Source organism: Cottoperca gobio, chromosome 5 (genome assembly GCF_900634415.1).
Source record: "Cottoperca gobio chromosome 5, fCotGob3.1, whole genome shotgun sequence".
NCBI lineage: Eukaryota > Metazoa > Chordata > Actinopteri > Perciformes > Bovichtidae > Cottoperca > Cottoperca gobio.
In genome coordinates this window covers 19,853,199-19,993,589 of record NC_041359.1, presented here as the reverse complement: position 1 = coordinate 19,993,589, position 140,391 = coordinate 19,853,199, and the positions used below count along the sequence as shown (strand labels likewise).

Below are 140,391 nucleotides of genomic sequence, written 5' to 3'. Positions count from 1 at the left end.
AGGAAAGGCTCGTCCAGGTCAGGGTTAAGTGTCCTCTTTGTGCAGTGTCCTGGCTAACTTCAGTGGTTGTAGCATCCTCGCCGGGTCTTATATACACCACTTGGTTACTGGCTTAAAACTCCCAGGAGAGCTGGAGGAAGATGCTACGGTACAAAGGGGAGCAAGGGACAGGAAGGGGGAAGAAGCAGCCCCCTTATATGAGACTTAACCAGGTCCATTTAGCAGGATCAGGGCATTAGCGATGACAGTGCGCCAGAGTGCGTTATTATGTGGCCCTTAGGGTAGTGCAACACTACTCTCCCAGTTATTGAACAGATAAATCCCTGCAAATGGACTCTGATCCACCGGTCCCAGTAGTTCGTGTTTCATGTACAGACAAACAATATGTGAGAACACTCATCACCCACGTAATCATCTGCCAATATTCAACAGATGGGTCCAATTAACTTTAGTGATCTTAGGCTACAAAGTAATGAACCTAAAAACAAATCAGACAGATAAGAATCTCAAAAGAAAGAAATCGACACACTTACTGCTTATTAGTTTTTTTAATATTTTGCTCCAGCGCAAATGTTTTTATCTAGAGGAAAAAGGCTATCGAACAATATCATTTCACACTTCACGGTTTACAGTAATGTTACTGATTCATTCAAGGATCAGCCTCAGAGTTGTTAACTTAATGGAATCCCAAATTAATCTTGCCGATCTTTATCTTCATTTTAGGGATCATTTTGCAAGTGTCGAATCATGTTCACTATAGCTATGCAAACCTCATTTTCAGCTGAATGGTTTCCTTTTTTTTTTTAATTATCCAGATTTATTCCACGTACAAATTTCCCAGCAGATGCTTCACACATGCTCTCTCCAATTGGCACGAATGTAAAGCACCCTATGGTTTGATAGTAATGTTATGATTCCCCAAAGCCTTCGCTTACGCAGTAGAAGAGACGATTTTATGAGTTTTTTCTGTTAATATACTGATGATGGAAAGATACATCTCCCAAGTGAAAGAGTGTCTTAGAATAAAAAAACATTATTTGTTAAATGTCAGCTTACTTTATTTTGTTAATTTCAAATGAAGACTTGATTTGGGAGTGTGACATCATCTTAATGTCAATGTGTGTGTGTGCGTGTGTGTGTGCGTGCGTGTGTGTGTGTGTGTGTGTGTGTACAGTGTGCAGTGTGTGTGGGTGGGTGTACAGTGTGTGTGTGATTGTGTAATAATGAGTCACTTCCCCAATACTAGAAGAGACATCAACAGATTTGGCTCATTAATGTGCCTAATGGGTGACAATCCGCTTAGACTGCAACACACACACACACACACACACACACACACACACACACACACACACACACACACACACACACACACACACACACACACACACACACACACAGTCTAACTGGGACTGTTTAACTGCCATGGTAACCAGAATGACATCTGAATCTGAAGATTTCTGAGGGGAATACGTTTTCATCACTATAATAAGATCATAGGATTTAGAATTAGAGAAAAATCTAATTCCCTCACTCTGACGTGATAATAAAAAGTAACATATACATTTAGTCTGTGCTATTTTGTTTAAGATTAAGTTTATTTCAAACAGGAATACACACTCAGCAGCCACTTTATTAGTTACACCTGCACAGTCTAATGCAATCCAATACAACAGGCCTGCCATTCAGTCTCCTCGTATGATGCCTGTCATGTGTTGTTGTTGTTGTTCATGTATGTAAATAGGGAGGACAACAAATAGAAACACCTCTCAATATAATGTAGTCCAGTTCAGAAGCATCTTTAATTATGACCTCAATAATAAATGTATTAATTATGAAAAATGAACATTATATTATATAAAGATAGAATTTATGGCAGATCTATTGTATTGCATTTTTAGGAAATGAAAGAGGACGATGTAGAAATGAAGGATAAGACATGCACCAAAGGTACCGAGGACTTTGGTTATTGTTACTAGTGCAAAATGAGTTGTGATATCAATAATTCAATTAAAGATATCAGTAAAGTAGTTCTAGTGGAAATGTAATTACTACGTATTGAAATATATTTGTAACATGTTGAAATTATTTTACTGCTATCTTAATTTAACATCTAATATCAACATGTTGAAATGACATGAGAACTGACTCGCTACTAGTCAGCCGCACTGATTACATGTTAAAACGGCTTTGTGGTTATATGGCCTGCGCTGTAACCACTCGGCTCCCAAGGCGGTGATCCGTAGTGTAATATATTGTACAGGTGTAACCGAGCGTGTGGTACACATGCTATTAAAGGCGACATAATTACTCATCATTCAGTTGTATGTGTTCGCTTTCAGTTTCACGCAATTACTGTGCTGATTGATGTGACCCAGCTTCGATCTAATCAAACATCACCAAAACTAAACCCCCATCTTATTTTGCAGAAGTTCCCCCGTGGGTAGAATTAAGAAACATTAATGTGTTATAGTTTGTACAATGTACTAAGTCAAAAATACTTTTGATATGTGATGTTTTAGAACCAGAATATACATCTGAGTGATCGAAAATTGAGTCTTTCAAACGGCTCCAAATATAAAATGGAGGCTAGAAAACGTGTAGTGTTTCATATTTTTCTATAACAGTTGAGAAATATATGAATTTCTATTCCACCCAGATCTGGAGAAGGCCATCTGTCATCTATATGCTTATGCTTTTTTTTGTACCACTAAAATGAGTCCTTCTGTTAAAATACGTCTCTGCTCATGTTGACACATTCATGTCACACTACAAGGTTATGAGCAACATTACCATGAAAATAAGGAACAAAATAATGCAAATTTATTCAGTACAAGTGCTATTATTATTATTATTATTATTATTATTATTATTATTATTATTATTATTATTATTATTATTATTATTATTATTATCTTGAAATTGTTTTTGTTCCACACTTAAAATGTCAACATTTAAATACTATATTAGTTTTCATTTATTTTGTGTTTCACATAAAGTAGATGCTAAATCTGTTTGTTTTATTGAATCCAAAATAGTCCAGAGAGCTGAGAGGTGTGTTGTTCTTCAGACCTTTGTCTCCACCTGGTGTTCTCTGAGGGAACTGCAGGTCGCTGCTCACTGTTGCTCACTGGCTGACATTTAACTGAGAATGACACGACTTGTGTGATAGGTTTATTTAGTTTCCCTTTATTTTATTTACAATGTTAAAACAGTGCAGCCAAACATTAAATAAATAAAACACTTAGACAAAAAAAAGAAGAAAAAAAAAAAAAAGGGGGGGGGGGAGAGGGGTCATAACAGCAACAGGAGCTTCATGCAGCTAATACAAGATTGTCCAGCAATACCTAAAAAAAAAACAAGCTGACTCTTCATGCTTTACAGCCACTTCATCGACCCACGTTAGATCCAAAGAAAGTTTTTGTCTGGTTCCTCGTCGACATGTTCTGCTCTTCTAGAAATCGTCTCTCCTCTCTTCATGTCGTTTACGTGTCGGATGTTTATTTATCTGCAGGTGTCCAACAGATGCTGATATCATATGCCTTATGTTCTTTACCAGTAACTCTCAATCTGCCACTTTTACCATAAGGCACTTTAATGCAGCTGCAAATGTCAGTACTGAAATGAATGTATTATCTTACCCTGGCTGGTGTGACTGCAGTATAGTACCAGGAGCAGTGCGACAAGCAGGTTAATATAATCAAATTAAAACATTTCAAAACTATTTATACAAAATGTCATGATGTCTCCTGGTGAAATATTTTTTTACATCTTAGTAAAAATGTAAAATAAAGATGTTGCTTTTCCTCATTTATGACTTATCTAGTTAAGTCATACATTATAGGTTCTAATATAAGACGATCCTTTCATACACTGGTTCATGAATTTAAATGCTTACACTGAAAATGTGCAGACCATATTTTAAATATTGCTTCGCTTTTCTTATATATTTAATGTTCATGCGACTGCACTGCTATGGCCGTGGCTGTTATAGGTTGTATTGTGTTTTTTCTTTTGTTCTTATTCAAGTTCACTCAGGCAGTATACTATTGATGTACAGTACATTTGACTGACACGTTAACGAAAAGTGAAAAAGATGTTGACACAAAAAGGCATTTCTTTTCCTTGAATGAGGATATACAAAAACTATCAGGTATTTCCAGAGCAATCAGCAGCCCAGACAACAACACATTCAGTGTTCTGCAACATGTTACTTAACTGATATCTTACATATTGACATTTCCCCAACGTTAACCAGTGCTAAAGGAAAATCCCAAACATAAGTTATATAAAAAGAAGCATTGTTTTCATTGCCCATATTAGTTGTCAGTCTTACAGTAGTTAAGGCAAAAAAGTAGTCTTTGTCACGGGCAGTGTCTTCTTCATCAACAATGTCCAGGGTGTCTGTATGCATCTAAGATTATACTGTATGTTTGTGCGTTCATGCATGTCTTTGAGTTGTGATTTCTGTCCTTCTTGTCCTGATGACAGACAGTGAAGTCCATGTGAGCGCTCCTTCTGCAAGCCGTAAAGTATTTTGAGCTGCTAGACTGGTTCTAATATTGTTGTTGGCCTTCAGTATTAACTATAACAAACGTGTATATATGCACAGTATAAATAGACTATGCAAGGCCAGTCATCAGCGGGACACAGCATGGGAGAGTATAGATCCAGTCACAGTGTAACAGGCCACCAGTATGCATGTACTGACACAGTACAGAGTGCACAAGATGTCATGATCTCAGTCTATGTGCACTTGTTTTAGTCCGTTAGTTCCATTGCAAAGACAGAATGAGTGCCACACATGGTGATTTGAATTAATTCAGTCAGTCAACGCTTCAAAGGGAGTTACGAGGTCCCGTCGCTCCAGTGCGTGGCCCATTCCTTTTTATGGACAACTCCTGACTTCTCAGTCTGGAACTGTGGCCGGTCCTCGCGAGGAATCTTCACCGCGTGGTACTGAGGCAACTTGTCTTTGTAATGGGCCCGTTGGAAGAAGCCACACTGTTGGCACAGGAAAGAGGGAAACAGGTAGGAGTGGATGAAGAAAGGGAGAGAGGGATGGCGAGGCAGGAAGGAAAAAATAATTAACTGATGTCATATATATTGATTGCAAATTGCAAATCACATGCATTAGTTAAGCCTTATTTCAGGGCTCTAATTTCCAATATCATGCCTAGTAAGAGACGGATAAAAGCTCCTTTATTTCCTTTATCTGATGACCTTGTGCAGTTAAAGTGACATTTCAATACAAAAGGCACATCCACCCAGAAAGCACATACACATGCTTCACATTTCAAATTTTTCATCAGCCTTAAGTGTCCTTGAATAACACACCAACACGCTGCCATTGAGAAAACGTCATTGCACACATTAATGTGAGCTAAACACCAAAATATATTAATGACAAGTCGATTCTGGCACCTGAAGAAAAAAAACAGGTGATCATGAGAAACAAGTCAATTAGGAGTGTTAAAAGATTGAAAGGCGCATTACAAGCACATAATGAAAATTACTGGTCTCCATAGACCGGTGCCAGAATGAACAAGTGTAGATAATTAAACTGTGACGTCAACAGCAGCACACAGGAGCAGAGCAAGCATATGAAAAGCCCCGACGGAGAGATAGCTGGAAGGTGTTCAATAGGTACAGATTAAAAGACAAAACAGTGCTAAATAATAAGGAATCAGTTTTGAATTAATTTATACAACAATACAGCACGTTTTTGCTATCCATGATCTAATAACCTTTGATTCAGCCAAGTACCTGATGGGTTAAAATTGCATTAAAATCCATAAGATCAGCTGGCCTCATTGATACCTTAACTATACTCAACCACTAAACCCCTCCCATAGATACAATGTCTCATCTGTGTGTTTTTGTTATTAATTATGCCAAAATGTGCTAATATTTCACACTGTAATGAACACCACCAGCCACGCCAAAATGCATCGAAGAACAAAGTCATTGTGGGTGAGTATTTTTACCGCTTGGAGGGAGAGGAGGAGGGGAGAGCAGGCCAGAGTGAAATATGTTTTATATTATAGTTCTGACGCCTGCTTCTCCGCCTCCGAGGGTTGGACGCCCAAATGGGCGCGGTAGTACTCCGTGTCATAGTGTCGGCGCCGCTCACTGCGTTTGAAGAACCCACACTAGGCAACAGATCACCAGAGGGAAAGTAAAACAGGGGGGGAACAATGGGAAATGAAAGAGAAAGGGGATATAAGGATAGAGAGTCCCAAGATGGAAGTAAGATGAGAAGAAAACAAAAGGGATGACACACAGAGGACAAACACAAGAGGAAAGGAACAGAGGAGAGTGAGCTGGAAGTAATAAAATGATTAAAGGACAGAACAAAGCGGATAGAAATAATTGGACTACCATGGAAAGTGATGAGAACAAGCCAGAGTAATAGCTAGTGAGGTGACAGGGATAAAGTCAATTAAACTACAAGGGCCTCTTATGTATAGTCTGAAAATACATTGGTCTAGGACTTTGAAGCATAGAACACGAAGGCGTATGAGTGACAGGTGTGTGTGTGTGTGTGTGTGTGTGTGTGTGTGTGTGTGTGTGTGTGTGTGTGTGTGTGTGTGTGTGTGTGTGTGTATGTGTGTGTGTGTGAGAGAGTTACCTTCCACAGTATGCAGACCAACAGAGTCAGCAGCAGGATGCCCGCCAGGACGGCTATGAGGATGATCCACCAGGGGATCCTGTACTGGTCAGTGAGACCAGGCTCAGGATAGATCATCACTGGCACCTGGAGAAGAAGGGAAGATGCCACCGAAATGCAAAATTAAAAGATAAATAGGAGATAAATATACCACTGCACCTTGTAGTGAATTAATCAGTGCAAGTCAGGCCTCAGTCACGCATGCTTGTAATGTATTTAGAGTTTAGAAATGTGCAGGTAACCAATTACATTTTAGATACTGCTGGTAAGGATGTGTAAAAGGTGACACTAACAGACATTTAGTGGGAAAACCTTGAATATAGTTTTGTTTTTTTTAGGAAAAGTAATCTATGACCTGTAGTGTGCAGAGTACCTGTGCAGCAGCGTCCTTGAGGACCAGGTGTTTGATGCTGGACTTCACAGTGATGTTGGCTCTGACCAGCAGCTCCAGAGCACTGACTGCCTTGAAACTCCTGACAGACAGAGAGAGGAACAATAATGACAACTTGGTATTTAATACTAATACAGTTATATACATATACAAAGTGACACTGTGTCCATTCAGATACAGCTTTCTTAATGCAGTTCATTTCATCATTTAAGCTGATGCACACCGCTCTCCGCTCTAGTCTAGACAATAAAATGTCATCATAGATTTTGGGTGAACCCATCACGTCACTGTTGTTCTATAACCTAGTCTTATTTATGTAGTTTGGGCCATCATTCAAATCATAACTATGAAAATAAGACGCATAAGTAATGTATTATTCGCCGACATCTTGATTCATGTGGAAATAATTTCAAACCACAGAAGAAAACTGCCATCTAAAATAAATTCTATTGGATGTTCGAAGAAAAAGCAAACACCATGTCGGCTGTATATTTCTTGTCACTCTTGGATCTCCACCGAGTCTTTAACAGCAGCTGCATGTGGTCAAATCTGACAGCTGTTCACAGTTTGCTGACTGCTTTAACATCAAAGCTCTTGTTAATCATTCTGTAAATGCACTTGCTGCAGGGATCATTCATTCACTTGCAATGTGAGTGCCAGCAGCAGCTGCAACAGCTGGATTGAAGCTGAGATGGAGAGTAATGGGCAGTGAAGTGCTGATGTAATGATGACAGGTTGTTTTTTTTTTTTACCTCTATGAAGCTGCTGTTCCACAGCCTGGCATGGATCTTGAGGACAGCCTGACCAGAGAAGCTGTGGAGGGGACACTGGAACAGGACGCAGCGTGCCGACCCCAAGAGACAATCCTGGAGGAAGTAATGACAGTTGAGAACTCTGGAATTATTAATAAGTGGAGACAGATGTAATCAGCTTTATTTTCCTTTCCCTCTTACCAGTTTCAGCGACTTGCGTCTCTCCGAAGCTGCCACAGCTGGAGTGGTTCGTCCCACGCTGCCTTTTGTCAACATTTGACCTTCCTCCTCTGGGTGGGAGCGGCGCGTTCGCCCAGCCTGGTGGAAGTGACACATTCATACATACAGAGAGTCATGCTTAACAAAAAACATTAAACATGTCATGGACATATTGTAACAGTGTAGACATGTAGAACAGGACGATGATGTTGCTGTCGGAGTCTTTACAACCACATGCATCCAAAAATGCTCTTCTTTCTAACTTTCCTTGAACTGGATGGAAAATATATATTTAAGGAGGAAAGGGAATGTTTAAGATAAGAGAATGTAAACCTAATGAAGAGGTTTTCAATTGCATTGTATTTTGTTTCTTAATATCAAACCCAAATAGTATTAAAATTGAGATTTAACTAAAAGTTACCCATATTGTGAATTGTTAATTGCTGAAGTGAAAAATCTCAAATTGACAAATGATGAGCCTGTGAATCCTGCGCTAAATGAGATAAGCAAAGGAAGCACTGAAGCTGTGTTTGTTAGCATTCAAAGAATTTAACCAGCTCTTATCATGGCTGCCACTGAGATTCCTTTAGGTTCACTCAGTTTAGGAATTTTCTAGGCTTCTGGATCTAACACACCTCCTGTGGCCGTAAAAGTCGATGCAGACTGAATGTGCCGTCTTTATTGGTGGTGTTATAATAAGATTTTCTAGCAGAGCCAAGAAACAAGCTCTGCTCTGCTTACCCTTTGATTGACAGGGCTGTGGGAGTTCTGCAGGTGAGGAGCTCTGTAGCTTCAGAAGATTCAAGGCCACTGTTGGGGTGCACTGTGTGTCTGGGTGACCCTCAAACTTCAAGCTGGCGGGATACAGGAGCCATTTCCCATTGGCCAGCTCGTAAGGCCACATGATGTTGAGGAAGGCCGAACCGAGTGTTTGCAGAGGTTGTCCGGGATTAGCAACCTGATGGGAAAAAAATATAACACAGATTCTATTAAGATGTGTGTCTTCCTTTAGCCATGATGAGCCAGATGCTGCTCACCTGTGTCCACTATTGCAATCAAAACCCCGCCACACACACACACACACACACACACACACACACGCACACAGTCGTTCCTTACCACAAACTCAAAGTCCACAGGGCTGCCGATGTCCTGCAGACTAGTCATGGCACTCTCTCCCTTCACTGTCCCGCTGAAGAACAGCTGGTGAGGACGAGCAAGCCTACAGAAAAACACGATCACATCAGTGGGTCAAACAACAGCTGCATACACTCACACAGCTTCATGGAGCATATATCTGTTTACAGGGCACAATAGTTCTACTGGTTAAACCCACAAGCAAACCTGGAATTATAATATATAATAATATCACTTCTAGAGAGCAAGTGTAGAAGTAGGTTTTCACTAATAAATGTTTAGTATCTAACATATATGATGGACATGTGTAATGTTCAATATATTCAACTTGATTGTGAAAGCACAGCATCTGTTGACACAGCTGGCAGACGGCCAGGGTAACAGTGATGAGCTTGAAAGAGTGAGAAGAAGGTGTCCCAATTTTAACCCATAAAATTAGCAGATTTATGAGACCTTCAGCAGATCAAGGAGGAGATAAGGAGTGAGCGTGAAATGGCATGACGGGCCTAAACCATGGTGAAGGCCCAGTGACACCCTCGGAAAGGTCTGATGTCAGGGAATGTTTTAGCACTCAAGGTGCTAAATCCAGACGATGAAGAGAGAAAAACACCGTTTGATTTACGAGAAATTGACAACCAGGCATCCTCATCTGGGGTGTAGCATGTGAACTAAGGTATAAAGAGGGGGGGCCGGATCATTACTCTGGCAGAACTTAGCCGGCTGTGTCCTCAGAGTTTTGATCTGTACTTGTACAAGAATAAACTCTTTTGTATTTGACTTTGCTTCTCTCCAGTGATTTTCTTTAACTGTGTTATAACTTGTAAAACAACCAGGACGTCTATAGCTTATTAGTTTTAAAGTGTTAATTAAAGGAAGAGGTCTGAACTTCACCCCTGGCCCGGAGGGAAGACTCTTTTTCTACAACACAAGATTACTTTTATTTAGTACACCTTGAAGGTCCAGTGTGTAGAATGTACTATGTTTTGTATAATCACCTGAAACAAAGGAAAGTTGTGTTTTCGTTAGAATGAGCCCTTCATATATAAATAGGGTGGGGTCCTTTTACACAGCCATATTTTGGAAAGGGAGGGGTGAGCAGAGTGATATTCAGTTATTTTTGCAATCTGCAACCTCACCACTAGATGTCACTAAATCACACACTGGACCTTCAACACACGGCAGCTCTTTGGTGGGCCAGTCAACACAAACTCACTGTTTAATCCAACACAACTTTATTCTCAATTCTTGTTTCTAAAGATACCAAATATGTCAACCTAAATTGTTGGAATGTGTTTAAAATGATGCACACCATATCTAGAATATCTCAGTGTAATCATGCCGTAGCGTCAATCGAGAGTTGGATCAGGCTGATACAGAATAACATGATTTTAACAAGATTAAAGCTAAAGGGAAAAGAAGGGGGTGTTGTGTATGTTAAGGGTTAAGTAAGATAACCTAAGATAAAGCAGCTACAGTTTTAAATATCTATGGGGAAACTGATGTAAAAGGTTTTACTCACCCACTGACAGACAGAGGGAGCTCTATCACAACTTTAGCAAAAGCTGTGACTGGTACCAGTTCAGGCTGCTCACTGATCCTGAGGACAAAACCACAAAACACTGGGATCAGAGAATTATTTGGCCTGAACAAGTCAAATATCTGCAATTAAATAATCAAAGCTTGATGAGAAATACAATGCTAATGCTAATGTTGTCAAAAGAAAAGATGTAGAGGACTTACGTAGTCAATATGAGATCTGCTGTCAACTCAGTGGTCTCAATTGTGATACTTGATGTGCTCAAGTTGATGGAGAATTTGAGCTGAAAAAGCAACACAGAGTTATATTTCTGACAAAACAAAAGTGGAAATGCAAAAATAATTACATATAATTACTCTTAATGCTGAAATTATGCTGATTTTGTTTCACACTTTATATCAAAAGGGGGGAAATAATATGAAATGATTGAACAAAATATGTAGTTTTCAGAACTACAAGTTGCATCTTTTAATCCTGACATAAATGTTTTAATATTAGGCCTTTATTACACACAGAGAGAAAAAGTAGTTTTGTTTCTGTACCTTAGTATCTCGTTTCACCGGGTTTCCCAGGTCACATTCAACTTGGGAGCCATTCTGGTTCGCCTGGCATCTTATCTAGTCAGTCAAGATATCAAACAAATACTATCAGCAAAAATCAGATATGCCAACATACTTGTTGTGTGTTTTCTTATTAGAGCCCCATACTTGTGGTGGGATCCTGGAGCCGGAGTACGACAGAGTGTTTGGAAGGGAGATCAGCAGCTGAGCAGCGTGGGCGTCGTCTCCGTCCTCGTCGGGGTGCAGGGGGTCAGAGGGCATGTTGGTGACGGTGATCTCGAGCACCACCAACCGCTGGTCTGATAGGGAGAACACCTGCACATCATCCTCATCTCTACATGAAGAGAGCAGGAAAACAAACAGCATATGATTGCACTCTGAAGGAAGGTATAAATAGTCAGATTGTATTCTATAAGACATGAGCATATGTAAAAAGATAAATGCCACTTTCTAATAAGTTAACCTTCATAAAGAGTTTATAAGTTGTGAAATCCTTCTGAGATTTTTAGCTGCTTGTTTTATCAGGGAGACCCTTTCACTGGAGTTTATCTACACATCATATATCTAGATATAAAGTGAACTATATTTGTTGGAGAGTGAGAAACTTTTTTACCTTTTTATCAACTTACTAACATTTGTAATTACAACACGATAACCAGCCAAAGTCACTTTTCACAACCTGGCAACCTAAAGGTTGTTCTGAAGGCTTATAACTGATGTAAACCTCTTATACCTTATTATCGTCTGAATCAAGTGAACACCATACAGACAGTAAAACAAGCGTTGTATTTCCATGGTGACTTAAGATCTGATGAAACTTTATCTCCATCATCACACAGAGCGAGCTGTGCAGACACTAACTTTGGCAGAGGTGTGAAGAGGTCGGAGGTCAGGGGTCGTGTTCCAAACTGGTAGCTCAGCTTTAGGTTGCTCTGGCAGATTTTGTCGCTGCCGCATCCTTCTCGCAGGAAGTTCACCTTCAAAGGGTAAACGAGTCAGTCGTGACATTTATCGTCATCTCAAAGTACATTACACGTCTACTGTCAGCTTCTTTAATACAGTATTACATTCTGTAGCATGGTAAATGCTGAAATTAGTTATTTTTACATCATATTTTGACTGCATTTAGAGTTGTTAGTTTTGTCAATTATTCAATTAGTCAATCAAGTTTAAATAATTAACAACTAAATTACTTATTAAAGTACAAAAAATCACTGATTCCAGCTTTTCTGGGATTTTTTGTCCTCTATGATTAAAATCATAATAAATCTTAAAATGTCTACTAAGCAGCAGATATTTGGGGTTCAAGGGAGAAAAACAGAATCAAATGAAGCAATCCAGGTTTATACCAATATGAATGTTTCTACAATAAATCTCATTCTGCTTGTTTATCCATGTTTATGCTGTTAACAGACTATTAATTAATTTGCTACATATTTAATATATGTAATATGTTTGTCTTTAACAAGGCAAGACGAGCCTGAATTGTTGCAGAAAAAACCTGTTGGTGGAGCAGTGTTTCATAAATCTTCACTTCTTTATAAAGTAATGGGGAAGTGTGGCCCATTAAAATTAATCCGGACCATAAAATATTTCAGCTTCCTTTTTGTTACAGACCTCCGAGTGCAGCGTATTCGAGGGGGAAACACTCAGCACAGGCGCCAGCTTCTCCAGCTTCTTGGCACCTGAGTGTCTGCGTGGTGGCACAGGCTTGATAGTGTGGGTTATCGCCAATGAGATGGGGCGCAGTTTGTCAAGGATGTTCTCCTGCATGGACAGAGATTATAAAAAAAGAATAACAAAAGATTAGGTCAAAGAGTTTGTTTTTCTGCGAAAGAGTGGGTATTTGGGATTTTTGCATGTCAAAATATTGGATAAAAAGTAAATTGTTCAATGCCCTGAATCTCGGTACAAATGGTAGATTGTCAAAAAACACATGATGTACCTTTAATATTATTATTATTTTTACATCCAACACAAAAACCAAGACCGAGAATTACCAATTATTGTTTGAATTAAGTTACTGACATGGAGCTGGAAGGTAGCAGTGGTGCACACAGGGTGACGCTGCCGATGCAGCTCCACTTCCTCTGTCTGAGTATACTCCGGCTCCAGGGAACTGCGTCCCAGGAAGTTAACACGGTGCGGGAGGCTCAGCTTCCTGCGCTCTGTGTCAGCTTCAAAGTGTACCACCAGGGCTTGAAGGGAGTAAAAACGAGGGGCATGAATAGAGATAGAGGGATTGAAAAATGTCAGGACACACACGGAGTTTAAGAGCCCACAGGGGGCAGAACATAAATGAAGCCCCTATCTGAGGGAATACAGTATTACACAGCTGTGATTTAATCAAAATAAAGTTTTATGTTACTCCACAGATAAGGTTACTGTCCACTGTAAATAGAAAATGACTTCTCTCTCACATGAGAGAAGAACAAAAAGGTTATTTTAAAGCGAGGTGTAACTTACTAATGTGTGGTGAGTAGTGTTCTGGGTGGGCTGTGAAGGTGAAGCAGGCCTTGACCTCCACGCTAAAAAAAGGAGGACGTGGAGGGCGAAAATATTATTATATTGTGTATTATTATTTATTATATTAGACAGTTTTTACAACTTAAACAGATTGTGATGAGCCATTATTTTTGAAGAAAATAAATCACATAGAAAATAATATTTAATAATTATTATCAGCTCTTACCAGACTCCTTCTCTGCCCTTGCAGTTGTGCTGCTCCAGATCAATGTACTGAGGGTCGATAGATATTTCTCTGATCACATGGATGACTGGACGAGACCTTGGGGACACAAAAACACAGGTGTCAGGTAGAAGAACATATGATGGTCTCATGGTATACAATACATCGTGAACATGCAGCATTTATGATAAAACTTTACATTTGATCCTGATTTTAAGCAGTAAAAGATTAACCTTTATGTTTCCTTTCAAACGCATGTGTAATTAAATTGATGGCTTCATTTGTTTTTTTAAGTAAATCTTTCTCACCTGAAGAGAACCACTGAATCATTAAGAGATCCCACTGCAATATCTGGGTAATGGTTATTATCAATATCCAAACCGCCTGAGAGAGAGTATCCAAATCGTCTCACATCAAAGTCACGACCATCCAGCACCTGATGGGATGAGAAACACTGATCAGTCATCGTGATTAAAGATTCATTTTTAAAGAACAACGTTATGTCTATCAATAATTAATAGGGGCTTACAAACAACATAAACACATACACCTATGAAAGACTCATGAATCAGTCACTCTTGTCTTCTTATTCTTAATTTCCGTTGGTCAATTCATTCATTACTTTTCTTACCTTACTTAATTAGTTCAGTCCTAAACTTACCTGAGCAGGTTTTGTTTCAATTCCAGCATCTGAGCCTCTGTAGATGAAAACTTTGCCATCTCCATCAAACGGTGCCCCCACAGCGATATCTGACGGATACGAAAAACATTCAATGAAATGATCTACAGTTTACACTTCAATAGTTTAAAACTAAAGTATGATTCGGACGAATGGGAAACACGTCACTGCTCAAATAGTGTTTTTTGAGAGTGAAAGTAAAACTGTTTTTCCATTATTATAAGTGAAACTGAGTTAGAGTCACACTCAACAACGGCAGCAGTAACTTTTGTGTGTTTTTACAGTCATATCTGAAAGTTCTGACTTCAAATACTGTGTTTGTATCAGTGTATGAGATAAGCCTGGTTGTTCTCACCTCCGTATCCGTCCTGGTCAAGATCTCCTATGTTGCTGACTACCATTCCAAACATGGAGTCGTAGGTCCCATTGAGGCGGATGGGCCGAGCCTGATCGTCCCAGTGACCGAAAGGGTTCAGGTACACATACACGGCTCCACCGATCTCTGCCTTACGGTCAAAGAAATTAGGAGCTCCAACAATCAGGTCTGTCCATCTAGGAACAGAAACAGAGAATTGAAAATGAATAATAACATTTACTAAAGCTTTTAATTAAGTTTCTGGTGGTCTAACCTCTTATCCACCACCTCTCATCTGCATCTTTACTTAAGTACAATTTGACGGTGCTTTACTTACACTGACAGGGCAGGACGTTCTGTTCTTCGTACTTTGGACACTTTCAGTGAGTAAAATACTTTTACTTAAATATGAAAATGATCTGAATATTCCTTCCACCACTGGCCAGCCTTATGCATTTAATGACGATCATGCAGACTGACTCCTCATCAAGCATTTCCTCACCCGTCCCTGTTCAGATCCGTCGTAGCTACCGAATACCCAAATGAAGACGCCAGCTCCTCCCCCCAGATGATGTGCTGTGGCACCAGCCGGTACACGTTGTCCTTCTTTAGCAGCACCACTGCCCCTGTGTGATTGGCTCGAGGTGCACCCGCCACGAAGGTCAGCTCCCTGAGGCTCATTATCCCCATGGCAGAGTCCACAGAAAACCCTGGAAGACGGAAGGCAGCACGGAGGAAAAGGTCAGGGGTTAGTATTGACCGTGGGGCCCAGAGGCTCATCTCTCGGTGCAGCATGTTCTGCTCATCTTCTTACTAATGAAATGTGTGCCTTAAGTGACTATTGATTTAATGCCAAACTCATGATGGGTGTAAATGTCCTGTGTGCATGTGTTTGAAAGTGAGGGCTGCTGGAGGCTGCTGTGTCCACTGGTAAGAGCAGAAAACGCTGGTCGTGACATTAACAGCGGGAGACGTATGGGGCTTTGCCTAATGTCTCATGAGATTCATGATGCTGCTCTGTATCAGTTGCCTGAAGTGAAGGCAGGATGTAAACATAGTGGGTGGACGTTAATCAGATTTATAACCTAAAGCAATCACTCTTTCGTGTGGAAGTGCATGTCTTCATATGCGTGTGTGCGTGGGCGTGGGTGTGTGTGTGTAGAGGAATGTGTGCTTGCTTATAAATCAGACGGAGCAAAGCATACTCCGTCAAAGCAGTGAACAAGTGGAAGGGGGAGGGTGTGTGTGTGTGTGTGTGTGTGTGTGTGTGTGTGTGTGTGTGTGTGTGTGTGTGTGTGTGTGTGTGTGTTGGCTTCATTACAAAATTGTGAAATCTTCTTATAAAGCTGTGAGAAATAACACATCATATCAAACATTTCAACTGAACAGAAGCAACCACATGCATTTGCCTCACTGGTTTTAAAACATGCAGAGGGGAGGGTGTGAAATAATCTATCAGGACATGAGGGGGAGGGGGGGGGGAGGCTATCTGTTAGTGCCGAGTAAACATGCAGGGGGAGACGCAACAGAGACAAACAGAGCAGCTCCAGGGTGGCAGGTGAGGAATGCAACAGTCTGCATCACCAGTCCTGTAAAAGGTGCTACTTTTAACACACAGGTTCACTACAAGGTCGTCTGTAAAACTAAATGGGGAGTGAAAGCTTAAGGCAACATTACTTTGATAATGCACATAATTTTTGTGTGTGTACTGTATTCCGTCCTTCAGTGCTACTTTTTATATTCTACTGTCTTCTATTTTATTGTCTATTTTTAATATTTGACCTGTTGTTTCCTGTGTGTGTTGCTAGAGGAGGCTGCAGCTGCATTTCATGTGCAATCCTGCGCTGTTTAATGAGAATAGAGCTGAACCTTGAGCCTAACTGTTAGGTTTCACTTCATTTCATATGGTTTAAGAAATTATTTGTTGTTTTTTCCAAATGTATAACATATAAGGGGACACTTACTTTAACCCCGACATGTAGGAAGTGCATCCTCACTAAACCAATGTGCAGTTATACATTACCTTGTCTTTCCAACTATTCATAACAAGTGATGGTATTAACCTTATTATATATTTCATTCCACATTTTATTCTCAGTATGTCCTCAGAGCAAAGATTTCTAAATATATTTAGTTTTTAAAAGGTATTGTCTCATGCCACAGCGGCAATATCTACGCATACTTGAAATTAATGTTTTTGGTAAGTCATATTGCTCTTCCATTTTCTGTTTTGACTTGAGCAGTATATTAAACAAATTGCACAGGAACAGACATTTGCAAAGGTTGTTCCACATGGGTGCAGTGTCAAGCCTCTGAAAACCTGGCTCTGACTGAACACCCTGCAATGAAGAGAATGTTTTTCTTTCTGACAGGATTTGATTTGGCCTTGATGGAGGTAGGATGAATGCTTTTATTCAGCAACTGCTCTTTGTAATGTCATTAATGTATGAAACTAGAATCCTGTTATATTGTGGATTGTATGATAGTGGAGAAATAATATAATCAGAAATAGCTACAACACGCCCTCTATCGTTCTAGTAAGCATGCGAAGGTGTGGCATATCATCTGGTTAGGATCAATGGAAGCATGTGAGTTTTAAATGAAGGCTAAAAGGTCATGTGGGAATTAGTGTTGTCAAGGAGACGGCTCAATGTGGAGAGCGGGAGGGTAAGCAGGCTTGGAGGTATGTGAATAAAGAGATTTATGGCAGATCCACACATTTAGAGAAAAGTACTAACTGGAACAATAACAATGAACAGCTTGTGTTAAGCAGACGAAGAGTCGTTACACATGGACACTAAATACCAAGAGATTTATAACATACTGTAACAAAAACTATTTTTGGTCCAGACTGAAATATCTCAACAAGTGTTGGAAGGATAGCCATTTGTACAGACATCCATGGTCCCCAGAGGATAACTCTAATGACTGTGGTGATACTCTGAATCCACGAGCACCACCATGAGGATGACATTTGTGGTTTGAATAAAATGTGTTGAAAACTATTACATGGATTGCCATGAAGTTTGGTTCACACATTCATGATCCCCTCAGGATGAATTGTTTGGTGATCCCTCAACTTTTCATCTAGCGTCATCATCAGGTCAAGATTTTAAGTTACCTGAGAAACTAATAACATTCCCATCAAACTCAGCTCTACTTTGTTGTTAGAGTCAATATTTCCACGTGCCAACATCCTAAACTAAGAACATGGTAAACATCATACCTGCTAAACATCAGCATGTTGGCAATGTGAGCATATTAGCATGCTGATGTTAGCATTTAGCTCAAAGCACTACTGTGCCACAGAGCTGCTAGCATGGCTGTAGAGTCTTTGTCTTGTTTGTTAGTTCAATTTTTTTATCAGTAAAACTATGACAACTGATTAGAAAACCACCACCACCTAGAAAGCTGTGTACCGACACACACATGCAGACTGATTCAACACACTACAGACGACAGATATCTACAGACAGAACAGACAAACACCCCGCTGTTACTCAAAGAGACAACCGTCTCACTGCAGTTGTCAAATCAGAAAGCTAGAAACAGAAAGTGAAAAATAATGATATCAATTTTTTTAATTAAATTCAATTAAATCAAATTAAATTTAAATAAATTAAATTAAATCAAATTGAATTAAATCATAGTTTTACAGAATTTGTTCAGTTTTGGTTGGCTGTCTCTTTATAACAGTACAGGTGATACGGTCCCAGGTAGTACAGATATTACACACTAAAGATCTATCTGGAATTAGCAGAAAAGATTAAGACGAAGACAAAGAAGGAAGGTGGGACTACTTCCACTATAAGCCCAGTCCGGTCCAAACAAAAACACCCTCACGCCTACAAACCTAAGTAGCTATTATGAGCCACATCCTTTTGTGGTACAAGCGGGGAAGTCCGGCTGGGGGGCTCCAGAGTTTTGTACAGCAGTGCATCTTCAATGGGGCTAGCCATGAACAAGAGCCCTATGGCCCAAAACAGGAAAAGAAAGACATAAAGAGGAAGAGCGATAGAGGGACGAGTGTAGGAGGGTAGTGATGGGGTGGTGAAATGGTGAGGGAGGGGGAACAGAGTGAAAAGAGAGGAAAGAGAGGAAAAAAGGGGGAGAGGGAGGTGCAGGTGAGACAGGCTGTGATTGATTGGTGTCTTTGTGGTGCCGCAGCGGTCCTGCAGAACCACTGGGTACCTGGTGGAGAGACGACGTTTCAGGCTCAGACTGCACTCTGACACCCTCTTAAAAGTTTTGACATGTTTTCCTGTACTTGGTTTCCAGAAGAGGGCGGTGGCAGGAATGATGATAACGTCGTCATCGTTGTTGTTGTTGTTGGGTTGATTTTGAATCTGGCATCATAAGAATTCATGTCAGGCTACAATAACCCTAAAAAAAAGGGGGGGAGTCAAATTCAGGGCTCTGTGAGTCACACACAGATAGGCTCATCCAGAAATAATCCACAGGGAATGGCCAGTTAGAGGCAGTTTGGCAGCTGCTACTATTACTAGCTCCTGTGGTTTTGGCAGCCATGTTGGAGTACAGCCTGAGCCCTGATGTCGCCCTCCACCGGCCCTCTCTTTCTCTCCTGTGCACAAGCAGCAGTGAGCAGGGAGGGCGTATTTTACCCAGGTAACTGTGGTAGGGCAAAGGGATGAGCTGGGCATTAAGTTGTTTCTGATCTGCCACCTCATAGGGCCCGTCGTCATAGAAGCCGAGGTCAATCAGAGTCTGGTTTATGAGTTGGACGCGCATCTCACCTGGAATGGAAACAGGTGAGGGCACAGCAAAGCAACGAGCACACACAGCACACATCGGAATACAAAACACTCGTATGATTGGACGCATACATGCACACATGGCATGTCCCAATGCTGTACTTATTCTATACAGTATGTACCACAGCAAGTCATAGTATACTGTTTTAAAAAGTTACTGTAGTAAACAAGAAAATCAACAGGAAATGATACATACACAGGTAATGTTGGTTCTGTTGCTGTCTCACCACCATTAACAATTCATTTACATTTGTTGTCACTGCATTAGGAGTGAGTAGTGTCTCAAAAATCAACACTATCTAGTATGCTTTGAGTATATTTAAATGTATCACTTTTCCACTGTGAGTAGTGTAACACAAACGTAAAATGTGTGTGTAGTAGGAATACTTTCTATCCATCTAAATATAGGTTCTGTATGGTGGACACTGTAAGTCTTACACTTTATAAAACATATCATTGAGAAAAACCACATCTAGCAGACAAAATGTGAACTTATATGTTTTAAAATGTGAATTGTATAAATTAAGATCAACAGGAGCGTTGATAACATGTGGCAGATATAATAAATTAATCCAGTAACCGAATGCTGCGGCAGATAAATCTCACTGCTTTCTTTGATTAAGTGCATGCCGCTGCTCTGCATAATGTCTGTGTCCAATCACTAGATTGGTTTATAAATCAATCACATTTTTGTAATCCCTAACAGTTTGGCTGTTAATAGTATTGATTTAACTATACAGTTTACATGGATTGGCTCTCTTCTCTAGCTCACATTAGTTGCAGTATACTACTATTTCATTAATTTAATTGAAAAACATTCCCATCTCACATTTTTTTTCATACCCGTCTACAGGATGCGTACAGATGCAGTTGTTTGCTAAAAATCTTTAGAAGGCGAAAATATAGCGGACAGATTTTCCTCAGACTGCGTTAAGATTTGTTCCCTCTGGCCAAAGATTCAGATAAAGAAAACAATGCATGTCTGCTCGTCTTCTTCTTGCTGCCACCTAGTGCCCTAAAAATATTAATGCAACTTTAAAACTGTATCATTCAAAAGGTAAAAACCTCTCCTAGTAAAACTTGTTTTCTCAGCTTTCTGCAGGTCATTCGGACACCTTACCTTTCCAGTTGTAAGTTCCCGGAGCCCCAAACAGAATGTAGTTGTTGTCTGGGGTGAAACTGACGGACAATCCCTGCTGACAGAAGCCAAACTGCTCGTGTCCCTGCGGCCGGCCTTCGCAAAACTTCCACTCCCCCCCGTCCAGATCGTCTCTCTCTGTTAGATCCTCACTCAGGACGTAGCAGCGTCCAATGGGGTCTCGGGTCTCTGAAGGTTGACCTACACGTTGTCTGAGCTCATACAGGTGAGCGCAGGTCTGGTGAGGGACAGGAAATGCCATCAGAGTATTAATTATTAAGATTTACTATGTTGTTACTGTTGACTCATTCAGAAAATCTAGTTTTTATCATCACACATATGAAAATATTTTAATATATATTTATATCACACTGAAAATGTGCTATGTTTGTTTACAAGTCATAGGGTCACAAGCAAAAGAACATTTTTATTTTCAGTCACAAGACCGACCTAGCTTCCTGCACTGATGCATTAACAGGATGTGGCCTTTACTTACCACCACCTTCCCTCCAATCCCCTGACTCTTGACGGTGACTCCCAGCCACTGGTTGTCTTTTTTCTCTCTGTCCAGACTCACTGAGGGAAAACCAAAAAGGAAACGGCAATCATAACAGTTTCCATATTGTAAACCAATTAGGATCTGAGCCACAGTAAGCAAACAGCACTTATTCAATTGAGTGGAAAAGAAGGTGCAGGGAGTCTAAGTGACTAAAGAAATCAAAAGAATCTGCAACTAACAAGTTATGTTGATTATTAGTATTAATATTAATTAATAATATTCATTGATTAATCATGCAGAGGTCAGAAATGAGTATAAAATGCCCATTAACATTCTTATAGCATAAGTTGACATGTTTGAACCGTCTGTTTTATCTGACCGACAGTTGAAAACCTAAAAGTATTCAGTTAACTATAAAATACAATTTAACAAGAAAACAATAGTAAAAAACAAAACTATTAAATATTCACATTTTAGAAGCTTAAACTAATCACTTTTAAAGAATGACTTAGTCGATTATCACAATTGTTGCTTATTCAATTAACTAGCTCCACTAGACTCACCTTCTCCATCAATATCCACCCTCTCACAGTCGTACTCCTCGGGTGTGATGGGACACCTGAATAAAGCTCCTGGCCGAGTGCCCCTCATCAGGCCCTGTCCCGCTGCCTGCGGTGCCCCCACAAGAATCCTGAAGGAACATCATAATGAACATTTAATTCTGATACATGTTATATAATTAAAGATTGATTGTAGTATGTGACAGAAACTATACATCTCATGTGAGTCTACTAGGATTCTACAACTTAAAATGTAACCGTTGCAGTGGTTCAATGCTATTATTAACACTTTTGTTTCACATGGGACTGATGGCAAAGTTCACACACCAGCCTCAGCTGACCTATGCCAGCATTACTGTAAAGTCCAAACACATGCAGCTCAAGCTATTCAAATCCCGCTGAGACCTACGTGCAACCTACAGTTGCACGTGTTATCTTCACTTTAAGGTGATTCTGCTGTAGGCATACTGTATACTGTTTGTTCTGGCATACTGTGGCTATCACTAATCACCCTTCACTATCAAGGCAAGGAAAAGTTTTATTCTCAGTGAGGTGGGTGCTGATATTTTGGGGCCAGAGCCACTGCCGTCTGCCTTATTAGGAGTGGCTGATTCAGGCTAGGATGCTATTTAAAAACCGAGCGTTGAGCCACATTCCACCCAACACCGTCAGCCATGGCATATGCATGGAAGCGAGACGTGGAGAGACAGAGGCGGAAGCGAGAGTATAAAGAGCAGATTGTAAAGTGAAAAAAAAAAGAAAACAAAGCCCAACAAAGGGATCAACCTTAAATTGAGTGCCACAACAATAGCAGTTTACAATGTGCCTGCTGCTTACATATAGTTATAGCGATGATGTATAAGTAAAAACTAGCTGTAATGCCTGTGTGAAAGGTTCCCATCACCAGCCAACCAAATATCTACCTTGTTATGTACACACTTAAGTTAGAGATATCTCCGTGGCTGGGAAGAATTTTACTATAAATACAATGTAGCAAGCTGATAGCACTGCATGAACCATGCTCAGACAAACAGGCAGAGAAGGAGACACTCGTTGCACTAATTTACTCTTGCGCTGGATAATAGAGATTGTTGCTTGATGCAGTTTTAGATAGTTTGGCACTGATGGGAACAAAGGGAGTCGAGCATGGTAGACCAGCCTGCGTCACATCCCAACATCTTACTTATATTACACCATGACAACAGCTGCCACCCCCCTGACTCAACATCTTTTCTTCTGCCAGTGTAAGAAAAAACCTTTGTCCTCACTTTCATCCAAACCATCATAACACACTCACAAAAACTACCACCGATACCGCCCAGACTGCCCGACAGCTCTACTTTCTAAGTTCCTGAGTGCTCCCATTGAGGTGCAGCCGGGCGTTACCTCAGGGATCATTCCCCTCACATTAATGAGTAAGAACCCCAAACATCCTCCCAAAGCCAAGACACCTGATATGAAATAACGACCGCTGCACGTCACTGGTGGTCCACAGGAGAAACCCGACGTAACGTAGCTAATACATGTTAAACAAATTTAAAAGGAAGCACATATCACTAAGAAAACTGATAAGATCTAATCCCTTTTATAGCTTTAACATTCCTGGGGAGCTCTGGTTTGTGTTTAGGAGTTGAGGTGCTACCCAGCTTTCCCCCCACATGAGCAGACACACAGGCAGGTGTCAGGGTGTGGGGTGGGAGTCTCAAATACGAGAATATATTAAGATTAAAGCTGATATGATAAATGGATTATACAATAATCAAGGAAATAATTGGCAACTATTTTGATGATTAATTAATCATTATAGTAATTTTCTGTGTAAAAATGCCAAACAATCACCAGCTCCATCTTCTCATTATGGATTAGTTGCTTTACGTTCTCTTGTGTCAAAGGTAATTGTATATCTGTGGGGTTTCCATTGGTTGGACGAGACACTTGAAGATTTAACTTTGGGCTTTCCTATATTTAGAGAGGCATCTTTCTCTTTTTTTCTAACATTTTAGGCCAAACAATTAATCAATTGATAAAGAAAATGAAAAAGTCATTAGTTGCAACGCTTTTTCCTGTAAGAACATTCATTCCCTTATTCCCCTTAATCTGTCCCTAAAATGAAAAGCATCTTTGTGTAGAAAATGTAATTTATTATTTAAAAATAGATTTAAGAATACAAGCACATGTTGTCTGGGTGTCCTCAACAATCGTCACAGCCCTGAGCATTACATTTTTCATTCTGTTTGTAAGAAGTTCAATTATTGAGTCAGAGCTGAATAATTCCCAACATACAGACAGGCACACATGAACCAAATTTGACACAGATAAGATGTCATGTCTGAGTAATGCTTTCATTTGTTTGCCCTTTACCAACTTCTTAGCTCACTTCATTGTTCAGGATTGAGTCAGACGTTATGATGATGATCTCCACTCCCAAGCTCATCTTTCAGTAAACCCACATCTGACATTCAGTGTGTGTGTGTGTGTGTGTGTGTGTGTGTGTGTGTGTCTGTGTGTCTGTGTGTCTGTGTGTCTGTATGTGTGTGTGTAATATGAGTGGTGTTGAGCGTGACGGTGACGATGTCTAGTGAAATACCCACATGAATTCGGACGCCAAAGATCCGGCACCAGCATAACTGAAGTGTGTGTGCGTCTGTGCTGTAATTTACATTGGAAGGTTGAATACACAGATTAGATAATGCACCTGGGCCCCGTCTGCTTCAGCAACCCCCCCTGACAAACACATTAAAACAAGGCCGACAGCCTTGCTAGTGGCTTCATGAGGCTGTACAAAGCGGTGCTTAGAGCTAAATGCTAACATCTGTAAGCTAACATGCTCACAATGACAACGCTAAAATGCTGATGATAAGTTGGTATAATGTTTACCATGTGAACACCTCCATGCTTCCTTTTTCTAAATAGCAAAAAGTACAGCGAAGGTTGATGACATTGCTGTCCACAGAGCCATATTGCACTATTAGGGTTACAAAAAATATTGAAGGTAATCAAACAAAGAATTTCAGCATGAAAAACATGCAGTGATAACAAATACTGACGTCTTGCATTGCCCGTCACACATTAGTTCTGAATTTGTGATAGAGAAGACCAGCCAGCCAATCACAGGATCCATCGAGCGGGCAGTCGTTGTTCAATCAAGAAATCAACACCAATCAAAAGTTATAAGCAAGAGCTCAAATCAAGCTCTCTAAATGTGAGCATGGGTGTACCCCTGGGTTCAGATATGGGGCCGCTCCTTTTTAATATTTATATTAATAGTCTTGCTGTGGATATCCCATATGAACACCTCCATGGTTTATGTTCTATGTGGTGCTGCTATTTTGGTGATGACACTTGGCATGACATTTTTAATCTTAGCAAAGCTCATACTTTATTTAACCAGGAAAGATGTTGATTTTGGACCCAACAAAGCATGTGAAAGCTGTTTTAAGTAAGGTATCATGTATGTTGCATGTGTGTGGTTATGATTGCATTTAGGAATTGTGAATTTGGTATAAAATGATACATTTATCAGCTGCTGTCATTGAAACAATTCAAATAACAACAATAACACATCATTGTCAAAACCCCTGAAATAATGATTTCTAACCCCGCCCTCCACTGTCATAGACATTGGTCTTGTTTTTCCAGGTAGTCATCACAGACACATGACAATCACACACAGTTCCCTCATTACACTACACTCATACCCATGTGTTCAGTGAGGAGAGCATGTGCAGTGACCCTAACACTCACTCTCTCCTGACCACCCCTCCCCCATCTAAACCCCCCCCCCCCACACACACACACACACACACACACACACACACACACACACACACACACACACACACACACGCACACAATCCCATCCTCCTTCACTCCTCCCCCACCCTCAGGAGTCACATCCCTGTGTTCAGCTTCCCATACAGGCAGATTAATGAGAGACAGACTGGACATGAATACATCACACATGCAACCAATATTCACACCAGTATCCTTTCTCTAAATATCAAGACAAAAATGCAAAAATCAAAAACAGCTACGCCCAAGAGTATTGGTCCATTCTCATTCACATGATGACTCACAACCTTAAAACATGATTAAGTCTTGCAATACTGAGCCTTACCACATAACCTTGCATCTTGTAAAATCCCATTTATTCAATGTTCATGTCTTTGTATTGTAGGATCTATGCTCCTCCATTGACAAAGTTCTCCAACTCTTAGTTTGCTAAAAAAAAACCTTTTCAAAATCAATATTATTAACTCAGACGTCCACTGATATTAATCTAAAAACAAGGCTGCCTTTTCTTTGTTACTGAAAACACCTGGCAATAACAGCATGTCTGCATGTAAACACAGCAACACACAAACATCTGCAGAAAGGTGTTTTGTAATGCAAATAGAATTCCTGAAATCCAATGTTGTTTGTTTATGGAAAGAGAGTACTTTGATGGAAAAAGGAGAGTTAGATGATGTAAGAAAGAGATAAAAGTCTGAGAAGCAGTTCAGGTGTTATTGTGATGGCCACACCGTTTGTAAAGGACCTCAATGTTACTGCACAACTTCCAAACAATGTACAAACGCTTGTCTACACTTTAATGAGCAACTGAAACATTTAACAGCCAATACAAACTTTTTATAAACACAACCCTTCGCAGGAATGTTCCAGGCGTGGGCCTTTGAAGGCTTATAAAGTTTGTGAAATGTTGAATCAAATCAAACATTTCCAATATTTAGTTTCAGGACCATTTCAGTTGATCCCTCCCAGTCTGTCTGCTCACACACTTTGACATATGTCCGTCGGAGATCAGCAGTGAGGCTGTTGCTCTATAGACAGTGGCTCTATAGGATCAGCATGGGGGCCAGGGGCTCTTTAGGCCTTCTGTTAGCCTGAGGCAAGACTGTGACCTCTGACCTGGACACACAAACACAGATACACATATATATACATGCAAAGGAAAGCATGTGCAAGAATGCAGACGTTAATGGAGGCATGAGTATACAAATGGACCTGAATATTTGTTCAGAACCTCACACACACACACACACACTACACACACACACATACTCACAGATTCACATCAGACAACAGGAGGATGTGCACCAACTGTGTAAACTATGGATCAGCACACTGACTGCAGCCTGTCCAACAATGTCGGCTGTGACAATCAGTCTCATAAAACAGAGCTGTTTCACAAAATGCCCGCTTTCACACCTGACTCCAGTTTCTCCTTTCAGTTTTGCTGATGGTCAAATGGCAGCTGAGAATGAGGTGACCGAGCTGTGAATCATCACGTTTTTAACATCTCAACTCTCTCCTACTCCGGGAAGAGGAGGAAAAGGGTTGGGTAATGCACAATAAAGGGCAAAAAGAGAGACGGAAGCAGCTGCCAGGCCATGCTATAACCCCTGTGGGGTATTGTGGTTCACTGCCCACGGACGTGACTCAACTTCCTGCTTAAACGATTTGTTCAAGGATATCACAAGGACAGTTTATATCAATTTAAGAAAACAACAAACAAAAGAAGAAGCTAAAAGCCTTAGCATTTCTAGCCACTGAAAGTATGTTTCAGGAAGGGGAAGGGTACAAACACTATGCTTTCAGAGGACCATTGTAACCCCATCCCCACTTCACATGCATCTTTAACAACCCCTAAGCTCACCACCTGCTCCTCTACTGATCAATAGGTGAGCAGTCATTTCCAGGCATAGATGGGGTAATGATTGGTCCAAAGTGTAAAGAGGACATAACCCCTACACCTTCCCTCCCCTGTTCCTTTTTATCTCCTCCTATTTCTTTCCCCCCCCGTTATCCACTCATCCATCTATTGATCTGTCATCTGGTTCTCATACTTTATTATTTTCTGTCCATCATTCCATATTTTTGGGCAGGCTGGGACAAGCAGCATGCATTGGGTGAAAAGCACTGGACATGTCTATCACACAGACATACAAACACATTCAGTAAGTCACCAGAGCCTCCAGGTCACGTGACCTTCATGTGTTATCATGAAAGAAACAAATCATGTTCTGTGTGTGTGTGTGTGTGTGTGTGTGTGTGTGTGTGTGTGTGTGTGTGTGTGTGTGTGTGTGTGTGTGTGTGTGTGTGTGTGTGAGTGGACTCAGATGCAGAGATTCATATCAGTTCCTGTGTCGACTTTCTTTCAACATAAATAAGATAAAACGTGATGTGGTGCCAATCTATGTGATCAACTTAACTGAACATATATATTGTTTTCTTTCATTTATGTGTGCACAGTGGAGAAAAATGTGTTTCGGATTTAGTATTGTGCAAAGAAAAAAAAGGAAAGGTTTTTACACACCGGGGGCGTGACAAATATTGTTTTTAATATGCAATTTTGCAACACTTTTTCAATAAAGGTTTTAAATAGATTCCCGCAGGTGGAGGGCTAACTACTGGGGTCCTATTGACCCAGAGCAGCCGTCTGTCTGAGGTCAATTGTTGTATAGCCTAAGCTACTGTAAGCTTTATTATTGAGTTTCCCTTTAGAAGAATTCTCTGAGTGATTAAGTGTTATTTGTGTTATTTGTGACAAACAGCATATTTGTCTAGGGCTTTTATTGTGAAAGGTAAGAACTGTAAGGAGTAGATCTGGTATGCGCTGCCTTCGTCAAGGTTGAAAGGAGTAATTAAAGTTACCTTTGTCTGAAAGAAAATCACGCTGCTTTTTAGCCGCGTACTATTCACGTTCTGTGTCAAAGTATTCATCAAAAAAATATATATATATTGACATGAAAGAAACACCCTCGGTGTGTAAAGTTCTTTAACCCTCAATTTTAGCATGAGCCAGATTCACTCCCACTGTTGTGATGCACTTTCTTTGTTTTTCAGGGCTTTGTTTAAACACTAGATTTTTTCAGATATCAGAAAAGATATTCATAGAATTTGACAAAAAGTGTATTGGATTAGAATCGCAGACGCCACCTTTAAACCCAACACAAGATACCGACAATAATAAAACATGCTAACATTAGTGGCCCCATTCAACCCATAAATGTTTGAGCAAAATAGAAAAGATGTGAAGTGACTGTGATAACACAAAGGGTATCTATGGCAATATTTTTTTTAACGTTCAAGTAATTAAAGCGTTTATATCCTAAGACTTTCCTGCATAATCAATCAGCAAATCTCTTTTAATAAATTCAAACAAAAATCGCATTCATGTCGCATGTAATTTCCTGTTACTGTCTGCTTTTCACAGCTTCTTTCCGATTTCAGTTCTGTATCAGTTCCCAGTAGAGCCGCCATCAGTTGATTGATTAAACTGCGTCTTTGCCAGAGTCAACTCAAATGGACACACACACAAACACACACACACACACACACACACACACACACACACACACACACATATTTCATCAAAGGGGAGGCCTTCCATGATTTATTCATCCCTCCCTGTGCAGCTCCCGTCCCCATCAGACCCTCTGACCCTCCCCCACATACGTTTTTTTTTATTAGTTTTTTTTAATCAAGTAACATATAAAGCAAATTTAATAATAAAGTAAAACATCATTAACTCCAAAAACTAAAATGATGAGTAATAATGCAACAAAATGCCAGAATACCTGCTCAGGACTTTATCTGCCAGCTATCTCTAAAGTGCAGATGCAGAATCAGCTCCAACACTGCCAACATTTTATCGGCATCTCCATCAGATATAAGTTGTATGTTTCCTTCCTGACTCTGCAGATTGTCCCTCTCCCTCCAGTGAGCACGTGGTCAACAGAGTAATATTCCTGAAAGCTCTGGGCCAGGCAGCGCTGCTTCCCACCGAGCTTTTGTCCAGGCAGCCCAGCGTGGAGGAATGAGAGAATGTTAAATAGACAGAGAGTAAGTGGGAGCTAGTAAAGAGCATTAACCGTGTGTGTGTGTGTGTGTGTGTGTGTGTGTGTGTGTGTGTGTGTGTGTGTGTGTATGTATGCCGGACTGTAAAGCATGCTATACACCCTTTGCTTCTCCTGATCTCTCATATAAATAAGCACTGCAACAGCGTGATCTCCTACATTTACGAGGCTTTCACATGAATGGCCTCCAGAAGATTTAGCAACAAGAGAAAGGGAGCAGGAGAAACATCATGAATTGAATTAGGGAGGGAGAAGGGGGAAGGTTCATTCTCAACTCCTAAGCTGGGGCTGAAAAAGCTGCTTTTATTGGGCTATTTTAATGCAAATTAACCCGCAGAAATTTTTCATTGTGATATGAATGTGTGAGGCAGCTACGCTGGGCCCCATTTACACATATTTAGACGTGTGTTATATCAAAGAAATGGTACTGGAAGGCACAGAGGTTATTGTGTTTGACTTAAAATGACTTAAAGTTTAGTTTAAACTTAAAGTTTGGTTTAATATTTTGGGAAATATGCTTATTTGCTTTATTTCGAGAGTTAGATGTTCTTCTCTAACTTAAAAAACAAATAAGCAGTGTCAAACTATCACTTTAATGAAACTAAATGTTACCTCCTATGATTTAAACCTGCTCACTGCTGAGCTTCTTATCTATTTGACTTCTCTTGCAATCTCTATAACCTTTTAGAGGTCATCCAAAAATCACTTCCACGCTCCTCTTGTTTTTTAAGCTGTTAATCAAGCCTCCAGTTCAATAAGAGGATTTGTTCAGCTTCAGAAAGCTGTGTTTTAAATTCTTTGTTTGAAACCAAACTCCAGACTATATGACTCGGATTATATCGGCTACCTGTGGCCCCACTGGCACTGAGACTGTCCTCAGAAAGGCACCAAAGCAGGTCCATGGTAAATATGAACCTTGCTGCAACCGGAGACCTTCTCCTTTCCCTCTGACGGCAATGCAACACAGTCAACTCTGCATCTGCTGACAGCCTGACAGTCTGATAAATCAAACTCAAATAATGTTGTCAATGGTTGGCGAAATGTTGCTAGCAAAAACAAACTGACCTGGTTTGGGGAAAAAGATATTAAATGTGTTAATTTGCCAATAGAAGTTCAGAAAGAGGAAATTACTGCTTTGGTTGAAAACAAAGGCAATGCTAACAATTGGGTCAGAAAAGAGAATAAGCACAATAGATGTCTGTCAAGGCCAGAGAGAGATCCATCACAGATGATTTGTGACCTATATCAGAGCATCCAAAGCAGAAGTGCCTTCCCCCAGCGTTGTCAAAGCACTCTGAACATGAAAGACCTTTGCATTAAATCAAGAGGCCGAGCGCCATATAAAGAAACGGTATGAAGCTGTAAGTCTCGAGCCCTTTCCATCTTAAATGATGGGTACAGTATGATTTATAAGGCAGTGAGCTAAACCTTTATATATGCCGACTGCTTCATGCTATAACATACTGTCGTGGGTTTGTTCTAAGTATATTGATGCTGACCCCGAATAGAGACGTCTCTAGGAATGTCCCTGAGGGTCAGTTTGTCGGTCCACCACTCTCAACCACTATTGGACGGACTGCCAGGAAACATTCAATGTCCCCAGAGGATGCATCTTAATATCCCCGACTATTAATCTAGCACCACCATGAAGTTGACATTTATGATTTTAAGTGAAATGCCATGAAATTTGGTAGGCTAAATTCATGTTCCCCTCAGGACTAATTGTAATAAGTAGTGATCCATTAACCGTTCATAGAGACATATCTCTGCAAAACCACTGACACCCCCATCAGCCTCAACTGTACTTTGTTTTTAATAAGTAAGTGTTATCAGGTACAATGTAAGTCACTATCATGCACCTACACAGCATTTAATTACATTATTACCACATTTGCTTTTACAACCTATTTTCTTTTAACTTGACCTCGATTGCCGCTGACCTTTCAAAACGCAGCTAATTAGATAATGCCCAGGCAAGCAGGGGAGGTAACCATATTACCAAAACTAACTAGCTGTTCTCACCCGACCTCACGGTGAGCGCAGAGAACGTTTCCTATCATGTGACGGCAGCATTAGGCGATATGCTGTTTGGCAGACTAACTATTAAAACATGCAGTAACTGATTTCAGGGAGATTGGGAGGGGCGGGATAAAGCTCAGGGGGCTTCCTTTCTTCACCGGGCACTAAACTATTAGCGGAAGCACTTCTCATAGCAGTATAAATAGCAGACGCACACATAACTGACTGAACATAACTCAGACTGAAATACCCTCTCCTCTCATCCTCTGTCTGGCATCAGCAGCAGCAGCAGAAGCCCCTTAAATACAGTGTGGTGCCTTCAGGACAACAAAAACCCAGTAGAGATAATATAGAAAAGTTAACATAAGTCTGGAAAGCAAGATCAATGCTCTTATGGCATTTTTTGACTTCCTCCCGACATGCCACTGAACAGGATCTCCTTACAGCACAGTCAGTATGAGACCATTGTGTCACATGGGGTGACCTTTGAGGCCATATTGAAAAGGAGCTGTAGGGTTTGGGGGCAGCCAGTAGCCTGTACTGAAGAGAAACTGTAAAACTGAACAAAAAGACAGTCATTCCATAAACCTGCCAGCTGTATCTGAAGCCAAATGTCTGTGCACTCATAGTGTATGATCCTGCCTTTGAAAGATATACACACAACTACTCTAATGCTTGAGAGAAAAAAACTCCAATAAACTGACCAACTCCAAAACCAGAGCAGGTGAAACTGCACAAGTGTGACAGTATGACTAAGCTGATTTCTATTCGCACTTTAACGTGATGGATTGTGTCATACAGCCATGAGTAAGCACAGAACAGAGCATCAAAGCAGTAATATCACTATCACCATTGAATTCAGTGGCACAACCCACAATGAGGACAACCCAGTATGGCCACAGGCGACAGTAACCCAAACCATCGTAATATAAAGAGAGAAATGAGTCAGAAGCATCTAATTACGGTAAGTTTGAGGCAAATTGTTTCAAGACAGTATACCAGAAGAGCAGAGATGATATAGGGTGCACGTTGGAAACTAAACTCTGCAATAACACAGAGAGGGCACTATCATAAAGTACTATTCAGGCAGGAAAGATAATTGCTCTGTTGCTATCTGAATAATACATTTCTCTAACTGAGAGTGGAATAACATCAAATGTTTTGAGCTCCTACAGTCCACAGTGCTGATGAAACCATCATCAAGTCATCAGGGACGTACCAGTGAGGACTCTGAGGTCATGATGTCTGATTGGTTCTTGAGGAACAGGCAAAATGAACGTACTACATTTGTGGATATTTACTTTTATGCAAATAAATACAAGGATTTGAATTGTATCCCCAACATATGTCTATTCCTGGCTGTGTGCAGAGTTATTGGTCAGGTCACATTTTATTACTTTGAATTTTTAAGGTAAACTTAAAGCGGCTGAAGTCAATTTAACTCCATAACTCCAATTTATAAGGTGATGATTTGACGATATTGTTCACAACTTGCTTCTGCTGTTACTAAGTGGCCAAAATAGGCTGGGGAAAAAATCTCCTACTTCTCACTCTAAACCACTTTGGATTATCAGACACAAAGCTGAAAACAGGACTACTTTTATTATCTTATTATTTTTTGGGAAATCGAAAAATAATAACCTCAGAATTTCTAAAACTCCTGGATAAACTGCAAGTCATGTCAAGATACAGTAAACGGGTGTGAAATCATTCTAAGGTAATCTATGCAGACATTGGGTGTGATGTCACAGCTTACTGGAAACAGCATTATTCATCTCACGCTCTTCCAGTAGATGCATCACATCAGCACATCGTGTCAGTTTATTGACTGTCTCCTCCTGGCACTAACTCCACTGCTGCAGCATGGGCATTTTCTCAGGAGTCTTCTCTCTGTTGCACTTTGAAACGAGCCTCGGTAGTAAGGGATAAAATACTTCCAGCACATAGTCACTTTTTAAAATAAGTTCCCGGAATGCTGCTGGACAGTGAGCACGACTCTCGGTCTGACTGTCTATGTGTGAATGCTGATGTCATTCCCCAGGTCCTGGGGTCTGCAACCTGCGGCTCAGACATTTTGTGGGACATTTGTGAGGCTGTTGTGTGTTTAAAAGCCAAAGAAATGATCACCACCTCCATGTGGATGAAAACACACTGAAACGCACATAATTAAATACAAACTGGCTCTTTTTAAGATATTAGGCTGCAGCTATACGTTTTTTTTTATTTCAAAGTGGGCTACCTTTTTATTAATATCATTTTTATATTGTATGTTATATTGTTTTGTGTATTTTTATATTATATTCCTTCTATTTTATTCAACATTTATTCAAGTAGGCCTGAACATACCACTGTATTTCTTCCTTCTCTTCAAAAGAGTTTGGTGTTTTCCTTTTGTTGAAACAGCTGAACATAGCAACAGTTTCTTTTATTGTCATTCTGTAATTTCATAAATGCAACAAATATAGTATAACTATATATTAAATCTATAAGCTGTGTTATCAAATATGTTTTGCGGCTCCAGACAAATCTTATTTGGGCCAAATGGCTCTTTAGATAGTAAAGGTTGCGCTGGTCTTACCAGGCGACAGGGAGACTCCAGCTCCAGTAAACTAAGGAGCCAACGGTTAAAAATGGAGCTTCGAAACATGGACCTGTAGTAAATAAACTCCCTCGTATGTGTTATATCCAGGGGTGGAAAGTAATTAAGTGTAATACTTAGGTTTGAAGTATCTCAAGTATTTCCATTTTAAGGGGAAATATGTACTTTTTACTTAACACATTTACTTATAATGCAGAGAAATAATTGTACATTGTTTTTATAAAATATCATCAACCAAAGGTATATGAGAAGTAGTTCTACCATAACCAACTACAGCAGGGGAAGCATTATCAATCCAATACTACAATATAAAACTAGAAGGGCTCTCAGAGACCTCTGCTAAGGACATGTGCCCTATCTTGCAATGTTAACAAATAATTTGTTTATCCGCCCTGTGATTTAGATCCGCTCCTAAATGTATTATTGTTATAATGTGTTTTTCCATCGCCCATGCTACGCTCTTCCACCAACTTACATGAACATTGTCAAGTTGTTTTTCTGCAACAAACAGACAAACAAATAATCAGAACCGAAAACATAAACTCCTTTGCAAAGTTAGTAATGTACAGTATAAAACTCACAGGGGTCATTTATCTGCACAACAAATGAAACAACTTCATCCAAAATGTTTCAGTACTAGGATTCAAATGTAATTGTAATAGAGTATATTTACATTGTAGCACTATTTACTTCTCCCACTACTTGTTATATTTATGGATCATATTTCTGTGCATTGTTTTTAAGTCTTACTCCTGTAGCTCTTTTGATGCACCGTTAAATGGAAAAGTTTAACAAAAACCTCTGAAGTTGTAAACTTACAGGAATGTTTAGGATGGTTATATCTGTGCCAACTGATTTTGTCAACAGACCTCTATTATTACATTATCACAGGTCATTTAGCAGACGCTCTTATCCAGAGTGAACTAACTACAGGGACGACCCTGGAGCAACTCGGGGTTAAGTACCTTGCTCAGGGGTATAGACTAGACTAGACCACTCGGTCACCACCACCTCTATCTTATAGATATTTTTAAAAACTATTCTCTCTGGCACCTCATCAGATGAAACAATAATCGCAACCTCACAAGGTAAATGAATGCCGTCTCCTATTAATCGTCAGAGTAAACCATTTGAAAGATTTACAAGCAGATCTGCTGATATAATTCATGATTACTGGAGGACGACACAGGCTTATGACTGTTCCAGTCACACTGAAAGACACAGCAAAACAGCTGTTGGCAAACACATCAGAGAACAAACATCCTCACACAGATCTCATCCATGCACACACATATACACACACAACCCTACACACTAAAGGACACATTAGTATTTCCATCTGTGAAGTCAGAATCAGACCTGCTCTGCTCTTGAGAAACGACTGCCAGCTGATTCAGCACAAGCTACTCTCATCCACTCACCACTTACTATAAATCATCGTCTATTAAGTCAGAGCTCAGGCTGCACTTGCTTAAGACGATGCACATAAACATGCTAAAACTCCTCCACCCAGTTCAGAGTTATGAGTGTAACAATGATTTAGCAAATCTGAGAAATGGTGCAGCATAGAAACACTGACTGCAGCAGCTTTTAACTTCACACATTTCTTTTAAATTCATGGTATAGTGAACATTTATGCATGAGGAGCAGGTGCAGATATGGGATAGCCTGATACACATTTAAACTGAGTATGTGAGGTGAAACAGAAAAGTCAAAAAGGACACACAGCGCACACGCTCAGTGCCGCATTCACCCACTCACCAGCTCTGAGGCTCTGGCGTAAGCTGCTGGTGAAGTGCAAGAGAGAAGCCAAAAAAGGTGCCATGGTCTCCCAACTTATGCAGTGTGTGAGTAGTATCCAGGTTAAATCCCCACACTTGGCTCGAAAGGGTCAACAGAGCCCAGAGGAGAGTAGTCCGCCGATGAGAGGAGCAAGATGAGAGGGAGACAGTGTTCCCATGTCCCACCAGGGCTTCCATCGCAGGGTGCAGGTCCTCTCAGCAGCAGAGCAAGTTCAGTTTAAGAAGAGTGCAGAGGAGAATCCTTTTATGGCTCCCAGAGTGATAAAAGTGAAGAATCCTGTAGTCTCCTCTCCTCTGTGGATGCCTCCCTTGTTTCCAATCCTCTTTCTCTTCCTCCCTCGATCTAACGTGCTGCCTCTCAACTCCGTTTGCTGCTGTCAGTCTGAAGAGCAGGCTGAGGAAATGTGTGTGAGTGTGTTTCTCTCAATGCATGTGCGCCTCCCCCTCCTCTATGCTCAGAGGGAGACAGAGGACAAGTGCCTTGAATAGCCCGCTCACTCCTCCCCCTCCCCTCACTCTTTCTGTTCCTCCCTCCCCTCTCTCAGCTGACATCAACACTCAAGGGACTGCTGCCAAAATACCAGGCAAGGTTGTCAAGATACTTGGAGGCTATTGAATAGAGAGAGGGGGGGGGTGAAAAGACAGCAGACTGTTTTATCTGTTAAGTTCACACGGCACAAAGTGCCTCTTACGATGGCCACTCGTTGCTGCAGGTGCTTGTAGATCTGAGGAGCATATCAAGGGGAAAAGCCTGAGATACTAGCTTGAAAGTTTCAAAGCCAGACAGATGAAAAATCTGAAGGTTTTTTCCTTATACTCCGACCTTAAAAGCCTTGACGTCTGACTCGATCTGCTATGAATGGGAGACAAAAGGGGCCTAAATGTGCACAGTGACCCAGGAAAGTTTATTACAGACCTTTAGCTCTTCTAGAAAGGAAGAGTAGGAGAGATGTGCTGTGACGGAGCAATGAGACATAATCAGGAAAATTGCAAGAATCAAAAAAGCACATCAAGTGTGATTTTATTTATTCACTGATTGAAGTGCTTTACCCCAATGAAAGAAAAAAGAGTAGCTCAAACAAACAACATAATGAACAACAGCTGATTTCTGTTTCTCTGTGTGCAGCTGTCAGTGTGTCACCTCAACTGTTCCGCATAATAAACCTCACACACACACAGCAGTTGCACTCAGAAAGTTAAATACGTCTGTGTGTCACCTTCCTAGTTAGGATGTGATTTTGGATGAAAACATTTGTTTGACTTTAGATATTATTCGGCGAGTGAGGTTTTATAGGTAGGAATTCATATTTACAATCTAAAAGCTCAAAGTGCAAGATGAATACATTTAGTTTTGAACTTATCCCACAGGTCTGACTTGATCATACAGGAGAGGTGATAGCAGAATATCAAAATTAAGACACAAATATTTATATTTTTATTGACGAGGTTGGAACACACTGCCAGACGACGACAAGTGAAAATGCACTTTTCCTTTTTACACCGCCAACACACAACTTCTGTGGAGTTTTGTATGGAATATACACACAGTGGACACTTTATTAGGTACACCTGTACAATCTAATACAGTCCTACAACATCCCTGCCAAGTTTTTGCAATTACTTAGTATATTCTAAAATTGAAATGGAGTCGTCAGCTGACTAAAACATGTTGTGGACTTTGTCTGTGTGATTTCATTGCCTTAAAATTCATCTCAGAAGTTGGCTTTGAGCGTTGACAAAGAGGCCACAAAGCTTCTTAACAAAACTTGCACATGAAGGAGGATTAAAACTGACATAAGATTAGTGTCTCTGGGCACTATCATCAATGTCTCCATCACACCAGGTTACTGAAAGGATGAGACTGAATTCCTCTCATGTGATCTGGCTGGCATCGTGAACCAGCTTCTGGTGTCAAACACTCTCTGCCCCCTGCTGCCCATATGTGGTATTTAAAACAGATGAGCTTTCACTATACACTCAAATCAATGGGGATAGGCTAAATCACAGAGACACCTCTCTGTATAATGAAATATAGTTCAACAGTAGCCTACCACAAGCTACATCCTTACTGCAGGACTGTTGTAGACTGCATCAGTGTTAGCTAACAACCAAACTCACAGGCAACTGAGTGTATCTACAAGTTCAGAATAAGATATTTTACATTTTGGCTATATATAACCCTATCTATTGTTGGCTCTGAGGTTGATCTCCAGTAGCATTCCCTCTGATGACACAGACCATATTTTTATTACAAGACTAACAGTTACAGCCATGCTAGCAACTCTGTAAGGCTGTACTTTGAGCTAAATGCTAATGTCTGACTGCTAACATGCGCCCAATGGCAATGCTAACATTTAGCTGGTATAATGTTAACCATGTTCACCATCTTAGTGTCACTTTTTAGCATGCTTACATTTACTAATTAGCACTAAATACAACGTACAGCTAAGGCTAGTGGGAATGTTTTTACTTTGGTATGTGTTTAGCCATAAACCAAAGTATTGGACACAGCTACATTTTGACTTTACAATGGTGGTAAATGACAAGTCAGGGCATCACGAAAAATCATCCTAAGGGAGACAAGAATGTCTGTAGGCCTACTAAATTTCATGGAAATCCATCCAATAGTTGTCGAGACATTTTACTAAAAACTACAAAATGTCAACCTGCTGGTGGCGCTAAAAGTCAACAAAGTCGGTTGGATTCATCCTCTGGGGACAACGAATGTCTGTAGGAAAATTGCATGGCAATAGTTGATGACATTGGATGGATGATTGATTTCAGTCTGGACCAAAGTGACCAAACAAATCAACCGACCTTGCCGTCCCTTGAGCCACCAACTAATAGTTCAGTTTTTTGTACCTTAACTGGAAATTTGTTGACATTTATCTTTTGTGATGGAAAATATGTAAAAATAGCAAATATAAATGTTAAAAACTTGTCGTCACACATCTTTGGTGACAGATAACAGATAACAAAATGTTGAAACATAAATAATGCTGTCAAGTCTGTTTGTGTTTTCCAAGCATGTGGGAAAGTTTGGCATGCTGTATCTCTTTAGAGCATCTTGGCCTGAGCGAGAGCACGCCATGGGGAGTTTGTCAGCAGTTGCTCCCACACACAGCTCAGTGATTCAGTGTGCTGAAAGAATATCTAAAACCTGATTTAAAAAAAAGTTGATTTCTGATATCCAATAACATAGTGTGCCCCCCTGTCTGTTGTCCATGTGCCAGTCAGCTCCGATTTGAGATATAAGTACCAGAAGGATTCCAGAGAGCAGAAGAAAAAGAAAGGAATGGTGTGGGATGTCGAAACAATGCTGAAAACATCTTAATGGCAGCTCGGGCAGGAGGCCAGATAAGAATGCCTTCAGACAGAACAAAGCATCTGCAGAGGGAAGGACGGAAGAAAGGGAAAGAGAGAAGAAAGAGATGGAGAGGAGGAGAACATTGGCTGTAAAGATTATCTGCCACATCGTCCATGACACTGGCGAAGTGCTCATTAGCAGTCTGAACCACACTTCAAGGAGAGATCTTATTTTAGACGGCAAGCAGGGAGCAGTACATACAGTCATTTTTCCTGTTATAGTCACTTCGATGACTGAGACAGCCGCAGTCAGCACTATTACTGTATTGATTAATGGATCGTGTGTGATGCTATAAGAGGGAGTGGTGCTGGTTATTATGGGATTAAATGGAAGCACGCCACTGAACATGGTCTCAAAGGAAGAGGCTAAACTGAGCACAGTGGTTTTGTCAGACTGTAGGTATTAATATTTAGCTACAACATTATGGATTTTTTAATCAAACACTGATTTCATTGTAAGAGGGTTTAAGAAGCAAGCAAGCTACCACAGTTCTCCATTGAAGAGATGCATTACTGCATACAACCATCATCATCACATGCAAACACCCTGCTGCAACAAATCACTCCTCACTGGAGACAGCAAAAAGACAAACAACCATCTTTTTCAACACAGTGCAACAAATCATCAGTTCAAACCTGCCAGTGCTGGAGGAAGTATTCAGATCCTTTACTCAAGTAAGAGTACAAAAAAAAAACACTGTAAAAATGCTGCATAAAAGACCCTGCATTGAAAATGTTACTTAAGTAAAAGTATGTAAGTATAATCAGGAAAATGTACTTAAAAGTATTAAGTAAAAGTATTCCATGCAAAACAATTCCCCCTGACTGTAACTTTTAGGCCTATACATTATATCACTTTTACTTTATTACTATTAATTATTTTTACTGGAAAATCTGGATTTTACTATTTTAGTTAGTTTAGGTGGAGCTAATTATTATTTTTTTGAACAGGACTGCAACTAATGATTCACTTCATTATGGATTAATCTGCTGATTATTTTCTCAATTAATTAATCAATTGGTTTGTAAGAATTCTGAAAATAGTGACCAATCACAACTTCTCACAATGCTTTGAAAAATTCAAAATTATTGGAAAATAAATATTAAATGTATTAAAAGGACACTCAGTGTGTTGCTGAGTATAGAGTCAAAACATCATAAAGTAAATAAAAACTCATATTACAGTAATTAAAAAGGTATCAGATGATGACCCAGTGATAGTTTATGGTCTTCAGTCATCCCTAAAATTGAACAAGAACAACCAAACATGTGTCATTTACATCAAGTGGTTAAATACAATACCTGTGATTTGAATCTTTGATCTCTGCGTGAAGTATGCTTAATCATAATGAGACCAAACAAAGTCATAGGGTTATTGTCTTGCATGTTAAACAACAGTGCTCGATAACAAGACCTGGTAGCTCCAGCACGCAGTATTACATTGTTTCTCTTTTCTTCACAAAATAAAAGCAGGGCAGAGGCGACCTCTTGTGGTAGTTAAAGGCTTAGCATTTTCAATAGAGTTTCAGAATAGTTCTCATGACACCACAGTTTCTTATCAGAAGGAAATCCCAAAACTCCTCAGTATCTCAAGAATAAACTGAAAATGTGAATGAATACAGAATTCTCAGAATAAATATCGACTAAATTGTAACACAATGTCATCCTCACATTTAACATTCCTGTGGAAATGGTGTAGAAACCACGGTTTTCAAACATGTTTAGGGATTTGGACCATAAGAGGGGTTGTAGGGCAGTGGTGCAAATTCATCTGTATGAGGTGGTGGTGGTGCATAAGGCTGACCGGGGAAGGGGAGCATCGGCAGCCCTGGAGGTATTGCAACTGGATTGACTAAAATGGAAGAAAAAAAAACACATTTGTATGTTATTGGAACATATTTGGTTTGTTGTTCCTGAAACATTGTAATGCTTTCCCATTCTTTATTTATGTTATAAGTAATAAGAGTAGTCAAAGCATAATGCTGGTGTTATTCTTTATGTGTGTTGTTGTCAACATATCAGACTACCCTATCCCGTCTGTTGCCCATATTCCTCCTGAAGATGTAAATCTTTAAAAACATGTCAAAAAGCAAAAAAAATGTAATCGTTATTGCTCTCAGAAAAAACACTAATTTGTAAATGGGAATAAGATGATAATAAAACATAAAATCTATAGTAAATCACAATACAAACTGATACTTAACATCCAGCTGGATTAGCATGGACGGCTGGGTGACCAAGCCTGCTACACCTGTTTAATCCTCTCAGATTGATTCAGTCTGAAATGTGCCAGCCACTGCTAAACTTAACTTACTGGCTTCAATGTATGATGGTGGGGCTGTAGGGTTGGGCAGGCCTCCATATCCAGGCTGGGCAGGTACGGGCTGGTAGCCTGGGTAGGACGGCTGGTATCCGGAGGGGGCGAGTGGCTGCTGGGGCACATTGACTACGGTGGTGACGAATCTCGCAGCTGTAGGTAAAGTCATAGATGGAGTTTGGTTTGAAAATAAAGGTAATAATACTCTGTGATTTGTTTACTGATTGAGAAAAATGATGACATACAAATACATACACACAAAATATATAGTGAAACAAAAGATTGTGTTTTTGTTTGAGAGAAAGGTTCAACATTCGCCTTGCTGAGAGTGCCTGGTTATAATAACAAAATTCACTTTCCTTTGATCATTTGCACATACGGTTCATAAAATTAAACAAAAAAACTAAACTGAAACCAAAAATATGTCACCTACTTTGGGGATTTCTGTTGTGTCCTTTTCGGCACTTCTTGTAGCACAAGCAGCAAGGAGCCACACAGCAGGTGATGAGACCCACACAGAAGAGAATGGGCAAACCAGCCCCTATGATGCTTCCCAGAATTATAGCAGTGCGGTTGGTTTTCTTATGGCTAGGATAACTGGGGGGAAGAAAAAGCTAGTCAAATTTCTTTAAATGCTGATCAATCGACCGATTTATTTGTCACATCATACAAGGTAAAGTTCCAGTGAAATGTAAATCCTGCAGTTCCTTCAATGCATGCATTAAAGAGTTTAAATAAATATTGTTTCTTATCCTGTACCTTTTTTTGTTTTTTTAAACACCGGTGCAAAACAAAAGCTCACCTTCCTTGACAGCGTTCTTGTTTTGCTTGACTGAAATAGTATATCCTGTCACTGCAGCAGTATTTTCTTTTGCAGTTTCCACAGCAGTACCTGGAGCCACATTGCTCCGCAAGATGTTGGTAGCCATCTGTGTCCACAAAGCTGCTACAATAACCAGCTGTAACATAAAACACAGGGTTGTGGTGAAGAGGGGGGAGAGATTAAAGAGTTACAGCTACAACATGAGCTGATAAGAATAAACAGCTAAACTAGTTAAACCTGCATGTACATACGAGCTCAAAGCAAGTGTCATTGAGAAGTGAAATCAAAGTAGTAGTCAGGAAACTATGGCATCTATTAACTTATTAACTGATTTAACTTGACTCTGGGTTATACCTGTTTCATTTTGTGGCTGTCTGCATATGAGGAAGTACGTTAAGATAAGTAGAAAAAACTGCTAAATAAAACTCACCCCATACAGCTGGGAGCAGGATCACACACAGAACACACACGGGACTGGACAAGACACTTGAAACCATAACTGCTATGACAAAGTGTAGTGAAGTGAAATGTAATGAGGAAATTATTCTGACTCTGCAGTGAGGCTTTCAACCTGTCTGTCTGTCCGTCCCACCCTATAATAAGTAGCCTAACAGCATTCCTCACTTCTAAGGCTTGCCACTGCATTTATGCTAGATTGAATTTAAATGTATTTTTTTGCAAACTGACTATGCCTTACCTCCGTTTAGCTGCATATACTCAGTTAAAAAAAAATTTTTTGCAAGTTTTACATTCATTTCCTTGTATAGTAAATAAGGAAACCGTTGAGATTCAAACCAACTTGTATAGAAACTCAGGCCACATGTAGATTTACGGAACCAGTATTGTTATCTGCCTCCACCCACTCTCCCTTCAATTGTCCTTTGGCACTATCCATATTTCCCAACTTCCCTCTCCACGCCCTCAATGATATCAACATGTAATGTAAGCGGAAAGGAAACCAATCTAAACCTGTCTGTCATTATTCTATATTCATTACATTGTGCAAAAAACTTGTCTACTGCCACTTTAAGTTATGTCTACAATTACTTGTTATGCTTCATATAGTTTGGCGAGATTAAAAGACAGATGACAGACACTTTGTTGATGAACCGACTTTGTATTTTTCTCTCAGAATCCAAGACAGACCCAAGACACACAGGTGTAGTGTGTGTGTGACGGTGATATATTCCACAGGTCCATGAAGTCAGACAAGCAACCATATCAGAGTGTAGGATGAGGATAGCTGCAGGTTAAAGCTTTCTTACTATGTTTTTTTTACAGTTTGAGTAACCAAGTTACTAGTTATTAGCTCATTTCATACATGTTAGAGGCAACAGTAAAACCTACACCTTATGATAAAGAGCACAAGCTAGTCCCCAGAAACTGTCAGAATGGTTTGTGCATGCACAGTTAACTGTTGTTTAAGTTCCTGTTCAGTCTGAAAATAATGTAACGTGTAATTCAAATACCACAACTATCATCTCATCATTTCAACATCTTGCTTCTTACATCTTGGATGGTGATGGCCTAGTGGTCAAGCGTACTGCCAGATGAAGAGAGTCAACTCATTTCCTTGCGAGTTTGTAATCCACCCTGATGCTTCATAAGGCTTGGCCATGGCAGTGTGATCCAGAACAAACGGATCACGCCCCCTTTGAAAACTCCTCTTTTTTCATTCATTTTCCTCATGCCTGTATGTTAACTTTTCTTCAGCAGGAAGCAGTTAAAACAACAATACACCATTTCCATCATAGGTTTGCAGGGAGTCACATTTTCAATGCACATTGAATATTAATTAAAGTTTGAACTCTTCCAAAAACGTTTCCTCAAGAGGTTTGCTGAATTTTTCAATGTTCAGTTACGCTGGCTATGACCATATAAAGGAATGTTGCTGAATAGTTTAGGATAAAATTAAAGAGAAAGTTTGTCAGGACGAGTTTGTCATCTGCCCTCTTTGTGTACAGAACAGGGCTGTAGGTACGTGTGATGCACACGCAAGTGAGTTCATTCATCTGTTGATAAAGTGATCATATGATATGTTAACTTTTTGTAGGGGTACCTGTACTTTGGGATGTTACTTTTATTGTATGCCTCTTTATATTTATTTTATACTTCATTTCAGAAGGAAATATTTTTCCTTTTTACTCCAATACATTGACTTTAACAGTTCAACTCATCATCAATGAATTTGATGAACAATTTGAGAATACAATATACCGTATTTTCCGCACTATAAAGCGCACTGTCAATGAATGGTCTATTTTCGATCTGTTTTCATATATAAAGCGCACCGGACTATAAGGCGCATTAAGCGAAACAAAACAGTCAGATAAGTCAGTCAGTCAAACTTTATTAAACGTGTTCACAATAACTATCAACATTTTTCAAACGTTAATGAGCGTATACACAATAACTCCCAACCTTGTTCAGTTGTAACACGTAAAAAAAACAGTCTGATACCGCCAAATCAAACGTCATCTTCTTGCTTCCTCCACTTCCGTACCATTGATTCATTAATGTTGAATTCTCTCTATTCCCATGTTCTACTGCGTGACTGATAGCCTTGAGTTTGAAGTCCGCGTCGTAAGCGTGTCTCTTGACAGGTGCCATTTTAGGGTCCTTATACACACACACTGTAATATTATGGTGAAGCACAGTATGTATTACTCCGCGACGCTCCTGACTACGATAGCCGTAATGCTGCAAGCGGTGCGTGTTCTGCCCTTACAGCGCGTATCCCTATGCGTAGCTAGACAGTTAGCTAGCATGCAAAAGTCCTCCAATAAAGATGCAAGGTTTGCTTTCTTGACTTTACTGTTCTTCTTTTACTTTGTAAAAAGACAAATAGTTTCCAAGGCTCAAGCATCACAGTCACAAACACAGTTTTTTGGCGTCTCTGCTCCACGTGTTGATCTCGCAGCTCCGTAAACAAAGATCCTCGCAAAGCAGAAGCGCTCACTCTGACACGCCCCCAGCAAACCAACAAACCAAGGAGCGCTCACTCTGAGCCAAAAAACATGTCCCAACTCTATAAACATAGAAATAGGCAGCACAGTGCGGCTTTGTAGTTTTCCAAAGTCGTACTAAAACATTTTGACAGAGCGCCGTGTACCACACAAAATCGCTTCGAGATCAGTAAACACAACCAGAATGAATCCACTGTTGTTTTTTGAGAAAATTAAAGGCTTTTAAGTGCGCCTTATAGTGTGGAAAATACGGTAATACATTTTACAGATGTATTCTTAACATTCAAACAGTATGAAATAGCTTAACTTAACTCCAGATTAAACAATTATAACATTTAAATGTTGTCAGTAAATTAATAATTTTCTAACACACTAACTGGGAGGTTACACAAGATACAGGTCAAAGGTCGATTACCACCAGAAGCGCAAGCTTTAGCAGCAGAAGTTAGCCAAGAGTTCACTCTTGGATCAGTTGTAAGGTTTAATGTGTAACTCTACACCTCCGTGACAGAAGAACCTTAATAATTTACATGACTCGTAAGTGTTTCATATATTTTACCTCCTTCTGTAGGGTAGACAGAAACACCATTGAGCTCTAGTGAGTGTGACAACAATACGTCAGCTCATAGAAACGAAGATGATACCGTGCTTCAGTGTACACAGGAACCTGGCATGTTTGCAGCGTGCTCTGGGTAAGAATATCGTTCTTTATTGTGTTATTAGGGGTTATTGGAGAGATTGTGTTGAGTAGTGAAATCTACTGTGACTCTGAGTAAATGTGCTTATATAATACTTCAGCTCTACAACTGCTGCTGCTTTCACACAAAGGTCTGATTCGGATGTACTGTATGTGAACACCTGAGTTCAGGTGATTTTCACTACAGCCAGTTGTTACAAGTGTAAAATAAATACAAAATATTTTCTACAAATCATGCAAATGTTAATTTTAGGATTAATATTTACAATGAAGTTCATGTCTTTTAATGAATTCCTGCCAATCTACACCAAGGAGGTTATGTTGGACTGCACTATGATATAGAGAATGTTATGGAAAGTTAACCATGAGTTTAAGTTGCTAAACCAAGTCTAGTTTCTCATGAACTGCTGCACCTGCAAACAAGCTGGCACACTTGTCTACTCATTGGCTATAGTTATGTACATTTTGATGCAGAAACATACAGTAGTAAAGGCTATTAATCGTAGGGTTAATTTAAGGTGATATGATTCCCAGCTTATCCTGTACACTTGTCAAAGTGACTCTATCGGGTCTTTATCAACCCTCTGACACCAAATCTAATACATTGACATTAGAGCATTTGAAATACTGCTGCAAGGCTGCACCAACAATGATTGATTTACTCTAAGATAAGTTATAATCAGAGCTTAGCTAAACTAGTTTTAAAGGGGACATATTAAGCTTATTTTCAGGTTCAAACTATATTTTGGGTTTCTTCTAAAACATTTGATGTTCAAAAAATGCATTATCTTTTCTCATACTGTGTCTGAATATACCTGTATTCACCCTCTGTCTGAAACGTTTTGTTTTATCTAATATATTCACATCATGTTTGTTGGTTCATAGGCTCTCGAGATACCCAGATGTATGTCCAAAAACACAAAGCTTTTCATGATATATCCTTTTTAAAATGAGTAAATCCAGATTTAAAATTAAGCAGAGCTCTGTTGCACAATTAAAAACTAGACTTGTTTAGTACATTTAAGTTGGGTTTAATCAATATGAAGATGGAGAAAATGAATGAATGAATGTGCTAGCTAGCTAAATAATCATTTAGGTAGCCTAACACTGTTCATAATGGCTCAGCAGAGAAACTCTAATTTCTCCTCCTTTGAGAAAAACGTGTTGGCCGAATTAATGGAGCATAACATGGAACAATGAGCCTTAACTTTCTTTGAGGAACTTGATTATTTTTGCTCAATCCATCTCAGCCATTTTAAAAGTTAAACCTTTAAAGTTTTGGTGCAACATAATTAAATGCAATATAGGTTTAGACCAAACTGACGTTTAAAGAGGGGTTTAAATTGAATCTTTCTTCATTTAAAGCTATTTTTTAAGGTTTTGTGCAGCATCATTTAAAGCTAAACCATGATTTAATTCATCCACACAAATATATTTTCCTTCTACCCGTAGGTGGAGTTATGTGGAAGAGCAGCTTTGGACCAGCCCCGCTATTGACAGCCGCTCCTGCTCGTGCCCTCATAGATGACCAGATCAGCATTAAAGGGCACTTCCTGCAACCACAGTGTCCCGTCACAGTGTGTGCACAAATGCACAGTGATGATGGAGACCTGTGGGAGGCATTCGCCCATTACAATACAAATGCAGATGGGAATGTCAACTGTGAGTCACATGTAATGCTTTTGTTATAATGTAATTACCACAAATGTAAGTATTAACTTGTTACAATTTCTAAAAGAAGACACAATAGTAGGATTGTAGACGCAAAAAAGGAGGTTAAAATACATGTTTTCGCAAAAGATTCATGACAATGACCCTGCTGTTTGCAGGTAGTTTAGTGTCCACATCTCGTATAACAAAACTTACAGTTACTCAGAACAAAAACATTATAAGAGCAATTAAGCTGAATAAAGTTTTACATTTTAAATCAGAGCTGTAAAAGTGGTTGATTTAAAGTTACAAGGACAGTCAAAAAGCAAAGCAAAAATATATATGTTCCCTTATACCTGATAGCGCTATTTAGCAATCTAAATTGTCTTAGTGTGAGAGGTAATAGGAAAAATATCTACTACAGGTGGGAACTGTCCTTTTTAATATTGAATCTGTGTATGGTGGTTGCAACTTTTAGAACTCAGATTATTTGAACCATTTAGACTTTAATGCAGGCAGGTTGGTGAGTCTCTATCCTCTCTGTCCTCATTTCTCTTTAATAGTGACCAGGGATCCTTCAGTCGGGGGTTCATATTTGGGCTGTGAGCCGATGGGACTGTTCTGGGGACTGCAGCCGGCTCCTGGTGCAAGAGAAGGTTTGAGGCAGGTGATGCAAACATCTGCAAACACCTTGTCTGTTTAAAGCTTTGCATTAACTCTGTTAATAGTGGAGCCTCGCTGTTGTTCAGGCAGTGCACATTTATCATTTGTAAAGTCATATATTCCTCACACTTGAACAGATGAACAGATGTGACTCTTCAGCAGAGAACTAGCTGCTACAACTACTGACTGCTTCCCACAAACAACTCCCTCCATCCCTCCAGCATCCACCCTTAGAATTGAGGTTACTTTGAATACAATGTGATATCAATGAGATGATGAGAGTTTCCTGACTGAAATGTGCCCGTTCTTACAGGCTGAGGAAAAAGAACGTAGAGACTCCATACGTAATGCTCTTGTCCTTACTGGAGGGCCACGTTTCACACAGTGAGAGACAGAGCAGCGAGCTGGCTGCAGTAACTGCTGAGCGCTGGTACATGGCACCAGGCGTACGGAGAATAGAGATTCGCCAGGATGGAGTTGTGGGGACGTTGTTTTTACCGCCCGGTGAGCACAAGATTGAATGTAATGCCTGGCTACATGCTCCAATGAAATAGCGGGGCAGCATTTCACCTCTAATACTGGGTCCACACAAATCTTTGACATAACATTAAAACTGTTACTTCTTCGCATTCTGTTGATAGTTCATCTTTCGAATGTTTTAAACTAAAGTTCTGCCCATATATCTTACACATTGCACATGGACAGACCTCTAAACAGCAACTACTGTATTGATTTCCTGCAGGCCCAGGCCCATTTCCAGCCATGTTGGACATGTGGGGAATGGGTGGAGGACTGGTAGAGTACCGCTCTGCCCTTTTTGCATCCAAGGGCTATGCTAGCTTGGCCCTGGCCTACTTTGGGCACAGAGATTTGCCTGGCCCACAAAACCGTATCAATGTTGGTGATTCATATTTCACAGTAAGATAAGATGCTTTACCTTATCCTTCATTTCTTTCTTTCTGCATCATGTATACATCTCACTTTTAATAATGTGTTTGTTTGGACAGTCAGCATTCCACCTACTTCAAGATCATCCGCAGGTCTGTGCCAACAGAATCGGGATCATAGGACTCTCCTTTGGAGTCTACCTGACTCTTCGAATTGCCACTCAGTCTGATGTCAAAGTATGTGAGAAAGGTCTTGTTATTCATTTCTTAATTTACAGTTTGATTAATACATAACTCCATGTACATGAAAACTCACACGTTAGAATGAATAATAATAATGATGATACTTTAACTATATGCCAAGCAAAATAAAGTTAATCATGACTTTAAATGAAGTTTATTGAGTTCACATTGACTTTCAACAATTAATGTTCTCCCCTGCAGCCATCCTGTTTGATTTGTATCAATGGCCCAGCAGGAAATACCATCAAGCTCATGGATGAAGAACAAATGGAAAAGTAATGGTCATTAAATATGAAATTTGTAGGATATTATAGTCAAAACATCACTGTGATATTATTCCAGGAATCCGTCTGATAGGTCTAGCATCAGGTGTGATACTTAGCACTTTTATAGATTGTAGATAGGTGTTGTGCATTTTGATTGAGAACTTTATGAATTTGAAAAGCAGTATCACAACAAGACTTAAGGTTTTTCTCTGTTAACTTATCCTTTCAGTGGCCAGAGATATTGGACTTATGATGATCAAGGCTTCGTGAGTTTCAGAGACATCTCATTGCCTGCAAACATTCCCCCTGAGAACATAGTGAAGGTAAGGAATGATCAGCCTCCCTGAACCCACCGCAACACACATGTACACTCATGCTTACAAAATATAAATGTAAATGTTGTATCAATAAGAGAAACTCTGCTCCAGAATGACGTCTTGTGTTTTTTGCAGATGGAGCATCTCGCCTGTCCATTAATGTACATAGTGGGTGAAGATGACATGAGCTCTTCAAGTATGGAGAACGCAAACCTGGTAGACTGATTTATTTGACTGTTTTTCTTTTCCAGTATTACAAATTATTGTTGTTGGAAAGCATAAGCAGTCCTTGATAAATAGTCAGTGCAAACTATAATGGATGGTGTTTTGTTATGTCAAGCATTCTTGATCTCACACTCTTTTAATAACACATTCACTTTAGTTGTAAATGAAACAGATCTTTACATTTGTTAGCTGTGAGATTCACTTTGATGCTCCTGTATGAACTTGTTTACGTGCTCACCGTGAGGTTATTGGTGGTTGTTGTTGTTGTTATAGCGCTGTTTTATTGGTCATCAGATCGAGGAGACCCTGATGGCTGCAGGTAAATCCCAGCTGTTCACTCGTTTGTCGTACCCCGGTGCCGGTCACCTGATTGAACCGCCCTACATGCCAAATTCAAGATCGTCCCTGTGGAGCGTCAAACCCAAAAAACGTGAGCCCTATCTCAGAGCTGCATAATCCTCAAGAGAAATCCTATTGTATACATTTTGAATGTGTGACTGGTCATTGTAATACAGAATAATGTAACTATTATGGAAAGTAATTATAATGCCGCTCGGTTCTGTTTCTCTTGCAGTGGTCACTCTGTGGGGAGGTCACCTTGCACCCCACGCTGCTGCCCAAGAAGATGCTTGGAAGAAGATCCTGGATTTTCTAGAGATTAATCTGAGACGGTGAATTTGTGATGAGATAGAAAATGCCTCGTCATAAATGTGACCGTGAGTTTTACATGCAGAGAACAGAGGGAGAGAAAAATAAATATGTTGTTTTTAGATGTAAAGGAACTCCTAGAACTGATGTGTAACAAACACATTTACAAACTCACTTCTTCATATTTAGCAGGCTGAAGATTCTCCACAAGGAGGCGCTGTTTGCAGGTGTAAAATGTTGCACAGGTCAGACTGGTAGATTCAGAAATGCTCGTCTGAAGCGCTGCAGTTGTACGATATTGGCTCCGACTTGTTTCAGGTGCTCTAAGTCAGTGTCACTGAGCACCCTTGTAGTAAATGTGTTTTATCAATTCATTTTATGAAACAAACCTTTATAATACTAAACATTGGTTATGTCGGTCTTGTTCATGTACACACTAATCACTCCGCCCCATTTAGAGAAAATTCAGACACTGTTTCTGTGATGCTCAAATGTTTAATGACTATACGTACATGCTAATGTATCATTGTGTTATTTTGGGATAAAGAGTTCATGGCATGATGAGGTAACCATGGCGATGAGGGCGATGAACTCTTTGAAGTCAATCTCCAGGTCTCCGTTTTGGTCGAGGTCCGCAAAGAGCTCATCCAGAATTTCATTATCCTGGATTTTCTGCAAAAGTGAGAAATTTTTTAAGGCAATTAAATTAAAAGATTGAAAGTCCATAATAAGTATAGTGACACCATGAGGTCTAAATGCTCATTTTACACCAGAAGAAGAAAAAAAGCTGGAGAGGATGTAACTTGTTTGGCCTGAAAGTGGTGATAAAGTAATGTTGTTTGATAATGTTCTGTACATTTACCATATTTTAGAGGAAGCTAGTAGGAATAGCTGCATTGAAAAGTGTGACGTGTGTACGTGCAATGTTAGCTTAAGGCTTAACCTATAACAACACACCATCATTTATTATATTTATACTTTGTATTAATAATCTGAATCTGCAAAGCATCTAAACTATCAAACCAATGTTTCGGAGTAAAATGTACAGTATTTGTAAAGTAAATCATTTAAAGTAGCAGAAAATGGAAATACTCAACTACAGTACAAATATCTCAAAATGATATTAAGCACAGTACTTAAGTAGTAAATGAACCAGTTAAATTCCACCACTGGTCAACATATCCAATTATCTCATTTTCAACAGCACACAATTAAACTGTTTCACACACATAAAGCAGTTTTGCTTCCTGAACTTACCAATATGAAATGACTCATCTCATTGTTGATGAGCTCTTTAAGCTCTGCTTTCTTCAGCTTGCACTTGTGACCCGAGTATTTGTGGAAAACTTTGATAATGTTGACCATGCCACTCTCCAGGTTTGACATATGTTTGTTTGAGGCCTGCAACAAACAATTTAAATCAATTCCTAATACACAAGAATGTTTTACAACAAGGATGATGTGATAGAGGGCATTCTTTTTCTGTATGTTTGTATACAGAACATACATTGTAATGTGATGCATCCACTTCACTAAAAGTATTATGTTATCATCATCTAGGAATATTTCAAATGAATAATAACAATATTAACATTTGACTTTCTTACCTCCATCTGAAGAAACTCCTTGTAGGGATCCTAAGTGGGACTGATGGCTTGTTCGGCAGTGTGTCGACTGCCTCGCCCCGTTTCCTCTGGACACTCAACTGTATTGATCAACCACACAAAGGCTTCTTATCTGCCATGCACTACGTAATGCACCACTAACGGATATTAGTGGTCAGAGCCTTGAACAAAAAGCATTTGCTCTTAAAATGTATAATTTCACTGTGATCAAGTTTCAACTCAAGTTTATTTGTGTGTGTGTGTGTGTGTGTGTGTGTGTGTGTGTGCGTGTGCGTGTGTGTGTGTGTTTGGGACAGCTGAGCGCTTCTGGTTCCTCACTCAGATAGTAACGCGTCATGTTAAATATTATCATTGTCAGTCGTCTTGGTAGTGAAATCGCAGAAGTAGATGAAAAAGGATTTTCAACCAAACAATATAAAAAATAACTATATAAAGTATTGGTATGTTATCATTACTGTTGCTGTCACCATGTTTGTACTGTACAGCACTTTGGTTGTTTTTAAATGTGCTTTATGAATAAACTTGATTTGATTCGATAGTTGTCAACAACTTAAACTCTTCTTGTGAAGCATCCATAACTTTAAACACATAGTAAATGACAATATAATATAACACAGTTGTAAAAATATCAAATATGTATTTGTAGGAGTCATGGTTATAGTTAGAAACTTTGTCTGCTGATGAAGATCATGTGATATGATCAAAAGCACCAGATTACCCACTAAATGGATGATCAACATCGGTATGGCACACACACACACACACAACATACCACCAGAACCAGGACATACCATACAACAACACTCTAACAACATGACGTGTGTTGATGTCCTCACTGGAGGCAACAGGGGCAGAGGGAGACACATCTTCGGGACATGCAGAGACAGATTTCAAATCTCTGCCTTCTGACTCGACAGCTTCATCAAAATCTTGTTCTGTTGCCAGCTGGAGCTTTGTTTGTGGACTTGATTTGAAGCATACTTCATCTTCTTGTAGATGCTGCTTTCACGTCTGCCTGCAGATTTCTTATCTCTCCTGTAAGAATCACAAGACAGCTGTGTACTGACAGTCAGAGCAGCTTCGTCTTCTTGCTGGCAGGATGCACTCATCGTCATGAAGGACTCCACTCTGGTCGATGTCTCAAATTTTATATAATTACAACTAGGTTATATGATATTTTCATTTAATATCTGTTTGCAAACACCCTTTGCTGCATGTCTTCCTCCTTTCTTGTCTATCTGGACTATCCAATAAATGCAAAACAATCCAAAAGAAAAGAATATGTTAAAACACACGAGCTATATATAAAAATAATTAAAAGTATCTCCACATTTACACATGAATGCATCAGTAATTATAATCTTATTATATAATATTCATTATTCTAAAATGGATAGTATTTTTTTACTGTAATGAAGTAAGATTATGAAAGCAGATGTATAGTAATAAAGTAATTAAGTATTTCCACCCTGCAGTATTGATACTTTTACTTACACTAAGTGAAATATCTGAGTACTTATATAGTACTTATATCTGGACTGTAGCTGACCTGGCAGTTGCTGCAGAGGAGCAGCTGTTTTAATGACAATTCACAACTACCTGTTGATGATGCCCATGTTTGCTTATTGTTCGCCCTCTTAACAATATCATGTTGTTACAATGGATTGTAAATCTGTGGTCTTACTGTATTAGTGCTGGCAAGTATTAATTATGTAAATATGTAACACATTTGATTATTTCCAACTTTATGCATCAGTTATCTACATTAGGCTACTTGTTCAAATATATTTATTCCTTTCGTGGTCCCATCTGCAGACTGCACATGGTTGTGAGTTCAATAACAGGCTGCCAGCATTGTGCCCCTGAGCAAGGTACTTAACCCCAGGTTGCTCCAGGGAGACTGACCCTGTAGTTAGTTCACTGTAAGTCGCTCTGGATAAGAGCGTCTGCTAAATGACCTGTAATGTAATGTATATTACAAGTCGTAATGAGACATGGTGTCGTTCAGTCAGTCGAAGTTTAGTTCCTGCAGATATTCAGAGTCTGGACCAGCAGATGGCGCTGTCGACAGAAAACACATCAGCATCATTTCTGTTAAGTGTGTTTAGGGATTCCCCAAAAAAGTGTCCTCTGAAATCTGAACACTGAAGTCTGTTCTGGAGAGGCAACTTGATTTCAACAAAGTTAAAACAGGAGTTACTCTCAACCTGGTACAAGATCCGCGCCGGGTTTCGAGGGTCTCCTCCTTCTCAGGCTGCTCAACATCAGTGGATCTCAACCTTTTTCCCTTTTCTACCAACTGACGAGCCCTGACTAATATAAATTGACATATTTTATGGATCTTTTGTAATATGTTCAATGCATAACAACAACAGTACAGAACAACTGATGAACTGTTCAATCAATCCAAACAGTGAACATTAAAAAATGTAAACAATCATATATACTTAATAAGCTTCTTAATAAGTTTTATTTGACCATCGTTTTATTAGCTCTTTGGTTTTAACTGCATTCTTATCAATGCAGGACAAGGCTGTTATGCATGAAGGCTCTGTGAATATAACTTGTGTTCAGATCTTCCTCATGCCCTTATCCTGTGAGAAGTTTTTATATAAAATAATAATACAAACGTCATTTTTTTAATGACGCTTTGGAGACCCCCACTGGTCCCTAGGATGGGAACCATTGCTTTACTTGTTTGAATACATGAAGAAGAAAACCTTCAGCGATCCAACACTTAACAAGTGCCCGGCAAGTATTAGTGAAGGGTTAAAAAGGACTAAGTGAGAGTAGATCATTCATGCAACTGACCACGAAACTTGAATTCCACTTCTTCTCAAAGTGAGGAGGTTCCTACCGGAGCTTCAAACCTCTTTGGACTCTTTCTAGCTTGTTGTACCCGCCCTGTTCTTCAGTCCTTTGCATGCTCAACATTGGTGTGAAACTGACTTTGGATCAAATATAAATGCAAAGTAACGCATGGCAATGCATACAGTCTGCAGCATTGTAAGCACACAACTCCGACATGTCGAACTTATAGCAAATCATATCATATAAGTTCACTTTGTATCAGTTTCTGAGCCGTGTGTTTCTCTATGACAAGTCAGTCGTGTGCTTACAGTCACACAGACTGTAATATAGGCCTATGCTGTGGGTGATTATCAATATATGAAAGCAAATCTGTTTATCACTTTGAATTATGTTTTTAGATTATTTTTGATTTGCTCCCACAGTCCATTTTACACCGCCGGGGTTGCAGCTGAAAGAATAAAGTATTATCATGCAGGTCATAATTTCCTCAAGAGGATGAATAAAGTAACCTATATTCTATATTAATTTTGTATTTATTTATATTATCTTTCTTATTATTAGGCTGCTATATTATGTTATTATAAAAACTAAAATTCTCTGAGATTGAAGTTACATAATAACATTTCTAAATAATAATAAATATTATATTATTTAAATAATGTTCTTTTGTTGTCGTTGTTTTTACCTTCAATTGCCCTAATACGCCATGTACCCAGGGAGCAAAAAAAAGAAATGTAAATAGACATTTTATTCAGGAGTGTTACACAAATGCAACGGTAAGAAGTTTGAGATTCAAACTTTAAACGGTATTATAGACTGCAGCCAATCAGAAACGGTTCAGACATTCAAACTGTAATTGGTGTTAAACACAGCAGCCTCAGAAATGCGAAACAATTTGCACTCTTAAGTGATCCAACAATAAACGAGCAGCCAACAAAGGAACAAGTCTGAGGCGCTGCTCCCCCAACGGAACCCCGTTTTCTTTTTCTATTATATATATATATATATATATATAATTATATAGCGCCAAATCACAACTCACTTGTCACATTGAACAGGTGCTCTGTTATTAAATAAACTAAACGCTTATGTTATTTATCTAATTTATGTGCACGTTTCAGTGTCTACTGCGTTGCTGCTTTACACATTCATATTCTCTCCTCTTCTCTGTTTCGCAAAGGGCGGGGCTCCGCTCCCGACACACACACACGCACACAAACGCACACACACACACACACACACACACGTGCCCACGCACACCTCCAGTCAGAGACAGAGCGGAGGAAAGGAGAGGAGAGAACTACAAGATGCAAAAAACCCAGCTCCAGTGTTAGCTCTGCTACTACGAGCAGCCAGAGTGCAGCTCGTCTGCTGCTGGTCCAAGCCCGACCAGAGCGGTAGTTGTTTACCATTAGTTACAATTAGTTTTAATTATTGTTATAAAATAAAATATGTGAACGCTTGTAAATATGACTCTTAAGCAGCAATTTATCGCTCAGCAAAATAAAAGTCTAAAAACAACACAAAGTTGCCTGAACACTGGTCAGAATCAATTCAGAATTTGCCAAGTAAATTTACACATACAAGGACTATGCCTCGCTCTTTTTTTCAAATCTCAGAGTGTGGAGTGGAGAGAGTCTGTAACCATAACTGCACAAATGTTTTACCCCGCAAAGCATTTTTCAAGAAATTTGAGGATGATTGAAATGTAATTTAAGTGTACTTTTTACAAAAGTCCAACCTGAAGCCATGCCCCATCTGTTCTGGCATTGTCAGTACTTGAAAATATGTTTTGTTATAAACATGTTATATTCGGATTCTTTACAAATATTTTATACATAAGTGTAAATTAGCCCCAAAAAGCCCCTTTTTACTGTTTTCTTTTTTTTTACAAAGATTTCGAACCGTACATAAAAAACTATTACATCTTATACCAATAAAAAGGCCATACAAACAGTAATGGCATGTGTTACCTGTAATGCATGTATGTAAATATACAATTACAAATTGTGCCTTCAATACTCCTTTTTATTATTTATTTAGGTCTACTTATTTACATTTTTTTTAATGTATTTCATCATTTTCTATTTGTCTCACCTTCTGCATTTGCCCCAGTGGCATGTATGAATTTTGCACTGTGTTTCTTATTGTCAAATAATGACATATACAATGTGTTTCTTATTAATTACAATGATAACAAAAATAATAATAAAAACGTGTTTTTGTATCTGAGATTTGTTCAAAACTGTCCGACCTCGGAAGTTTGAATTTCGCATTTGCATTTGAACGCAGCGCAGCTACATTTCCTGTTGGCCGTACCTTGTATAAAACACTCGCCTTGCTCTCTCTGTTGCGCGGTTGTCCGCACCTTTTGGCTGGCGGCCTAGATGTGAGAAGACGGTCCGCCCTTCCTACAAGAGGAAACTCACTGACGTAAAGAAACCAGAGCAGAGAGACCTCAGTGTCATTAAGGCGCGTTCATACCACTGTTTTTCTGAAACTCTACGTCCTCTCACATTCCTGCCAGACCCAATTATCCGCGTTTGGTGCCTGCGGTGCGTAAAGGACAAACAGCCACCGTGAGCGACAGACGAGAGGGAAAGAAGCGGTGTGTACTCAGGTTTTGGTAAGGGTTGCAATCATTTCTCAGTGTTTTTGTACTGTAGCGTTTTAAATTCCTTTGCTACATTATCCTACCTCATAAATGTTAAACCTTTACCAAACACATTCACAGGGGTGTAAAGATGTCGAGCATTTTTATGCAAATGTATCTTTTAGTGTACTATTTTATTCTACGTAGTTCTACAAATGACTCCCCAGGGACAAATAAAGTGTTTTTGAATATAATTGTTATTATATGGCTGGAGTAAAGTTGTGTGCTGTTAAAAGTCTAAACAACTCAATTTACATGATTTAGTATTAATGGAGGCCTGTTTTCCATCCCCAGAGAACACCACTCCTCTAACATCACTAATAGCACCGACCAGTTGTATAGTTCTCCATACTTTCTAAATAATTATTTGGAAACTGGGATTCCTGAAGTGTTTTTGGAGAGGATTGTGAGCTGTTAGTCATTTCAACAGAGATACTGTGGTTCACATGCAAAGACCTGAAGCCACTTTCCTCCCTCACACACTTGTCTTTTTTCAGAAATGCCCTGTTTTCATTTTAAGGCTATAATTAGCTCAGTATGTGCAAGTATGACCTGCCTCATCTCTTTCTCTCTCTTTCTCTCTCTTTCTTTCTCACACATGTTGACTAAACCCTCTCCTCTTCTCTTTTTTTATTTTTTCAGGCATGGCTGATCTGCTGAGGCTGCTGCTCCGGGTGGCTGAGAAAGCAGCTAACGTGGCTCGGGTCTGCAGGCAGGAGGCTCTCCTCTTTCAGCTCCTCGTACAAGAGAAGACTGGAGATGACAAGAACAAGAAGTTTGTCCAGGACTTCAAGACGCTTGCTGACGTGGTGATCCAGGAGTTGATCCGGCATGATGTTGGTGCTCAGGTAGGAGAAGTCTGGACTAAAGTATGGACTGTCGGAAGAGTTGCATTGTAATCATTTCCTGTCTCTTCTTTTGGTCAGTTCCCTGAGATGTCTGCCTTCATTCACGGAGAGGAGTCCAACAAGTTTGAAAATGGGCTCGGTAATGACTTGATATTTGACTTAACACATTCATGTTTTCTTGTCACTTTTGGATGGGAAAAGTTTAAAGCAGACTTTAGTTTGTCTGAATCACTGTGGTGTTTGGACAGATTAAATCTCCAGTTTATAGCTGGTTGATCGAGGTGTAAACTGAGCCCTGAAGCGTGTGTTTGGTGTCAGTTAGGGTCATGCGTGGGAACAAGTTTTCTCAAAATTTTTAACGATCTCTTCAATTTTTTGAACGTTAGACGTCCGATTATTAAAATATATAAGATAATTAAAATTATGAGATGTACTGAAACAGAGAACCTGATAATAACTTAAGAATCTGGAGATTGTTGTGGTCTATAGGAAGCATGTATCTGTTAAAAGTATGATACTGTATAAGATAAAGAAGTGCTAATAATCACTCAACCTTCATATGGACTAAATACTAGACTAGAAACACTCTTGGCTTAACGATCTGCACTTGAGCCTCACAGTTCAACTTCTTTTATCTGAAATAATCGGAACAAAAAGCTAACCCATCAATGCGTCACTGTCCAAATATTTAAGCCCACTGCACTGTGTAAAGAGTGATTTGTTGTAATCAAATGAAGCCTTGCTGACTCAACAGGAGAGAGTGTGACGGTCACAGTGTGCGGTACAGAGCAGGAGACCGCAGCGCTGCTGGCCACGGTGCTGGACGGCGACCACGCGGCGGCGTCTCTGCTGGCTCGAGCCATCCACCAAGATCCAGCGACAATCGACGCCAACACGGACGGTCTGACGGTGCCCCTCAGCCCCTCTGAGCTCGGCATCTGGATCGACCCAATAGGTGAAAGTCTTGCGGGTTTCCTGTCAGATGCAGTGAGCTTATCCAGAATTCACTGCAGAGAGTGAGAACTGTCTCTTTTTTGTTTTTCATTAAGATGCCACCAGCCAGTACATCGAGGGCCGAGAGGAGGTGCTGGAGGAGGGCCGCCTGTCTCCTTCAGGTCTGCACTGTGCTTTGGTCCTAATCGGGGTTTATCTCCGGAGCACAGGCGAGCCCGTCATGGGCGTCATCAACCAGCCGTTCAACTACAAAGATCCAGCAGGTGGAGGGTGAGTTTGAAAAAAATCTGCAACGTATCCTCTTCTACAATGTTTTGTCCGTACATACATGAGAACTGTTAGAAACGCCTCAATATATACGTACATTTTAATCCTAAAGCAGCTGTAATCGATATTTTTATAACAACAACGTATCAAATTGCAATGTGAAAGCAGTCGCTCGTAGTGATGAACCTACAGACAACGATCACCTGAATGTGAAGCTCCCCTCTCAGCCAAGCAGCAACCTCCAAGTCTGAAAAGAGAAGCCAATGCAGAAGAGCTTTACTCCACTAAATGGCAGACGCATAACGACTAGCATTTAGAAAAAGTAAATTCAAATATTCTCAACCTTCCACTAATTATTTGTGTTCACAGCTGGAGGGGGAAGCATTTCTGGGGGGTGTCCTGTGGCAGCATCAATGTCTGCTCAGTGTCCCGGCCTAAAGATGGACCTGCAGGGCGGCTGTCTGTGGTGCTGAGCTCCAGCGAGAAGCCGATTGTAAAGGAAGCCCTGACCTCGCTGTGCGGCCCTGACAAGCTGAAGTACGCCTCTGGAGCCGGCTACAAGATCCTGTGTGTCATTCAGGGCCTGACTGATGCTTACGTCCTCTCTGAGGGAAGCACCTTTAAGTGGGACTCCTGCGCTCCTCACGCCCTGCTCCGAGCCCTCGGGGGAGGAGTGGTCGACCTCGCCAAGTGTCTGCAGTCCAGCTCTGGAGCACAGGATGCCCACACAGAACTGACCTACCACCAGCCTTACACTGAGTGTAAAGGAGCAGACCGCTGGGCGAACCATGGCGGCCTGGTGGCTTATCGAGACTGTTCTCATCTCCGCAGCATCATCGGACCTCTGAAAGGCAAGCTGTAGTGGGACGAGCAGGGGATGTAATCGGCACAAGCTGAAGCAGCTATTGTTGCATATATATATGATCATATTCATGTTTTCTGTTTTAGTAGAGCGAAGGATGCGTGCAAGATGAAATATTTTAAATATAAACAGTCTTATTTTTAACTAGATATATATGTTGCAATAGGGCTGGGACTAACAATTATGTTCATTATCGATTCAATCAGTTTCTTAGAGTTTCTCACTCCAAAACCCAAAGATATTCAGTTTACTATAATATAAAACAAATAAAAGCCGGTATTCTTCATATTTTAGAGGCTGAAAACAGCATTTTTGGCAAATCTTTTGCATGAAAAATTGTTGACAATTTTATTTTTCTGTAGATCGACTAATGGTTGCAGTCAGTTTCACTTCTACTAGTGACGAGCTGTAGCCATGTGACAATCCAATATGTTCGCTTCCTCCTACAGAAAGCTGCAGCTGCAACACAGAAAGCATTATTTGTGAATCTTGTTTAGCCCAGACCTGATTAACATTTATTAAACGTATGTAAGCTTTGTAACAGTTTGTCTACATGTTGCATGAAGAAAAGTAATCCTGTTGTTAGGAACAGTGCTCACTGCTGGACAGCTGAGGATCGCTTCACTGCCAGAGGAAAGGTGACGCGGCATCACAAGACTGCCTCTCACTCTGTAGGATTATTCTTGGATTTAAGGACTCTAAATTGCAGTAATGAATAGTCATATTCTATTTTGTTTCCACCCTATCTAACCTGTAAAAGGTTATGTCAAGAGGGACTCAAATCAAGCAGTGTGCAGTAATCTGCACCACTCTGAAACGACTCCTTTTAAGGAGCAGGCGGGTAAACTGCCCTCTTTCCATGGTTTTAGCACCATTAGTTAATGAGGTCAGAATGGAAAAGCCATATGAGGTAAAACAGTGAGAGTCCTTCTCAGTGGGTTTACAGTCAAATGAAATATTGAAGGATGGGAGCTATAACGGGCTCCTCTAAAGGACTGAAACAGATTTTTATCAAGATGTTTGTAACGATATAACCTTACTTTTATTGTCACTGAGTATATTTGAAATTGTATAACTTTGATATGCATTGGTAAATAACGTGTGTGTGTGTATGCCTACTGAGCACAAAACAGAACAACAATGTGCATATAGGAAATCCTCTTTATTTTGAAAACCAGAGAAAGCGGGGGAAAGAAACCCAACAGTGATATTTTAAAACTGTTTGCCAGCCAGGGAACTCGCCTCACAATTCCCTACAAAAAACCCTGATGATTGTCAGATATTTTTTGCAATACTTCTGCATATTCTGTTAAACTTGGAAAAGAAAGAAAAATTCTGAAGTGTTGGCTCTTTCATTAACCTCTTAGACTTTAACCTGCTACCTTTAACATACAGCACTGTGAATTCTCAAGTCAAGGTGTGGAAAACGATGCACTCTGCTCAGCGTGGTTTCAGCTGTGAATCCAGTTTCCCAGACAGGGACTGAAGAAGATTTGACGATATATCAAGATATAAAGAGTTTTTCTGAAAATGTGGCTAGGAACTTAGATCAAGGCCTAAATGAAACATTGCATGTGGTCTAAAAGAACATGTGGAATAAATGAAGTATTTATCAAACTCATTTGATTTCTTTCTGATCATCACACATCTGAATTTAACCCTAACCCAATTAGACTAGTTTTAAAGGCCTCCATAGTTTTCTGTCTTAGCGTTAACCTTTCTTTTTCCCGCCATAATAAAAGATACATTCAGGATTATTTTTAGTTGGTTTCAGTTGACAATTCAATCCATGTCTGGGGAAACTGGTCTAATGCGTACAAGAACGAAACTATTTGACACATGAAAAGAAACATGGCGAACTTAATGACATGCTTCATGAGCTCAAAAAACATTTGCAACAAAAAGGTTCATCTTCTCAAGCTACCAGACAAACCCCACATCAAGAGTTACACCGCCAGAAAACAGTTCTGATACGCGTGTTTCTCCAGAGTGTGACTGTCGTGCAACTAAAATTCAAGATTTTCATTTAACATTCAGATTCTACCCCAAAAAAAAAAAAATAATAATCTTAAATTTGTAAATGAGCTGTTAGCTTAGCGAGCTACACCTCCTACTCAGCTGCAGGAGTCTGGTTAGGCTAAATCACTGATGACTGTTCAAAATCCCTGTTATTACAGAGGTGGGTGTGCAAATTAACACAACAACAAAAAACATTGAACATGGTACTTTCCATCAACCGTCAATATAAAAAGAAATTGCCTTTATCAAATGCCGTATCACACATAATTGCCATTTCACTACACTCTCACAATATTCACATATCAGGTGTAAACAATAACCGCTCCGTTCTCTTAAATTATTTCTATGCAGGAAACGTATCAAGAAACAAAACCCAAAATACAACCTATTATTATTATTATTATTTTCTGACCCCTTCAGGTTGTAACACACAGTATATCAGTTAAGCTTTAGATTAGATAGTATGTGAACCTGTGACCTTGACATTTTTAAGTATTAGTTTTTTTTTAAAAAACACCAGTTTATAGCAAATGACTGCAAAACCTTAAGAGTCATTATTTCTTAAACTATCAGGAGCTGAAGGGGGAAACAATCATTTTAACTGAATAACCTGGAATCAAATCTGATGTGAGCTTTACACACGTGTAGCACTGTTATTTTTGAATGTTTAGATTTGTTTTTACAGACTAATCCTGAGCAGGGTGACAGTCATAACAGAAGACATTAAAGAAACAATGCTGATGAGGAACGTTTGACAGCACTAAGTTTTAATACAGGTCAGGCTTGCTTTAGTTTTTGTAAATTACCACAATTTCTGATACATTTAAGACTCAAATGGCTGTAAATCAGTTTAACTGACCGTTTTCATTTTGTGTGGTTTCCCAGTGAATCAACAGAGGGCAGTGCAGATCAATTGTGTTGTCTTCGAAACAGCAATAAATCCCTAGTGAAGAAAACAACATTTCAAAATGTCAAGGTGTCACTTTTAACCTAGAGCTGAAACAATAAGCAGCAGGAAGATTTAGCATGTTTGAATCAGTATAAATTAGTTTTACTTATTGGGGGTCAAGATTTGACATCTTCACTCTCTGAGACTTTAAAAAAAAAAAAAAGTTAATAAAAGCAGCATGTGATTCTCTGGTAATCGCCACACAAGCAGCATCAATTATAGCATAACTAATTATGTACAAATAGCCAAATCTCCATATAGTAATACCACCTTTGAAAGGATTTGTAATATCTCACCACTGAACTTCTAGAGAACACAAGTCTGTTATTTCTCAACTTTAGAAAGATTCAGGTAATATTTAAATATTCATTATGTCAGTTTGAGGGACAATTTTCTTGTTCATAGTAATAAAAATAACTAGGAAACATAACACAAATGCTAGTTGCCTCTGTGGATCCCCAATGCTGGAGGTTGACTGCATGTGACCGTCACTGAGATCTTGCTGCGTGTCTGTAGGCACACTACCAGAGATTCACACCACACCCTCGGATTTTATTGTAAAAGCAAACGGCTCCCAGAGCTCCTCGTCGATACAAGTGTGGCTACTGCGCAAGTCTTTTTGTAAATTGAGTTCCGATGTATTGGGTTTAACTGGTTTCCATTAATTCTTGAAATGTGGAGGGCGAGGTGCAGATTGAACAAGAACAACCACTGACAGTGAAGCTGACCGGATCATTATCATTCATGTTACTTATAGTGATCCATTACTCACAGTAACCCTCTCTTAAAGTGTCCCTCACTCTGTCTGGAACCAAACGTCTTAAAGTAACCTCATACAAAACTTTAACAATAAAAGTGAGAAAACCGAAGTGTTAAAATGCAGGTGAGTAAATCATGCATTGCAGGATTTGGCAGGAAATTATGAAAAAGGAAAACGCTTCATTACAGCATCCCGATAAGGATTTCAATGCCAAGGCTACAGACGCCTTAAAGACCAACACAAAGTGAGATGAGAGGTAAAGCACCATCACCGTTACCTTTTCAACCCTCCTTCAATACTTGTTCAGTCAACAGGCTCCAGTCTCTCTCTCCTCTGGCTGATCTGACCGCATGAATTATCTCCAGTTCAGATCTTGGCATGCCAACAGGCAGGCGAGAGACAAACATGGCCATTATTTATTGTGTCCCTGTGTTGATACGCTGAGAGGTCAACCAACTTCACCTCTGGAAGGGTTTGCGGACCTTCTTCCTCCTTCTGGGGGGTTTGCCACTTTCAGCCCACGTCTCGCCGGACTCTGGCCGTTGACCGCCCGGCATGAAGAAACCCGTCTGGCTCGGCGGGGGAGGGGAGAACGGGGGCGCTGCAGCACCAGGTGGGTGATGAGGGGGTGGACCTGAGGGGAAGAAGCCCCCATTGGCAGCCATGTCGTTGGGAGGTCCTCCCTTGAAGATGCGGTTGAAGAAGTCCTGCAAATCTGCGGGGTTGGTCGGAGCTGTGGCGTTCTCTGAGGGCGTCCTGAAAGGGGAAGTTAGAAAGTTCAGAGATCTATTTGTGCTGGAGCCTCAAGTGTCAGACTGTCTTTTCTGCTTCTATAGATGGTCATGTGTCAACAGCATATGAGAAGAATAAATGATGGCCAACTGTAAAGTCCTTTGGGGGAGGATGATAATCTATTTGAACAGGAAGTATATTTACAAGCTCTGCCCTTCCCAAATCTAACTGACATCACTATTGTTAACGCAACATCCCATGGTAATACACTTTTACAAGTAAACTTTTATTGCAATTGTGTCGTCTTCTTCTAAAACTGTGAAAATCGACATGTTCTCTAGGCTCTCCAGTCAGGGTGCTTCGCTTGTTTTTCGCTGACTAGGGCAGATGTTCCAGATATGTAAAAAAAACTATCTGCAAAAATCAGTGAATGAGGCACAATGTAGGCCTGACTGAGGACGAGGACGACTAAATAGATGCTTTAACAGAATGGAGCCACATCAGCAACACACACTTGTTTAACTTTAAGGGACGTACCTGTGTCGTGTGGAGTTGCTGTTGTTCTTTGAACCGAAAGAGATGTGATAGGGCACGCGGTGCGTGTCAGGGGAAATACCTATTCTTTGGCAGCCTGCCCACTCTGAAACATGAAAGCAACACAACAGGTCACATGACTAAGAGAAAAAGTGCATCAAGGAAATAGTGTGAAACTGTGCTCTGAAGCTTTTCTTTAACAAGTAGAGCTGCAACTATTGACGATTATTTTCATTGTCGATTAATCTGTCAATTATTTTCTCGATGAATCGATTAGTTGTTTGGTCTATAAAATGTTAGAAAATGGTGGAAAATGTCAATCAGTGTTTCCCAAAGCCCAAGAGGATTTGCTCAAATGTCTCGTATTGACAACAACTCGAAAGACATTCAGTCTTTTTATGAAAACTCTGATTTATCTTTGCAAAAAGCTGACGTTCACCTGTAATATCATACACCTTGCCATCCATAAAAGCAAAGTATGTGATACGTAGGCCCAACATGCTGGACTCGGCCCACAGGTCCCCCTCCTCAGCACTATGGCAACGGTTGCATTCAGCACAGAACCGGGCCTCAGCAGGTTCACGATCCATCTCGAACCGCCTGCACAGACACAGGTCACGAAGAAAACACGGAATGTGGTGAAAGTTTACTACACAAGACATGAGTCATCTGCGTGTAATACACAATGCTAGTCTGAGGAAATATTTGACACTGATTCAGTTGATGATGTTGGGTGTGTAGCGACGTACTTGTGTTTGCCTTCACACTTGGTACACATCATGGTGTTCATGGCTTCCTTCAGGTCATCCTGCAGTTTAGTGAGGAACTCGTTCATGGACTTTGAGAGCTCGGTTGCTGCCATACGCTTCCTGCGTGGGACCGAAACAGACAGGTTTTGTAACAATGAACATAAACATAACGGGCCTAGGAGCGTCAAACTCAATCACTGTTCAATTTCAGGCCAATTAACCCAAATGATTACAGAAGAATACACTGTACATCCTAAAACACTTACATCACTATTTAACATATATTGAAATTGTAAGAAACTTTGAATTTTGTGCAAATAATGTAAGGACGGTGTCCACTGAGGGGCCATTCTAAAGATTATTGTATCAATCTAACTGAACAAACATTTATTTTATTAATTTTTTTTAAAGATACTGGATTTGTTTTTTTAATTGCTTTCAAATGTATACGTCCTGTGATAACCACTCTTTCTGTGTACTCACAACTCATACTCTCGTCGTGTCTCTGGGTTACTGACAATATCCCAGGCAGCCCTGAGTACTTTGAACGCCTCTCCAGCTCGTGGGTGTTTATTCTTGTCCGGATGGACCTGAACAAGAAAGGACAAAAAGGAAAAGGTCGAATGAGCAAAGGAAAAAAACTCAGCCGGCCTCCAATAGCTGCATTATTTTATTTCACTTAACACACCTGGACAGCCAGCTGTCTGTAGGCTTTCTTCAGCTCAGCCTCAGTGGCATGCACCTCCACCCCGAGCACTGTAAAGGGGTCGAGCTCTTCCTCTGGTACCTCAGCCAAGGCCAGCAGTCTCTCCAGCTCCTGGCCTGGCTGGCTTCTCCCTGCTCTGCCGGGTGAGTCGGGGCTGGACGGTGGTACATGGCCACGCCTCCTAAACCTGCTTCGGACTCTCTGCATGAGGGAAACCAACCTCATCCAAAACCTTGACTCCTGAAATGTTGTCCAATAGCGTTTTCCCCTCTCTCCACCAAGGCGAACCAACGGACCTTTTGCCCACTGGTAACCGAGAATAACCAAAGCACAGAAAAGTCTCAAACAAGATAAGGCAGCTGTCTTTACCCACTTCACTGACCGAACTATTTTATCTACCAGGTCTGTTCCTGTGCATTTTGTCCATTTCAGAATCCGACTAGCATCCGCCTTCATTCCTGCTGTGTCTGTGATTTTTACAAGGATCTGCTGCCCAAAGTTGTAAAGTTTCATCCCTCCAGTCTCCACACCGACTCCACAATTGTGAGTTAATGTGACAATAATCTCAATCATCATGTGGACGCAGGAGATGCACCAGAAGCTCAGAGACTCCGATAGCATCTCCTTGAAGGCTAAGACGAGCTGGTTGCCTGTCCGCCTGCGGCCTCGATTCTGATGGTGGTGGTGGTTACGTCTGCGGGTCTGCTTGTGCCGACCACCACTTGAAATAACATTTCCTTTTTGAATGGAGGAAAAAGCACTTTGACTGCTCTGCTCTGAAACTGATCCACTGCTCCTCAATCTGAATCTCCGTCCAGGACCCACGTTCTGCCAACCAGACTCCCCGTTCATGTGCTGCTCCTTCGCAGCTTCATCCTCTTCTTGATTTATAACATGCGAGTCCTCGTGATCTGCAGTGTCGTCATGCTCGGACCCATCTGAAGCCTCCTCAGAATCTTCTTTGGCCTCTGTAGATCCACAATACTCTGCTTCGCCAATCCCAGAGTCTTGTGGATTTGGGGTGTCCTGAGATTTGACATAGGCTGTTTTGTCCTCCTGCTCACATTCGTCATCAGTCCGTCTGGCCTCCCACTGAGGAGACTCGGTCACTGAGGTGAAATCACCGTAAAGTATCTCCTCGTCAGTGTCTATAGGGCAATCCATCTCCTTCTCAGCTGCTTCTCTCTCCATGTTCCCTACAGCTGTTTGATTGAATCGCTTTGAAATTGAATTGGAATCTCATGGAAGATGATATCCTAAATCCAAAATCTGTGGCAACATTTTCCCCAGGCTCTCATAAAAAAGTGAGACTGGGGGCTCCTTAGGGTCAGTCTCAGGTCCACCATATCAGCAGCCACTTCCAGGTGTCAAAAAGGCTTTCACACTCACATCATGCATCACGTCGTTATCTGAAAAAAGCAACACGTACAGTTCAGTTTACAGCCACATTGTGAATAAGCAAAATTAAATGATGAATATGCTTCATTACAAAGATAGTTTTTTTTTTATATTTCACAACAGACATCAGGGTTTTTTTTAATCTTGACGGTTTCTCAATTTAATTTTCAAGAAAGGGAATTTTATTACAGTGACTATGAAATGAATAAAATATGTTATCCATACTGCACGCCCTACAGACAGAAAATTAACCGCCAAGAACAGATTACTCATTTAAGTTAGTTATCAACAAAAAAGTCAAACATTCACTTTGAATTTGATGCTTTCTGTTTTATCTCATTGTAAACTGAACATAGTTGTGCACTGTTGGACTGTTGGTCAAACAAAACGAGACACATTGCATCACTTTGGGCTCTGGTAAACTGTGACATGTCATTACATTACAGTTCATTTAGATGACGCTTTTGTCAAAAGCGAATTACAATAAGTGCAAACAATCATAAGAATACAACTCCGAACAGCAAGAATCTTGCAAGTGCATTAGCTTCACATAGGTGAAATCATTCAAGTGCAGAACAATAGCTTTGACTAAGCCAAACATATGTAAGTGCAACATACAGAAACAATATAATAAAAATGCAACCATTAGCTTCAAATAAGCCAAACCAATATCATAGACTTAACAGTTGAAAAAACAAATGATAGATTAATGGATCATGAAACAGTAGTTAGTATTTGTTTACCTTACAACTGCTGCTACCAGTACAAGGAAGAGGAGATCATTTGTAGTTCAATGTTTTCACCATGACTGTATAACAGGCTTTTCCTGAATAAATGACGAATGAGTCATGTCACATATAAATGATTAACTTACATGTAACGCAACAGCATGACCTTATCTGTCCAGTCGTTGTAGAAGTACAATAATTCAAACTTGCTTTAAAACGTACAACATGTGCAATAATGCAATGCAGATTACATTTAGTTAACTATATGGCTCAGTTGTTTCAGATACCCAATGAGGAAATACGGTGTTTCTAGAAACGAGCGAGCGTTATATGAACACACGTTTGACCTTTTAGAGCCGAGCAAAAGCGAGAAAAGCAGCCATTATATAACGGTCAATCCTGTCTGGTAGACTTAATAATGGATACTAATGTAACTCTAATAACATCAGCAAATATGTTAAAGGCGGCTAATGTTAGCTGACAGCCAGAGAGTTAGCATGGAAAAGAAGCCAGCCAACAGGATGACAGACAGGGGCTATAATTAGCTTGCTATCTGGCTGGCTAACCTGACAACATTTCGACTAAATACGGTCTCAGGCGAGGATTAAACGACATCACAGCAGCACACTGGTAACGTCTTTAGCTAGCAGATAGCCAACCGAGCAGCTAACTGTAAAGCTAGCTAATAACAGCAGCGAGCTGGACGAGCTAACGTTACCATTAACGGCTGTTTCCCCTTCCTGTGGGGTTTGACGAGTAAGCTAAGGCATGTTATGGACACCGAACGAGCCCAGTAAGGAAGCAAATCATCTTTCATTTTGCATTCAAACAAACTAGATGTCATATATACCTCTCAGATAATTGTGTAACCTTGTTTGTTAACAGACAGCCAACTGCCCGTGTTGTTTTTTTAGCCACTGCTTCTTCTTCTTCTTTGCGTTTTAAGGCAGATCGCAACACCAACTTCCATGTGCATACCGCCACCCACTGTAGCGGAGTGTGTACTGCACACCTTAGTCTATAAATAAAATAAAATAAAACTATATTTTATAAAGAAATATATAACCCCTCTCTGAGTTTCCCACACATTTAGTGGTGGAAATTACCTAAGTACATGTATTCAAGTAATGTAGGCTACTACTTCATATTTCTAATCCAATGCAATTCAGAGGGACATATAGTACTTTTTACACCACTACATTTATCTGACAGCTTTAGTTACTTTAACGATTCAGATTCAGATTTAATAATAGAAAATAAAATCAATAAATCATGTATTGTGTATTATTATAGGTTAACATAAAACTTAATTGATCCCTTGATAACATTCACAAGCCTTGTGTTTGGTGAGCCGAAGACAAAATTCCACCCTGGTGGAAAATAAAGATGTATTTATTTATTTATTTTATTTACCCAGCACTATAAATAGTAAAAACAAAAACATATACATATGGGTTTATTGTCCGGCTGTCCACATACTTGCTGAACTCTATGCATCTTGTTTTGAGGCAAAGATAATGACTTGTGTGTAATGTTCTTCAGTTCATGTGTTTGACTTTCCACTCAGCCTGACCTTATCCTTCAAACTAAATCCTGAAGTGAATCCATCAATCAATGTATTGTCCCATATAAAAATGATTTTGCAAGCAGACAAAAAACACAACATGTACTATGTAAACTGTAGGTCGACACCTCCTTATAAAAATACAGAGTATTATATGTACAATGTATCATCTATGTTTAGGATATAGCCTACTGTGTCCTGCCAGAAGGGTGACACTTTTACTGTTTGTTTGTTTGTAATTGGAAACCTGGCTACAATAAAACTGCAAGTGAAGAATATGTGCACAGTGAATACCATACATGCAGTCACTGTGTGTCTGTGGTGTGTGCCATCGTAGGCAAATAGCATGATGGTATTTATAAAACAGAAGAGTACTGAGCCCTGGGCTGTACACCCAAGAGAATATCTTCTAGCAAATATATGAATTAAAGGTGCACTGAGCTGTGTAGAAAGTGATTCCCTTATTAGCAGTGCAGTAGGGCAATAAAAAGTACATGGTAACAGTGAAATGTGCATGGACAGAAACTTAGAGATTTTCAACAGTGAGATTCATTGTTATTGTTGGTCAAAGAAATATAAAACTAGCATTACAAAGATAAATACTTTATAGGTGTCACCTGTCGGCTACTTTCTCCAAATGTACGACCTACCTCCTAAAACCAGATCACTGTTGAGTAAAAACTCACATCTGTTCATTGTTCTCTATTTAAGTATGTAGTGTTGGTAGTGCTGACTGCTTGTTTAGGTGTAGTTCACATGGCGAAACCCTGGGAACCCCCCAACAGCTTCTGCATAAAAGACTAATCTTGAAGACGCAGAGGGTTAATTTCAAGCCCCCACCACCACCACCCACATCTCCAATTTGAAAGCCGCCTCTCTACCGGGAGAGGAAGGCTCTTTTTCGGTCAGATGGCGTGCTGCAGTCCGCCCCCGTCATTCTCCAGCCCACACAGACAGGGCAGCCAGCAACCAATACGCTGCGCCGGAGGAGGATTTCTGCCAGTGATTTCAGACGAGCTACGATACGCAAAGGGGATTTACTACGCCAATCTGAGCCGGGGAAGCTTTCGGCAATAGGTAACAGGGTAAGAAACCAATAGGATAACAACTGCGATGTGTGTTTGGGTGTATTCTGCGAACATCTGGCTCAGGAATACTTGCCTCCAGTCGATGGTTTTATCAGAACTGGAGCCAATAATCCAAGTGTTTCTACTTTAGTTCAAGCTAATCTAAATGCAACGTGCTTTTGTCTCATTGATCAACCGACATTAGTTTATTTTTTCTTTATCAGTTTCACTCCGGGAGTATCCTACCGACCTTGGAAAGACACCTTTCCGTAATAACACCGGTCCCCTTTCGGAACATCCGTCTACCTGACCTGAAGGTAAGAGAGGTTTATGTGTACTACATCATCAATCATATAGGCTAAGGGCTTAAATGAAAACATGTTTAAAAAGGGGGGAATCATTTGCATATGGAGGAAACTATTCTGCTCCAAAGTATACATAAACTTCCTTTTTTCATGATTGTGTAATGCTTCATCAAGATAGTAGACAGATATAGATGCAGACCAGATGGCAATTTCTCAATCTAAATAAATAACTTGTAGAGGATTTTTCCATCTACAGGTTCATGTCTTTCCTTTCTCCTGCTTAAACTTTCCAGAGCAGTGTGCCATGTCAATGCCACGCACACTTGGGGAGTTGCAGCTCTATCGGGTGCTGCAGAGGGCCAACCTGCTGGCCTATTATGAAACCTTCATCCAGCAGGGTGGTGATGATGTGCAGCAGCTCTGTGAGGCAGCAGAGGAGGAGTTTCTTGAAATCATGGCACTAGTTGGCATGGCCACCAAGCCACTGCATGTGCGTAGGCTCCAGAAGGCCCTCCGAGACTGGGCGGCAAACCCTGCTCTTTTCAGCCAGCCCGTCTCTAGCATTCCTCTAGGGGGCATCCCACTGTTCAAAGTGGACGGGACGGGCACTGGTGGATCAGCAGGTGGGCCCAGGAAGTCTGTGAGCAACGGTCAGCCGGGGTCACCCTGCGAAAGGGAAGATCGGGCGTGTCTTACTCCAATGCACAGTGGGAGTCCAAGAAGCCCTTGCTCCCAGGCCTCCCCACAGCAACCAGACTCACACTACAGGGAAAAACTGTCCCCCATGGACCCACACTGGCTCAGTCCAGAGCCTGATGGGCACTACACTATGGCATCTGGAATGGAGGAGGAGTCGCCCAGCCCACCTCTGCTGTCAACGTATCCTCCAGGTCCCTCCACATCTCCTAGCCCCTCCGCTTCTTTTGCCTCAGCGGCCCTGTCCGCCTGGCCCGGAGGACAGCTGGACGGGGAGACAGCGAGGGCGGTGGTGGAGAGCGTTGACAGGCTCCTCAGGACCCTGCCCAGGTCAGATGCTGCAGAGGTGAAGACTCTGCTTAGGATGAATAAGAAGATGGCAAAGACTGTGGGACACATCTTCAAAATGGGGTCCCAGGATGTGAACAAAGAAGAAGAGATCCGGAAGTACAGTCTCATTTATGGACGCTTTGACTCCAAGAGGAGAGAGGGGAAGCAGCTCACACATCATGAGGTAAAAGCACCAAAGACAAGAACAAAGATGAATATATTACATCTATAGGGCTGCAATTCTGTAATATATAATCTATATAATGTCAAGAAATAGTGAAAAATATCTTTCCCAGTTTCTCAAAGTTTAAGGTGGACTGTCTCTGTCTGGTATGTCTTCAAATGTCTTTCGAAAACCCAAAGATATTCAGTTTAACATGATATAAAACAAAGAAAAGCAGGAAACCTCCATATTTAAGAGGCTGATTAACCGATTATCAAAATAGTTGGTGATTATTTTTCTGTCGATTGACTTATCGTTGCAGCTCTAATCACATCATGTTTCATACAAGAATCTATTGGTAAAGGGAAGTTAACATTGTAATAAAGAAGGCAGCTATAATCAGACGTACATTTACATTTCGTACACAAAGTATGTGATTCCTTTATTGTCTGCATGATATCTTCAGAGTCCCGCCTCTCCTTCACTCAGTGCTTTTTCTCCTCAGTTGATCATCAATGAAGCTGCAGCCCAGTTCTGTATGCGCGACAATGCCCTTTTGCTGAGACGGGTGGAGCTCTTTTCCTTGGCTCGGCAGGTGGCGAGAAAATGTGCCTACACCTCCACACTAAAGCATGCAAGGTAGGGGCGCTGTCTGTAGAGAAGAGTGATCTGTTCACCAGCAGTAACCAACACACCTCACACCTCGAGAAACAAATCTGGAATATAGTTGTAATTGAAGCGCAGACCCTCCACAGCAAACGGTCTATTCTTAAAATAGGTTTCAAGGTTGAGTAGCATCCTGTTAGAATAAGCCATATGTAAAATAAATTAAATCATTTCATAGCACTTATGAGTCATCGTCCCACCAGTGCATTCATTTTCTCAATGAACCTGGTTCAGATCACAGTGGGACTTAAACTCCAACCTCTGTGCTGTTAGTGTAATGATGTGACTTTGGAGACACACAGGAATACACAAATGCACAAAATATTTTCATATAATCTTTATGAAAGTACAGTTTTTGTCACATTATTAATTAATTGCAGAAAGTAACAACAAACCACTCATGAAATTATTATAATTATTAATAATAATAATAATAATAAATGAATTCGCTTGTTTAACATTTTCTTAATTCCAGATATTATTTACTTTTTTTTAATACTTCCTAGTCAAAGGATCAAAACCAAATACATGAATGTTAAGACAAAAGTTCCCTTCATGCTCGTTACGACATGGCATTAAAATATTTAAAACAGACATCCAAAATATATATTTACATACAAATAACTCTGATAAGTACATAGGGTGGTTCTGGGGGGTCAAAGTTGCAAATTGGCAAATATTTTCGTACATTTTTCACACCAGATTTATCCCCAGAGAGGGGAAATTGTAATTATTCATAGCAGTGATAAAATGTACGTTAGCACTGGATGAGTATTATTGTGTTTATTGTTATATGTGTATCGTTAGTCTTTTGGAGAACAAACCTATGGGAGTGGTGGTGATATGTAATAGTTGTGTCTAATATTTTTGGAAATGTGGAAATGATCTAGAACCTCGACTGGAAAAGTGCAGTTCACAAGTTGAATAAAAGATGTATTCAGAGTGACTTCTTGTCTCTTGCTGCACCTTGGACAAAAACCTCAGCTTCATTTGACAAGAGAAAAATCCTAAATCATATTTCATCATTGCCTTCAAACTCCATCTATTGAGGAAGCCTTTGCTTTTGAAAGCTCTGCAAAAAATCTCTAAAGTTGACCTTGAGTCAAGATTTATTTTTGTCCAATTACTTGTTCCCGAGGTCAAGGACAAACCTTCATATTCAATTGGCTCGACTGTTTTCCTCCTGCAGGACAAATGCAGATGAGAACATTCTACTGTCCCAGAAGAGAGCGAGACACGAGGTGAGTTTTCAGAGCCGCCAGTTAACAATATTAAGTGTGACATCTTATGGATGAATATGTGATTCTAACACACGACATGAGTGTAAACGTAGCCAAAGTTTAGATCACAGGTCAGTAATTTGAAGTGGGACATGAGCACTAAATTGACAGTGATGTGTTTTAGGTAATCGTGCCTGAGAGTGTGTCATCACTTCTCGGAGTGGAGATCTCAGAGGGCTTGACCCAGAGGGCAGACGATGACAGCTTATCTGCAGAAAGCCTCGACAGTGTATCGCATGGTAAAGACTTCCGATTAATTTCATAAAGATTTTTTTATTTATGTTTTTGTCTGAGCTGTAGACTCGGTCTTCAGTTGATCCGTGGATCTTCTACCTCAGACATTCTTACTGCCTGTTTCTATAAGAATTTAGCGTTTGAAGACAGCATTTACACCCAAATCTGTCTGTCCTGTTAGACATCGGCTCACAGTGCAACCAGTCTCCATCCCCCCGTCCCCACACCGACACGTCCAACCCTGCCAACTGGAGTCGCCATCTCATACAGCAAACGCTAATGGACGAAGGGCTGCGATTGGCTCGGATGGTGTCACATGATCGGGCTGGCAAGATCAGCCTAGGGTCAGAACGAACTCACTGTACAGGTGACTTTTCCAAAAATGACTTAACTATAAGGGCTGCAACAAACGATCATTTTCGCTATCAATTAATCTGCCGATTATTTTCTAGTATCTGCAGATTATTTTTTCTATTAATCATTTGGTCTTTAAAATGTCAGGAAATAGTGAAAAATGTCCATCCCAGTTTTTCAAAAGTCCAAGGTGATGTCTTTAAATGTCTTGTTTTGTCCGTCCAAATCGCTTCTGCTCTATTAACAATAGTATGTGCCTTATAATGGACACAGAGTCTATTTTATAATGTTTGTCCAACTTTGTTCAGTCGAATAATTTGACATTTTTGGGAAATATACTTTGTTCGCTTCCTGGCAGAGAGTTAGATGAGAAGATTGACACTATTAAACTATAAGAGTAAACGTAAGGCTACAGCCAGCCGCTGGTTAGCTTAGCATAGCACAAAGATTGGAAATGGAGAAACTGCTAGTAAGGCTCAGCTAACAGCTTCTCTAAAACTCACAAGTTAATGTGCTATATCTTGTTTGTTTCATGTGTAAACTGTAAAACAAAAAATCGCAATTTGTCATTTGTTTATGTGCTGAACTAGTTCTTGACCAGAAGCAGTTTTACACTATAAACAAGATATAAAGATTAAATAGTAACCTTTAGAGGTAGATTTTGTCAACCTTCGGTTAGTGCCAGGCCAGCAATCTTAATGCTAAGCTAAGTTTACCGGCTGCTGGCATTAACTTCCTATTCGTACTGACGATCTTTTCATCTAAGTCACTGCAGGACAGCAATAAAGCTTATTTCCCAAAATATCAAACTATTTCTTAAAGTTTGAATATAAATGGGGGAATTAAAAGAGAGAAAGTTGACGTTGGGGTTAAATTGAAAATGACAGACAGAGACTCCCTAACCTTTCCTAACAATGAATATTTTATAGCTCTACAGATTGAACTGTAGTGAGTCACAATCTCTCTGAGGTGACGCCTCCCACCATGCACAGCTGAACTTCACCAGACTGTAAATTAGAGAGGAAAGAAGTTAGAAGGGGAAACAGAGGGAGGTGTCGAGCGATATATAGAGAGGAAAAGAATGAGAGAAGGAGGGTAGAGAGAGAGAGAGAGATAGAGAGAGAGGAGGGGGGCTGTTACACTGTTATAGCACTTCTCTTATACCCTGTTACTGTAGCAGTTTTCTGACACATCACAGCTTCTCACAAGAAAGAAAAAAAGCAAGTGATCAGGGCAAGTTAGTCGTTCTGGGCTGTGATAGCCAGTCGAAGAGATGAAGCGAGGAGAAGGAAGCCAGCAAAGACATGAGGGGGCGGAAAGGGAGGGGAGGGGGGAGTAGGAAGTACTCTGTGGGCGGCAGATCGGACCCCCCCTCTCGGCAGCGACTGACGTCAGAGTGTGTTAGGTGCGTGGGCTGAAGGGCGGGATGGATGGGGCGTGGGGGCGAAGGAGTGGGAGGTAATTGGAGGGGCGTTGCATTGACTCACCAAGCGACAGTGTACAAAAATAAAACCTGTAGGCAGAGAAATGGCACAGTCTTTTTTAGACAGCTTCTCCCACTACCAAAAGGACTGCGGAAATAACACAAAAATGACATATGTTTCATCTCTGACGTCGATCTCCCTCACTTTGCCTTGGTTCTTTTTTGTCTCTCTCACACTCATCCAAGTTTCCTTCGTCTGTCTCTGTCATTATTCAGAACTTCCTCACTTCATCTCAACGCCACTGTTTTCTGCCATAACTGATCCTCCGTCATATCGTCAGGTTATCATTTCCCATGCATCCTTTCAACATTCAAATCATGAATTCAAATCAAAGCCATGTATTTTTCCCTGGATGTTACTGAATATGTGCTATTAAATTGTTGCGTTATGACTTATATTCTTCATAAGTTATTATATTACTGCTTGCTGTAAAAGAACAGAGGGTCTCTTAATGAGCAAATAAATAAAAGAATAGACAACAATGAATATTCATTGACTTGGGAAACACTCTTAGTGCTATTTAAATGGACTTCTCTTGCAAGCTAATGAATGCACCTGAGAGGTAAAGGTATATACGCGTCTTCTTTACGTGATTTGCTGACTGCATCGCTAACCTTATCACGAGGCCAAAACAAATCAAACAAATCAAACTTGTAATACAAGATACTTTCTGTTATTCAACAGTTTGGGTTGTTCATATAAACTGTGATGACTTCAGTGCACGTGGGAGAGTTTCTCACTGAATTCCCCAAACTATTGTTTAAAGGTCTCAAAACACTGGTTGCATCTTGATTACTGTGACTCTTAAGTTATATTTATCCGTTACCGCGGTTGTATAATAACTGGCTGGTTATTGTAACACTATGTGCTGTTCTTCTTACCTTCAACGCGTTAAACAGTAGTCGACGCAAAAACACATAAAGCTACACATATTTTATCTTCCTTTAATTTCCCAGTTGATTACCACAGCTCACAGTAGATTTACAGTCGATGGTACAGACTAAATAGATCTTTCATGACTTAAATACTACTTACTACTACTGGAATTGCTGTTAGTGCTCTTTATATACTTTTCTTTGACTCTCGTATCTAGTATTTGTTTAAGTGACCCCTAAGTTAAATTGTGTGTCAGGTTTCATCTTAAACTTTACCTCTCTCCACAGACCATGACGGTAAAGTGGAGAGGCGGAGCTCGATAACAGCGTGCAGGAGCAGCAGCCCTTGCATCACCAAAGACGACTCTAATACCCGAGGGAAATGAAAACGCTCAGCTTTTGTCAGGGAACTTCTCCTCAGGCCTGCCACTGAACTCCACTCAGAGTCGGCTATACTACTGACACTTACATCTGATGAGGAGAAGACTCTCATCGACTTCAAAACCAATTCAGTAATGGTCCGAACAGTGACTGATATCATAAACCTGCAGTGACTTCTAAACACTGAAATTGTGGATCAAAAACGTTCATTTTGGACTTTATAAATGTAGAGGAGACACTTTTTTTTAACTACATGTGCAGATAGAGGAAAAACCTGATATTTTCGTCAAATTGGTCAGTTTATTGTGAGAAATGCTGTGTGTTGTCTGTTTCAGATGAAATGGGCTCGACACAGCAGGGGGCACTGTAACTTTGGAAATTGACTCTCAACTTCATGCAGTAACATCCTGTAGTTATGTAAAGGAAATCTGGTTTCATAGGACTTTTATTTACATTTTCAGCAAGTTACAATCTAAAAATAGCAGCTCCTCACCCTCAGGAAACAAATGGATGTTCTGTTTTTTGAAGTTACTGTATTGGATGTATAGGATTGAAAGAGGAAGATGAATTAGGCCCACGTAGATGGATTAGTAAAAAAAAAAAAAAAAAGTAGGGTGTGTGGCACAGGTTGATTTAATTTCCTCGAGCGTGCACACAAACCGCCGTCAAGTCCAGAAGCCTTTTGTTCTTTGCTGCATCATCTAATCGCCCATGAGAGCTGAACAGGCGTGCTGAGGTTTATAAGATATAAAGCCACGGGTCTTCATCATCCTCTCTCCCTCACATCTTTCTGTAATGATATTTTGCACAAGCGGCTGATATGGTGTTTCGTAAGAGATGATTCTTCAGGCTTTTCATTATCTTATGTGTGAGAATGTTCTCAGAACACCTTTTCTAAACTAGGTTGCATGAGATCAGAACACCGATGCTTTCATTTTATTTCCAGCAGACAGTTAACGTTTCAGTTGCCTCTCTACACATCAGGTTTCAGGGTCTTGCTCCAGGGCCCTTCAGCAGGGAGGATGCTCACTGTCATCAGCTGCTCTTCCCTCTTCCCTCCCTTCATCTTTACTTTAATGTTGTTCCCAATATGTGCCATTGTACAGTGATGAGACTGCATTCGAAGCTACACTGCAAGATTCAAGAGAATCAAAAGAAAAACATTTACCACAGCATTTTCTAGAAAATGTGGTGATTAGTGTAGATATTTGATGCGATTTTATTTAGGTGTGGCGCAAACTTACAATATGGCAGTGTGTTTTTGGGATGATTTCTGTAGTCTTAAATATTAATTAGGTGAACCTTATTTCTCTCTTTTGAGACTTCTAGTAAAGTAGGGTGACTAATCTTTCTTTACTTTCTAAGCTTTAGAAAATTAAAAACACATGCAGAGGTTTACAGAAAGACACTCCATGGTGCTTGACTCTTGATACAGCAGCTCCTACAAGTTCCCTGTGTTTAAAATAGTTTAAATGTGTTCAAACTTCATATAACGTCAAGGCTCGTGTTCATAATAATGACTATAAACTTTAGGATTTTTGTATTCTTAATCAGATTATTTCAGTGAGGTAGCTTGCTGTGCATCAGTTACACCTGCCTGTCTCTTGAGCATTGGTAACCTCCACAGTTTATTATGTTGCAAAACAGATTATTTATTTTGTTACATCTCAATAAATGTTATTTTATTGCATTGTTTTCCACAAATAATAATTTATTCTTGGCAGTTCTGATGTGTGGAAGAAGAGGCTGCAGGAGCTGCGTCACACAGCCAGCAACACCTCTGCTGTCGTCTTGTTTATTGCACTGACGCTCTGCAATGAGCTTCGATGCCGGCATGACTCACCTATACCAGCGATGCACACACACACACACAAAATGCCTCTTGCTCGATTTCCAGACAGAGAAGATAAAGACACAGAATCCAAACATCAGACAACCACAAATGTTAGTTTATTGCACTGTAGTTACTGTATGTGTAACACAACATCATAAAAATGTGTTCCAATATTAAAACGTTATAAGTTAGCTTTGCTATTGTCAAGGAATGGCAGTGTCTATTGATCAGTCCATTGGTCCAGATTGAAATAGCCCAACAACTGATCCACTGACTTTGGGACTTGCTAACAATTTAGCAAACTAGCAAGTGGGTAATGTAATGCAGGAAATGCAAAGTCATAATTAAAAGAAGGAGATGAGGACCATTGGGAATATCAATATTTTCTTCAGATATATTATAAAATTACAAATGCAAACTCTATAAAAGTACATTTTATATGTATTAACTTATTATGAACTGAAAGATTACCTCCACTATTTACATACTTGTGAACTCTGAGTTTTCAGAAAATGTTCACTTATTGCATAAATGACATTCTTATCTTTATGTTTATTGCTAATTAGCGATTGTGTGAATGTTTACATGCTAAACTAAAATGATAAACATCATAACTGCGAAACTTCAACATGCTACTGTAGCTCAAACTACCACTTTGCGTGGCTATAGACCTACTGTAGACTCTCCTTGAGTCTTGTTATTGAATTACACTTCCTCCATCCATTGATCCATGTCAAAGGTGATGTTTTTGTAAAAAGTTGCATTTACATTTTTGATTATAGAAGATAAATTATATCCAAGTTGGTTTTCTTTACTGTTGTGACAGCAACAGTGAACTTGCAGCAGATGAAGGGAGCCATCATCATCAGTCAGCTGTCAGCAACACTAATTAGGGAGTTAAATCTTTGAGTCTATTCTTAGCCCATGCTCTTTCTTCAGTAACACAGAGCTGAGCAGCACACGGCTGATCAGTTTAGTGCCATACAGCAAACATTTAAAAAGCGGCAGGAAGTCTATTAATGAAATTAGGAAGGCTTATTATCTGCATTCAAATCTGTGAATTTGTTTTAGGATCATCACGATGAGCATTCAAGTTTTCCCACTACATGCAAATGTGGGGAATATCTATTAGGATATTTCACAAAACTAAGAGTGTCTGCAAAGTCTGTTTGCCTGAGCATATTCCAAAAAGCTTCTAGAAAATGTTTCCACCTTATCCAAGCTTGCCATAATTAAAGCAGACCTGAAATGCAGAGATCAGCCAACACCCAGGATCTTAATTTGTTTTACATTAATACAGAAATATCTATTTCTGCATCTAGAAAATATTTCCCTTTTAACATACAGGCATTAACAAAATAATAATTAAAATGTTAAAATGTGTTTCTAAAACCAAGGCAAAGACTGTTACAGTTACATAAGGGTGCAATATTCACTGGTTAGTGAGTCCTGAACACATTTCAAGCATTTTGTTACAGCAACAACAGCAAGGGGAGACAGGGGTGATGTAAGAAGCACAGCAGTAGATGCTCCAACATGTGGAAAGATAGCTATTTCTGTTTTTAAACATATATAATTCTTAACCATTACTAGATCATAAGGTCATAAGATCATAAACACAACATTGTGTCTCACTGTCCATACTTATTAACTAATCAATAACACACAATATCAAGACAAAATTAATTTGCTGCCCGAAAAAAAAAAAATTGTCCAGGAACTACAATAACATTAGCGTTTCGGATGAAAGGTAGAAAAGTACTGCCAATTTTGCCTGAACATCACAAATTACCCTATTTATTTCAGTGATGTATTCTCCCGTGTATACTATTATAATTTTAGTTACAAGAAAGCCATCAGGATCTATGTGTTCTTCAAACTTTTTCTGGTGGAATCACAGGCTACATTAAAGCAACTGGGGAGTAACACAGTCATTGATGCACTCAGGCCATGCGTAGTGGATGCAAGTGAGAATATAGGAACAATACCTCACGGTACTCTAGTAGTATCTGGCCATGCAGATGTTTACATTACTTTCTACAGCAGAAACAGTCCCAATACAAACTGATACAGCAAGATCCGTGGATGGATATGTTAAAACCTGGACCATGGCTAGATACTAGTACTGTACATGTAAGTAAGACATGGTTTTTTTTGTAATTTGGGTGAACTGAACCTTTACAAATACAATCTCGTAGTAATATTTTCTTGTACAGTTAAAGCATTAGAGGTTTTCCATCACAGAGACAGAAAATGATTACAGCAGCATCTGCACAGTTTGTCCATAAGCAAACCTCTAATCTTATCAAGAGCAGGTCAATGCTGCTTCCAGAGACCAGGTTACCTGATCCATCGCAGCATATCATATGAACACCACTGTATGTAAGAAGTGGACGTAGTTACCGTGACGTAGCCCATTGGTTTGTGGACTACAGTTTTGAAGCCTAAAGTTTGATATTTTGGCCGTCACTATCTTCTTTTGTTTTTTTAACCAGAAGTGACATGAGAGGGTTGAGCTAAGAAAGACCGAACACTGAATAAGGGATTTTTAGGAGACCAAAATGTAACAATCAACTTTCAAAAAGTGAAAAAACACTTTGAGTGGGTTAAAGTTCTAAGACGGAAATAAGGACAACAACGTAGTAGCGACAGTCAAACAACCTGTCAGTCACAAGGTAGCCACGACCTGAAGCATACGCTGCTTTATCATCTATTTTGCTCTCATTTAGTCATTCGACCACAATTTACAAAATGAACATCATGCTGTATTGAAGACTTGAAACTAGCAATTGAGACCATGAACACGTCAGGAAAATGTTTACTGAGAAATCAAGTGAGAAGTGGGCTAATTGTCTCATAGACTTCTATACAATCTGACTTCATTTTGCAACCAGTGGAAAGAATGCAGGTTTATGCATTGGCTTCACCTTTGTTGTCGCTTGATGCACACACACATATGTCAGGAGGAAAAGACAGATCTGTTTAGTCTAAGTGACGTGGGTGCACAGATGTCGTAGAAACTCTCCTCTGGTGGTTGTGTCTTCGGGGAAAACCGCCTCGCAAAACTCACAAACATGAGACTGCAGTACCACGTCAGACATCAGCAAAGAGGGACCTTCAGTTGTAGGCATCTGACACAAACAGAGAGGACAAGACATGGAGGTTTTTTTGAGGAAGAACATGGTAGAAATCCATGGACAGATTTGAGTGCCTACACAGGTGGGATTGTACCTACCACCACTGTGTGCATTGTCCTGTCTCCACTACGATGGACTGCTTGCTCTGGATTATTTGCGACATTGGAGGAGGCTCCTTGCCACTTTGTGAAGTCAAAGCTTAACAGGGGCGCAATCATTTGCTCCAACGTCCCATCTTCCTTTCTCTGACGAGGCACATCCACACAGAGTTTAGACATATCTTCAGTGAGGCCATCAGAAAAAGTCCCCACATTTCTAGAGAGGCAATCAGCACCACACTGTGCTGCAGGGTTGCATAATTTGGCTGGTAGTTGTCGAGGCCTTTTGTGGAGATATAGAGGGATTTCTTGGGTACACTGGACAGGGATGGACATCATATCAATCAACTCTCCATTAGGAACAGTGGCACCTGCGGACAGGGAGTTTTAGATGTGTTAACGGGATAGTTTGGATGTTCTGAAATGGGGTTGTATGAGTTATCCATAGTCCGTGTATCACCTACAGTAGATGGCATTCGGCACCCCCACAGTTTGGAGAAACAGAACACAGGGATTGCTGGTCTACCACTGCCTAGATTGGTTAGTTAGTTTGTGTTATTGTGTGAGGTGGCAAGGAGCATCTTCCAATGTCTGAAAATAATCGCAGATCATCATAGTGGACAGGACAATGCACACAGTGGGGGTAGGTGTCTTTACTGGACAAAAGTCCCACCTGTGTTGGCTCTGGGTTCTCAAATATGTCCTAAGTGAGAGCTTAGATAACGGCTTTAGTCTCCCATCTGAAATAATGGGTGTACAGCTATCTCAAGACAAGGTAAAGCAATAAAAGAAAATCTAAATAAAGTGCACACTTAAATTGATACTGATTTTTTTTTTTTGGTGGGCCTTTCTTTTAAGTGGCTAAAATGTGTTTAGCTGACATCCCTGTCCACATCAGTACATTGCTTAGCTTCTGTGCCCGTACTCCTGTCTGCTTCTCCAAACTGCCGAGCACCACCTACTGTAGATAATACACTGACTATGCATATGTACCTCCCACTTCAAAACATCCAAACTATACCTTTAAGTGAATCATGACTGACATGAGAATGAGCATTAGAATTACAATAGGTTTCATATGGACCTTGTTGTTTCTGCAGAGCTGTTGTGAGTTGATGAAGCAGAGCGGCCTGTCTCAGGCAAAGTGACCGCAGGCTAAGAAACTGCTGGTACAGTTCACTGTAAGCTTCCTCCATCTCAGCAGCTCAGGGATCTGCTGCTAGTAAATAGAGGAAATTACATTCATCTAGTACACACTCAGCACAGATGGGTGACTTATTAGGAACAAGAATGAGAGTCTGCAGTTCATGCTTGTGGCTCGGCTGTACAGTGGAGCTTTGAGCTAAATGCTAATGTCGGCATGCTCAAAATAACAACGCTAAGGAAATGTGTATGTTCTTCATTGTAGAACCCACAAAATAACCAAATTACCAAGACTTATCTTACTTTACATGATGCCTTGGTCTTGGTTTCTTTTTTCTGTGAATGTGCAAAGCAATTTTTAAACTCCTACCTCTAACATACACTACATTGTCTTTTATACAGTGTACTAATTTACTTACCTCTTATAAGCTCATCTGTCGCTGCTCCGAGAATTCAGGACCCCTTGTCATTTATTACAGCTGTTTGCAGCCTCCTCCATCTCCAACAGACTTCCGGTTATTGTCAAGGAAATAGACACTGTCTCAGTATGTAAATCCAGACTCAAAGCACATTTATGGCCACAACAACAACAACTTTGTGACAGTGAAATCTATTCTCCAGATGAGGCCTTACCAACAACCACAGTGATTGTAGGACAAGTCTGTTTCTCTCCAGGCAGGCTAATGGAAAGTATGCTCTACTCATGTAACAACACATAGTGTGTTGGAAAATGTTAAACATAAGGAAGTAGCTCTTGAAAAAAAGGGAAGTGTGTTAAATGAGAGTCTGCATGTTGTTTTTTTAGCATAGACTCAAAAGAGGAAAGAGTTGGGCTCTACTTACTAGTCTATTATTTAAGATTTCAAAATATTTGACCGTAAACGATTGTGACGTTACATTGTTCCACAGTGCTGCTACATCTTTGTTTTTAAATGGTTTTAATGAGGAATGTCAGAAGAAGATAGGAGATATAGGGGCAGAATGAAGAAGGTGTTTCCTAGTTGCTATCCAAGTCACTGCATTCAGAACAGCATGAACTGTTTCAACAATATTCTCCAAAGCCTACACAGCAACAGCAATGCTCTCTATAACATGTGTGTTAGGCTACGGCTGCACTCTGACATGTCAACACTGCTACAATGTATATTAAAGTGTTGGTAGGATGAACATGAGGTAAATGTTTAAGATATATTTGATTGACAGTGTGGACATTTGTATTGAACCTATGGACATGTAATATGTATTAATGTTGCTTACTCATATTGTTTCTGAGAAATTGTATATTAAGAGTTTGCTATAGGTATACTTATATATATTTTATTTGTTCTTGATGTCCTTTTTTAAAAAAAAACCATGTTGTTGCATGTTCGAAATGAGTAAATAAATAAATGACTGATGGATTTGTGTGTGTTGGTGCGAGTGAAGCTTATTTTAATGAATGCATTATGTTTTATAAGCTCATCATACTAACTTAGTAAAAGTTTAAAGTTGCTTTGGAAATACTCAAGTAAAGTACCAGTATGTTAAAATCATGCTTACATACTGTACTTGAGTAAATATGTTATATTCTAACACTGGTATGCATGTCATGTGCTCCAGTGTCGTGTATCACAAGTTTGCCACAATATATATATATATATATATATATATATATATATATATATATATATATATATATATATATATATATATATATATATATATATATATATCTTTGACTTTGTCCAAAACTATACATGTTTTACAGAGTGGTCTGTAAGGAGCCTATTTTGTTTCCTTCCTTCTTTTCCAACACTCAGTGTTCAGTGCTCCTTAATAACAATAACTTTAGTACGGAATCAGCCTAAAAACTTTATACATTGCACCGTACATACATCGTACTTGTACTTATGTAATTGTTTATGTAATGTTAAAATGAAGACTCACGCTTTAACTTGTTTGCTCAGTTTCACTGGAAAAATGCGGAACTCAAACCGAAATTCTTGTTGCTTTCAGCTTCTTTTCCAGCTGTGAGACTTGAATCATGTGAGGATAGTTTCCCCTGTGAATCATATATGAAACATTACATTTACTCACACTTTAAGTGATCGATTATTCCCAGCAGGAAGTGCAGACGCAGTTCCACTACTGATGATGATGATGATGATGATGATGATGATGCAGATAAATTAACCTTACTCTGACAGGACTCGACAAGCTCAGCAGTTTTACTACGATGACGTCTCGACAGGAATTCACCTGCGTCAAACACAAATAAACCTGCCAAAATAATACTTCCTGATTAACTGCCTTCAAAATAAAATACACAAACTTTCTCACCAAAAGATTGAAAGTTGGTCTCGTAACATTGGGTAAGCAGTAGGGCACCTCTTTCATTCGCAACTAGAAATAAGTTGGTATTAAATTAATGTATTGTGTATGTTTATTAAAGTAGCAGTGTGTAGGATTTAAAGAGATCTATTAGCGGAAATGGAATATAATATTCATAATTATGCTTCCATTAGTGTATAATTACCTTAGAATGAACCCTTCATATCTACATAGGGATCCTGGCATGTTGCACCGCTATGTTTCTACAGTAGCAAACCAAACTCTGGCTCAAGGGACTTTTGTGTTTTTTACATTACCTGACGGCCACTGTAGTTTCTCTGACATGCTTGGAAAGGGATGGGTCAGTTAGTTGCAATATGTCACCTCACCGCTAGATGACACTAAATCCTACACACTGGCCCTTTAAATTATTGTTTCATGTTTTTTGGACAAGTCTGATGAATGACATGAATACAGGTTGGTCCAATGAGAACAACTTAATTTACCTGGGTTAATTTATTAGGTTTGATTAAACTTATTTACGGGGGTTGGCCCAACTCATTTATTACTCATTTATAAGTTATTACAATTCATCCTGACTGGATGTGTGTACCAAGTTTGATGGCAATCCACAAATCGTGAGACGAGAGGAGGCGTACTGGGTTTATATCAATTATGCTTTGGGCTCAAAGGTCAAAGTTGAATCAGAATCAGAAATCCTTTATTAGTCCCACAACGGGGAACATATGAAGTAAAGTGGCGAGTACACAATAGTTAAATAGAATAAAATAGAATAAACATAATATAATAATGGATGGATAATGTCACCCTGATTTAGAATTGTTTTAATGTTAAAGATGCCGTCCGTATTACAGAATTGACCATTGTTTTTGTTTGTTTTGTTGCAAATAAAAAGAAATGCACTTCAGGAATGATCTACTTCAACTGTTTTGTTCTGTCATGTCATGTTTTTCGTGTGTAGCATAATGGATTACAACTTTACAACTGCATTTCGTTGTGCAACCCTGTGTTGCATAATGACACATAATGCATTATCCTTGAATCATTGAATCATTTAAATACTTCTTTGGATCAGTCAATCAAAGCCACTGTGATGAGAGCGCTCCATGAAATTGTTTAGTCATGTTTAGTCCGGTTTCACTGTATGTGCTGGTGTGGCATTTTGGGTGTTCAGTCATGTGTTGCCTGTAGCTGATATTGATCTAAAAATAGACCAACATTAAGTCAGCGGGGTCTTGTGGGTGGCAGGCTACCTTCAATGCCATCCATCCACCAAGGAGGAGCAGCAGTTTTTCTCTCAATGTCACCCGCTGACAGCTGAGATCACAACAAGCACCTTGTGATCTAAAAGGGGTGCCAACTCCCTTTGCTTCAGACTGGTTATTTAAATTGTGTTTGAGGGATGGTCAGCCTTCATTTCTTTGAGTTGTTAAGTTGTTTATCCTCAAGAAGATCCATTTGTGTCATTATTTTATTTTTAGCTGAACAAAACAGCTGCTAACGTGCAGTATGTTCTTACTTATTATCATTTTGTTTTGTTGCTAAACATATTATCTGCTTGCTGATCTGGTGCAGTAACACCAAGTCAGAGCTGCATTGATTTTAACTGTATAGTAAAAGTTTATAATCCAGCCAGCGATTTATACAGTGTCATTTTATTGAATTAATCAAATATCAATAAAACCCTTGCAGGTTCCTACTGGTACTTCAATGCTCAATGATACCTTTATTATATCAGAGGGGCAATTCATTGTACAGACAGCAGTAACCACATAACCATCAGACAAACAATAAATACAATATAACAATCACATTCAATTACATAAAATGCCGATCTAGCCGTCTAGCAGTCCTAACCTACAGATGATGAAGGTCATTCAAAGTTGTGTCTGCACGCTTTGGTGATGCCGTCTACAGTCTGTTTCTATTAACAAAGTAAAGTAACCCATAGCAGCTGATAAAACGACATGGGAGGACAGATTCAATTAAACAGGAATAAAACATTTTCCTGACGGTATTGTCAATGTAAATTAATTTACGCAACCTACTTGGCAGATTAACACTGGTCAGATTAGACTGGTTGCTTGGAACATCAGGGACCATGTTGGAAATAAATGTTTGTTTACACTTTGCATGTTATTCCTTGGATTGTATTTTAATTTGAAATAATATTAATACAGAAATAAATACAATGTGAAAAAGTTCAATACAGAGATGCTGCAAATTATTCAGCATTTTTAGTCTAGCTAGCTGTTTCCCTCTGATTCCAGTCTTATATATTTAGCATACTAAATCCAACTCTCGGCCAGAAAGCTAAGACGTGTATTTCCCAACAATGTTGAACATTTGAACATCCATATACTCACACAATATTACTCATAATATTTATTTGCTTTATTTATTCTTGTCTGATGTTTTTATGAGCTGCAAGTCAAAGCAGGAAAATATTTTTAAACAGTTGAGAGAGAGAGTAGAGAGTTGAATGACACAAGAAAACGACAGTGAGAACGAGAATAAGACAATGTCAAAGAAAATCCCACTAATCCCAACCCTCAAACTTCGTCTTTACACTGTGTGGAAGCCTGTATGTTAATTCCTATTTTTAACAGCTCTTCATGTTTCCAAGGACATGTGTGATGCTTTATCACTTTCACCGCTCTTAATGAGATACAGTCCAAAACTGTTCAGGAAATTTCTTCTCATAATGGTTTGCAATACACATTACCGTTAAATAGGCTTTATCTACATCCATTTTTAGCAGTCAGAGTGTGAATTGTTGAAGAATGCAGTTATTTATATCTATGTTGTACCTTATACCAACAGCCTGCACTAGTTGCTGGTTGGCATCATGTGTTTGCTCTGACCTTGAACTCTTTCCTCCCTCCACACACATGCACACGCACACACACAGACACACACACACACACACACACACACACACACACACACACACACACACACACACACACACTTCAGAGAGCCCCAACACAGGGATCAAGTGCAAAGAGATGGTGTTAGAGGAGTGGCTCTCTGGTGGACAGGGCGGTGTGTGTGTGTGTGTGTGTGTGTGTGTGTGTGTGTGTGTGTGTGTGTGTGTGTGTGTGTGTGTGTGTGTGTGTGTGTGTGTGACTGTATGTCTGTGTCGTGTACGTGTATGTACGTGTATGTGTATGTGTATGTGTATGTGTATGTGTATGTGTATGTGTATGTGTATGTGTATGTGTATGTGTACGTGTATGTGTATGTGTATGTGTATGTGTACGTGTACGTGTCTGGGGGATTTGCTGTGAATAACTTCCAGGCATGCAGCCAGGAACTGTCATCTGTCAGTGCAACACTATCCATCCTGTCAAACTTGTTTTATAATTGTAACATTCTCATATTCTCCGGCTGACTAGAGAGAAGTTTCCAACATAGTGAGAGAAACACGCGCTCACACTTGCACACTCACACACACTCACACGTACACACACTGACACACTTTTATTGTGCTTGTTACTGTGCTTTTTTTAGCAGCATCTTCACATCTTATTAATCAAGTTTTTAAAGGTATAAAGTTTATGGTTGGCCACTTGAAGCTCGGGGTAGGCAACTTTGGAGAAACCAGCAAGTGTATGCAAGATTTTGAAAGCATCCAACTGAAAAAGATCTCAGACCCTCCCTTCAGGCCTTCCTCCAAAACCACTCCCCCAAAATAATTGAAACTCGCGGCTGACTAGCGTTGGGGAGGATCGTAACGATGTCCAACTACCTCATGTCTCATTTACATGTAAGCAATCACCTAACATTAATGAACGTACAGCAAACAACGAGCATGGCTATTGTGAGTCTTGGTAGGCAGGTAGGCCATCCAATCATGTAATGCAGACTGATTTAAAAGTTTGTCAGCACATTTGATTTATTGATTGCTGTCGGGGTGGAAACAGAGTTTCAACAAATATAACAAAAAAATCATTCTAAAAATAAATTGGCTACCCTAGCTTTACCCAAGGACAAAACAAAGACTAAATGTCCACTGAGCAAACAGGTTTCAACCATCCCTTCCTTTTCACACTTCAGAATGATAATTCAGCCGGCTCACCGTTCGCTTTTGAATTTAATCTTGCAGAGACTAAGATCTTAAGACAGCGATGGGGGGGAGCGTACAGTTATCACAGAGATGGCATGAGCAATGACGTCTGCCAACTCATTTATCACCGGACTCCCTTAGTGAAAGAGACAAGATCCGATTACAGAGGTTTCTAGGGGCTTAACAATGGCGTGCTATAAATACACTCACAGAGGGTTTTCCACACACAACAGCACACCCACACACATACATGAACTGCTGCACAAATACACAGGACGTGTACAAATGTGTGGTTAGATGGACATGGGAGACTCTGTGGTCATCACTGGAATGACATTATCATACCAACTTCTCTGAGATTTCTTTTTGTCTTTTTCTGAAAAAGTAGTTAGTGATTCAGCATTTTGCTAAATGGATATCTGTAGAGTGCTATGTGTGTCGGTGTTTAAGTGCTTGTTCATAAAAAAAGAGAAAGTACAGTGGGAAACAGAAGCCTCCACGGGGCATTAAACAGCTTCACAGAGTTATTTACAGCTCAATCCATCAATAAACAACAGGTGCAGCATCCTCACAAACAAACCTATTAGCTTTCCACCCGCTGGAACAATATCCTCTCCAGCAATCAGCTGCTCTCTCTCACACACACACATAGAGAGAGACACCATCATCTTTGTGACAAGCCAATATGTAAAGTTTTGATGACTTGATTTGTTGAACTCTTTGAAATTTCACCACAGAAAATGTGAGTTCCCCAAATGTTCTTCTTCCATTTATCGCTCTAGATGTTATTCTGGCAACACATTCAGATGTCAGCAGTTGTAAACAGTGGTGGTAAGTAAAAGTTCCTATTTTGGACAAAAATGTACCCTCTGCATTTTATATTATTATGCATTATACTGGATTATTCTTTACCACTTTGCATGCCGAAATATCTGAACAATATTGGATGTATTGTCATGTAATTGTGTACACATTTTTATCTACTGACTTTAATGTTCCCCTGATTTTTCCTCTAGTACCACAACTCGGATCGAACTTTTGTGCTCTGTTAATAAGCTTCCTCTCCCGTATAGCAAATGGCGCAGAAGCAAAGCACCAAACATGGAGCTCAGCATGTTCATGCAACAAATCACCAAGACAGGAAAGGCAGATATTGCTGGGCAGAACATAATGTCTCATGGTGTAAGGATACAGTTTGTTCCTGTATGCAGGGTGTTGCATGTCAGGGCACAGGTCAAATGTTAAGGGCCAATAGCAGCTCCAGATGGTAGTGTTCCACTTTTAGAAAAAAAAGATGGTCAAGACTGAGTTCAAAGATGAGATATATTGACAGGGGAATGTATTTTGACTTTGGGTTTGAGCAGTGTGGAGTGTCTGACCCGTCATGGATACGTGACCGTAGAGAATAAGAGTCACTCTGAAAGTCAAAAGGGATTAACACAGTAGATAGTTCAGATATTTATAAAAGGTTTTTAGTTAGAAACAAGGGAACTCTCTGAGCTGCCGTATTCATCTAAATCCTTCTTATGAAACTGTACTCGTCTGCTGTTCCCATGGCATCTGACTTGGGCAGCATGTTTGCCATTTTGTAACATAATGAACACCTCAATGCGAGCTAGCTCTCATAATTGCCTCCTCCTCTTTTCTTCCCTTGTCCCTTTTTTCCACTCTGTCCGCCAACACCAAAGTCCAAATGACCGGAACGTGGTGTACAGTAGGATCGGGTGTCGAGCGGCTGAATCAAGTCGGTGCTGCAGTCTGCTGTGGCTAAGAGTGGCACGGTGTTGTCTTCCCGTTGGTCAGAGATGTTGCCAACATTAACACCATGTGTTACAAAACAACACAGACTCAGTGAAAAGGAGATGAAAGACTTCTTTTGGTCACTTTTCATCACATAATTAACACGCAACAAGCTGCACACAGAGATTGCTGTGACAAATTTAAAAAAACGTTGTTTCCTGTACTGCACCAACTGTCAGTTGGGACTCTTCTTAAAGGATGGGTCTGGTGGTATTTTATCTTTTTTCTGTCAACAAATCCTGTAAAAAAAACAAAAAAACATCAATGAATTGATCTTACTAACAAGTTTTACCAATGTAGCCAACGCCTGATAAAGCTTATTATATACCAGGCTCTGTGAAACTTGGTGCTGATGTCAGCATGTTAGCATTTTCATTGTGCACATTTAATGTTAACCGTGCTAACATTTGCTGATTTGCACTAAACTCAAAAGGCAACTGGGGCTGATGGGAACGTCTTTAATTTTTCTGAGATTTCGTAGAAGTATTGGACAAATAAAAAAGAGGATTATAAATTAATATAATTCATCCTGAAGGGGTAGGCAATAAATACATAAATATATTGATGATTCTGGTCTTTTTGTGTGATTTGTTGACAACAAAATATACGAATAGTGTTATCCTTTAACCATTTTTGTAAGCCAATGCTTCAAAAGACAGAATCTAAAATGCACACCCTGTGAAATGTACACCAGGATTAAATGTAGCACAATGGTATTGAGACAGGAAACCAAAGATCTATTTGGAGAGACAGCATAGAAACTATAATCTTAAAAAGGATGGTGTACAGGAAATATATCACTCCGTTTCCTAACATTTAAACAAAGTCAGCCAGTGGTGTATTTTCAAAAATGATTTAATATCAAATATTCTCTGTGTTTTAACACTTCTGCACCATTTTTACGAAAGCCTTGGCAGTATTTTCAAAGTCCACACACATCCCAAACAAAACACGTACAGTAGGAGAAAGAAGTGTTCTTCATATTTGAACACTGTTTGAAGTGCTCTTAGCTGCTCATCTTCTCATATAATATAAGATATTTCTTTAGTTCATTTTGAGATGAAAATAAAAAATAAATCCAACATGTAAAAACTGCACAACTCAGAAGAATATGGAAGACAGTAGGAGAGCTTTACGAACACGTGTAGACATATTTGCAGCCAAAGACAAGAAACCAGTCGATGTCAAACATGAAATATCTGCTTATGCATGTGGATTTTGTTTGTGTTCAAAAATGCATGTAATTGTGGATACAGGGAGAATCTGAAATGTGCTTTGACTTAATTGAATCTCAAACTCTGCTGCAGTTATGAATTTCACTGCCTCAGGAACTTGTGAACAGGCTTTAGTTCTTGTGGGTCCTTAACCACCTGTCATCCCTTGATGTCCTCCCAGTTAAGCAGTGTGAAAGTATTGTATGCTCTATTTTTCTAATTGTTTTCACCAATCGCATGCTTCAGGCACTTCATATCAAAATTGGCGCAGACCTGATGGACCGAAATTCATTACGATGGTGACATTGAAATAGATTTCTTTCACATATGTAATACACAGGGCTCGCTGTATGTGATATTTGGAATGGAAATTCACTTCGTGTCACTTATTATGGTTTGAGGAGTGAGGCTTTATGAAAGGCACTTTGTATTTTCATACAGGAAGTTTTAAAAGGGTTATACAAAGTATGTTGTTAAAGGGACATGTGGTTCAAAAGGAACCCTGCCAGCATCAGCCTTTACAAGGTGTTGCAAAATGGCAGCATGTAGTAATGTCAGAACATTTTGTTTAGCTTAAGGCAATAAGGTTTGTAAGTGGTAGTATCAAAATAAGAGTAAACTTTGGTCCGAGACCTTCCACAGGAGCACGGTTAGGACTAAAACTATCTTTTGTGATACAAAGAAATTTGTAAATATTTCCTTTTTGAAAAATAGGACACCACAGTTCTTTAAAGAAACAGTCAATGTAATATTCTGCCTGTGTTTTTCTACTAAAATAATCTCCTCTCAGCTTCTTAGTGGGATCAAAAAGCTACTTTAAAAACTTGCTTTTAAGAGTTTAGTGTGTTTTCTTGCTTTTAGGAAAGGCTGAGTATGTAACAATGCATTGCATCTACCCAAATATCCATGTTTTACTAGCTGCATAGCAGGACAACATTCACGCATCCAGCACAGCAATAAAGTCATTTTACAAATGCACACAAAAATATATATAAACTGTGTCCTGAACTGTTAATACCATTTCAGCTCTGTCTGTGATTCCGAGAAGAAATCTGTATGCGGTACTCACACAGGTACCATATTCAATTTTAAAACTTAATGTTAGAAAAATAATGGTCTCTTGAACAAAGCCAGACATTTGTCGGCACACAAGTCGCTGTGATAGAAGGAGATTCACCAGTAAAATTCAGTGATGAAACATCACATTAGGTGCTTTGTGTCTATCATTTTTTTTACAAATAACTCATTTGTGTTCATGTTCAGAACGGCAGAGTATCCATAAAGATTTTCTCCACTATCGGTGGAGGGGGGACAAGGTCCTCCAGTTTCAGGTAGAAGATGCGCTGTAGGCCCTGTGTGCACAGAGTCCTCAGTTCAGGGAGTTTGCCCAGAAGACGAGAAAGATAGTTGGGTTGGGTCCGGCTCGGTTCTGATCCGTTTCCGCTCACATGTTCCCTTAAACAGGTGATGAGATGACTCTGAAAGTCCTCGACCCGCTTGGGCTCTTTGAGGCCATGGCGATCTAGATGCAAAAGATGTTCTCATGAGAAACACAGTCCTGACACAAACATACACATTGCAGTGAGATTCACTCTAATGAAAAGCAAACTCTCACCGGTGATGATAACTAACGCTGCGAGGCAGGCAAACAAGGAGATGTCTAAATTCATGCGGTGAAGGCTCTGGGAGAAATCCATGATGGACGTAATCCAGTCACCAAAACTGCGAACGCACTGCAATCGGTGGAGGACCAAACCGTTACAGAAGATCAGCTTGTTCTTCTCGGGATTTGACCTGCACAGGTTCAGACCAACAGAACAATCAGCATATTGTAAGGTCTACATTCATCTAGTGAAATGTTAGTTAAGGTGGCAGTTTTTTTTTTAAACTGTAAAAGAAGCCGACCTGTATGCGAGCCGCAGAATGAAGAGCTCAACAAAGGCTGATTCAAGGAGCAGCTCCTGGTCCTCTGTGCAGAAATCTGCGAATCCTGGGATGGTTTCAGCCCAGTTTCTTATTACATCCAAAGAACCAGTCAGCAGGTCATAAAACTGCTGAATATCACCGGCATCCTCCTTTTCTTTCAGGTTGTCCACTGTCTCCTGGTACTGAGGAGGAAGAGAAGGGAAGGGTCAATGCAACTGAAAAGAACAGCTGTTTGCTGTCTATGCTCTTATTCGACATCCTGTGTTGGGGTAATTGTAAGTGATCTGATACAAAGGAGCGCTGAACACGTTGCAAGTCTTGAGATTTACCTTGGAGTAGTCGAGCTTTCCAATGGTTGGGTTTGAGTCTAAATGAGCCCTGACAAGAGTGGCTATGATGTTGACACTGGGGGTTATGGATGAAGCCTCGACCACAGTCTTGGGTTTGGAGGGCAGACGTCCCCGTCGACCTTTGAGGCTGTCTGTGCGAACAACTAAGATAGAGACAGAAAAGAGGAAGCACATGTTTGTGACTCTCATATGACCGTCGCTGCACCCCGCAATTTAAAAAACAACTGCTGTATCAGTTTCAGTTTCTCGTTTTCTGCAGCTGGCCCTATATGGCTCTGGTTACATATGTCTGTCATTTCTAGCTTTGGTTTCACGGGACAGTTATTATAAATCCTGGGTTATCGTGATCATAGATTAGCCACTGAAAGAGAGTCTGACATTGCATTACCTTCTTTGACCATTCCCACTGTAAGACATTTCTGGAAACGGCAGAACTGGCAGCGGTTTCTCCTTCTCTTGTCCACAGGACAGTCTTTATTGGCGAGGCACACATACTTTGCATTTTTCTGTACAGTTCGCTGTTAAACAAGCAAAGAAATGACATTACTATGGGTTTGTAATGCTGCAGACATATGACAATGTAAATGACAGAAATGCAACAATTACTCTGCATACTATCTTAATACAGGGCGACCAATACTGCATTTTTTAGGCTGTTACTGATATCGATGTAAAATAAATCCAATACATTGACATAAAAACTTTTTAATAAGGATCCTTTAAATTTGCCATGATATGTACTTAGCATTATATTGTACAGTTACAAAAATAAACTTGTCAATGCTCTAGGTGGACAAACTTTGATTGGTGTCACCGTTTATAAACTACCTCAAACATATCTTTACTGCAATTTCTCTGTACTTATTGTCATATACGCTGATACTGATATACATGCAATAAGCAAATCAGCTAATATATTGTCCCAGCGGGCTCTACTAATAGAATCAGCCTGCTCAGCTCTTTACCTTGAAGAAACCTTTGCAGCCCTCACAGGTGCGGACTCCATAGTGCTGACAGGATGCGTTGTCACCACAAACTGCACAACGGCCCTCACTGGATCCTGAGTTGTGGGTTTTAGGAGACATCATCGCCCCTTCCACTAGCATGGTGTTTTCCAATGATCCGTGCTCCAGGGCCATGGGGGAACAGTTAAGTGGAGAGACATGCTGCTGAGGAGGCAGGAAGAAAGGGTCGTCGTGGCCCGGCTGAGCATCCTGATGCTGCCCCAGGGGAGAGTGCTGCTCTGCTGCCGGGCTGCTGAAGGTGAAAAAGGAGAGATGCTGGGCCATGGCGGCCTTATCAGCCACAGAGGATGGGGGGGCTGAGGGGTAGGGGCTGAAAGGGGAATCCCAGACAGGTGCAGACTGGGCCTGATAGCCAGATGTTGGAGGAGAAGCAGAGGTGTAAACTGGGCTGCCATAGTAGTCAGAGCCACATGACGACAGTGTTTCATCGAGGCAGCTCAGTGCAAAGGAGCCTGGGTAACAGCCATACACCTGGAGATCATCCAGCTTGAAGGCTTGGCTCTGCATCTGAGGGCAGGAGTTCTCAGCCACCGTGGCGTGGCTGAATGAAACTGTAGATGCAGGAGGAGAGTTTGTAATCTTGCAGGAATAAGCATCAAACTCCCCCACATAGCCATTTCCCACCAAGGTGTTGATGCTGGGCAACGAAGATGTAGACAGCTGGTCCTTTTGGCCACTGATGTCCATCACCAGTTTGGCACTGAGGTCGGGATTCAAGAACTCTGAGCTGAAGTAGGTGTCATGGGGCAGGGATGCATACTGGGTTTGTACACAGGGCATCGCTAGGACAGAGGACAGCAATAATTAGATTAAAATAAACTTCAATGTTTTTCAATGTAAGATAAATATTGTTTACATTTATATATATTACATGTATCATTATATCTAAGCAAATGTCTTTATAATTCAAAAACAAGTTTTTATATATGTAAATGCATTTTGAAATGATTGTTACACATTCAAATTCCAAAGTGTGACCTGTTATTCTTACTTTTTCAGAATAAAAACAGGACTAGGCCTGATAAGTAGTTGTCTGTTGACAGTAATGCGTGCAATGAAGTTCAGGCATCCCAATAAATTAGAAACTAGTTGATATTAGATATTCATTTAAGTCAGCATTTAGTCTGTGACCTTCCAAACAGTAGCCAACATTAACACCGCTACATGCCATTTCTCTAGCTTCAGGACCAATGAGTCCTCTTAAGAAAATGAAGAGGGAGGTCCAGTGGTGCAATAACATATTGTCAGGTATTATTTTATTGGCTGTTAATGCTCTGAAAACCTCCTTCAGTGGAGGGCAACCCTCTTTCACACAGACCGTACCAGGGAGTGCTGCAGATTGTATTTCAGGGTGGGCTGAAAGCCAGCTGTAATGGGAACGGTGGCAAAGACTGTGCGGCGCGTGTGTGCGCGTGTGCATGTGCGTGTGTGTGTGTGTGTGTGTGTGCGTGTGTGTGTATGTGCGCGTGTGCATGTGCGTGTGTGTGTGTGTGCGTGCGTGCTGTGCATGTGAGCATTTGCATGATAGAGTGAGTGGGCGTGTATCAACAAGTGAAACAGACTTGATCACACTTAGAAAGTTGTTAAAAATTAAACCTGATTTTGAAACGATGTTCTTAAGATCAAAATTAAGCTTGATTTATGGTGAGACTACAAAGCTTAAGTTTCCAACGTGTGAACATGTAAAATCATCTCAAGTCAGAGACGACAGCTGATAAAGATTTAAGAAAAGTAGTCGTACAGTTGCAGCTGTACTATTCTTAGTCACTAATGACACAATATACTCTATTTTAACAACTATTTATCATATAACAATAACTGCTATTTCCACTTCAGAGTGGCATTAATTCAACTTTATGGTGTCCTGCTGGTATGGTGTTGTTTGTAATATGTCAAAGCCATTTATAGCAATAAGGGTAGTCTCAACACCTCTCTAAAATAGTTTCAGCAAACATTATCAATATAACCAGAAAGGAAGGATTTGTTGCAGGGATGATGTATAGGTGTACCTAACAAACTTGCAACTTAGTGCATAGCTCTGACTGCTACCCGAAGAGTGAGGCAGAGGCATATCACATCTTTAAACATTATTTTCCATCAAACTAATAAACAAACTTATAGAGTATAAGGGTGCATATGTTAAATTGTTTTATTAGCAGTCCAGTCAGACTTGTCCTATGAGCTTATATTATTATGGAAGAAGTTATAATGAAGTATAAGGGAAGCATACAAATCTAACATCAACATTAAGGTGGCCCCCTGAATAAATAAATATCAATATATATAAACAAACAGTTCACTTTCACTCACCTGGTTCATGTAAATATCCGGATTTTGAAGCTTTTCATTTATTCCAAACGAGTAAAACTGATGAATGTCACCTCTGCCAGCAGCTGTCAGCACACACACACATTCAAACACACTCTCACACACATACTGGGTCAGACCAACGCAGGAGGATCCATACACTCTTGTTTTATTTTGACTGCGTCGACAAAAGGGCGTGTCAATGCCCAAACATGGTAAACAAGGCGGTGGAACGTTCCGGGTCGCGAGCCAATCAGCGTTGGGTTTGACACAGACGTTCTTCCATGTGACGCACGCACGGGATTCCATTGACGCAAGAGCCGGGGGATCGTGCGTTCTAAATATAAACCGACAACGACACCGGGGCTCACGTGGGGCTATTACTAGACGAAACATGCTAAAAATAGCCGTAGGTTTAATGCGCAGTCGTTTTATGACTGGAAATGTAGATGTTATACACGTTTACAACAGGGAGGTGTGTTGTCACATGACAGCACAGGAAACACCTGCGAGGTTGTTTTTTTTCATGAAATAGGATTTCTGTTTTTATGAAACGGCTAGAAACTCCCTACCCTCTGCCATCTTTCTACTAAACTCTTGGAGGAACCACGAGTACACATGTCTATTCACCATCTAAATTGTAAACACTATGATTTTATACTTTTTTGAATTATGGAGACCCAATGTGTTTGTTATTTCTTCTGTTTATATTCATATGGTTATTACATTAATAATGTTTTATTATTTGTTTGGATCTCCACAATAATGCAGCTTATATTTTTACATTTGACAAAACTATCTAATACTAATGGTTACTAATAGTTGATTTATGTGTCCATTTAAACAATAACAGTGGTAAAGAATTGTGTTATGTGTTTTCATTGCTTTATGTAATACTGTGCTTTTTAGGAAATGTGTGTTTGCCTTGAGGAGTGAAAACCATCCTTCTCTTGCCTGTTTTTTTTGTTTTACCTTACTCATTATTACTTGGCTATGATGTGTTTAAGTTCTCTGTGTTTAAGTCTGTGTTTCTGTTTTGTTTGTCAATTTAATGCAATATATATATTTCAAACTTATATGTATTTAGAATTTTACTTTTTTATTTAATAGGTACTCCAAACTAGGAGATGCTTACATATCTAGTTTAAGCTATTAACAATGAATAATGATGGACTTATTTGACAAAGTATCACTTTTTGAGTTGTTGCATACATTTCACAATAGACAATTATCACAATTATCCTCTCCATACAGGTGTCCCTCCAGTCCAGACAGACTGCATCTCATTCAGTATAATTAATCCCCTAAGCACTTTCAGATCTTTATTCTGACCCACAAAATATGCCAATTACACTATGAATTCAAAAGATGTGAAATCACAAATCCATTTCACATCGTAAAGTAATCAGGCAATCTGCACGATGGATGTCACAGCCACAGCTGCAGGTGTCCAAATGTCAACATCCATTTAAGTATCACCTCACACTCCTTATGTAGTAACAACCAGAAAAACACTTGAACACTCTCAGTGGATCTTTGGCAGTGAAGCAGATGAGTTTCTCCGAAGAGGAAGAACCTGCAGCTGAACAGACGGACTTGTTAATGAAATTAATAACAATGTTAATAATTTAAATAATAATTTTACTATATGAATATACAATCACAGGCTTGACTGTCATGCAAGAACACACATATACTGGCATGTAGTATATACACACATGTATAAAATACATACTTGTGGTTTTTGTTCATTCATATTTGAATATATGGTATATTACCATATGTAGGCATTGGCATATTTATTCACATGAAAACTATTTTGACTTGGCTTAAATGAGATTTCAGTGACTTATAGCTAAATTTTGGCAGACCTGTCATGTGTCTATTGATAAGTAAACTAAACAAAGATTTAAAAAATCCAATGCAGTCTTGCTTTGCCAGCACTGGATAATCCTCTTAAATCCCACTAGATTTCACATCTAAATATAAGATTATTCTCCTTACTTTTCCAGATTTCCATTTTGATTTCCAATTGCAGTGAATGCTTATGGAAATTCAGTTTAATCTTTCATTTCCACCAACTCCCCTCTCTGCTATTTCCTCCATCATCCGGTGTCAATCACTCCTTCTGTCTGATACACACACACACACACACACACACACACACACACACACACACACACACACACACACACACACACACACCATCTACACTGAACCTAATGTTTGCTGTTGCTACTTCTCTTCCCCACTTCTGGATTAGTCCTCCTGCTTTCCCTCCCACGTTGATGCAAATCCTGCCTCACTGTGTGCTGCCATGCTTTGGGTTTAGGGAGATTCAAGCAACTTAGATTTAGAATTTCAAGAAGTGGGCTGCATGCAGAGTAATATGCATACACATAATACTTAAAAAAAACACACAAGTCAAACGTTTCAAATATAAGCATTGTTAATAAACATTCTTTATGACAGAGAAGCATGGGTGTACACGTGTAAGCAGTATTAATATCTGGGATTTATATGACCATGTAAACATTCAGGTACGCTGACATTTGTCCTCTAAAGGAAGATTTAGATGAAAATAGCAGTTTTGCATGTACATAATAAATACTGTAGCACCTTATTCCGTCTCAGTCACGTGCAACCAAACCTTCAAGATCTTTATATTCAGCTTCAACACAGTCTGATCTCCACAAATATAAACAGGTTTCTGAGTATTTTGTGACAATTTTCAAGAAGCATAATCAACGGGAGAATCTTGTTACAAAGACGATGCAAAGACATGAATTGTCAGTAAAGGTAGAGGGCAACACTATCTAGGAAACTCGTGTCCAGTACACCTCAATGTATTGAATACAATGGAAAGCTTGCACATCATTTCTTACCTATCCTAACCTATTACCCAAGAAACAGTAAAAAAAAACATTATTATATATTTTCCGTTCAGTTGGATGAACACTGACAGTGAAAGACACGAGAACAGGTAGGATAATGTTGTTGAACGAGCGGAGCTGCGGTGAGCTTCTGAAGGCCGAACAAACAGTTCAGCACCAGCTGCATCAGGAGGCTGAAGCAGCGATACACTACCGTACCTTTGATAAATCACAGCAAAGCTATTACGACATAAAATAAGCAAACATATTATTGTATCATCATCCGTACCCTGTAGATACACAACATGCATTACATTTAAGTTGGCACACATTAACAGCGTTCAGACTGTTAATGTGGTCTCTGCTTAACCCTCTGTCTAAATGCAAGCTGTCCGTACTTGACATTATGTTGAATGATATCAAGTGCAAACTACATATAGAATACTTAATAATGGAAGCACACAGTGATAGATGTTCTCTATTAAATACCCATCCTGCTTCATTCAGTTGTTCTGTTGTGACGCTCAGCAGACTGGAGGACGCAGTGGAAGCTTTTATCTACTTGAGGTGAAAGAAGCCGGTTGATTTTGTTGGTGCAGCCATCAGCATGTTCGCTTGGTTCTTGTGACTTATGTAGATCTATAATAAATACATTGTGGTGAAAGACAATTAAATCATTTGTGTTCAAAAGTCCTTTAAAATCAGTTTAGTGTAATAAACTAAGATAAAATAGGAAAAGAAACTTCAAAATCGTCTGGTAAAACTAAAATATTCTGTCTTTTCTGTATCGTGTTCCCTTTATCCAAAAATATATATAAAACGTGTACTTTTATTTTGAAGACACATCACTTCCTGTGTTATTTAAATGTTAATTGTAATGTGTTTCTTTTGCACTTTGTCTGAAATGTGCTAAATAAATAAACTGGCCTTGCCAAGCTTCCCCTGTCTACGTGAGCATGGCAATGTATCGGTGCGATAACTGTAAATCACTTTGGATAAAATCTTCTGCTAAATGAATGTAATATAAGTTCAGAATCAGCCCTCAAACACTTGCTGTGCCCTCACACAGATAAACATAATCAGGGTGAATATTTACTATGTTTTGCCAACTGAAGTATTATCGCTCTTCTCTGTTCTGTAGAAGAAATGGTTCTCTGCCACAGTAATCAAAAATAAATCTATGAATAACAACATTACGTTGTACACTACAAGGCTGTAACAACTGGTTTTAATTCTAATCTAATGTAATATGTAATGTCCCTTGGCACTGGATTAGATTGGTTCATGACACTTACAGTACACGGAGGCTGCATCCAGGGCTCCCCATCGATCTGCATGGGCAGGGCTTTGATTGTCCTGCACACAGGGAGGACATAAAGTGAGATTTAATAAAACTGTGCCTGAACATTATGTCAAATGTGTGTGTGTTTACATCAGACGGAATAGAGAGGGTTACAATACCAGGGACACCTGACAATAAAAAGCAATCCAAAACAAGAGCCACAAACATTCTTCTTCTTGTTTTCTCATATTGTCAGGTCTTCGTGTTGTTATTGTCATACTCCTGTAGGTAAAAGTAAACAACCTGATGGTAATTTGGGAAGTCTGTGCCAGTCGGTGCCCGGCGCTCTTCAGTCCAGTGTAGATCTGTCCCATCTCTATGGCTCCTTCCAGCCCCACCACCTCCAAACGTCGATCACTTATATCTGCGGAGTGAACACACAGATCGGTTAAATCAGCATTACAAACAACCAGGTTGACAACATACGTACTCAAGACAGTATTTGGACACAGAAAAGTGGTGATTTTGGGAAGTACAAACCTTGAGAGATTGTTTTAAGAAGTTCAGGGTCAGTGATAACCTCACTGTGCTCCTCCTCTGGCACACTATCAGGCTTCTTGGACTCGCCCCAGAGATTGGAGCCTCCATGCATGCTGGGAATGTTGAGGACGGCTATGCCCTCCAGAGACTTACTGCTGAGGTCCACAGACCTCCCACAACACTGCGGGAGGCAAAACAAAAAACATGTTGTTTAAGCAACTGAACAAAAGCAAGTCTTAAAACATGAGCAATTATGTGAATGTAATGTATCTAACCTCAATCATGAGACACTCCTTCAGCCTCTTGCAAGTCGCAGAGATGGTTTCAGAAGTGGCAAACTCCAAATACCAAAGTTTGTTCTTCATTCTTAAAAGGAAACAGAGAGCGACAAAAACATCACCTTTATTGATTAAACAAAAAACATAAGCTCTGTTACACGTTTTCAAAAGACTCAACTTCTCAAGATCCCAATCACAAAAGATATTGTCCATCACAAACACATCTATAAAGTTTTGCAGCTGATTGTAATTGTCCATGTGACATAAATGCGCTTGAAGACAATGCGTCGGTTGAAAGGCAATTAGGAGAGAGGAAAGGGAAAAATGAAGCCCAGGATTTGGGAAAGGAGGGAGAGGGAAGAAATGATTTGTTCATTCGTTTATATTATAACTTTATATTTCCCCCTCCTTGTTCATACAGTTAGTGTGAACCCTCACCTGCTGTTGAACCTCTGGGGGTGTTTCTCTCTCATAGAGTGGAAACGATGAGCAATAGAGGCATCCTGTCAAAGTCATATTTTAGGTCATTAAGAAATGTACGCAATTTTCGATGTTATCATCCCTTCCTGCTGAGGCAGTGACTCACCACTCCAATAGAGAAGTAGTTGTTAATGATCTCATAGGGCACGGGGTCCCCTTCGTCTTGGGGGTCGTCTGGTATCACCTGGATGCTCCAGCGGTCCATGGGAACCAACTCGCTAGCTACGATCTCCTTCAGGGTCTCTCTCAAGTCTGACCCGTCGTAGCCTTTCAAGGGAGAAGCAGAAAAAGTGAAACACAGGACTCCAATACCTCAGTGAGTGTTGAGAGTTAATGTGCTGATGGTTTTACCTCCTCCCCAGCGTAGACAGCGAGCCAAGTCATTCCCGGTGCCCAGAGGCAGGACAGCTACCGGTGGATGCACCTGCAGGTCTTCTTTGTCTGAAATCACAGGTACGTTATTTAGCCTTAGAGATGGTTATCTTAATTACCTCTCTGAAACCCAAGAAAGACTCGCGGTACCTATAGCATCCAGGAGCCACCCGACAGTGCCGTCTCCTCCACACACCAGGATCCTGTACTCACGCAGATTGCGGAAGAAGTGTAGCCTGGAGAAACAAAGACAACGTGGTCAAACTTTCTATGATGCATTATCAATAAAGCATTATCAATATCAATAGTGTGCTTATAACTAGAATGATTACATATTAGAGACATGGGCGTCATGGAAAGTGTTTCCAACAACATTAATGTGAAGAAACTCAAATGTGTACTGTACCCTGGTGCAGGACCACCGTTGGAAAGGTTGTACACTTGACGCGGGTTCAGCAGGTACTGAAACTTCCGGAGCACTCTGTGGAAAACACAGAGAAGCACACACACAATAAACTCAGGGAGGATTTTCATATTCTAAAAATGAAGATTATTTTTTACACTAGGAGTAAAAGAAAGTTACACAAACATATCAAGACTTTAAGATGCTTACCGTTGACCCTGCTTTCCTCCACTTTTCGGGTTCACAAACACCAGCAGAGGGTGGGAGTCTGGAATCGGAACAATCTGAGGAAGAATACGTGACAGATTAAGATCCGATGGATTATGTAACACATCTAAAAAAAAACACATACATGATGCATGATACAAAATAACAAATTACACATTTGTGTCTACTGTTTGGTCACATGCTGTGAGTCAGACGACTGCACAGATGTTATATAAAAACTTTGAGGAAACATCATTCAAACTTCTGCTGCTGTCAATCAATTAAAGTTAAATGAAATAGCCTTGTCCTGTTTTACACTTAAAAAGTTTTTGCAAAGGATTTGCCAAGGCAGATATTTTAATATTTTAGGTATATTCAACTTTAAAATGCTGGCAGTGAATGTTTTTTTTACTTTATGTGCATACGTAAGCACACAATGGCGAAGAAAATTAAGTTGTTTGACTGTGGGGTTTTGTTCGGTTACTGTAATAAAGCTTTTATTCTTCTTTTATGTCACATTTTCATAACACTTATTTTCCCAGGACTTCATCCAACACACTGAACTTTTTTAACATAAAAATCTTCCACAAAAAGATTAACATGACACTAAAATTGGAGATTTCCCCAAAACCAATGATATGCAGATGGTAGTTTGAACGGACAACTTGAAAGAGGCCTGACAGAGAAAACACAAGGGTGTACAGTTATAGGAATGAAAGTGTGTAGGAAGATTTGATAACAGCAGACCTGCAGGATGTGGCCATCATTGGTGACGTTTAACAGGCTGCTGTCCTCTTCCTGCAGGAGACACAGAACAATTAACCAACAAACAGACAATTTACAAGACATTGATCCTAAAAATCTAAATCTGCTGAAGCCTGATTTACGGTGCTGCTAATTTTACCTTTGAGACGGCGTATATGGCCCACGGAGGCAGTATATGATCTCTCAGTGGGCCACGATTACAGCTCGCTAAGCCAGAGAAAATACACTCATCGTGACGCTAAAAAAGAAAAAAGACTCAGTGAGCATTACAATAAAATAAAAGAGAGATCCTCTCTGATTCGTTCATTAATTTCCAAACACGCACACACTCCTCACCATCTCCTGGCACCACACACAACGCCTCCCCGCCAAAGTTTTGATCTTCTTGTTGCAGACCTGACACTTGGTGGAGTTACAGTCCGCTCTGACCCAGTCGTGAGATGCTATCTGAAGCACAGAGCAGTAGAAAAGAGGAGGTTGAGGAAAAGGTATAAATCATTACTATTACTGCCCACAAATCTTAAACTGAATATTTCACAGAGTTCAGAGTGGCCTTAAAGAAATGCTTACAAAGTGTCCTGTAGCACATTCAATTGATTTCATTTTAAATGTTTACAGGTGCAGGTGTACAGGTGTTTTTCTTAATTCTCAAACAGATTCAATCAATCAAAAATGTTCACATATTCTTTTACTCAACACGTCAGCGAGTCTTAACATGATATTAAACTTGCGCTCCAGGAACAACATTAATTTTGTGCCAAACCACAACCCAGTTACAGTTGACTTTTTAAAGAATCAGCACAGACTACACCCTCCTTAGGGCTGTGGAAGTTATGGACAGCGCTATATAACTTTTGACAGGCAGACGTGCATCGACAGATCTGATATCCGTGAAGCACACGTTTTTATTGGCACAAATAAAAACATCCGGAAGCTGCTGACGAAATTTGGCCAGTTAACTGTTGAGATAAATTACAGGTTGTGAGTTGTGGTTGAATGACACTTCACCGGAAAAAGACAGTAAACACATAATTGTGCAATCAGGACATTTAGCAGATGTGCAGTGCAGACTACAGCGGCTGTAATCTGCACTTCAAAAATACGTAAGGGATTCTCTTATTAATGCACCTGACATCTCGTGTTTACTGTTGCTGCTTTCTGGTCAATTGAAAAGAAACTGACATGGATATATACACATGACAAATATGAGCCTTTAGTTCATTTTTGACTTTGAAAGCAGTATTTGACAAAAAAAAAAATCTAATATAAAATATAAAAGATAAGATATAAGATATAAGATATTCTATATTTTTCTTTTATGTCAGCAAATCTCATGAAATGACCAAAAGCAACAAGAGCTGCAACGATACGTTGATTAACTAACTAATAACAAATACAAAAATATTATTTTGATAAACAATGACTTTTTATGCAAAAATGGCTGTTAAACTGAATATCTTTGGGTAGTGGACTGACAAAACAAGACATCGATGGGGAGTTGTTGTGTGTGTCCTTACACCAATCTCCTTTTTAGACTGGACAAAGGTACGAGAACAGGGTTCGGGATTCTTATTGGCACACTGGCTGTGAACGGTGTACTTGCAACCTGAGGAAGAAGAACACACATTACAAAGTGTCAAAATAAAACTTTCTCTACTCAAACTCATATGATTCTATAGCAAAAATAAACAGTATGTAATAATAGACGGTGCAACTCCTCCACTTAATTTGCATGGTGTATAAGGTGCGTGGCTGCCCCCTGGTGGTGACTGTGAGCACTTACAGGTGCAGCAGAGTCCCTGCTTCCTGAGGCCGAGCAGCATGCTCTGGCACACGCTGCAGTAAGTCGGCTTGTTAAAGTGCTTCATCCTCCAAATATGCTGTCCATCCTTCTCTGTCATCTGTGGGTGAGGGGAGGACAAAAAGACTACGCTATGTAAAACAAGAACCACACTGAAAAATAGAGCAAAGATAGTTATTTTTATTCCTAGAAACATTAGCACAACAGGAGACGTTGTGGGGAAATGTAAGTGTTGCATGTGGAGTCAAATGTTTGTTCTGTCACCTTCAGGCCGAGCAGAACAAGCAAAGGCACATTGTTCATGCCTCCCATCACCCATTCCTCCAGAGTGACAGTCCCACTGTCGTCCACATCGAACGCTGTCATCATGTCTTTGAGCACCTGTCCAATTACAAAAACATCTGCTCGTTATTTATCGTCAAACTCCTGCCTAGAAAACATCCTTTTACATCTATCAGCTGCTGTAATAAAGCTCTCTTTCTAATGTAAAACTAACTGTCACCCTCCTACTTGTCAAAGATATTAGATTATCACAACCCTCATGTGAAAGACATCAAAATGACTCATACCCGTCTGAGTTCAGCCACATCCCAGCCCAGGTAATCTGCAGCTCGCATCATCTGGGTGATGATACGATCCACCTCCTGATGGAGAGACAACAGGGTTACACTCACAGTAAACATATTCCTCTTCATCAATGTGCAAGATACTGAAACCTCTGAGTAATCCTGCAAGTTTAATGTAGTCCAAGTGCAGTTATTATTTCATTATTACTTGTTCTGTTTTTCTCCCCTATGTTTTGCAAATTGACATATTAATGATTGACAGACTTTTAAGATCTAAAATATCTTAAATAAGGCTTTTCAAATATGCAGCAAAGGAGCAGGACCGCAGAGGTTAAATGCTGTAATTATCCTGTGTCTTGGACAACTCATACTGTATCCAGCAACATATACATAAGCTAAACAGTACATATAGAGAGAGTTAGTTAAGTGCTCCAAGATCATCAAAACAAAACTGTAAATTGGACCTTTTTTTTTTACATTTTGCAGAACTAATTGCAAACAATAAATGTGCAAATGTCAACTGCTGTGAGTGAAGAAGAAAGCATTCCCAACATGTTGTTGACCTCATGAACACAGAGCAGGTAGAGAAACTTGTCAGTGATGTTGAGTGACTTACGGAGCTGTCCAGGAGTTGGTTGCAGTCTTTATCGTAAAGTTTGAAAGTAACTAGAAACAAAACAAAGTCAGTCAGCCATTGATGTTTCACTTTGTTAGACCTCCATAATCAATCGAAATGTACATTAAATGCAGTTGCAATATAATAAACATGTCATAAAGTGTTCAAAAGGGAGATGAAACCTACATTCAAGCTTCTCCTGTGGCTGTCCTTCCTCCAGCACTGAGAAGTAACAGGACACATCACGAAGAAAGACCCCACCTGAACATAAAGACATACAGTAGTTCACCTTTTTTTACATTACTGAGGTCTAAAAATGCATTTTTGTTAAAGTTTGGGATGAAAATGTAGAACTGCAGCAATAAAACTATAAGAGCAAATATTGTATCAAAGGTTGGTTATTGGAGCAGGTGCACTAATCTCCCAAGATGCTCTACGCCCACGGCTTCATTCCTCTGACGCAGCACAACAAGACCAAAACAGAGAAACTAACAAGAGGGCGTCGGACAAAGTGTCATACAGGAAATACTCTTTGTATCATTCTCTCTTTCTTTGATTATTTTCAGCATGTTATGTGGTGCATTCCCAGCTGCACTCAGAGATGATGACTGTACAGCTTTGCCTCTTAACACCTGCTCTATGCTGTTATGTAAAAGAAGACAGGGCTTTCAAAATGATTTACCTCCTTTAGGCAGAGTGCTTGTTGTGCACCCATCCTGCTCCACGTGTTGAAAATAGCGAAAAAGGCGTTGGCAGAAATCTGCAGGGAAGTCGTCCACTTCTAGGTAGGTCTTGAGAAAGAGACAGAAACCCACCGCATCCACGCACTGTGGAGAGAAATAATAATGTGTTAGTGCAACATTTACATTTATTGTAATGCTTTTGTTTGTACTGTAATCTCTAGATAACTTCCTGGAAAAAGAGATAGATTTACTTTAAATTAATACATTCCATGTAACACATACGCAAAAGCGCAAAAATGTATCAGTCAAGCAAAGAATTCAACATATGTACAATAAATATTTAGAAATTCCGTTTTTCTCTATAATTAATAGCTAATTAAATAGTTATTTTTGGGAAAACTTCCTCCTAAATGTTTTGGGAGAAATGGGAACTGACTACCGTGTAAAATAAAGACTTCCCACATGTATCATTGATCACGCATGACTTACCTCTCCAAAGCTGTGCTTGGCCAGCCGGCCTCCAGGCTGACACTCCTTGATCACATCTTTCACCCTCAAACTGCTGTCTGCAAAGAGAACGTCAGAAAGCGACTAAATAAACTAACATATTGAAAGAATATTTAATGTCATTAACATTTTTCCGATATGAATCTCTCTGAGCATGACTGATGAAAAAATAGAAACGTTCAACTGTTCAGCAAAAACGTTTTGTAACTCATTAAGTTCTTTGTCTGTTTGTGCCACACATTAATTACATGGCTTCTGAGTGCTAAAACAGGAAACACATGTGAGATCATCCCTGTTTGTGGACATGGACTTACTGAGTGTATACTTTTCTCAGGTCCAGAGAGGAGCGAGAGTAATTATCCTTTCATCCATTATCCAACAGTGCAAAAGCCCCCCCATCCCACCCCACCCTCCCTCTCCCCCCAACACTAAAAGCCCCATTTCATTTCTTTCAAAGCCTCTAAGTGAACAGCAGAATATTTTTAGCCCCGCACCACGTTTTGTTTCCCATCAGCGGGTCTATATCCACTATCAGTTTGAAGTCTGGCACATGCACTTACAGTTTGGACTTGTTGTTTGTGTGTTTGTGTTTGTGCTGAATGATCCTCAGAGGATCTCTATATATATCTCTATATATATCGTGTTGAGGAACTTCCGCAGTCATTTATTTGAAGTCTGATGCTCAGTGACTACTGCTGCTTTCACTCTCTGTGAACATTGATTGAACTCGCAAAGGATTTTTTGAAAGTAGCTGGCAACACATTAAAGTCAGTGATCCATCTAGTCTGCACAAGGGCTGCACAATGTGAGGAAAATATGCGATAACGTTGTTGAATATCCTGACCTTGCGATAAATAAATAAATATTAAAGTGTACTCAGTTCTGCCTTTTTGCTGCTTTCAGTGTACTTCTAAAAATACAACAAATTGCCTGTTGAATTAAAAACATTTTATAAATGATTTCTAACATTTATTGACAAAATTGAACATAACAGAAGAAGGCGCCATCGAGTAAATGTAGTTATTTACATTCCACCGCTGCACACAACACTGTTACACACTATTACAAGTACAAGTGCTGCATTCAAAATCTTAGTAAAATTACAGAATTAGCTAAATATACTTAAAGCATCAAAAGTAAAAGAGCTTTGATTGTTATATATATTAGAGTAAATGATTTGACTTGTTATTGATGCATTAATGTGATTCTCCTGTTGGTCTAGCAGGAACTAATTTCATTTTCATTACATGCAGTTGGGTGGATTAATCTGTAACAATGTGTCACATTTTCTGAGCTGATTACATCATGCTCCGTATTTAAAATTTAATCAGATAAATATAGCAGGCCTGCAGTAAAAGTCAATATTTCCCTATTTCTCTATATTAAGCATGGAGTAACATAAAATAAAGGGCTGCAACTAACAATTATTTTATTGTCGGGTTAATCTGTCGATTCTTTTCTCAGTTAATCGATAAATTGTTTGGTTTTTGAAAGACGACGTCATCAAATGCTTTAGTTTACTGTTATAGAGGAAACCAGAAGATATTCATGTTCAACCCGATGAATCGATTATCAAAAATAATTGTTGATTAATTTAATAGTTGACAACTAATCAATAAATCAAACAATCTTTGCAGCTCTAATAAAAAGTAATAATAATAAAAAGTGTTTCTACATTCCACCATTGCAAATCATTATTCTTTATATACACGTATTCAGTCATAAAGGAAGAACAACAATACTTTTTTTTACCAAAACTACCACTTCAGCTGTTCTCTGTATGTTTTACATGCAGGTAATATTAATTATGTTGAAAAAAATGTAAGTGACAAGGTGAAAACGCAATTTACAAAAGCACTACTGACTTATTTGACATCCACTCTATATTCAAGTTTTATTTTATTATTTTATTATCTTATTGATACATTTTCCTGTTGAACTGAATTTGCAACAAGTTAAAGTATTGCAAACTAATTTCCAAAACTGCTTTTTCATCGCACGTGTTAATCCACCTGTAAAACATTGTTTTGTTTTTTTAATGTCTTTTTAACACCTGTACTTAAAATACTTCGACTGTATGTTTCACCTTGAAAACCCCAATAAAAAGAGACACGACATAAACATAGTGAGAAGGTGAAACTTACATTCCATGTAATGCTGCAGCTGGATAAAATCCACAGGAGTCAGACACCCTTCAGCATCATCAGAGGAGGCCATGTCGACCAGCTGGCTGAGCAAAGAGAAAACAAGACGGGGCTGTGGGACGAGAACAACAACAGGGCGAAGCTTTAACCTCAAGTGAGGGTGCAAAATAATGTTTTGTAAAATAGGTAGGTAATTCACTATTGCAGCAGTGAGTGACGCACAAGAACTGGTTTGCATGCATTCCTTGGATTGAATAATCCACACCCACAACTAGTGACACACCCCTTATCAAAGACACTGATCTGGGTCCAGGTATGAAGACAGTCTCTCTTACATCTGAGGAATCATAATCACCTACTATACCTCATTCAGTAAGTTTAGAAAATGTCATCATGCAGATTTTAGTTAACACCTTTAGAAACACAGAAATAAATCAATGGTCTTTGACAAGATCTGACAATATGAGGATCTGCCCACAAGGAGTTATAAGCAGTAATAACAAGCAGTAGCAGGGTTAGGGTTGCAGTGTCAGCCTCCAATAATGGAAAACAGCCACCAGCAGAAAATATATATATTTTTAAAACCAACCTGTAGAGATATTGGTTGTGTTGGTAAATGTGTCTACCTATAAATGATCTGAACAAGTCTCCTAGCTCACAAAAAACAACACTTTGTAATAACCCATTAGCTTAATCAGCAACGTACTGTAGCCTACAACTAGTGAAGCAAATTACAATTAAAACCAACCTTTTAAAAGGGGTGTCCATCAGACATGATTATAATTTAAAACCAGTGTACTTGACTGAGTGACAGGCACGACTTTTTACTTAACTATGCTCTCTAAGTGCTGCACAGGTGTTAAACCATCCACACAGGAAGAGGGTTGAACTCTAAGGCTCCTTACCTTCCGCGCTCCTCAGACTTGAACTATAAATCTGTCTCTGAGCTTCACAACACGGAACTTTGAAATGTTTGTTGACGGCAGCTGGAGCTTGTGAGTAAATGTCTGTCGCAGTATTAGCGGATATAAGGGATTAAGTAATGGGCGGAGGAGGAGCTTTTAGGGACATAATTACTGTTAGTGGCACCGCCTCGCGCGTGAACGCACGCACACACAGGCGCAATAGCCACGCACGGGCACGCGCATTTGTGTGATTTAATTTACCCTGCCAACAAGTCAACACGTTTTTTTCTAAATACTGCAGCTTTAAGCCTCAACATCAGAGTGATGTTGAGGATTTCTGGTTCCCAGCGTTAACAGAGTGAATGAGCAGATGTAGATTAATAAAATAAATCCATCCCAAAATAAAAAAAATGACTTTAACTAACTAACTAACATTATTTAATTCAAAATGATTTATCAAAACAAGAAACAGTAGATATTTGTCTTCAGCTAGAAGCTACCTGAACATAGAGGGACGTACAATCAAAGTGTGAGCTCAGGGAGGCTGAGGTCCATGAAGCACAGATAAGATATGCTGAGGCAGTGAGTGTAAATGCACTGAAGATAAAAACCCAGCAAACTGAAAGTGGAGGACTGTTTGGCAGGTCAAAGGTTTTATGGTTTTCAGTGACACTGTAGATACCATGCTCCAAATACCTGTGTCCAAATAAAAGAGCAAAAGAATATGTATAAATATATATGAGAAAAATATTTTGCATTGACATGATTATATATTTGCAATATATATATATATATATACATTATATATAATGTAATGTATATAATAATATATTATGTATTTGCAATTAATTGTGGAATAATTGCCACTGAACCACTGTAAATGTATCACATATGAAATGCTGTTTTACCTAGGCTATAATATAATATGTGACATCAATGTTTTCACATAAGATGTCTTATATTTGACCTGGGATCTGGAAATCATATGTATGTCATGTACATGTATCACATTTGAAATGTGTTTGGAGTAGACGTGTTTTTATGCACCAATACACCAAAGCAAATTCCCTGTACGTGAAAACCTAATAGGCTTTATTTTCCGAGACAGTAGGTGGCGATAACGGGCTCCAGTTACATGTGACAGCTGCGTAAATGAGTAGTAGAAGAAGAAGCACTTTACGCAGGTGTTTACGTTTTCCTACTTCCGTAGCTGTCTAAAGCGGAATAACGTTACTAATCTAACGTTAAATTCAAACAGTTGATAAGAAACCCTCGGTCATGTTTCTGATTTTTAATTCAGCGTTAAGTTTCAGAGATGCCTGACAGATGAACATTATTAAGGTTGTTTACTGTCCACTATAGGCGCTGTATCGCGAGTTTTCCTCATATTTCATCGCAGGCTAAGCTAAAGCTAAAGCTAGCGGTGTGTTAGCTGCGGGTCAGCAGCAGTGGACATAATTTATTAAATCATCGCCTGATCCGCATTTTGTCCAGTGTAAATTTCGATATCAAACAAGGCAGTCATGGCCACTAGGCGTCTGACCGATGCCTTCTTGTTAATGCGGAACAATGCAATCCAAAACCGGCAGATATTGGCTGAGCAAGTGAGTACATACGACCCCCGTCTGAGTACACGTAGCAATGCTGCGGTGAGTTGTCTGCATCGTTTTGACATTTTACTTTGTGTGTTGTTTGCATATAGCCAGTCACTCAGCGGTGTTAGCTAGATATAGTATATATAGTAGTATTAGTGTAGTAGTAAAGTAGTATTTCACCTCAGGACTGATTGTGTTATGTGACTCAGGGGGGTGATGGAGGAGGATGAAGTGCAGGGGATATGTTTTCAGCTCGTTATAGATAAAGCCACAGTAAATGTAAACATTGGAAATTAAAATAGCTAAATATTAGTAAGTATTTTGTCATTTTTAAAAGTTTTTTAATTAGAATGGTGTACATTGGGTGGGTTTTTGTGAAAGATAAAGCATGTTTTCTTAATGTCCAGATAATGCTCCTCTCTAGTAAAAAGTGTGCTTTTCCACTACATATGATCTAGATCAAATTGTGCCTGTAACCTGTGATTGATTGTTCCACTAGAGTGTAGCTGATGTTTTCCTGTACTTATAAATATGTGTGAAACAAACAGAATTTAGTTTGGTGTATCTCTAGTTGAGCCATTGTAAATAGACAAAACAAAGAATATGAATTTTATCCTGACATTGATGAAGAAACTGTATTTAATGTTGATCAATCACATCTGGCCAAATATGCTGTGCATCTCTGCGTCTCTGTGTGTGTCTGTGTGTCTCTCCCTGTCTAATTTTATTGGCATGTTGCCAAAGCAGTTTACAAAAGATTACACATATACCATATTGAATACACAGGTGTCACATAGGTTAGATATTATACTGATGCAGTCCATTCTTTGATTGCAATACAATACAATACAATACAATAACAATTTTATACAGTTTAATACATTTACTTAATATTATGAAAATCCTTAATTTTGGGGATCTTGTAGTGATTGTGTCTGTGGCAGGCAGATGCATATTTAGCTGCCAGAGGAGCTGCCGTCCCTTCACCACTCTCTTTCTCTCTCTCTATCTCTCGACCCAACCAGTCGAAGCAGATGGCCACACACTCTAAGCCAGGTTCAGTTAGAGGTTTCTTTCCGTTAAAGGGGAGTTTATTCTTGTTGGGTCTCTGTGCATTATAGGGTAAGGTCTAAAAAAAACGTGTCATGAGATAACTTATGTTATGATTTGGCGCTATATAAATAAAAGTTGACCTGACTTGATACCAATCCACATGGTAAGGCACAGTGTCGGGATGATGTAGATCCAGCAGAAGGGAATCGATGAAAAAAACTTATTCACCTTCAGTCATTCTTAAAGGAATGCTTCACCCCTATTTGGAAATCCTGTCATTATCTACCTGTGCACTGTCTGTTCCATTGCAGTTTGTAATACTACAAAGCACAAGGTAGTCCAAACACTTTCCTCCCGTTCCCTGACACATTTCTGAGACTTGAGCAGTTTACAGCTTTCCTGTGTTTGCGCTGGAGTTCACCTCCCGTCTCCAGTAGAGGAGGCCGTGTGCAGGATACACAGCGAGCAGGTGCAGGGTGTGTTCACACCATTCACACTCAGTTGTGAACATTTTAACCAGTTAACGGCTCTCTAAGGTAGCTGTATGTCTGCCAGTTTGTACACTAGGGCTGGGTATCGTTATAAAATTACAATACTAGTCGAAAAACCAGCACCCTTAAATCGGTACCATACTTAATTTGCAGAGTGCTTCATTTGATACCTTTTTTCTACTTCTTTCGATACATATCATGGGAATGGAAGCATTCAGTTTGAGCGTGGTCCATGCTTGACTTCACCACACCACAGACACTGTGGGTTGAATCTGCTGCAGCAATGGGCCGATCACATGTTGCATTAAACTTTTTTACTGATTATTTACTCCACCAGTATGTGATGCAGTCATTATGGAGCAGCCCAGCAATTGGGTTATGACCTTCCTGGCTCATAGATTGTTTTTACTTTAGCTCTGTGTACATTATCTTTCAACATATTCTTTAGTGGAAAATAGCTTTCATGATTTTCAAAATGTTCTCGCACTCTTTAACTAGACCTCCTTTGACTCCTTACCAGACACGTATTACACTTACATTATTACATGTAACAAATTGTGTTTTATAGTCTTAATATCGTACTTGTCTTGCAGTGTCTGTTCTGTGTATGTCTCAATGTGCCTGTATCAAACTTCATCCAATGTCTGCACTCTCCACATACGTCACAGTGAAGATGTTGGTACATTAATTGGTGTTAATATTCCGTCTGAATTGGAAATTAATTTCTTCTGTATTCTTAGAGCAGAGTGAAAACTGAAAAGATATGTCCAGCAGTACGTTACTTTCATCTTACAGTAGTGCAATTATGATATCAGAATACGTATCCACACACGCTGAAATATAGTTGCAGTAACTAAAACAACTTTGTTTGCCTTTAGAAGACGCACATTCATCTGACTGAAGCTGCTTTAAAATAGCCGACTTTGCCAGAAGGCAGCAGGGCCTTTTGTCAGTTCAAACAAGACAAGACACATGAAAGACATTATTCTCAAGTGATCTTGAGGCTCAACCTAGTTTCCCCCCATCACTGTTTCTTACGTCTAATGATTTGTTTAAAGTGGAGTTAACCTTTTTTCTGTATAAGTGTGATTTAACCTGTTTTTTCATTCACACGTTTTACACATTTGTAAATACACACATATAAACCCAGGACAAATTAGATTTATAATCTATAATAATATATTTCAACAGCCAGACTTCATGTACCACTGCTGTACAACAATTATCATTCTCCTTTCTGGTAAATTATTTGTTTGGATGCAAATCACTTTGTTTGAATTCTCTCCTGATTTTTCTGGGGCTCACTTTACCTTTGTCTTTCTCTCCTTTTCCTTGTTCTCTATTGGATGGGACCAATCTGCTATGTGCCAATCACATTAGGAGCTTGATGAGGTACTGGTGTTTCCCTTTTGTGGTAGAACAACTTTAGACGCATAACAGCATCATCATGTTGAATTATTGTATAAAAAGTTTTAAAAGAATAATTTGTTGTTTGTGTTTTTAAGTTGGCCGATGATCGAATGGCCCTGGTGTCAGGAATTAGTCTGGATCCTGAAGCGGCCATTGGCGTCACCAAGAGGCTGCCCCCCAAATGGACAGAGGGGATTGATGAGGTGATTGAAACATAGAGACATATTTGTAAATGGCTGACCAATACAAATACAGCATCCCTATTTATTTAGTTTACTTAGTTAGTGTGTGAGTGAGAGAGTGAGAGAGTGAGAGAGAGTGTGAGAGTGTGAGAGTGTGAGAGAGTGTGTGTGTGTGTGTGTGTGTGTGTACAAAGTAAAGAGGCATGGCTTTTAACCGTTAAGTATTCCCTTTCAGATCCAGTATGAAATCACACGGGTTCGGCAGAAGATGAAGGATCTGGCCTTACTTCATGACAAGCATATGAATCGACCCACACTTGATGACAGTAGTGAGGAAGAGCATGCCATAGAAATCACTACTCAGGAGATTACACAGGTAAAGTCATTTACCGGTGTTGAAATAGAGATGATGCTTATTTTTATAAATGACAACAGGCTCTTATTTCCAGACTTCTTGGTAGATCGCTCAGACCACTTGTCTTTGCACGACTGCAGCGCTTTACTTGCATATGGATAACAAATGCCGCCTCCCTCATGTTGTCGTATGATTTTACACAAAGTTTACATCTTTTCCCTTTTGGAATCCTGAGCCAACCAGGGTTTATATTTGGTGTTTGACCACCCTCTGAAAACTTGCATTTACTCATTGTGGCCGTTCAGTCCACACTCCCACGCAGAAAGTTGGACAACTTTTCATGTTGAAGAGTTTGAAATGAAACATGGAGTTTGTTTCTGCTTGCCCACTAATTTTGTTTCCGTTGCAGATGTTTCATCGATGCCAGCGAGCTGTGACGGGGCTACACTCTCGTTGTGGCCACTGTACCGAGCAGGAGGAGAGGCTATTGAGAAACGTGGTCTCGTCCCTGGCACAGAGCCTGCAGGAGCTCTCCACCAACTTCAGGCACACACAGTCCGGCTACCTAAAACGTAAGAACTGCAGTGAAGCTGGGATCGGTCTTCCTGAATTTGCATTCCTCATTGTTGCTTCTCACATAATTGTATACATTGCAACGGTTATATCTCATCTTTCTTTCCTCGAGTTGTTGGTTTTTCATCTAAACATCAGGTCATTGGTTTATGTTCCAGGTATGAAGAATCGTGAAGAGAGATCAAAGCACTTTTTTGACTCTGGACCCCTAATGGAAGAGGATGAAGATTTAGCTGTATATGACAAGGTGACCGGCTTTTTAAAATGCATTAAGTCATTCAAATAAATCCCAGTTAGAGTTCCACCATGATTTATTTTTCTTGGATCAGTTACAGTACAATAAAAGAAGAGATATTTCAGATTATAATCATTATTAATTAATAATTATCGACGCAGGTTCCACTGTGTTATGCACATTTAAATGTAACATTTGTACATTTTTCACATCAGTTCTTGTCACTCTTTATTAATCTATTAATTTATTAATCCCTACTAGAAGACAGGACGTGGCACAAATAAAGTATACTCTACTGTCACAAAATTAAGCTTTTAAAAACATTATGTTATTCATGAGACTCCACATAAAACACATTTACACAATATCATCATTATTTATTTATTATTTATTTATTTATTGTAGAAATTGGCCTGTTGATGTATTTTTGCCTTTGCCATCTAAGGTCAAATCTACAGAGTGGCGTAATGAATTAAATTCTTGTTTTTCTTTTCAATTCAATTAAAAAATGTTAAAAGTAATAATTGTGTTACTAATAAAATCACTTACTTTTATTCTTTCTTTCGTTTCAGGGGTTCACAACTGACCAGCTGATGCTGGTGGAGCAGAACACAGTTATGGTGGAAGAACGAGAGCGGGAGATCCGACAAATAGTGCAGTCCATCTCAGATCTAAATGAGATTTTCCGGGACTTGGCAGGAATGGTGGTGGAACAGGTATTTAAAGCTGCCCTGACGCACTTACACACATAATTAATTAATAGACTTAAATAATAGATATGGCATGAGGTACCAAAGTGTAAAGCATCCTGACATATTTCTATAAGTCAGTGTCAGTGCTACACCAAACTGTTAACACCGCTAACATACAACATTACTTTGTTTAAAATAAAGAATCTGCAACTAAAATAATTTCCCTCCTGCTAACAAACCTCCCTCTTCTTCTCCAGGGCACCGTTCTTGACAGAATTGACTTCAATGTGGAGCAGTCTTGTGTGAAAACAGAAGAGGGTGTGAAACAGTTACAAAAGGTAAATGCAAAAGTACATTTGCTGTTGAAGTGGCAATAGACTTTAACAGTCGCAGAGAAAACCTGATCGCTTTCCATTTCCTCACAATCTGCTCCTAGGGACAGACCATCAGGGGGGAAAGTATATGTTATATTGTCATAATTCCCAATGCTGCTCAGAGTAATCTGCGCCGTGCGCCACCAATATGCAAGTGGCCGTATGACATGGGGATAGTAACTGCAAATAATTAACTTTGACACTCTTTGGTAAGTGGGGATGGCTACTGATCGCTACTAGGGGAAACAAAATCGATATCCTCTTCCTGTTTTGTTTGCACAAAGGTTGACTCAGTAAATCAAGCCTTCATTTCCCCTGGAGATCGGACCCGGTAGCAGACAGAATGCATAGTGTAAGCGAGGCTTATAGGGAATCAATCTAAACGCTGATAGTCATTATTCTATAGCCATTATATTATGCAATGAACATTTACTTCATAATGATGAGTTAGAGCAAAAAAACTTGTCTATTGCCATTTTAATTCAATATTTATTTCCTGGGTTCTTTTTTTTATAGATGCATAACAATTTGAAAGCTAATAATGAATGTTAACAACCACAAGGGAAAACAAAAAGGCAACTTTCAGCAGGCTACAGACACAATTATGATATAATTTACCATATCTATTACTATCAACCTTTACAATAATCAAATGTTTAAACTCAATGTGTCGCATGATGATAAGAAATACAGTGTTTGACATTTGTCTCGTTTTCTTTGCAGGCGGAACAGTATCAGAAGAAAAACAGAAAGATGCTGGTCATTTTGATCCTCTTTGTCATAGTCATGGTTCTAATTGTTATTCTTTTTGGAACAAAGTTTTAATCATGCATTCCTCTGGCTTTTGTTTTCTGTGTGGGTGTTTTTGTTGTGCATCTGTGTGTACTTGGACTTGGTCTCGGTTCTACTCGAAACAAAGCCTTTCATTCACCAGGAAACGTGAAGAAGATTTCCTCGTCCCCTTTGCAGGTGCACTTTGGGCTGTGTGGAGATGTTTTGTGGTTGATTTTAATGAAAGAAACAATCAACAATCTGTCTGAGCCGTGGCTATTTAATCAAGTGACTTGCACCCAAATCCCCAAGACTCTGTGACAGAAGTTTGTCGAACCCGACTATGTTGACGTGTGTGTCTTGACAAAGAAAAAACACTTTGTGGACTACCAATGTTTAACTGCTAAAGCAGAGTGTTATCTGCTTGAACTCAAAGCACGAATTGTGACGTTTGTTGTGTGACAATGCATCATTTCTGTCCAGTATCAACGCAAACATTTTGTTTCTGTGAGGAAGATGTGACAAGAACGCATGTTTGTGAGAACGAAATATGTAGTTAGTCTCTTTTCACTGCAAATTAATTTTCATTCCGACATTACGTTTATGTCCCGGCTCAGTATTTTACCTTGAAAGACTAAAATAAAATGTTTTGTAATAGGACAATAACAGATATGATTAGAATAGTCGTTCAGTACCAAAAATATTCCTTTTGGTTTAAGGACCAGCTGTTTTTTTTTTTTTATCCCTTTACTCCACAATTAAATTATAACACTCAGAGGATTGTTAGTGCATTGTTGGCCTGAGGAGGGTGTAGACAGCTCCCTGTAATTTAAAAATCATACCTGCATCACAGCTGCTGCACTTTACATGAAGTGCTCATTTTAAAACACTTAATTTCTTCCGCCAAGGAGGTTATGTTTTCAGTTGGGTTTGTCCGCTCGTCAGCAGGATTACGAAACAACTGGGCCGATTTTCATGAAACTTGGTGGGACGGTGTAGCATGGGCTACGGAAAAAACACAATTTTGGAGCACATCCGAATCACGGGGCGGATTCACTAATTAATTTTCACTTTCATTAACATTGCGATATAGGGCCTTTGCGGGGGTCTGTGCGTTCCGTGCCCTTCTGGTTGTTTATGTTCTTAATGGTCCTTGCTTAAAGTGCTATCTTTTTTAAACTCTTGCAGTTTGCACATATTGAGGCCTGAGAGGGGGGGAGGGTGGTCGTGTCATGGATGTAATACTACTGTCATCTGTATGATGAAAATAATTATTTATTTTTTAATAACTTCGAATAATCAAGAGGTTCAAAGGTTCTGTCTGTCTGAGGCAGAATGACTGTATATATATCTGTAGTCTAAACCCAATGGCTGTTATTGTCCACTCAGAAAACTGTGATACAGTCCAACACAAGCAGATGTATGAAGACAGCATATGATTTTCTTTTCTTCTCAGATTGAACACATTACATTTTAGTTGGCTGTGTTGGAATTTCCTTACATGTTCTTGTGTTTCTATAAAGACTATTAAGTGGAAATGATGAAGAGCTTTATTTAACATATCTGTACTCGGCACACCTGTCAAATCATCTTTGTCATTGATGTAAAGTTATGTGTGAAAAATGTTTGTCTTAGTGGTACTCTACTTAAGTTTTGTTTTCAAACAAAACGGTTGAGGAAACGGCAACTCTTCTTTTTTTTTTAAATAAACCTGGAACATGATGGTGTTTTGTGTGTTTTGAATTGTAACATTGATGCATATATTCAGCTGAAACAAGTCAATTGGCTATAAATGATATCAACTAATTTGATAAATCATGTAAAGGACTTTTCAAATGTAATATCAGTAATATAAAATGGTACAGCATGATATAGTTTAGTGCAGCAGTTTAACTATCAAATGTCATATAGTATAATATATAATACATGTAATAATACTAGTACAGTATACTGCAGTATGTAAGTAAATAGTAAGTATAGTATAATATATTGCAACATTTTTTTAAGGGTACATATTCATGAATAACTTTAGAAAATATGTATTCTTTGATAGGTCTTCTAACCCGGAAGCTAAGTGTATTGGTGTAACCTTTCAAATTAAAAGCCTCGTATATCCACACTCTGGGGAGCAACTCACAATAATGAGTAGCTGAATTTATTGCAAGACAAACGATATAATTTACAAAGCATGACTTATAGGAGATGAAGACGACCCGTTTCCTGTTGACGACTGTCTGTTTGCGGAAACATTTTCTCAGGATACACTTTGGTCGGCCAGGAGCTGAGGACCAGACAGGTGTTCGGGGGCCAGCCTCGGCGTGGCTGCCCGGGTCTGGGAATCTGTAAGAAAGAACCAACTTGGTTTATCTTGAAGTTATGAAAATATTCCTTCTAAATCAGATTGAGCTCTGTCTAATGTGTGTGTGTTTATGTGTGTACATACACGTGCGTTACACCTGGGTCGTTACCTCGAGGAGCAGTCGGTGGAGGTGAGAGGAAAGCGCATCATAGAGCTGGGAGCAGGGACTGGTGTGGTCGGAGTCTATGTCGTTACCTTTAATTGTGTCTGCACATTCAGTCACTGTAATGATATGCGCTACTGAACCATTCCTGGCTGGTAAAGAAAGATAGTTTTCTTGTGTCTCAGTCAGTTAACTCTTTCATGCTCAGCCACACTTCCTGTCTGCAGATATGCAACTCAGTTGCTTCCACCAGAGGCGCTGCTAACCGTGTTGTCACTTATTCAGCAATGTCAAAACATCCTGAGAGTTGTTATGCATTTGCAGTTCCTCAATGTGTTCTGTGTGGTGCATCCATCTCAAAACATCTGACACTGAGAGCGATAATTATATATCCATACCATGTGCAATAGTTACTTTTTTCACCATCATGTGCTAAAGTTCTCCTTCAATATCATGGGAAATATTACTTTTTGTATTACTTTTTGAATATCATGCGCACTATTAGCAACATTTCTATTTTAGTTTACTTCTTTTACTAATTGTATCTTACTTTTATTATTAGTATTACTTTTGATGTACTTCATATGTTTACACTTGTTTATTTTCTTATGTTGTTGTTTACTTCTCTATTTTAGTTTACTTACCTGTATTTTACTAAATGTATCTTATCTGGTATTAGTTTTACTAATTCTACACTTTATATTTATTACTTAAAATGTATTTATTACTTTAAAGTTCTATCTTATATTATCGTAAATAATATATAATCGCAGTGTGTGAAGTGTCTTTAGTCGGGAGTTTCCATCGACAACAACGCCTGTCACGACTTATTGTACAATATATGGACATGACCTCAAACATTTTTGCTGACCTCAATGTTGCCCGTTGTGTTTACATGTGAGCTTGTTTACATAAGAATGTTACCAACATTTTAGACAACATAATGCCAGAATAAACTGCAGGGTTTCCCTACCATAGCCAACTTTGGCATTGCGTAGACATTATGCCTTTTTGTTAACAGAGCCAGAGAGTCCATTTCATTTATTGTTTTGGCTGTGTGGTTTTTATTTTATTTATGTTTCATTTATTTAGGATATTTTAATAATGTTAATTGCTCTTTGAAAGGGTGTACTTGCATTTTTATGCTATTATATTATCATATATCAGTTTCATAAAATGGTCTTAACATGAAAATAACATCATTCATTGCAATTATTTCTGGGTCAGTATATTGTCATTGTTTGTCAGTATATTGTTAGCAACAAAATCTAATTTTGGTATGTTTCCAGGTGGAGTCGTGACCCTTCACAGACCTCCCTTTGGTTCTTCCACAACTTCAGGCCAACGTCTCTGCTAACATGCCATCGAGTGGTTGGCCTCCCACCGTCCTCCCTCTGTCCTGGGGTGAGGACCACACAAACTTCCCTTCTGACTGGGATCTGGTGATATAATTTACCTCCCAGAGACTCACCCGCTGCTAGTGGAGACACTAGCTCATCTGTGCAAAAACGGAGCCGTGGTATATCTGTCGTCCAAAATGCGAAAAGAGCATGAGACTCAAGGTTTCTACGAAGAATATCTGCCAAGCAGATGTAATGTGGAGTTTGTGCACCGTGATGATCATCATCGGTTTGGTCAAATAAAGAGGTGCTTCTATATATATATATATATATATATATATATATTTGTATGAATAATTTATTGACCATCTTTACTCCCTTGAGAAATCTGAAATATCCTGTAATTATTTCACTTGTGTGATTATGTTTTTACAATACATGTTTTAATGCTTTTAAAAGTGTGGGGGGGGGGGGGGGGGGGAATCAAATGTGTCGTTTGTCTTCAATTTTGTCTATTCGGATAATTTGACAATCTAAAGAATGTGTGGTGTGATTTTGTATAGATTCTAGTTTAGAGTTTCTTCCACCCAAAATAATTTAAAAGTTATTTTCTTTGTGTTATTGCACACCATGTGTCCCCTTACATTATAGTTAGGTGGATGGCTGCCACATAGTCTGTTTTGTTTTCAGTGGAAATAACCAATTCCACCTCAAAAAACAATTCAAAACTAGAATTGTAATGGAAGTGATAAGAGTGATCATTTTATTTTCCTTTTTATTTAGGTTGTGGGTTGTCGGTAGGTCAGTATATCCGTCCCATTCTCATGAACGTGGGAATTTCTTCAAATTTAGCACAAACGTCCACTTGGGCTCAACTAACTGTTTGTTATTGTGGCGCTTTGAGCATCACAAGCCAAGTGCGTCCTACTTCCATTATATTTGAGAAAAGGCAGACATATTACCATGTGCGATATTCACTTTTACAACTTTTTATCAACCACTTTGTACTTATACAACTTTTACTCTATTTTATTCTATTTAATTATTGTGTTCTCGCCACTTTACTATCTTGTTCTTTTGCTGTAACATGGTACATTTCCCTGTTGTGGGATTAATAAAGGATTTCTGATTCTGATCTGTACGGTCGATATCTCAAACACTCACAACCAAACAATCTGGATTGATAAACAGCACTACAGGTAAGAGGACAAATACTTTGGGGTGAACTGTACCTTTAAAGACCCTGAAAACCATTGTTCTCAATTAGTTGTTTGCAATGAGTGACTGGGTCCCAATCAATAGTACATCTTCTGCCAAAGTTATAAGAGTTTAGTTCACTTGTATGAAACATGTCTGGTTTGAAGTAGGCAGGGCTTTGTTGGAAAAGGATGACATCACTTCCTGCATGCATCAGGGTTCAGCAACGTTTGGATTAAACAGGATGACATCTTTGGGAATGTTTGCTTACTATGTTGTTTGGCCACTCAATTAAATCGGATCAAAACACATCCACACAATGTTAAAATATAATGATATGTTAGATGATAATAAAGATTCATCATGTTCTCAGTAAATAATCGATACTTTAATGTAGTTGGGTGGTGTCACACTGTCGTGATTACTATTCACATTTCTGTCTTCTGTGCAGTTTTACATCAGCTCAGTCTGGACATGATAAGTAATAATAAAGCTGGGAATAACGGGATATGGAAATATCTATGGACTATTGACACTCAATACAAAATATTTTTATTGAGATATATAAAACCTAAAACAAAGTTCCTCCCCAACTATTCTGTCATCATCAACAGATTGCCCTCCCTGCAGCCTGTACGCACTTCATCCCCTCTCTCCTGCTCTCTGCTGATGTACAGACTTTCTGTTCAGAGAAGGAAAGCCTGTTTGTTACGCTGGAGAGTTTCAAAGAAAGGGAGACAACCCGTCCGCTGCCCGTCTCTCCCTCCGCTACAATTCAGCCGACAAAACAACAGATCTCTATCTCCATGCAGAGTCGGATGGCATCACGCCTCCCACGCGAGTGTCATGCAAAGTGCAGATCACTGATTTAGTTGTTATTCATGACTATTTGGACAAAGTTATGAAAACCGTACATTGAAGAAGTGCTGATGTTGACCAGAGCGCCATTTGATAGGAAACCATTCAATTAGAAAATGTCATAGTTCACTGTCTGAACTAAACCTGTCAGTTTTAGACATGTTGTAAAACAAATTCTGATTCCTTAAAATTAGTTTTTTTTAAAGAGAGAGTATGCAACTAAAGTCGGTCATTCTAAAAACCTAATAAAAAAAGTTCCAGGAGGATGGGCTGCAGGGACAAGGGAGTGTGTGTGTGTGTGTGTGTGTGTGTGTGTGTGTGTGTGTGTGTGTGCGTGTGTATGCGTGTGTGTGTAGTGCGTGCGTGCGTGCGCATGTGTGTGTGTGTGTAGTGGGAGGGGGACCATAAACCACCGTCCTTTAAAACAAGTTGTCCTGTCTGGGCTTCATTAGACCTCATGTCACCTCCTGAGCAGCAAGGACACTAATCTAACAACAGCAATTGAAGGTACGTGTTATATGTGTATACCTATCTCTCCATTTATGTAACACTATCTAAATTGCAGGTAACACTTTTTTATATTTTAATTTGTTATATTAATCCAAACATTTTTTTAATGTATTTTAAAAACATACTGAAACAGTTAAATACTGTATATATCCTAATATGCTTCCCCATGTTTCAGATCCGTGTATCAGAACAAAAGATGGAGTTCTGGCCCGAGAATCAGGGGCAGTCGCCTCTCTACTCCAAATTTGGTACTGTTGGGAGAAATTGTACACATAAGTGAGTTCAGTGCTATGATACTTTTTAAATCAGTGTAATCGGTGGATGATAGAGTTTGTTGCCATTTGTCTATGCTTGTTTGACAAACTTAAACTTGATTTGTACTTTACTTGACTAACTTAAACACTAGTTACTGCACATTAGCCTTAATATCTATAGATTGCTGTTCCACATTGGTGTTAAACACATTATTCTCACTTGTTGGATATCAGCATTGGACCATGTTGATACTAAAAGAATCCACTTGTGATGGGAAGATTTTCTAAAACACATATTAAGAAATGTTACTTTTTACTTACACATTTTCCACCATTTCACCCACAGCTACCATGACAGACACCAGGTCCCCCACTATCCACTGTACTATGGTGAGCAGCAGGATCAAGGCAGGGAGTCCAGTTACTGGACTGTACCGGGATCAAGAACAGGAGGGGCTCCACAGGAATACACTCAGTGGACAGACCAAGATCTGACCGCCGCTACGTCTTCTCACTTCCCTTTTATTCTAGACCGTCACGCTCAGCAGCACCAGGACCAGGGAGACTATCAGCCGCATGAAGCCAGAGACAGAGATTGGACGACAGCTCAACGAGCAGCGAGGGAATATGAGAGAGGATTTCTGAGGGAGGGGTGGCAGAGGAGGTGGGAGCCCTGTGGTCCTGTCCGCTACAATAGGGAAGTTTCTGCTAAGAGGAGCGACAGCAGCTATCGAGAGCTGGAGGCTTGGGCAGCTCGATACAGCCATTCACTTCCAAGGAGGAGACGCATAGAGGCAGAGTTGAGGGGCACCTCTCAGGGGCTGTTGGAGAGCAACAGGGCTCCAGAGAGGGACAGCAGGGCTGGGACAGATCCTCGTGTGGCAGCGCTGCAACAAGTCAGACAATCTGCAAACATCAGAGAATCAGGACTGTGGGATAGAGGGGGCAGACAGCAAGCTCCAGCCTATTATCCATCACAAACTCCTGCCACCGACACAAGCCACATGGTGGACATGAAAGAAAAGATCGGCTACCAACGGAGGATGTTCAGCCAACCTCCTGGCTATATTGCTCCTCCTCCCTATGACAGTCCACATAAAGGTTCACCTGCATTGCACCACTGTGACCCCAGTTGGGAGCAGGAAGGTAAGAGACAAACCTACTGGTCACATCCTACACTCAGAAAGCAGGATGTGTCTGTAGATATGCAGGATCACAGAAAAGGAGAGAGAGGGGAGTTTACAAAACCAGCTGGGAAACAAAAAAGCTTCCCAGAGCTTGAAGGACTAAAACACCGACGACAGGAGACAGATGCTTTACAGGCCAGCAGTCATTTTAGTATCCAGGAGATACACAAACAGCATGAGGGTGTGTCGTCTTTGCAGCAGCCACAAGTGTTACAAGCAGTTGAGAATAGAAAGATAAACGAGAGGCCATCCTCAAAAGTCATCGAAGGAAGGAAGTTCAGATTAAACAAAAAGACAGGAGGGATGACCATATTCTGCTTGGTGTCGCGAATAGTAGGCAGCACAGAAACCCATTCTTTGCCACTTTGTACCTTGCAAACAAACATTCAAAACTCAGAATTAGGAGGCGTTTCTGAAGGTCGATGGGACAGTAGTGGCTTTAATCAAACACACAAATTTGCAGATGAGGTAGACTTCAAAACCGCAACACTCACAGAGCAGTCAAATACTTCTGATGTGAAAGATGTCAGGAAGGAGACTCCAACCTACATAGAAAGTGAGATGCTTGAGGATAATCTATCAAACAAAGCAGAGACAGATGTTGTTGCGAATACAAATTGTGCTGATTCTACATTTGGGACACAAGTTGCTCAGCCAGAGCTGCCTGTGACGGTCAAATATCCTTTGTGGAGGGAGCCTAGTATCACAAGCAGGGCTGAAACTGAGAGTTCATCCACATGTTTGAAAGAAAACAGCGAGGATGGAGAATCAGATGTTCTGCACATCCAAGAGGACTCTGGTAAAGTTCCCCCAATTGATGTTGAAGTAAGCAAACTGGACATCAAGACAGACACACAATCTGAGGACAGTGAGGGTCTACTGGTTATCGACACAACCTGTGTTTATGTTAAAATGGAGCTGATCCCCTCACCCAAGAAAGAGCATGTTCTGTATTTAGACACTGAACACAGCTCTCTTGATATTCAATCCACCGTTTCTCCTGAATGTGTCCAACCCAACAGTGCGCTGAATCAGGATGTGAGAACTGACCAAAACACAGAAACAAACCCCTTCCACATTCATTTAAGGCCTGAGACTGAACTACACTCAGATGTTATGGACAAAAAGGCACCCGAGGGAGAAGGTGAAATCTCTTGCCTCTGCATGTCCTCATCTTCAGTTTCCGAAAGGGAAACGTTGGAGGAGCGTGCTGAAAGGATCCTAGGAATCCCTCTGCATGACTGCATTACTGAGCAGCAACCAGAAGATGCAAAGTCACTTCTCGACTTGTGTGTGGAGGACCAGGATGTTGAACCTTCTCCAATTAAAGATAACCCCATTGATGTTGAACAAATCCCAGAGGACATGAGAGAAGAGGAACAGTCACAGAGTGAGCTCGAGGTTGTCCAAACTGAGGGTGCTGTGCGTTTGCAAGAGAAGGATGATGCTAAAGATCAGGCGGCAAATGAAGCTGGTGGGGATTTTGCAAGACTTCAGGATCAGGTGTCTAATATGTGTGAAGAGAACGACATTGATTCCCAACTCGAAGCATACATCAAACCTTTATCTGAAACTGAAATGACTGAGGATCCTCTGCTTAATCCCGCTGGTGAAGAGGGTACAACTGAGCAGAAGGAAAATGATACCTCTTCTCATCATCCCTCTCAGTGTCTTAGTCCACCCCATGACATCTCTAATTCTTCTTCGCTCTCACCCTCGCCACACTTTGAAACACCAAACCCTGATCTTTCTCTCATGCTCTCATGCGCCGATCCTGAATCCAACATAGAAGAAGGTCCTGATCCTGAGTTGATTGCCCTCAACTCAGCAGAAAACCTAGCTCCTCGCCCTGAAACCTCATCTCTGCCTCACACCCCATCACCCCTTCCCCCGGGATCTACAGACCTTTCCCCAAGCCCTTCTCCTCTTGATTTAATAGATCAAGCTGCAGACACAGTGTGCAGTGTTGAGGACCAGGATGAAGAGGGTGAAACGTCACAGCTAATAAACACTGAGATCAGTGACTCCTTTGAGAACCTTGCCAAAGATATGACAGAGGGGCTGGTGTCACAGCAACCATTTGAAAGTGGCCAACCAGATGATGCTGCTTGTGTGAAAGAGAGCGATGCCACTGATGAGCAACGAACAAAAGAAGCCGATACGGATCCTACGGACCATGTTATTGAACAGACACTTAAGATATCTGAAGAAAATGCGATGGAGGTCAACATTTTGCACCAACAACTTGAATGTGTCCAAGCAGAGGACGTTGCGTATGTAAAAGAGACGTGTTTGACTGAAGAGCAGCTACCAAAAGAAGTCAATGAGGATCCTACGGGTCTTTTGGAACAGACAATATCCCAAGAAAACAGTCAGACTCAAACAGAGGTTTCGCAGCAACACTTTGATAATGGCCATGAAAGACACTATATGACTGAGGAGCAATCACAAGAAGAAGCTGATGAAGACCCTACAGGTCTTTCGGAGCAGACACTCTCCCCAGAAAATGACTATCAAGCTCATATAGACATCAACATTTTGCAGGACACTGAACCACAGACTGAACCCTCTGACTCTCCTCCTCCCTCCCCTTCAGACTCAGACTGTGAGGTGTCTCAATCACCTTTGGATGTACCCTCCGAGTTTTCTTCTACACCACACACATCAACCGAGGCAGACGCAGAGTTTGTTTCTCTTTTGGAAATGGACTCAGTCCGTCCGCCTGCTGTCAATCCTGATGCTGCTTTTGCTGCTGGCATCCCAGAAACTGTCTCTCCTCCTCTTCATCTTGAGTCTTGTGAAGAATCCCTTCACTTTTCATCTTCCTCTTGCACTGATTCACCCGCAGTGCTGCCTTCCAGCTCTTCAACTCCTCCTCCGCAAGAGGGAAGTGGAAGTGTTGACCCTGAGTTAACGCTCAAAGAAGAACCCCAGTATCCAAAGTCTCTGTGGGATGCGGTAAATCGCATTAGGAAACATACAGCACCTGACTCTGAGAATGAGGAGGAGGAAGTGAGTGAACTGTGGGATCCAGAGAACGGAGGGGAGGACTTGGGTTTCCCAGATGTGGTAGTGGGCATGCATTTGGAGAGGATCGTCTTTGATGGAACAGGGAACCACAAGGTTTCAACAGAAGGACGGGATGAAGATGTAGAGGTGGGACAAATCCAGGAGGATCCGTGTCACGAAGAGCCAAGCGGACATGCTGAAGAAGACACACTGTCCTGCAGCAGCATCAGCAGCCACGGCTCTGGGGACACCGTTATTGAGGCAGATGAGGACGAGGTTGAGGAAGCGCCATCTGATGGCGGGACAGAAAGCAAGACATGGAAAGATGAGGAGTTTCAGACGGCTGAGGGAGAGCGATGCTGCTCTGCTGAAGTGAAAGATGAGATTGCGGCAAAGGAAGAGGGAGATAAGGATGGAGACGAGAGCGTCACAGATGAGTCTGGTCAGAGTGAGGAGTGCCCGGTGGAGGTGACGAATATAACCAGGGCGGTGGAAATGACAGAAACAGAGCTAGAAGAAAATGAGGCGGCTTTCATGACGCCAGAGGCGTCAGATGAAGGGATGACTGAAAGTGATTCTGTAAAATAACTGCACGAACAAGGAACATTGGTCCGATATGTTTAATTAAACATCTAACAACTTTCTACATTTGTTTTGTGCCTGATTAGGAATGGAAGTACAAACATCTGTTGGATAAGTACTGATGCATTTACTATTGTTATGGAAAATTATGATTTTGACTTTAGGGAAATCTAAAATATACAAACTATCTCTGTTTATTTGACAAATCTATTCTTAGTAGTAACTTTCATACTTTTTCTCAAAAGATATTTATGTGCTGTTTTTAGAGCAGAGGTCTGAGGGGCTTTGAAAACCCCTGCTACAGAGTGTTTAAGGTAAATATGTGGCTGTGAAATTATCAAAGTGGATGTAATAAAATATTTGATTATTTGGAGTGATTTCATGTTGTGGTGATATTTCTGGCACAAAACCAAGCCATTGCTCTGTATTATAAGTAAATAAAAGGATAGAGTGCATTCACAAAATGCTGTGGAAAGTTAATCTTGTCTTGTGGTGATTGTGGTGTGAGTGTTTTGTTAGCTGCTGTTTCTAATATCAAGAATGAACTTTCAATCTCAACATTTATACCAACATGGATAATAAGTCAATAATGCAAAATGACATTGTTTTTGTGACAAATGGACAATTTCCATTTGATGTGGAAGATCAAGTGATACAGTCGAAAGCTTCAGAACAGCTACTAAATGTACCTCGTCAGTCAAACAGGAGTCAACAAACTAGCAGTTCTTCTACTATAAATGTTGAGACAAGTCTTTTTTACATTTTAGTGCAATATTTAACTTGCCTTAAGGCCTCCCTGCCTACACTTCAGTATTTTCATTTTTTGTTAGCAGTCCATTATTCTAAAAGATTAATAAAATCATAATAAAAGAATCAACTACTGTATGTGTCCTCTTCCCCCAAAGAAATGTGTCCAACAATACATTAAACAACATTATGTAAACATGCAAGAAACTACCTACTGTATACGAAGCCATTGTGGCTGATCTTAAATAATTATTGTCAGACTGTTCCCTAATGTTTGCTTTTTATAATCATTAGGATGCTATCAGTACAGTCAACAAGGAGCAAAGGTCATTGCCGGTTATGATTATCCGTCACCTTGGTATGGGGCCTGCATACAAAACAATCAGAATGTTTTTTGTGATTTAACCGATTTATGAGTGATAGTTTAAAATGTAGTTAACATGAGTCAAATATATTTCCATTGATTAAAGACAAAAACATATGCAGAGAACTTACAAAATTTATATATAAAAAAGAAAATATCAGAAGAATGTTCACAACTTCATTTATTTTTCAAACATTGAAAAATAAATGATACCAAAAATACTTTTACTCTACATCGACAGTACACCATGAAGACTTTCTAACTGAGTATGATTTTTACATTTAGACTCAACTATCAGATTGTGGACTACAGCGCACTCTAGTGGTGTTACATTATAGTTCAGTTTGACGAGACTGAAGGAAACACAACTTTACTCACGAGGCTCATTTAAAGGAATTGCAGCTGGGTACTGAGGTGTTTAATGAAAAGAAGAGGTGTCATTCGCTAGCTCCTAAAGCTATAAACTATTCTATACTTTCTTTTTGGTATAAATATATTTTTCTGCTCTGGATCAGAAGGGCAGCAAGGAGGGAAAGACCTCTTTAGACATACTTACTGTTAACATTAACCCATACTACTTTGTTGTCCTTGGGACTGTTTTAAAGTGTATCGGCTACAAAGACGCTTGAACTCATCATTTCTTCCTTAATTTTCTTTTTTGACTTTGCTGTCATTTGAATTAATCTTCAGTTGCCAATTTCTCTAGTGGAAACTGTGTGCTCAATTCATGAGGACATTTCCAACCTGCAAACCCGAGCAGCAACATTTTATATGTTTTCTGAACTCTCAATACATTTCAAATCAAAAGTATCAATACCAAGGGGCTCAATCTCTGAAGAGTGTGAAAATACATTTGTTCAGCAATAAAGGCACATTCTGTCATTTGGACAATAGTGAAACTAATTCCCCTCAAATCATCTTCATTTCTGATCTTTAAGAGTTTTACCTAAATTGAATATTGAACCAAAATAAGTTATTCCTGTGATCTTGGACAATTCAATAAATATTAAGCTTAAAGCTAGAACTAAAAATGTAATTTGGCATCAGATGACACTTTCATTGGTGAGCGGGCAGTATGGATGTCCATTCATTATAAATAAAAATACTAATGGCATCAATGCACTTCTTCCTGGCTTCATCAGTGTAAAGCAATATGTACTAAAGGACCACTTGACCAAAATTCAACCTGATCTCTGTACTTGTGTTAAATTAAGAATGCTTAATGTACAATTAATCCTGTGAGAAATCCTGTACAAGTATAACTTCATTTTTGCAGTTTCATAGTTTCAGTTTTATCTGATGAAGAGCATTTGGACGAAAGACATTGTTTATATAAAACACAGAATAATAAAAAGTATAATAATTTAGAGTGACATGATAGTCCAAAGTGGTTCGGCTAAAAAATTATAAACTGGTCCTTAAATTGTCAAAGATCACAGAAATAACACTTTTATTTTTAGGTGGATTTCTAATTATATTACATAATAATTTGTAATCTACCACCACGGCCATGTTGTAAACCGGTGATAAGAGACAACTGAAAACATTACGGCACACAAACAGCAGCGCTGGTGAAAGGATATCAAAGTTCGTCGTGGTGGATTTCCAGAGCGTGGTCACAGAGGTCTGCAGAACACACAGGACAGGAAAACAATTAATTCAAATACAGTCACTTCAGTGCAACAACAAAAGAGAAATGTGTAATAACTGTGGCAGGTTTAATTAATTAATTTAAATTAAATCATTGAACACATCATGTGCCAGGACAAGTAACCAAATCGAAGCTTAAAACTGGGATATTTATGCAAAATCACTTTATTTTACAGGTTTCATTTAAAATGTTGCCAAAAATAAACCGTTGGCACTAACCAGGTTCTATAAAAATACAAAAACATTCAATAATGTACTCCTCACCACAACTGGGAAGCCATTAATGACTTACCTGAGGCCAACACTGAAAAAAAACTGAACTGCAGGCTGTTTACAGAGCAGAGAAGAGAGTTTGCATAACTGTTGATTCATACCTGTCCTCTTGCTGCAGAGTTTGTCTTTGACATAATCTGTCTCGTGAGCGAAGTATTCAATGACTTCATCTTCATGCTGTTCAACAATTGTTTCACACTGGAGAAATAAGTTTAAAAACTGTTATAAGCTGCACGGTTAACAGTATAAAGTCAAAAGATTTTGGGCTGTGGGTTGCATAAAAAATATTATTATCATGGACAATAAAAGCATTATAATGCAAGGACATTAAAACATGATGTTGCATTTTGTATTAATTTATATTTTTGTACTCACTGCGAATTTTAAGCTGCCTGTAACTCTTGAATCCAGCGTGGCCTCTGAGAGGTCCATGGCCTCACCGCGCCGAGACTTTATCCTAATATAGGACTTCCTGTTTGTGGAAGAATCTGTGCGTTCACCGTAGTCCGCCATGCTCTCACACACAATCTCCATCAGCTCAAGGAGGTTTCCCTCTGAGCGAGCCAGAGGAACCTGGTGGCATCAAAAGGTCATAAACTCTGAATTAGAGAGGAAGGGAGGTTCCTCTTCATGTAACAGTGCCTTCAGTTGTTACCAAATTAAGTAATAATAAATTAAGTGATAACACTTTATTTTGCATTTCAGTTTTGTTGCAAAATAAACAGTCAGATGATAAGTTGAGATCATTTGCCTAATTGTTTTGTCTCTACTCTCACCCAACACTAAACCTAATACTAAAATCATTTATTTTATGAGAGCACAGCATCAGTTTACTTTCATATAAGACAAGAAGAATGGAAATGAAATGAGAAGTTGAACTAAATAATGTTTGGACATTTTCCCTTTAAAAATCAATTGATTATAAATCAAAATAGTTGATTAATCGTTGCAGGTCTAATCAGTTAGTAGTTAGGTTAGTAGTAGCAACTTATCCCAGTGAGAAACATATGATACGCTTTAAAAACATGTGCTATACTATAGTAGTGAGCGCTGTGGAGATGCGTCTGGTCTGGCTGTGCGAGACTTGATAAAGTGATGCAGCCTGCAGAGTGGGTTGGACGGGTTGGACACATTACTACGTGGCTGTGCTGCTGCATCCTCACCTCTCTGATGGACTGGCTGCCGTCCGGGTTGATCCTGTAGGATCCCGTCTGGATCATTTTCTTTGGATCTACTTGGGAGATGGCCCACTCCATCTCATCTACCAGAGCCCTGCAGGCTGCGCGGAGCAGAAGGAGAGGACACACGCATTAGGACGTTCCTGTCCTGAACAGAGAGTGAGCCTTACGATACTTAAACACATACCTCCACATCTGATGTCCTGTCCTTGCCTGGCTGCCAGGCTGAAGCTCAGGAGAAGAGACAGAACCACACACGGTGTGAGCAGGACAGCCGCTTCCCTCATCTTGCATCTAAAACACAGATTTCACCAACAAACAGGCTCAAAAATCAACCCCGGCAACAGAAACATTCAAGTGACTCTGTAAGAAGTAAGCCGGTAACCTCTCGGCAGCCACCGCGAGCTACAATAATGTTTCTGTCCGACTACCATGAACCGGAAAGACACGGACACAAAAAACACATGTTGTCACCTTTTCATTCAACTTACATGTTTCTGGCCGTGTTTTGTGAGACACCTTCACGCTTTTACACGCTGTTCCATCGCATTCGGTGGAATGTGGTGACGTAGGCAACGGAGCTGCTGGACAGGATGGAGCCGCGCTCGAGACAGCGCCCTCGCGTGACCAGGAAGATGCCAACGGCTTCGGTTCTAACGTTACCAAGGCAACCTCTCAGTGTGGCGTGTAAAAAGCTTATTTATCGACTGAAATTAATTTATAGTAATCTTTAAAAAGGTTTTTAAATCAGTTTTTTACTTTTTTTATATCATTTCTATTTGTGTTTATTTTTGTTTTATTCGCTATCTAATTGACATTTTATTGTTTAGTTATTTTCAGTCTTGCAAACTTGTATTTATTGTTGTAATTAATTCTTATTACTTTGTCTATGTTTTAATTTTGCTATGTGACGCACTTTAGACTGCATGTTTGTATAAAAGGTGCTACATAAATACAGTTGAGTTTAGTATTACCCCTTCAGTTCACATACAATTAGTAATTAGTTTAGTTAACTTATAACATTACTTTAGAAGAAATCTGCCCTAAGTACTATGATGAGGATAATGATTTTGTGTAAAACCCTGTAAAAACTGACTGGCTATAAACTGAAATAAGAGCAAACAAATTGACAAAATAGGTGCAAGTGAGTTTTGAAAGTCTGACCCTACTCGTGAATTGCTGGTAGCTATCGAACCCCTGCAGATAAATCATGCTTATTTTGTACTACAGGGGCTGAAATGTGCGGTGTACTGCTCCTCTTTAATTACATTGAACTGCCAAATCAGAGACTGATGTAGGTGAATTGTAGGACAAACAATACCAGGACCCTGAAACTGAAACAGTTGAGGGTGATTTATTTTACAATGTTTTTCTATAAGTTTTTTATTAATAAGACCCCATATACCCCAGGAATAAATTCAGGAAAAAAATAAGAAATGGTATTTTTTACTTTTTTTATTCAACAAGAAAACATTTTTTTCCAACATATAGAGATTGCAGTGAGATCATTTAAATAAAAACAAAGCGCTGGTGACAAACCAATCAGAAAACCATTAAGTAGGGTCTCAATACTGTATTATACTGTACAATTATATAACATCAGAAACAACACATTTAATCTCATTTACAATACAGTACAGTACCAATGTCCTGTCGGGCCATGGAACCAGAAAATGGTCTCTAACAATCCCAACAAGTGTTCCCATATTCAGACACTTACTTTACGATGCAAAAAATGATGCAGTAATCAATTAACAATATGGTATAACCGAGGGCATTACCATGTTCTTAATTTCACTAGAAGAGTTTATAAAACAGCCAGAAGTCATATGGAGATGTACGCCTGACTTATATTCTTTGACATGTGTCCTGCAGTGAGATATGTTCAGTTCATTTGCAAACTGCTAAGCATTAACTTTCTGCTGTGATCCCATCAATGGTCATCGCATCCATTTGTAATATTCTTTGCAGGAGTGAAATTACTTAAAAAAAGATCAAAGTTAAAAAAATATTTGGTGGGTTTTATTTGGCATGACATGTGATTTCAAACGTTTATATAGTCACATGAAAAGTTAATAAACGTAAATGCATGTT

General features: G+C 39.7%; 11 protein-coding genes and 1 pseudogene across 37 annotated transcripts; 5 read left to right on the top strand and 7 right to left on the bottom strand.

Moving 5' to 3' along the window:
* Positions 1-3,277: 3,277 nt before the first annotated feature.
* itga7 (integrin, alpha 7) lies at positions 3,278-36,648 on the bottom strand. Its single transcript, XM_029430685.1, has 27 exons — positions 36,197-36,648; positions 21,962-22,089; positions 21,396-21,475; positions 20,882-21,137; positions 19,612-19,743; positions 18,843-18,959; positions 15,492-15,699; positions 14,990-15,186; positions 14,617-14,705; positions 14,264-14,391; positions 13,959-14,054; positions 13,733-13,794; positions 13,295-13,464; positions 12,884-13,033; positions 12,128-12,243; positions 11,414-11,600; positions 11,249-11,323; positions 10,910-10,989; positions 10,689-10,766; positions 9,152-9,254; positions 8,788-8,990; positions 8,015-8,141; positions 7,814-7,927; positions 7,285-7,295; positions 7,044-7,143; positions 6,632-6,757; positions 3,278-5,004 (listed from the first exon to the last, which is right to left on the bottom strand). The coding sequence occupies exons 1-27, from the start codon at positions 36,412-36,414 to the stop codon at positions 4,849-4,851; spliced, it is 3,507 nt and encodes a 1,168-aa protein (XP_029286545.1). The 5' UTR covers positions 36,415-36,648; the 3' UTR covers positions 3,278-4,848.
* A 3,722-nt stretch (positions 36,649-40,370) lies between these two features.
* Positions 40,371-43,456, bottom strand: LOC115007729 (protein shisa-5-like). The gene is made up of 5 exons (XM_029430684.1): positions 43,441-43,456; positions 42,723-42,879; positions 42,354-42,517; positions 41,918-42,073; positions 40,371-41,455 (listed from the first exon to the last, which is right to left on the bottom strand). The coding sequence occupies exons 1-5, from the start codon at positions 43,454-43,456 to the stop codon at positions 41,325-41,327; spliced, it is 624 nt and encodes a 207-aa protein (XP_029286544.1). The 3' UTR covers positions 40,371-41,324.
* A 2,660-nt stretch (positions 43,457-46,116) lies between these two features.
* Positions 46,117-53,479, top strand: LOC115008157 (acyl-coenzyme A thioesterase 4-like). Of its 6 annotated transcripts, XR_003832277.1 has the most exons (13): positions 46,117-46,401; positions 47,859-48,068; positions 48,620-48,719; positions 49,033-49,223; positions 49,462-49,637; positions 49,727-49,843; positions 50,051-50,124; positions 50,345-50,438; positions 50,568-50,648; positions 50,952-51,087; positions 51,232-51,328; positions 51,853-51,985; positions 52,925-53,479. XR_003832277.1 is itself a non-coding variant. In XM_029431516.1 (12 exons), the coding sequence occupies exons 1-12, from the start codon at positions 46,347-46,349 to the stop codon at positions 52,935-52,937; spliced, it is 1,344 nt and encodes a 447-aa protein (XP_029287376.1). In that variant the 5' UTR covers positions 46,117-46,346; the 3' UTR covers positions 52,938-53,479. The 6 variants fall into 6 exon arrangements, 5 of the variants coding, with proteins under 5 accessions (XP_029287376.1, XP_029287375.1, XP_029287378.1 ...); XM_029431516.1 differs by lacking the exon at positions 51,853-51,985; XM_029431515.1 differs by having other exon boundaries at positions 51,853-53,479.
* Positions 53,480-58,105: 4,626 nt separating this feature from the next.
* inpp1 (inositol polyphosphate-1-phosphatase) lies at positions 58,106-62,938 on the top strand. Its single transcript, XM_029431523.1, has 6 exons — positions 58,106-58,367; positions 59,037-59,242; positions 59,321-59,381; positions 59,997-60,197; positions 60,292-60,466; positions 60,833-62,938. The coding sequence occupies exons 2-6, from the start codon at positions 59,039-59,041 to the stop codon at positions 61,323-61,325; spliced, it is 1,134 nt and encodes a 377-aa protein (XP_029287383.1). The 5' UTR covers positions 58,106-58,367; positions 59,037-59,038; the 3' UTR covers positions 61,326-62,938.
* Positions 62,472-70,896, bottom strand: dnajc14 (DnaJ (Hsp40) homolog, subfamily C, member 14). Of its 5 annotated transcripts, XR_003832273.1 has the most exons (9): positions 70,751-70,893; positions 69,916-69,998; positions 67,757-69,183; positions 67,552-67,658; positions 67,069-67,188; positions 66,759-66,919; positions 66,323-66,425; positions 65,331-65,809; positions 62,472-64,287 (listed from the first exon to the last, which is right to left on the bottom strand). XR_003832273.1 is itself a non-coding variant. In XM_029431491.1 (8 exons), exons 3-8 carry the CDS (start codon positions 68,963-68,965, stop codon positions 65,512-65,514), a joined length of 1,998 nt encoding a protein of 665 aa, XP_029287351.1. In that variant the 5' UTR covers positions 68,966-69,183; positions 69,916-69,998; positions 70,751-70,893; the 3' UTR covers positions 62,472-65,511. The 5 variants fall into 5 exon arrangements, 4 of the variants coding, with proteins under 4 accessions (XP_029287351.1, XP_029287352.1, XP_029287353.1 ...); XM_029431491.1 differs by having other exon boundaries at positions 62,472-65,809; XM_029431492.1 differs by lacking the exon at positions 70,751-70,893 and adding an exon at positions 70,619-70,658 and having other exon boundaries at positions 62,472-65,809.
* On the top strand, positions 70,507-80,994 carry nab2 (NGFI-A binding protein 2 (EGR1 binding protein 2)). Of its 5 annotated transcripts, XM_029431509.1 has the most exons (9): positions 70,507-70,530; positions 72,210-72,549; positions 72,756-72,848; positions 73,130-74,046; positions 74,531-74,664; positions 75,881-75,932; positions 76,096-76,210; positions 76,387-76,572; positions 79,207-80,994. In XM_029431509.1, exons 4-9 carry the CDS (start codon positions 73,141-73,143, stop codon positions 79,302-79,304), a joined length of 1,491 nt encoding a protein of 496 aa, XP_029287369.1. In that variant the 5' UTR covers positions 70,507-70,530; positions 72,210-72,549; positions 72,756-72,848; positions 73,130-73,140; the 3' UTR covers positions 79,305-80,994. The 5 variants fall into 5 exon arrangements, with proteins under 5 accessions (XP_029287369.1, XP_029287368.1, XP_029287370.1 ...); XM_029431508.1 differs by lacking the exon at positions 70,507-70,530 and having other exon boundaries at positions 71,361-72,549; XM_029431510.1 differs by lacking the exon at positions 70,507-70,530 and having other exon boundaries at positions 71,361-72,549; positions 73,093-74,046.
* Positions 80,995-81,226: 232 nt separating this feature from the next.
* Positions 81,227-87,725, bottom strand: LOC115008167 (uncharacterized). 9 transcript variants are annotated; one of them, XM_029431541.1, is made up of 6 exons: positions 87,588-87,725; positions 85,931-86,020; positions 85,815-85,847; positions 85,453-85,587; positions 84,369-84,739; positions 81,227-84,264 (listed from the first exon to the last, which is right to left on the bottom strand). In XM_029431541.1, exons 4-6 carry the CDS (start codon positions 85,562-85,564, stop codon positions 84,121-84,123), a joined length of 627 nt encoding a protein of 208 aa, XP_029287401.1. In that variant the 5' UTR covers positions 85,565-85,587; positions 85,815-85,847; positions 85,931-86,020; positions 87,588-87,725; the 3' UTR covers positions 81,227-84,120. The 9 variants fall into 9 exon arrangements, with proteins under 9 accessions (XP_029287401.1, XP_029287405.1, XP_029287408.1 ...); XM_029431545.1 differs by lacking the exon at positions 87,588-87,725 and adding an exon at positions 87,438-87,577; XM_029431548.1 differs by lacking the exon at positions 87,588-87,725 and adding an exon at positions 86,145-87,149.
* Positions 87,726-94,548: 6,823 nt separating this feature from the next.
* On the bottom strand, positions 94,549-100,683 carry nr4a1 (nuclear receptor subfamily 4, group A, member 1). The gene is made up of 7 exons (XM_029431499.1): positions 100,537-100,683; positions 98,167-99,008; positions 97,590-97,719; positions 97,181-97,344; positions 96,831-97,033; positions 96,541-96,719; positions 94,549-96,447 (listed from the first exon to the last, which is right to left on the bottom strand). The coding sequence occupies exons 2-7, from the start codon at positions 99,004-99,006 to the stop codon at positions 96,185-96,187; spliced, it is 1,779 nt and encodes a 592-aa protein (XP_029287359.1). The 5' UTR covers positions 99,007-99,008; positions 100,537-100,683; the 3' UTR covers positions 94,549-96,184.
* A 2,302-nt stretch (positions 100,684-102,985) lies between these two features.
* Positions 102,986-114,132, bottom strand: dgkab (diacylglycerol kinase, alpha b). Of its 3 annotated transcripts, XM_029431485.1 has the most exons (24): positions 114,051-114,132; positions 111,889-111,965; positions 111,399-111,543; positions 110,903-110,977; positions 110,717-110,766; positions 110,104-110,178; positions 109,799-109,915; positions 109,517-109,634; positions 109,251-109,339; positions 108,070-108,180; positions 107,873-107,971; positions 107,796-107,822; positions 107,716-107,760; positions 106,972-107,045; positions 106,765-106,839; positions 106,509-106,594; positions 106,338-106,427; positions 106,093-106,253; positions 105,945-106,009; positions 105,504-105,594; positions 105,229-105,409; positions 104,992-105,112; positions 104,702-104,762; positions 102,986-104,045 (listed from the first exon to the last, which is right to left on the bottom strand). In XM_029431485.1, the coding sequence occupies exons 1-24, from the start codon at positions 114,121-114,123 to the stop codon at positions 103,965-103,967; spliced, it is 2,187 nt and encodes a 728-aa protein (XP_029287345.1). In that variant the 5' UTR covers positions 114,124-114,132; the 3' UTR covers positions 102,986-103,964. The 3 variants fall into 3 exon arrangements, with proteins under 3 accessions (XP_029287345.1, XP_029287343.1, XP_029287344.1); XM_029431483.1 differs by lacking the exon at positions 107,796-107,822 and having other exon boundaries at positions 107,716-107,766; positions 109,215-109,339; XM_029431484.1 differs by lacking the exon at positions 107,796-107,822 and having other exon boundaries at positions 107,716-107,766.
* A 1,972-nt stretch (positions 114,133-116,104) lies between these two features.
* Positions 116,105-124,408, top strand: stx16 (syntaxin 16). Of its 3 annotated transcripts, none has more exons than XM_029431535.1 (9): positions 116,105-116,559; positions 119,475-119,486; positions 119,600-119,707; positions 119,922-120,062; positions 120,451-120,613; positions 120,773-120,861; positions 121,422-121,565; positions 121,799-121,879; positions 122,639-124,408. In XM_029431535.1, exons 1-9 carry the CDS (start codon positions 116,479-116,481, stop codon positions 122,738-122,740), a joined length of 921 nt encoding a protein of 306 aa, XP_029287395.1. In that variant the 5' UTR covers positions 116,105-116,478; the 3' UTR covers positions 122,741-124,408. The 3 variants fall into 3 exon arrangements, with proteins under 3 accessions (XP_029287395.1, XP_029287394.1, XP_029287396.1); XM_029431534.1 differs by having other exon boundaries at positions 116,105-116,604; XM_029431536.1 differs by lacking the exon at positions 119,475-119,486.
* Positions 123,662-128,490, top strand: LOC115007723 (EEF1A lysine methyltransferase 3-like; annotated as a pseudogene).
* A 6,825-nt stretch (positions 128,491-135,315) lies between these two features.
* On the bottom strand, positions 135,316-138,954 carry cnpy2 (canopy FGF signaling regulator 2). Of its 2 annotated transcripts, none has more exons than XM_029431552.1 (6): positions 138,789-138,954; positions 138,485-138,591; positions 138,283-138,398; positions 137,495-137,692; positions 137,221-137,317; positions 135,316-136,822 (listed from the first exon to the last, which is right to left on the bottom strand). In XM_029431552.1, exons 2-6 carry the CDS (start codon positions 138,582-138,584, stop codon positions 136,779-136,781), a joined length of 555 nt encoding a protein of 184 aa, XP_029287412.1. In that variant the 5' UTR covers positions 138,585-138,591; positions 138,789-138,954; the 3' UTR covers positions 135,316-136,778. The 2 variants fall into 2 exon arrangements, with proteins under 2 accessions (XP_029287412.1, XP_029287411.1); XM_029431551.1 differs by having other exon boundaries at positions 138,772-138,791.
* Between the last annotated feature and the right edge of the window lie 1,437 nt (positions 138,955-140,391).

What these genes read in the sequence shown, in the direction of transcription:
- dnajc14 (XM_029431493.1), bottom strand. Translation starts at nt 68,965, where the DNA reads ATGGAGAGAGAAGCAGCTGAGAAGGAGATGGATTGCCCTATAGACACT. An exon ending in ACAGACAGCTGGCTGTCCAG is followed by an intron (nt 67,659 to 67,756) that starts GTGTGTTAAGTG and finishes TTTCTTGTTCAG; the next exon opens with GTCCATCCGGACAAGAATAA. An exon ending in CAAGGTGTATGATATTACAG is followed by an intron (nt 66,426 to 66,758) that starts GTGAACGTCAGC and finishes TTCATGTTTCAG; the next exon opens with AGTGGGCAGGCTGCCAAAGA.
- nab2 (XM_029431509.1), top strand. Translation starts at nt 73,141, where the DNA reads ATGTCAATGCCACGCACACTTGGGGAGTTGCAGCTCTATCGGGTGCTG. An exon ending in TCCACACTAAAGCATGCAAG is followed by an intron (nt 74,665 to 75,880) that starts GTAGGGGCGCTG and finishes TTCCTCCTGCAG; the next exon opens with GACAAATGCAGATGAGAACA. An exon ending in CCTCGACAGTGTATCGCATG is followed by an intron (nt 76,211 to 76,386) that starts GTAAAGACTTCC and finishes CTGTCCTGTTAG; the next exon opens with ACATCGGCTCACAGTGCAAC.
- dgkab (XM_029431483.1), bottom strand. Translation starts at nt 114,123, where the DNA reads ATGGCCTCCTCTGATGATGCTGAAGGGTGTCTGACTCCTGTGGATTTT. An exon ending in GTGGCTCCTGGATGCTATAG is followed by an intron (nt 106,428 to 106,508) that starts GTACCGCGAGTC and finishes CTGTGATTTCAG; the next exon opens with ACAAAGAAGACCTGCAGGTG. An exon ending in TCTTAAAACAATCTCTCAAG is followed by an intron (nt 105,113 to 105,228) that starts GTTTGTACTTCC and finishes TTCACTCCGCAG; the next exon opens with ATATAAGTGATCGACGTTTG.
- inpp1 (XM_029431523.1), top strand. Translation starts at nt 59,039, where the DNA reads ATGGCTGATCTGCTGAGGCTGCTGCTCCGGGTGGCTGAGAAAGCAGCT. An exon ending in CAAGTTTGAAAATGGGCTCG is followed by an intron (nt 59,382 to 59,996) that starts GTAATGACTTGA and finishes CTGACTCAACAG; the next exon opens with GAGAGAGTGTGACGGTCACA. An exon ending in CATCTGGATCGACCCAATAG is followed by an intron (nt 60,198 to 60,291) that starts GTGAAAGTCTTG and finishes TTTTTCATTAAG; the next exon opens with ATGCCACCAGCCAGTACATC.
- LOC115008167 (XM_029431541.1), bottom strand. Translation starts at nt 85,564, where the DNA reads ATGGAGGAAGCTTACAGTGAACTGTACCAGCAGTTTCTTAGCCTGCGG. An exon ending in AGCTCTGCAGAAACAACAAG is followed by an intron (nt 84,740 to 85,452) that starts GTCCATATGAAA and finishes CCCTGTCCGCAG; the next exon opens with GTGCCACTGTTCCTAATGGA. An exon ending in GGACAATGCACACAGTGGTG is followed by an intron (nt 84,265 to 84,368) that starts GTAGGTACAATC and finishes TGTTTGTGTCAG; the next exon opens with ATGCCTACAACTGAAGGTCC.
- cnpy2 (XM_029431551.1), bottom strand. An exon ending in GCAGCCAGTCCATCAGAGAG is followed by an intron (nt 137,693 to 138,282) that starts GTGAGGATGCAG and finishes TGATGCCACCAG; the next exon opens with GTTCCTCTGGCTCGCTCAGA. An exon ending in CAGGCAGCTTAAAATTCGCA is followed by an intron (nt 137,318 to 137,494) that starts GTGAGTACAAAA and finishes TTATTTCTCCAG; the next exon opens with TGTGAAACAATTGTTGAACA.
- LOC115008157 (XM_029431515.1), top strand. Translation starts at nt 46,347, where the DNA reads ATGATACCGTGCTTCAGTGTACACAGGAACCTGGCATGTTTGCAGCGT. An exon ending in GGTGCAAGAGAAGGTTTGAG is followed by an intron (nt 48,720 to 49,032) that starts GCAGGTGATGCA and finishes CCGTTCTTACAG; the next exon opens with GCTGAGGAAAAAGAACGTAG. An exon ending in GATGAAGAACAAATGGAAAA is followed by an intron (nt 50,125 to 50,344) that starts GTAATGGTCATT and finishes TTATCCTTTCAG; the next exon opens with TGGCCAGAGATATTGGACTT.
- LOC115007729 (XM_029430684.1), bottom strand. An exon ending in ACACAACAGAAATCCCCAAA is followed by an intron (nt 42,074 to 42,353) that starts GTAGGTGACATA and finishes CTTTACCTACAG; the next exon opens with CTGCGAGATTCGTCACCACC. An exon ending in ACCATCATACATTGAAGCCA is followed by an intron (nt 41,456 to 41,917) that starts GTAAGTTAAGTT and finishes CTTCCATTTTAG; the next exon opens with TCAATCCAGTTGCAATACCT.
- nr4a1 (XM_029431499.1), bottom strand. Translation starts at nt 99,006, where the DNA reads ATGCCCTGTGTACAAACCCAGTATGCATCCCTGCCCCATGACACCTAC. An exon ending in GCTGCAAAGGTTTCTTCAAG is followed by an intron (nt 97,720 to 98,166) that starts GTAAAGAGCTGA and finishes CTTGTTTAACAG; the next exon opens with CGAACTGTACAGAAAAATGC. An exon ending in ATTCTGCGGCTCGCATACAG is followed by an intron (nt 96,720 to 96,830) that starts GTCGGCTTCTTT and finishes GAACCTGTGCAG; the next exon opens with GTCAAATCCCGAGAAGAACA.
- itga7 (XM_029430685.1), bottom strand. Translation starts at nt 36,414, where the DNA reads ATGGAAGCCCTGGTGGGACATGGGAACACTGTCTCCCTCTCATCTTGC. An exon ending in GGGAACTTACAACTGGAAAG is followed by an intron (nt 19,744 to 20,881) that starts GTAAGGTGTCCG and finishes TTTCCATTCCAG; the next exon opens with GTGAGATGCGCGTCCAACTC. An exon ending in GCCCTACCACAGTTACCTGG is followed by an intron (nt 18,960 to 19,611) that starts GTAAAATACGCC and finishes TTTGGGCCATAG; the next exon opens with GGCTCTTGTTCATGGCTAGC.
- stx16 (XM_029431534.1), top strand. Translation starts at nt 116,479, where the DNA reads ATGGCCACTAGGCGTCTGACCGATGCCTTCTTGTTAATGCGGAACAAT. An exon ending in CAGGAATGGTGGTGGAACAG is followed by an intron (nt 121,566 to 121,798) that starts GTATTTAAAGCT and finishes CTTCTTCTCCAG; the next exon opens with GGCACCGTTCTTGACAGAAT. An exon ending in GTGTGAAACAGTTACAAAAG is followed by an intron (nt 121,880 to 122,638) that starts GTAAATGCAAAA and finishes TTTTCTTTGCAG; the next exon opens with GCGGAACAGTATCAGAAGAA.